Source organism: Cydia amplana, chromosome 5 (genome assembly GCF_948474715.1).
Source record: "Cydia amplana chromosome 5, ilCydAmpl1.1, whole genome shotgun sequence".
Taxonomy (NCBI): domain Eukaryota; kingdom Metazoa; phylum Arthropoda; class Insecta; order Lepidoptera; family Tortricidae; genus Cydia; species Cydia amplana.
The window spans coordinates 19,669,416-19,812,202 of NC_086073.1; the positions used below are offsets into that span (position 1 = coordinate 19,669,416).

The 142,787-nt window shown below is 39.6% G+C and overlaps 8 protein-coding genes across 8 annotated transcripts; 5 read left to right on the forward strand and 3 right to left on the reverse strand.

Moving 5' to 3' along the window:
• Positions 1-1,546: 1,546 nt before the first annotated feature.
• Positions 1,547-8,350, reverse strand: LOC134648286 (sodium/potassium-transporting ATPase subunit beta-2-like). Its single transcript, XM_063502777.1, has 6 exons — positions 8,173-8,350; positions 6,638-6,892; positions 5,663-5,742; positions 4,979-5,194; positions 2,296-2,464; positions 1,547-1,653 (listed from the first exon to the last, which is right to left on the reverse strand). The coding sequence occupies exons 1-6, from the start codon at positions 8,330-8,332 to the stop codon at positions 1,547-1,549; spliced, it is 987 nt and encodes a 328-aa protein (XP_063358847.1). The 5' UTR covers positions 8,333-8,350.
• A 10,308-nt stretch (positions 8,351-18,658) lies between these two features.
• Positions 18,659-20,288, forward strand: LOC134648530 (uncharacterized). The gene is made up of 2 exons (XM_063503052.1): positions 18,659-18,682; positions 19,439-20,288. Exon 2 carries the CDS (start codon positions 19,478-19,480, stop codon positions 20,240-20,242), a length of 765 nt encoding a protein of 254 aa, XP_063359122.1. The 5' UTR covers positions 18,659-18,682; positions 19,439-19,477; the 3' UTR covers positions 20,243-20,288.
• A 1,349-nt stretch (positions 20,289-21,637) lies between these two features.
• On the forward strand, positions 21,638-39,417 carry LOC134648357 (sodium/potassium-transporting ATPase subunit beta-2-like). The gene is made up of 7 exons (XM_063502875.1): positions 21,638-21,814; positions 28,789-28,929; positions 30,641-30,760; positions 30,955-31,148; positions 34,034-34,123; positions 35,823-36,006; positions 39,196-39,417. Exons 1-7 carry the CDS (start codon positions 21,682-21,684, stop codon positions 39,303-39,305), a joined length of 972 nt encoding a protein of 323 aa, XP_063358945.1. The 5' UTR covers positions 21,638-21,681; the 3' UTR covers positions 39,306-39,417.
• A 6,477-nt stretch (positions 39,418-45,894) lies between these two features.
• On the forward strand, positions 45,895-63,152 carry LOC134648287 (sodium/potassium-transporting ATPase subunit beta-2-like). Its single transcript, XM_063502778.1, has 7 exons — positions 45,895-46,122; positions 52,112-52,162; positions 57,717-57,833; positions 58,443-58,624; positions 59,269-59,358; positions 61,037-61,226; positions 63,052-63,152. The coding sequence occupies exons 1-7, from the start codon at positions 46,059-46,061 to the stop codon at positions 63,150-63,152; spliced, it is 795 nt and encodes a 264-aa protein (XP_063358848.1). The 5' UTR covers positions 45,895-46,058.
• Positions 63,153-72,335: 9,183 nt separating this feature from the next.
• On the forward strand, positions 72,336-80,591 carry LOC134648531 (sodium/potassium-transporting ATPase subunit beta-2-like). The gene is made up of 7 exons (XM_063503053.1): positions 72,336-72,422; positions 76,228-76,278; positions 76,946-77,068; positions 78,106-78,287; positions 78,983-79,069; positions 79,936-80,155; positions 80,473-80,591. Exons 1-7 carry the CDS (start codon positions 72,359-72,361, stop codon positions 80,574-80,576), a joined length of 831 nt encoding a protein of 276 aa, XP_063359123.1. The 5' UTR covers positions 72,336-72,358; the 3' UTR covers positions 80,577-80,591.
• A 2,532-nt stretch (positions 80,592-83,123) lies between these two features.
• Positions 83,124-87,373, reverse strand: LOC134648288 (sodium/potassium-transporting ATPase subunit beta-2-like). Its single transcript, XM_063502779.1, has 7 exons — positions 87,282-87,373; positions 86,160-86,213; positions 85,821-85,934; positions 85,002-85,183; positions 84,484-84,570; positions 84,079-84,298; positions 83,124-83,227 (listed from the first exon to the last, which is right to left on the reverse strand). Exons 1-7 carry the CDS (start codon positions 87,343-87,345, stop codon positions 83,124-83,126), a joined length of 825 nt encoding a protein of 274 aa, XP_063358849.1. The 5' UTR covers positions 87,346-87,373.
• Positions 87,374-87,908: 535 nt separating this feature from the next.
• Positions 87,909-114,089, forward strand: LOC134648289 (uncharacterized). Its single transcript, XM_063502780.1, has 9 exons — positions 87,909-88,121; positions 88,870-89,226; positions 106,363-106,587; positions 107,683-107,874; positions 108,014-108,066; positions 108,099-108,258; positions 108,479-108,652; positions 111,496-111,642; positions 113,865-114,089. The coding sequence occupies exons 1-8, from the start codon at positions 88,055-88,057 to the stop codon at positions 111,636-111,638; spliced, it is 1,371 nt and encodes a 456-aa protein (XP_063358850.1). The 5' UTR covers positions 87,909-88,054; the 3' UTR covers positions 111,639-111,642; positions 113,865-114,089.
• A 4,807-nt stretch (positions 114,090-118,896) lies between these two features.
• Positions 118,897-128,644, reverse strand: LOC134648290 (laminin subunit alpha-1-like). The gene is made up of 9 exons (XM_063502781.1): positions 128,550-128,644; positions 127,956-128,088; positions 126,851-127,003; positions 126,121-126,252; positions 123,704-123,844; positions 122,892-123,033; positions 122,364-122,512; positions 121,206-121,428; positions 118,897-119,074 (listed from the first exon to the last, which is right to left on the reverse strand). The coding sequence occupies exons 1-9, from the start codon at positions 128,642-128,644 to the stop codon at positions 118,935-118,937; spliced, it is 1,308 nt and encodes a 435-aa protein (XP_063358851.1). The 3' UTR covers positions 118,897-118,934.
• Between the last annotated feature and the right edge of the window lie 14,143 nt (positions 128,645-142,787).

Sequence of the window (142,787 nt, forward strand, 5' to 3'; positions counted from 1 at the left end):
TCCTACTTCCAAAAATTGCATTTTCATCTAAACCGAATATAATTTCTTAAATGGAAAATATTTTCTTTTAAAGCTATTTAGTATGTTTGATACTGTGAATAAGACCGTTCCACAGAGACAATAATGCTAAATAGCTTTAAAGCATCAAGACAATTTCTGATGGCGTTTCCGATGCTAAAAATAAATGTGTGTTCCATATGTGCCTTGCTTTTATAAAATGGACAAAAAAGGACCCATAGATCCTTTTACGATTTACGATGTGTAGTTTCCAAAGGTGCCAGAGCCTATATTAAGGCTGAATTTAAATTTTGTATCTCATGGCACTTTCTCTATGTCAAGTACTTAAGCATCGAATAACATTGGTGTTTTAGTTGTTGTACTTAATTTGTATAAACTGTGTTTTTATATTCCATATAGGTACTAAAACGACAGATGGATTGGCCAGTTACTACTAAAATTACCTAGCGTTTAGTACAGATTGGTTGGGTAAATAGATGGATTGAATTGAAATGAATGGGTGATTGAATTGAAATGGAAACGATTGAATAGAACTGTCATTTTTGTACCTGGGATTTAAAAACAAGGCTTAAATGTTTCGATGATAACTAGGTTCGTAAAAAAATTAGGTACATATCCTAAAATAAAAATATTGCTTAGGTATACTTATATGCAGGTGCATGATACTCAATATTTTTACAAGATTTTTATCAATTTACAAATATTTTCGGAGATATTTAAACATATTTTCTTGACAGTTTTACAGTAGGTATATACTAAATTACTTTTTTTTAAGGCAGTAGGTACTTTTTACATAACCAGATACAAAATTTTGGGAGAGTATATTTCATAACATAAATTGCAAACGTTTTATATACTTATGCATGGAAGTCACATTGTATTTCTGTTCAATTATATTTTTATTCGTAGGTACACAAAATGTGCCAATCAACTGCTATCTGATAACTCTTCCTAATTCTTCATACTTATAATTATAATATTATAATGTTAATGTAATACTTCCTAAACAATACATATACCTACTTACGATTTGAAATTATATTTTTGACCAAAGGTGTACCTAATATATTATGTTGATGTTGTAAGGATGTTAGATCGTAAAACTTTTGTTAATAAATCTTATATTATATGGTAGAGATGAAAATATAGGAACTATAAAAATTTTCGTTGTATTATCTTTTTCTTACCCCACATGACCTTGTAACAAATAAAATAAAGAAAATCAAACTCGTTAACTAATTTTAATTCAATAAATTAGGTACATCATATACTTTATGACTTTTTTAGTCACGCTCAACATTTGGTTTCAACGGAGAAAATTCTTTTGTTTGAAAGAATTTGTAACGACTAGAAGTTACAGGTAATCACGGTTCATATCCCGGTCGATGTAAGTCTAGTGAAACTAACCGTGAATAATTTAAAACAGTCAGATCATGATCATGTGCCCATGATGCCTTCATGGTGTAACTTGACGTGTTGTTGTTGTTGTTGTTGTTGTTGTAGAAGAGTTATTATTATTATTGTGAAGCTACGACTCGATCATGATCTCGATGTGCACGGAGCCCATGCCCTCGTGCCGGTCGTATTTTATGTTGTGCGCCCACGCACGGCACTCCACGTTGATCAGCGTGCCAGCTGCAACAAATAACAATTTATTTTTCGAAAACCGGGTTTTTTCAAAAATTTCAGAGAAGAGATTCCACCAGCCGGGCTAGCACATGATTGGCGCGACAGTAGGTATTTCACGGCGAGACAAACTACAGTACGTTCCTCTTTTCTTAACAAAGCTAGAAAAAGTCGGGTGGACTATCTCGCCGCGAGATCCTGTCGCGCCAATCATGCGCTAGGCCCATGGGCACCTACAGCGCTTTATGAATGGAATTTATACTTACCGCCACTTGCACCATCCCAGTAATCCAGGGTTAACCGGTTAAACCATTAACCCAGTGTCAAAGTGTGTAATCATGGTAACTCCAGGTTTAACCGGTTAAGTTCGGGTTAGTGGGATGGTGCAAGTGGCCAGACCTCAGGATTAAGGATACTTACTCTTAGGCCTCATGAAATGCACACCAACAAGCGGGCTGAGATAGTATCCATCCTGGTTGGTGTAAAAGTGTAGTATCCTAGGAACCCTCGTTTCGTCAAGTACTTAAAGTACACAAGCCTACGATACTATTATAGTGATGTGCTGACCGAAAGTTTCCAAAATTGGAAACGAAGTCTCATAGTTAAAATTATAATTGCTTGAATTATTTTGGAAAGTAGTAGGGTACTCACTTTTAGGCCTCATGAAATGCACGGCAACCAGCGGGCTGAGATACCCATCTTGGTTGGTGTACGGGAAGTAGTAACCCGGGAACCCTCGTTTGGGCAGGTACTGGATGGGACCGATGTTCTCGCGGTCGGCTGGGTTCTCGCCCTGGCACGATACCCACACCATGTTGAGCTGTGGAACACAGTGAAATGTTTCAGAAATGTAAACTTGGGAAGAGGATGTTGTAGTAATTTTATTATAGAAAATAAGATGCAAAAATACTATTATAATTGAGTTGGGGTCCCATAGTGAAAAAAGTATGCGATTTAACTTTATTCATATTCATATTCATATTTTTATTGATAAAAGTAATTACACGTCAAGATTTGTTACATACAATTGGATTACATTTAACTAAATGTAAATTATATAATCGTTTCAATACAAATGTCAATTTCATTATTACAAATTTAAAATCCAAGTACACAGGTACAATGGAGACATTAGAAAAATGCAATAAATAATAACTTATGATCTATTTACTTATTTACATTGTGTGCGTGGATCGATGACACCTTATCGAAAAATTCGTCGATGGTGTAGCAGGCCATTTCTACTAATATCTTTTTGATTTTATTAGCAAATGTGACGTCACTAGGGGCACATCTGATGTCGGCAGGTAACGAGTTGAATAGTTTTACTCCTAACACACCGACGGATTTCCTAGCTTTAGCGGTAGTATGGGGCGGGACCAAAAGCAGACTTCCCCCGCGCGTGCTTCTGCCTGTCTGCTGCTCACGGGTTTTAAACGAATTGAGATTACTTCTAACATACTTGCACGCTTCTAAAATGTAGACACTTGGTAATGTTAAGATTTTATGTTTAATGAACAAGGCCAGTGCTGAGTGGTCGTAAGGTTTCCCCGCGATTATTCGTATTACCCGCTTTTGTAGCTTGAACACTCGCTCGCTTTGGTATACGAAGTCTTAATTCAAGCATTGCAGTCGACGAGTAGAAAAAAGCACATTATTGTGCCATTCGATTCGACTGCAAACATATTTATATTTTTAGGGTGTAAGTAAATGTTGGAAGTTAAAACTGGGATGTGATCCACTACATTTCATCATCATCTTCCTCGCGTTGTCCCGGCATTTTGCCACGGCTCATGGGAGCCTGGGGTCCGCTTGGCAACTAATCCCAGTAATTGGCGTGGGCACTAGTTTTTACGAAAGCGACTGCCATCTGACCTTCCAACCCAAAGGGTAGACCAGGCCCGTATAGGGATTAGTCCGGTTTCCTCACGATGTTTTCCTTCACAGAAAAGAGACTGGTAAACATCAAATGATATTTCGTACAGTATAAGTTCCGAAAAAATCATAGGTACGAGCCGGGGTTCGAACCCGCGACCTCCGGATTGCAAGTCGCACGCTTTTACCGCTAGGCCACCAGCGCTTTGTGATCCACTAAATGATTTTTTTGAGGTCATAAATGTAGTGATCCACTACATTTATGACCTCAAAAAATCATTTGTGAATGTAATTATATAGCTGTGAGTTGTGACGTACCGTATTCATGGGTCCGTCTTTAAAACGGGGTATTATAAGTACCTACGTAAATGTGCATTTACTCGTAGGTCTGTAATAATAACGCATAAAACATATTTATTATTTAGCTACTATTCTCTTTACATATCAAACTCTATAACCATTTTACTTAATTTGCAGCCAGGGTTGAATACTTCCTTTCGACCTCAAGTGAAGAGCACTGTTGATGTGTCAGCGTTCCCACGTAAATCTTTATGTAATGATTCAAACTCTGTGTTCAAACTTCTACTAAGTTGTAACTGGTTTTAACTGTCATTTTCTGGTTTCATCCGGATTCCGCCAGCAGGTTCATCAGGCTCGTCATCAAATCATCTTTCATGAGAGCGAGCTGCTCTCACATCGATCTCGTGAAAGATGGTTATAACAACGCGTCTGGGCTTCGAATCTTCTCGTCCTTGTTATTTTGCCTCTTCCTCTTGAATTAACCTAATCTATAATTTTCACGGTTTCACTAGACCTATTACCATCTCCAAAAATATTTAGGCTTTATCCAGCAATGTTAATGTTACTTTTTTGTCCAAATAGGCACTAGAATCGTTGGTTAAAATCTGTCGGGTTAAGGATGACTCAAGCTAGACCGGGCCGGGCCCGCGCCGTGGCGTCCGACATGTCATTTTATATAACGGCGGATCGGTGATCACGTGGTGCTTTCCATAGAAAACGAAGCGCCGGGAAGTCCGGCCCGGTCCCGGCCCGGTCTAGCGTGCCATCCCTTACTTGTTCCCACCGTGTATATTGAATATTGGATAGCACTCCGCAATATATATCCGTGAGAAGTATTACAGAAAACTCTTGAGCGACGTCAACAAATCGAAACTAACTATTTCAGCTATCGCATAAATTCGTCGTTGATGAATAGGATTTCATTAATGAAAAACTGCTTGTTCATCCGCGGGCAGCGTTTTGTGGACTTTCGAATTATAGGTAATTCTAACAATTGTTATTATTCTAGAAGTCCCAGATCCACAGATTATGTTTAGCAAACGCCATCATGTTCCTGACATGACTCTGCTGGTCCTTAGTCCTATCTCGGCATCTGCCCAAAGATCTATCTGGTCCGAAGCGAAATTAGTGGCTTCTGAAATAACTTGTCAGTACTTACATTTTGCTTATCAAACGCCGTCATATTCCTGACATGGCTCTTCAGATCCTCGGGCATGTCTTTGGGCAGGTGGTCGGAGCTGTTGTAGTAATGTGGCTTCCAGCCGTAGATCTTGTTCAGCTTGAGGAACACGCAGGGTGTCGACTTGTTGTACGCGAAGCTGTTTGACTCCACGCAGGGGAACCAGGCGGGGGCGTTTATGTCCACGTCGCACACCTGCAAATAAATATCTCCATTTGAGATAAGTATTATTCTTGGACTTTTGCAATTTTGCGGATTTAAAAAAGCTTGTTTCTATACACCGTATACATATCAAAATTAAGACAGCCAAATTTGTCCAACCACAGTTTGGTTTTATTGAAAAATATATACAAAATCATGGTGATTGGGAATTAAAACGGGCAAACTGTTATTTTAGTATTTGGTATACAAAAATACAGCTTAGGGTTCCCTCAATTTACGCCATTTATTGCCTAGCTAGAGTCTGTGCGGAAATAGAAGAGTCGTGGAATGTATGGGGCCCAATCCATTCCACGACTCTTCCTTAGTTTCGAACAGACTCTACTTTGCGGGATTTTGTTCACTCAAAGGGTTGAACTTCAGGTTTTAGTGAGATCAAGTTACTAGAACAGTAGGTAAATTTATAAATAATTTTGGCGTAGGGTGTATTTAATACAAGTTTACCTTTCCTGGTGGAGGTGGTTGTTTGTCGCATGTGTGTGTGTTGCGTCCCGCTCCCACTTTCTTGTTGTCTCGTTTGTAAGCTGAAACACAAGTACATTTACTTCAGTGAATTTAGTCTAATTAAATAGTTATTAGGTACCTGTAATAAGAACGACTACTGAATAACTTTCGTTTCTTAAGTCACTACTCACTACTGTTAAAAGTCAAGAGTTTGAGTCTGAAGGCCAGCCCAGGGTTGGTTGGTGCCGATAATGCTCTTCTCATTCTCTCTCTCTCTCTCTCTGATTGCTAAATGGGCTGGCCCACGCCCAGGAGTTCATCCAGGATGTTTAAAGGGCCCCACTGATGACCAGTCCGCCGGAAGATATCGGCCTGTCAGTTAAACGCAAAAGGTGACAGTTCCGAACAACTGACAGGCCTATATCGTCCGGGGGACTGATCATCAGTGAGCTCATACATTAGCTTTATGTCCAGTTTCTCAAAACTTACATTATGATCAATTGTTGCTGGCTAAAAGCCTGAAGGCTAATTAAAGCCTGTCGCATATGAGGTTTCTTCAATACTGTTGCTCAGAGAAAATCTAGCAAAAATGGTGTACCTACTAACCCTAGTTATTGAGAGAATAAATGTTTAGAGCACTGTTAGAAGCGCTGGTGGCCTAACGGTAAGAGGGTGCGACTTTCAATCCGGAGGTCGCGGGTTCCCCCGCTCTTACCAATGAGTTTTTCGGAACTTATGTACGAAATATCATTTGATATTTACCAGTTGCTTTTCGGTGAAGGAAAACATCGCGAGGAAACCGGACTAATCCCAATAAGGCCTAGTTTCCCCTCTGGGTTGGAAGGTCAGATGGTAGTCGCTTTCGTAAAAACTAGTGCCTACGTCAATGGGATTGCCAAGCGGACACCAGGCTCCCACGAGCCGTTGCAAAAATGCCGGGATAACGCTAGGAAGAAGAGTAATCTTTAAGCTCACCTTCCAAAAACTTCTTCAGCTCTTTGACCCAGAACTGCTGGCTGCCCACATCGTTCCCCTTGTACCAGATGACGCTGCTCGCCACATCCGAGGGTGTGGGCCTGAAGCCCAGCCCAGGGTTGGTGCCGATGATGCTCTTCTCCAGCTGCCACATGGGCTGTTTCGCGTCCAGGAGCTGAAGGAAGGTCCACATGCAGATGGCTACCAGGAGGGCGAGAGCGGCGTAGAAGATGAAGTAGAATAGGGCTATCTTGGCTGTAAAAAGAAAAAGTAAAATGTATTAATTATAACAGTGCCTCTACAAAATTAAATAAATTACCCATATGGTGGAAAGATTCGCTGGCTATGGTTGAGGTCTTGGTGACTCAGTTGGCAGAGCGCTGGAGTATCGATCCTGAGGCCGTGAGTTCAAGTCTCACCCAAGCCAGTAATTTTTCCACTTTGAAATTTATTCTAAGCTTAATAGCATCGTTCGGAGAAGTTTCTGCTTGTTCTGAGTCGGTGACGCTAAGGCTCTCCATAACTATTCAACGCGGGAATTACGCGAACATTATGGGCACTCTTATAGCAGGCTTTGACTTTTTTTAAATGACTACTATTATTTTTTTAAATGCTCGAGGAATTTGGTGTTTTGAAATAAAAATCATAATAATTGTAATTATTTATGTTATTTCTCTTTAAATCCAACTATGAGAAAAAAAAGTGTGCCAAGATTAATAACAGTTTTTTTTTTCACATTGAAAGAGTTGTGAATCTGAGCAGAAATAACAGACATTTAAATTTAAAAGAAGTAGCGTGTACTAAGACTACTTGAAACAAAATGTCCACCATATGAGCATGTATGTCCAAAAAGCAACAATACGTCAAGGAATGAGACGTAACGCTCGTCTGGGCCGGAAGACCTCGTTGGACCAATTGCGCAGCGTCCGGCGCGTGCGCCACTTTACCTCAAGGATTAGGAGATTCTATGATTCCTGAACCTTGTCTTATACGTAGCCTCGATGTCGACTTATAATAAGTTATACTATTAGCATAATTGCCTACAATGTTACGCCATACGCTTAAATAAATTGTCTTATACGATACTAAAAGAACTATTTGATTGCTAATATAAGCTCATATCACTCATGAATATGTTAAATGCTCGGCCGCCGAGTTAAATGTAAGCCCGCTCGGAAGGACATGAGTGCTCTTGAGGAGAGTGCTCGGCGTTCACATTTAAGCTCGCCAGCCCAGACGAACGCTACTTAAGGGCCTTCGACCCTACGCGGAGCTTCGGCCTTCGCATTTAGACACTTGTAATATTTTCTGACGCTCCGGGCCTTCGATCCTAGGCGGAGCTCGGCCTTCTGCCTTCGCATTTAGACGCACTATTTTTCTGATATTTAAGCACCAAGTTCCCGAAGCTCGGTATTCGGCCTCGCGTGTAGGCGTCCGGATGCTTTGGGCCTTCGGTGGTGTGGGCTTAATTTAGCATACATACAACGGGACGGGTGAAATTATATAAAAGCTTGTAAAAATACATGATAACTCACACCAACTGCCCGCAGTCCTGCCGCAGAACTGCCTCGTCTTCGGGTTCCAGATGTACCTCTTGACTTTCTGCCCCGCAGTCAGCGGGGGCTCTTTCGCCTTGTAGTACAAGTTGAACCGCTCCAGGCTGTTCAGGTCTGACGGACGCTTCTTCACCGTCATCTTGGCTTTTGGTCCGTCCTGATGAAGGAGAAAAGAATTATGGCGTTATTCATAAACGGCTGCTAATTTAAGCAGTTGATGATCGTCGTTTGTCCCTATCAGTCGTTATGCCATAGAGAGGGACAAACGACGATCATCAGCTGATTAACTTAGCAGACGTTTATGAATAACGCCGTTAGAGTTCGTTTAAGCTAAGTTGGCACTGGCGTTGAGGGAACAAAGTGTGGCAATGGCACTATAGAAATCATATTCTCATAAAAATTTGTTCAAGTCATCACACTTTGTGACTCATCATCGCATCGTAGCTCTCAAACGGATGGAGCGATTTCGATTCGGTTTTATTACGTGAAAGCGAGTTTTACTTGACTATTTTTATAAATCTATTAGGGTCATTTGCACCATCCCACTAAACTGGGGTTAACCGGTTAAACCTGGAGTTTATATGGTTACCAGTTTGATGCTGGGTTAACGGTTTAACCGGTTAACCCCGGGTTAGTGAGATGGTGCAAGTGGAGTAAGAGCATAGTAGAAACTTTAGGCGCGTAGTCAGCCGTATAGTCTCATTCGCTACTATACTTACTCGGCTAGGTAGGTATTTACTCGTACCCACATCCCACATAGGTCCTTCATAATGTCAACTGGCGACCCGCTCCGGCTTCGCACGGGTTAACAAATTATACATAGGTAAACCTTCCTCTTGAATCACTCTATCTATTAAAAAAAGCGGCCAAGTGCGAGTCGGACTCGCCCACGAAGGGTTCCGTATTTAGGCGATTTATGACGTATTAAAAAAAAACTACTTACTAGATCTCGTTCAAACCAATTTTCGGTGGAAGTTTGCATGGTAATGTACATCATATATTTTTTTTAGTTTTATCATTCTCTTATTTTAGAAGTTACAGGGGGGGGACACACATTTTACCACTTTGGAAGTGTCTCTCGCGCAAACTATTCAGTTTAGAAAAAAATGATATTAGAAACCTCAATATCATTTTTGAAGACCTATCCATAGATATCCCACACGTATGGCTTTGACGAAAAAAATTTTTTGAGTTTCAGTTCGAAGTATGGGGAACCCCAAAAATTTATTGTTTTTTTTCTATTTTTGTGTGAAAATCTTAATGCGGTTCACAGAATACATCTACTTACCAAGTTTCAACAGTATAGTTCTTATAGTTTCGGAGAAAAGTGGCTGTGACATACGGACGGACAGACAGACGGACAGACGGACAGACGGACAGACAGACAGACAGACAGACATGACGAATCTATAAGGGTTCCGTTTTTTTCCATTTGGCTACGGAACCCTAAAAACCGCATCAAAATCCGTTGCGTTCGTTTAAAAGATCTAAGCATACATATGGACATAAGAGAGCGGGAAGCGACTTTGTTATATACTAAGTAATATGTATGTAGTGATTGTATCGCTTGTTGATAGTCGTGATTATTGCTCTGATTGTCTGCACATTTGCAGAATTAATTTAATGTCAAATGGCCTCTATCGCGTCATCAATTGCCAATGTTGCAACCACTGATTTGATAAGGTCAATGTGGCTAATTCCGTCATAGGGACTATTCCGTCCATTAGTGTTTCTCGACCAACGAAAAAATTTGATAAATAAAAACATCGACAAAGCAGCGATTGCTTCTACTAATACTATTACTTATTCTGTGCTTCTAGTTTCAGCAATCAAAAGCAAATGGTTTTTTCCTACGATTGAAAATCAAAGAAATATACCCTCGTGGACGGAATAGTCCCTATGACGGAATTAGCCACATTGACCTTACACTATGTTTATGTTATTTTTAGGAGATAAAAATATGTGTCCGCGGCCGGCAAAAAATCCCACTTGATAAGGACGCCTTGACAGGTTATTCGTATAAAGAGACAAGCAAATCTCGTCCTTATGGTAAGCGACAAAGTGGGACCTTTGACTAGACTTCGACACAAATAGGTATCTGTCACATGATTATGCTACTTTTACTATTATACTACTTCTATCATGGACCTATTAGGTCCATGACTTTTATAATACTATTATAATAACTTTTATAATACTTCGAGTTGTATAGCTACTTGATTATACGACTAGGTACCTATATTGTTTGTTGGTTGTTTTGTGATCGATAATATAAATAGTAACTAAGTATTTATAGTTAACAGCTTGTGTGCAAATAAGTGAATAGAAAATGACTACGCCGTTATACGGATAAAGGTTTTAATCAGGAAATCAGTCTAGAGCCTTTAACTTTCGGCAACATAGACATAGACATAGAAAAACTTTATTTAACATCACATGAATGGTACATTTAAACATACTTACTTAGATCTAATAATGTGTATTTAGTCTAAGCATTTAAACATAAAATCTTAAACACTTAAGAACAAATTAAAATTATGTTTACATATAAACAAAACAACGTGATGTTAAAAAGGGGCTCGACTCAGCATGATGTTGCAGTAAAATTAACTGCAACGCTGGTTTTAACATGGCAAAAATATGGTCACAGTATGACTCAGTCAGCATATAGGCAGTATACCTATTTCCATAAAATTAGGAGTGTAGTGTGTATTTTGTGGACGCTACTTTATATTTGGGAATTTATTAATAAAAAAAAATAGGGGGCACTAGAATGTGAAATAGGTCTAAGTACTAACCTAGTCCTTAGTGTGAGATCCTGCGGGCAGCTGCGGCGCGACTGCGCGCGCGCCGGTGACAGCCCGGGGCAGGATAATAGGACGGGCGATGCTGAACGGAACCAGCGCCAGTGATTTATTTTAAATTGGCTTTTAACTCTGAAATTAGCAGTGACAGAGTACTGCGGTGTCATCATAAACGTCAAACTTCTAAGAAAATATAAGCTCACCTCCAGATTTTGTTACGACATCAGTCGGTGTCGGTGCAGAGTTAGCTTTACGGCTGATCCCACTGTCATCCAGTCAATATCTCATGATATAATCCTAGAGAAATGTATGGAACTCTTCAAGTCATACTTTTTAAAGTATCACGCGCATTTTCGAAAAGCATCATTAAGGTAAGGTAGTACAGCGGCACTAGCTGCTAATAAAGACCATAAGATTGTAGCATTTTAATCTGCTACGTATGTATAGGCTGTTATAGTATTTTAAAACTTAAAGTAACTTATAGGACTGAAGAAAGTTACAAAACGATTACTTTGTTTTACACCCCAGTGTCCAAAAGGAAATGCAGATACAGTGACTGTATTACAGTCAACCAATTTGATTCCTAGCAGTGGGCTATATATACAATAGAACCTTGTCGTTTCAAGACTGCTACTACTACTTACTACTAGATACATGGATATACATCATGCACTCAATAAGCACGGTCGTAGAAGATAAAAAGATAGATTCATTATGAGATTATGACAATGGTTGAATATAACTGATATATCACATGGTTGATATTGTCAATAATTCAAAATTTAGATAGAAACAAATATTCAATCTGTATCCCTATCTTGCATAATGCCATCCGCTGCCCCCTCGCACGGAGTACCTGACCGAGAATCATTCGAATTACTGTTACATAAAACTACCTACCTATAGGCACTCTTGATTTGCAAATAACCTTTAGATACCATATGCTACTAAATATACAGGGACCTATAGGTAACTACATATTTCTATTTTCAATTTCTCTTCATTGTTTCATTCTAAATTTGGTTTGAAAATGTATTAACTAATATAGGTTCTAGATTAATTTTGGTATTTAGCTATTATAGGGAGGAGATTCTTCATTCGTCGCGATCTTTGTATTTTTTTTTGCTTTTTATGTACTTAGGTAGTTATGTTCCCTGATTTTTCGAAGACGGTCGGATCAGTATGGAAAATAATATGTGTAAGGATGTACCGTAAAATGGGGTGAGTAGGCGCAAAACTGACATTCAAACCTCGATAACATTTTTACTCCTCATCTTTCCACCTTATGATGCACGTTTATGTCGACATAATAATATGGCAAAGCAAACACTCACCTGATGTGTTTCTGATGGGGCATTGGGCCTCCTAGAAGCTCGTGGCTCCTAACTGATCTTACTACCACGATCTCCGCTCATTACCTCGTGTACGCGGCACTCCTTTCCCGCCATCTTATTCACAGTACCATCAAGCAAAAGTTAGTCAGAACAAGTGGTGTTACCACATATCAAAATATAGACTGACATTACTAGTTTTGATACATACCGACTTTTATATGGCGAATCGCGCTGTGCGCGACAGCCTGAAGGCATTCTCTACCTATTTTAGTTTTTATCTTATTTTGGGTAGTTCCATTTCATAACTTTGACGATAAAGAGGAAAACCCACCTCACCCCGTAGTGCCTCGTATTTGGGGTGAGAGGGCTTTTCATACAAAGGTGATTTTGGAAGAATGTTGGATCGATTTTTTTTATTATGCGTATTACTATAGCTCCATTTTAAATTGGAATACATTATTTTTGTAGCAGTAGCCTTAAAATCCCTTCTCACCCCCCTCTCAAACCTTCTCTCCCCATTCATAACCCACCTCTCCCCGCGAAACCTACTCACCCCATTTTACGGTAACAAAAATAGTGAAGATCCGTTGAAATTCGGTAGAAAATTTTTACTTCCACTTTTTCCTAATCAAACATAAAATCTATGGGGCAGGTCGTCCAAGTTAGCTAAAGGCTAGGTAATCATTTTATGCGTCAAAAAAACATTACCTCTACTTTTTCCTTTAATAGAAACACGATAACCGAATGTTTTGTTACCGAAATTGTTTTTTGGCAGATTTATAGTGATTTTTTGTTATAAATTACCGATTACAACATAATTAATTAAAGTTAGTGACATTTATAAACTGTTTCGTGAAGTCGTTTTTGTGGTAAAAATTAAGTAAGTAGGTATTATTATACGAGAATAGTTAAGTATTTTTTTATTATAACTTTATAATTTTTTAGTTATTCAGCAATTTGGAACAAATTCTATATACACACAAGGTATAGTGTTCCACACAAAGACGCCACATAATGACGTGACCGTTTGACGGAAATGCTGATTGTGCTACATTTGTACTCGTTTCCTCCCAATCTCCCGTGGAAACTGGATAAATCAAGCACTATTTAGGACACTTCTTATTTTAGGGTTCCGCGCCTTAAATTAACAACAGGATTTTAAATGAGGGTAAATGCGAAAAATTAAAAAAAGACCGGTTTCTTGTTTGTGGAGTTAACTTGCAGCTCACGACGATAAAAATTATTCTTATACTTTGCTGAAATATTTAAAAATCAATGTTGCAAATGTGTTCCATGTATATTGCAATTGCCCATTTTCTATTTATTTAACTAGATCTTATTATTCGCCATTATAATTTCGTTATTCATAGAGTTAAACCACGAGAAGTCTGCAACGATTTTAATAACACACGCAGTGCAAGTGTCATTTATACGTCATCATTTCATAGAAGTTTGATGTTTAATTTAAATAACACTTGCACTGCGTGTGCTATTCTAAACGCGCACAAGCCTCAATAAACTCTAATAGTTTGTCTGAATCTGTCATTTCGACTAATGTATTTGTAAGAAAAGGATAAACATAAACTAATTGAGGCTTGTAATTTTTTATGAACATCTTTAAGCAATAATAAATTCGGTCATCGTAAACCCACAGGTGTGATAATCTGTTAAGAGAGAAATTACCAAAACAACAGTTAATCGTCCCCCCTACATATATCAGCCTTAACAGCCCTACCTACAAACTCAATCAATTATCTACTCTATTCCCACGCATCAGATTCCAAATTTAAACTGCTTTTCGAATGGCTGTTACACTCATTTGTTTTTAGTAGCTGTGGCTGCTAGCTATCACCCTTATTACAAGGCAATAGAGTTTATAAAACCAGACAAGTGCGAGTCGGACTCGCCCTCCGAGGGTTCCGTACAAAAAATTGTTTTTTTTTAAATACCTAATGATTATTTTATATGATTATTTATGACTATTTTTAAGGTACGTACTTGTAGTAGACGATATTAAAAATACGGAACACGGAATGTACCATATAATAAATTGTTATTATGTTGTTATTCCCTTGAGTGTTCCTATCCTATTTCAAATAAGTCTTCACACAAGTCTTCTTTTTTAAATGGAATAGGAATGCAGTACATATGTAGAATACGTTTTTGACTGTTAAAAATTTAGTCTTCATTTTACCCGTGTCTTATATTTACCCCACTTGACCCTATCTTTGACTTATAAGTATGATTTTTTCACAGCTTTAAGGGACTGTAGACCAGGGTATATGGTTTTAATTTCAACACGATTGCTCCACGCGTTATCGAGATAAAGGTTCTTAACAAACAGACGGACGGACGGACGGACGGCCGGGGCCGGGGCCGGGCCGGAGCTTCCGGCGCTTCGTTTTCTATGGAAAGCACCACGTGATCAGCGATCAGCCGTCATAGAAAATGACGTGTCGGCACGGCCCGGTCTAGCGTGAGCGCCGTGAGCTGCGTGATTCGAGTCATCCTTCAGCCTTCCGTTGTTTTCCTTTGTAAGTACGGAACCCTAAAAATGCTTGGAGGTTTAGGGCATCATCCATCAGTGAACAATACGATAAAGGCAGCTCACAGCATCGATTAAAATAAATTCGCGGGTAAACGGATCGCTTCCGAGAAACACTGCGGTTCGATTACCGAGGATGGTGATAGGTTGGTTAAGGGGGCGTTGACACATGTTCAATCCATACAATGTTTTGATACGGATCCCTTTGTATGACATTAATGATTAAAAAAAAATCATAATGTAATGATTGTCAGATTATCATTAGTCATAATTTTGAAACCGTTATATTTTCAGGATTTCGTTAGGTTATTATATGGATAGGTTAGGTTTAAGTTAGGTTTGTTTTATGGCAATCCTTTTTTTTTACGCTGGGGAAATGCGTTTACGCATGCCACCTGGTCCGGGGGAACCAGGGGGGATGACGGACTAACCAGTGGAGGACTACCGTCTAAAACCACCAGCGAGTGCCGACTCCGCTTTAGATGGGGTGCCGCAGGGTCGCTATCAGCATTCGACCACGTGCTGTTTTATGGCAATCCTGAAAAATTACGCGATTCTGAGAAAAAACAAATTATGACTAACGAAAATGCGGACAAACAATACATTATGACTTTAAACTTTATGAGAATCAATAGAGACCCGTTTTGATTATTTGGAGGGTGTTAAAACTTTTTTTGCGTGTCCCTTGCCTTTTGACCAGTTTGGTTCTAGAGAATTACCTAGGAAGAAATTTCTCTTTAGATGCTAAGGTACTTAATTCATGCATTATTAAATGTTTTTTTAGAATGATACTGATGAACCGAATAATGCGGCCGAATATTATGTTATTCATTATTAGGTTTTATTTTAAGCGAATAAATTATTATTTAAATTTAAAGTAATAAAGATTTGATAAGATAAGATAATCATTTATTGCGCAATTATAGGTGTTACAGAAAGGTGGATTACCTACATCATTATCCAGGAACTGTTAATTAAGGAGCTATATTAATCAGGGAAATAAAACCTTAAATCTAAACGTTATTATATTTAAATTCAAAACGTAATGGAATAATTTTACGGTTTAGACTCACTTGTTTTAAGTCACCCGCGCGACATGTTTCGGAAAGCCTAGGTATCTTTTCTCAAGCACTAACAGTGCGAGCAGCGTTCACGACGGCCGTGTATCGCGTACTACCTCGCGTACCTAGGCTCTCCGAAACATGTCGCGCGAGTGACTTAAAACAAGTGAGTCTAAACCGTAAAATTATTCAATGTTAGTATACTTATCTCACAACAGTTTAAATTCAGTTCAAAACGTAATTTTTTGTAAAATACTCAAAGGCCCCTTAACCAAAAATAAACAAAAGTCGGCGCACAATTCGCACGGTGCGTGTGCGCCTTCGATCGTCCGCTGACAGTGCGGGTCAAACCGGAGAAATTCGACTGGGAAACTTTTCGAAATGTTCTTTACGTTTTATATTTTTTATTTTATTGGGTACTAGCGACCCGCCCCGGCTTCGCACGGGTTAACAAATTATACATAAACCTTCCTCTTGAATGACTCTATCTATTAAAAAAAAACGCAATAAAATCCGTAGCGTAGTTTTAAAGATCTAAGCATATGGACACACAGACAGCCGGAAGCGCCTTACTTTACTCTTTGGTGAGAGCGTCGAAAATATAATGAAGTTAATCAAGAATGCTAAATGGTTGTAGGATAGGTGGCGCTATTACTATGTTTGCATTCTGACGACTGTTAAAAATTAGAATGCAAAAAAAACATATTCGCGTTTTTGTTTCGTAGAGAACCCCTTCTTTGTAGGAAGTGTGTTAAAATATCTAAATATCTTCATTACGTTGCTATTATATATATATATATATATATATATATATATAGTATCAGCAATAAAGGCTATATATATATATATATATATATAGCCTTTATTGCTGATACTAAACATAAATACAACAAATTTTACATACTTAAAATCTTATTAACTAGCACATCGGTTTTTCCGGTTTAGTGGTCAGCGTGTCAAGTGACACATAGGCCTCTTCCAGCTTCCTCCATTCTGTTTTGTCCGCTGCTTTCTTGGGCCATTCTACTCCTCCGATTTTTTTAATATCATCTCCCCACCTTTTGAATTGGCCGCCTTTTTTCCTTTTGCCATCCCGTGGGAACCACTCCGTTATAATTTTTATGTTGCTACTATAGCATGATGTGACTGTGATGATGTACTGGTGATGGGTCACCAGCGAACGTTTTATATTCATGAATAATATATTTTTCACCACACCAACTGAAAAGCTCTCTTGATTGTTCAAAAACTGATAGCAAAGTTGCATTTTATTCACATGTGAGGCAAAGTAATCAAATGCAAATTTGGAGTTGTTTTCTTATGCTTGCTGGTAGAATTGACATTTAAATGATAAATATTTAATAACATTCATTTGGATTTGATTTCGTTTGATTTTGTTTATATCTTAAATATTTTCTTTGAGTTGATGTGGTGAAAAATTTTGTGTTTCACTCGGGGGCAAATTTTGTTTAACCCTCGTACTTTGAAACCCTCGCAACGCTCAAGATTCCGTTTTTCGAACCACTCGCGACGCTCGTGGTTCAATTTTGGAATCTTTCGCTTGTTCGGGTATTAATATTAGCACGAGCGGTTAAACAATTGCCCCCTTGTAAAACAAATAACTAAGTATTTATTTCTCTATATATCGCAATAATAATTAAAAATCCATTGGTAATTGAGTTCGAATCGAAGTCGCGATAATCGCGAGTCCGCTAAGCCCTGGGATAGCGGGCCCTGTCAAAGGGCGAGATAACTCGCGGCCCTCCATCACGCGCGCACGCGCATCCCAACTAGGGTTGTCACCTTAAGTAAGAAAATTAAAAAAAAGTTTGAACAGTACGTATACCTATACTTTTATAACTAACACGGGACTTAATCGCGAGAGACTTACGTTTATTTATGGCCTGACGTTTCACGTTTGACGATCCTTAGTTACAAAAGTATGAGTGAGAATCGTGTTAGTTTAAATTACTTTAAATCAATTTAGTACGTACCTAAATGAAAAATATTTCAATTGATTTTTAATGAATGTAATAGGTATAATAGGGTACCTACTTAGACATATGATGTGTGTTGAAATATTTGTATGTTCATCTACAAATTAATTAAACTGTTATCGTCCTCCAGTTAGCAGTCAGGAAAGTAACATAGTATACCTACGGTTAATACATATATCTAGGTACGTCTAACTGCTGTTATTAAAAATCCATTCATCTTAACAAAATGACATGAGACTATCCATAGTCTCATGTAATTGATAGGGATAGTCTCCAGACTATGGTCTAAAAAAAGAATAAGGAGTTGCTTATATTAAATACCATAGCACAATAATTATATTTAAAAGCTAACGCGTTTCGCGTAAACTTGCGTAAATATTTACTTGTAATTTATCGAATCGTTATTGCACTTTATTTTTAAATTTTTAACCTACAAGCAAATTTTGTTTTGAATTTTTTAAGCGTCAATTTCACCAACTGCCAACCCTGAACACCATATTTTTTTGACAGGCGACATGAATGTAATTTCTTGTGACACCCCTGCTCCGGGTCCGATATAAAGTCGAGCTCCGATGCATTTTCGGCAATCGCACTTGAGACTGCAACTGACACAGCCGGTAACTGACATACAACCGCGATTACGACTTGTGGCTGCAGTTGACGCTCCCGGGGACTGACATAAGTACAGTAGCCATCTGAGGACTGACATACAATAGACATGGAGGCGCTAAGGAAGATCTCAGTTCTTGTGAGTGTCTAATTGTATTTTTTTATATTAATTTAGTTGATTGTGGGATGTAGCTCTTTATCCACAATTTTTATCATATTATGATTCTATTTCATCAATAATTCCGTAAATTTTTTGATGCTTAGTATTTTTTGATATTGTAGAGTTTCTAGTTAGGATTTATAGATTTTTTGGTAAGTACTTTCTTAAAATGTGGCGATAAATAACTGTTTAAAAAAACATTTATTTCAGGTCTCAGAAACCCATATTACATTTACAAAATAAAATAAAATAATATAAAACATTGATAAAAAATTAAAAATTAAAATTAAGCAGGTGCATATAGGTACATCTATACCATAAATGTACCTATTCATATAGGTTTGTTCTTTTCATAATTCACATAATATATTTTTACAGTAGTACATATGGCACTTTCCCGACCTAGTGCGGGAAAGAGCACTTTCCGTGCGTATATCGAAAGTTTAAAGGGCCATATTATGTACTGTAAAACGTTGGAACACGTGCGAATAGATAATTTGCAACTCGTGTCGATTTAAAACACTCCCTTCGGTCGTGTATTATTTTATCGACACGTTTCGAATCTCCTCTTTTCCGCACTTGTATCGTAAATAACTAATGTATAATTTTAAATAAAGAAGTAATGAACTGTTGAGTATGAGACCATTAATATGAGAAAGTACAAAATGAAAAATTATATACATCGATACAAACGCATCATTTATAATCATAATAAACTAGGTATTTTATTTTCAGTTAATCCTAGTATCAACACTACACCTCACATCCTCCCACATGATGATGGACCCCAGAACCTCCCTCCATATACCAGAGAAGATCCTCGGCGTGATCGACATTGTCCACAACCACAAGAACAAGCCTGGCCAGCAATACCAACCAGCACAGAACCAGCAATACCAGCCGCAGTACCCACAGTACTACCAGCCAGGGAATTACCAAGGACAAGCCCAGTACCAAGGGCAGTACCAAGGACAAGGGCAGCAAAATCAAGTTCAAGGTCAAAATCAGGGACAATTCTACCCAGGACCTGCCCAAGCAACATATCCTCAGAATAACGCTCCAGTATATCCTCAACCTCAACCTACTTACCCACAATATCCTGTCCAAAACGGACAGATCCAAGCACAAGGCCAGTATCAGTATCAAAATGGGTATCAAGGTCAGAATCAGCAAAATGGACAGTATCAAGGGCAAAATCAGCAAGGACAAAATCAGCAAGGGCAGTATCAAGGGCAAGCGCAAACTGGATTCCAGAATGGAAACCAATATCCTAATCAAGCTGGGCAGTTCCAGGGCCAAACTCAAGGACAAGCTACAGGCCAATATACAGGTCAAGAAGTCAGTACCGGTCAGTTTCAAGCAGTTCAAAGTACAGGCAGTCAGACCAGTGGTTTTCAGGTGACAGGAGGTCACACTGGAACCCAGGGACCCGCGTGCGTGTGCCAGGCTTGGACCAAACCGAATGCGACGAAGGGCGAGGCTGGACCTCTGGAGAAAACTGAGAACCCAGAAGTGAACGAAGTGCCTGCTAGAATGTAATAGCAAAGTTTTGTTACCGCATATTGCTTTTAGTTGAATTGTAGGATTATTTGTGTGCATTTATAATTAAGAAATAAGTTCTGTTAGTCCGTCTCGCTATAATACAGACAATGGTTATATGTAACTCTTGACAATCCAATTATCACAAAATGTATGAGACTGTACTATAGTTGGTCAAACCAATTTGTCAGTAAACATCAGGAACAAAAAAAAACTAAACTCATCCTTTTCTTTTGGGTGTACCTACACTAGTGTAAGACAAAGATAGTATAATTCTCTATATATGTTTGAACTGAGACAGTCCTTTGACACACTATAGCAAGTATAGCATCTATTTCTCATGTCAAAACTGCCGCTATAAATTTGCACTAATTTACTCGTCTCATTTATTAAATTGTCTATGCTTCAGTCAATATTTTTTTTGTTTACAAGATCTCAATCTCAACCTCAGGTGTCTTTATAAAAATACATTTTTTAAGCTTTTGCTCAAACTGTACTTAGTTAAATAAGTTATTTATTCAATTATTTCTAAGTTTTATTTATTTCATTTTCAAATAAAATTAGTTACCGTGATCGAAGAAAAACATTATTTTTGTACCAAATTTTTATTCCGCTCAGAATGAGGAATTCTTCAAAGAGCAAATTTTACGAAAAAAAAATCGAGTTCAAAATAAAAAATCGGCACATATGCCTTTTCCAAATGCGTGGTGGGTACTGAAGAAAGGTCGCAAAAACATCTGAACCCACAATCTAAAGCCTTAACAATAGAGTCCTGTTAAGATATTTCTGAGCATTTTGTTCGCTTAGAAATTTGCTGTTGACTGTAATAGTACATTACGATACAGGAAATGTTTTATTCGCACATGTGTCTATCGTACAACGATTTACAGTCCATATGGCCTTTTAAATTTTCGACACAGTATCATAATGTGCTAATTCTCGCACTAGTGCGGTAAAGTAGCACGATATGTTCTGTAAAATATAGAATTAGCATTAAGCAAAGGAGCAGCGAAAATCTAGTCACAGACATGGCGCGCAATGCCCAAATCAATTCCTCAGACAACAACCTAACCTAATGACCAGACTAAACCTAACCAAGCTATCTATTACAAACGCTAACAAAAACCAACCTTAACTCAATGCGATACGGTCCACAGCGAACGCAATTAATAAAATTGTAGTTTTGCAACCCTACAGGGAAACCAGATTAAGAAGAGCTCTCTTTACACTCACGCTTTGAGAAGGATTGTAGGAAGTAAAGGTCTTAGATACTGGCCGGTTAAAAACTAGGGCTGTACGTGCGCGCGCAGCCCTTGCGTAATCGTTACGTAAGAGGGTTGCAGGGGTATGAGGGGGAGTGCAGGGGTAAGTCTGAGGGGGGGAGTGCTAGGGCGAAGCGCGAATCGATTCTGTACCGCAGTCGGGTTTGGAGCTTGAAGATGGCGGACAAAACTAAGGTTACTGAGCAATATTACGCGCCGCCGCCCGACCTAGGAGGATGGGAGTCTTTCAGGATCTTCCTATGGAACTCGGAGACGGGACAGTTCCTTGGACGCACTGGATCGAGCTGGGGTAAGTTAAATTTAAATTTGGAACGTTGAGCGCGCGTTAATCGGTTTTAAAAATTCAAATTTGGAACGCGCGCTAATAGGATCGGTAATAAGATACGGGAAAACCCGCTAAGACCGCCAAAACTGCGTCTTAACCGTGATAAATGTATGAAAATACCCTTTGTGTTACTGTTTTTTGTCCCAAATAAATTGAAAAACAAAATTATAATAAGTTGCGGGCACCAGTAAAATAGCGTATTACGCGGGAAATCGTATTAAACGTGACCGTATTACGTGGGTTCTACTGAATTTTGTTTTTGGCAGTTTGAGGATGGTGTTATGTAATATGCGCCCATTTTTGCTGGAATTATATTGACCCATTTTTGAGAGTTACTTACATAATTTGTTTTTCTTTTGTGTTATATAATTAACATAAGTGCTAATTAGTTTTTAGTATTCAAAATATTTAACTTTGGCTCTGTAATATTTACAAATGTCATTTTATTTTATGTTAGTCTCAAAGTAAACTTGATAGATTTTTTTATTATAGCTTAATCATAAGATCAATGAACAGAAAAAAACATAATGACCCCTATAACTAAGATTTTATCACTTACTATTAATAAATTATAGTTCGGCAATCAATCGGGTTTTTTCGGTAAACATCGGAGATATTCGGAAATCCGAATCTATATTCGCAAAGATCTAGTCTATAAATTTAAACTGTTATCTGTATCTTAGTCATTAATTGAGACTATTTGAGGCTTGCTTCATTTATTAATTAACAGAAAATTAACCATTTTGGCCAGATCTTATCTCAATTTCTCTTCAAACAAAAATATACTTTATCAATAATCGAATAAGGTTGACTCTTCGCTGAAAATGCACGGTTTATCCACGCTTAAAATATCCTACTCTCTCTAACCTTATCAATCCATTTTAATCGTTTCCCAAATGTTACAAGGTTCATTTTTGAATGTAGCTCTCTCGTTTTACAACGTTTTGGATTTAGGGCGGTTTCCCGAGCTCCGATTGGTCAGCTTCTGGCTGCGCGCGCATCGTCCTTCGCCCCATCGATCCAAGGACGTCTGGATATTTATGGGTGTTAATTACCTTTTTGGCCTAGGGAAGAAAGTAGAAGATTACATCCCAATTTCTTAAGAATACTAAACTCAAGAGAGACTTGTAATAATTTGTAGGTACCTTTCTTCCAAATAGTGGTTGTCTCGTGGTACCTACTTAGTTAGTACATCTATACATATAGTCCTGGATTAAGAAGAAATAACATACGCACCTATTTAAAATGCAGAATAATGAAACTTGGTACAATTGGAAACATAATCTGTTTGGCCCGATGTTTAACTGGCAGATAATGCCTTCTGGCATTAAGTCCGCCTTTTGTACGTTATTTCTGTGCAACAAAGATAAAAAAGAAATTGGTAAAACACTGATTTAAATTTTCATGATTTTTGCACATGCACATGTTACGTATACGAAAACGGGACTTGATATAATTAAATGGAGGTATAGTGCGACATAATATAGTAGAAATTAAATAAAATTGAACTAAAAAAAATCCATACTAAATTGTTGCCATATTGTGTGACAGTTAGGTAGGTACGTAGAAAGTGGCGCCCTCAATAATTTTCTACAATTAATTTCTTGTCAGACTATTAAACAATACACTGGCGAGTTGAACCTCCTTTTTTAAGCCGGCTAAAAAGTGTGTACTGTGTACAGTCGTCAAGAAAAAAATATTGGCTACAATTTACGAAAGTGGTTTTTAACTGCCTTAGGGTGCATAAAATATCGATGTGCAGAAAACATTAGCATTTATATTAAGTATCACTTAACACACTTACACTGATTTTCAGTAAAGCGTCTTTATTATTTAAAGGAAAATTAATAATTTAGTTGTATAAAACCACAAACCACAAAGATTTATTGCTGCTAGTAACTCTTTAATGAATGCCAAAATCGTTGGTGTATAATATAATATAATCATAGTAACTTGACTTTTTAGGTGGTTGAATAGGTACCGAGTGTTCATATTTTATTCACGACAAACGCGAAATGTGACGTAAGATGAACAATATTTTAGTAAATATGTAATTTCAATGTAAGGTCTACAATTTAAGAAAAAATCCATCACCGCCTTGCTGCTAGTAGGTAATTGTTTGTCCTTAAATATTTAATTTTTATATACAAAACTAGCGACCCGCCCCGGCTTCGCACGGGATAACAAATTATTCATAAACCTTTCTCTTGAATCACTCTATCTATTAAAAAGCGGCCAAGTGCGAGTCGGACTCGCCCATGAAGGGTTCCGTATTTAGGCGATTTATGACGTATAAAAAAAAAACTACTTACTAGATCTCGTTCAAACCAATTTTCGGTGGAAGTTTACATGGTAATGTGCATCATATATTTTTTTTAGTTTTATCATTCTGTTATTTTAGAAGTTACGGGGGGGGGGACACACATTTTACCACTTTGGAAGTGTCTCTCGCGCAAACTATTCAGTTTAGAAAAAAATGATATTAGAAACCTCAATATCATTTTTGAAGACCTATCCATAGATACCCCACACGTATGGGTTTGATGAAAAAAAAAAATTTGAGTTTCAGTTCGAAGTATGGGGAACCCCAAAAATTTATTGTTTTTTTTCTATTTTTGTGTGAAAATCTTAATGCGGTTTACAGAATACATCTACTTACCAAATTTCAACAGTATAGTTCTTATAGTTTCGGAGAAAAGTGGCTGTGACATACGGACGGACAGACAGACGGACAGACGGACAGACAGACAGACAGACATGACGAATCTATAAGGGTTCCGTTTTTTGCCATTTGGCTACGGAACCCTAAAAAGCGGCCAAGTGCGAGTCGGACTCGCCCATGAAGGGTTCCGTATTTAGGCGATTTATGACGTATAAAAAAAAACTACTTACTAGATCTCGTTCAAACCAATTTTCGGTGGAAGTTTACATGGTAATGTACATCATATATTTTTTTTAGTTTTATCATTCTCTTATTTTAGAAGTTACAGGGGGGGGGGACACATTTTACCACTTTGGAAGTGTCTCTCGCGCAAACTATTCAGTTTAGAAAAAAATGACATTAGAAACCTCAATATCATTTTTGAAGACCTATCCATAGATATCCCACACGTATGGGTTTGATGAAAAAAAAAAATTTGAGTTTCAGTTCGAAGTATGGGGAACCCCAAAAACTTATTGTTTTTTTTCTATTTTTGTGTGAAAATCTTAATGCGGTTCACAGAATACATCTACTTACCAAGTTTCAACAGTATAGTTCTTATAGTTTCGGAGAAAAGTGGCTGTGACATACGGACGGACAGACAGACGGACAGACAGACAGACAGACAGACATGACGAATCTATAAGGGTTCCGTTTTTTGCCATTTGGCTACGGAACCCTAAAAACCGCATCTAAATCCGTTGCGTAGTTTTAAACATCTAAGCTTACATAGGGACAGATAGACAGCGGGAGCGACTTTGTTTTATACTACGTAGGGAAGTAATGAATAATAAAAATGTGTATGAGAACTAAAATAAGTGGACAATTTATCACTGTTATCAACGTAGTTGTATATTCCGGAAATGAGTCTTAAAATCCCTTTTGATAGCAATTATCAGAAATGCAAAATACAGTTTACAACACATAAAGAACAAAACGTAGGTACATAGGTACATAAATATTCCATTATGTTTGGGAGTAACATTTTTTGGCATAACGAAATAACTTATGAGTACCCGAATGTCCCGAATACAATTATATGGGGTTTTTTTTTTTAAAAAATGTATCATTAACTTTTTTTCGAAAAACCATCAATTTAGGGTTATTTAGAATCAGCATCAAGAGTACTGTTTAATGAGACAAAGTAAAAAAGTGTCCCCAGTTTTTCATTCAATTTTTGGGTGTCAGTTTTGTAACGGTCCATACGCAATCACAAAAAAATCACCCCCGAAAATTTTACTCGATCCCGAAAACAGTTGAAATTACAAAACTAAATTTTCAACAACACATTTTGCAATTAATTTAAAAGTCCTCAAACAAGCAACATAGCGTTCCGCGCATGTCACGGCGCATATGCCGCGACCTACCCCAGCACACGCCCACGGAAAAGCGTAATTATAGTGCATGCAGGTAATGCAGGCCTTTGAGGGAAATTGGGTTTTACGGAGTTATCGATTTATATTAATGCGAGCTATTCGACTCTTTGAACGCGCGGCATAGCGGCAAAACACGATACAAAGCGGAAAATGCTTACTACGCTACAGGGTAGCGGGAAAAATGAGCCGTACAGTATGATAAATGGACGACATTTAGGGGAAATACAGCATTACACAAATGTCATTAATTTCGGACTTTATGGAAATAAAAAGTCATTTAAGTATATGACAGTTTTTGGGAATGGTTCCTTTTTATTAAACATCGTCCACAAAATTTTAAAATCGAGTTAGGGCAACGTCCATTGTAGAATGCTAATTTCGATGAATTCTGTGCCCGTACAAACAGCAACACCCTTAACTTTCCATCGGTGGTGGACCTTATGCCTTTGTAATAAGGTTTACGAATTGTCAGTTAACAGAGTGGGCGATGGGATACTGTACTGTTAGTTGGAAACTAGTAGGTACGAGAGCTAAAGAAGACTAATTTGAGTTCGATTCCCAGTCCCAGGCATAGACCCGCATGCCGAGAACTTACATTAGATTACCTAACCTTTTATCTAACAATGTATTCATTTAATATAGGTTTTCGTTTTAAAGTGTTCAATAACTATCTACTATTAGAAAACATTGCCTTCAAAATTTTTCGGTTCCACGACTCACGTTCTAAACCCACCTCTTCTATTTTCTCCTGTCCTGTGGCAAACAGTATGCTAAAAATTCTTTTGACAGTACATATGGTGCGTGCGTAAAATAGCACTTTTCGTGCGTATGTCGAAACTTTAAAGTGCCATATATATGTACTGTAAAACGTTGTTCGATACACGTACGAATAGGTAATTCGCAACTCGTGTCGATTTAAAACACTCCCTTCGGTCGTGTTTTAATTTATCGCCACTCGTTTCGAATTTCCTCTTTTTCGCACTTGTATCGAAAATCACTATTTTAGGCGCAATGGCACTGTATGTATAATGATATTAATAATATAATGAATCGCTTAATGATACAGATATTTTTGTTTATAGTTTGTCCGTTTTCAAGAAAAATAAAATCGGCAAATTTTATTTTCTAGAAATGAATAGGTTTCTAGTAATAGTTTGCATAATTTTGTTACTTTTTTTTTGCGTGTACTACACAACTAAAACGGGTTATTTATAATAAGTAAACTACAATTCCTTGTAATAGTTTTCTTAGTATGAAACTTTAGGCCTATTTTTAGTTCAGTTTTGTAAGACTCATTTGTAAAAGGCTGTTTGTTTTCTAAATTAATTAAAAAAGAATAATAATTTCCTTAATATTGTCTTCGGTTACCGCGATATTTACTCATGAAATAAAACTATTAGAACGTATTATATCGCGTAGGTATATTTAATTTATACTACATCCCGAGTCCCGACGTTTCGAACCTTTTACAGCGTTCGTATCAATTCAAAATATTCAAATACGCGATATAATCCGTTTTAATAGTTTTATTTCAATAATTTCCTTATAAAATTGGCGTTAATCTTCTTCAAGTCTGTCGATGTAGCAATGTAAAGCAAACTAAAGTATGGTATCCCTAGGAAACGAACAAAAAGCAGCAATGTACATCGAACAACGATAAAATGTAAACAAAACAGTTCCACGGATAAGATATAGGTAAATGACACGCGATTTTCGAATAATTCAAACGTAGTGTGCTAACTCGCGATTTTTCAAATTTGCCGCCTTTTTCTACTAACAAGATTTGCTTGAACAAGTATATAGATTATCGGTCCCAGGGTGTCACTTATCGCCGCGCGGCCCCGTGCCTATTACCGTGTTAATGAGTTCGCAATGTTCGCACCCTTAATTAGTGAACGTCGCGTCAATGTACTAATCACCAAAAATTAAGATGCATTGCGGTATGAAGGATAATAGAGCTTTGGCTGATGATGTTAAAGTGCTTTTTAATACGGAGTCTAATTTGAATCAAGATAGCGATACACCTATCTAAATCAGTCTTGCTGGTAGGAATAAGATTACAATTATTAATACATTACCTATTATTATGGAAGTTTCATACACGAAGCATTTTTTGGAACAACTAACTGAATTATACAAATATTCATATTCAAATCGGCTAAAAACACGGTAATACGAATGTAATTACTTACTTAATTAAAAAGGGCTTCTCGTTTCCGGAAACTTTATAAAAAGGCTGTATTTTAGAAACAACTGTGAGCCTAGCCAAGATGATAATCGTTGATAGTTCAGAAACGCCAAAAGTATGGAAATAGTCACGTGACTTTTCATAGCAGCTGTAATCCCGATAGAGTCTCTTCGGAAAGAGAAGAGTCGTGGAATGTATGGGGCCCAATACATTCCACGACTCTTCTCTTTCCGAACAGACTACATTTTTTGCTTTTTGATTGACATTTGTCGGTGTACAATTTTGTCATCGTGGCTATTTGGCTAAGCTCCCTGGTACAGCCACATTTTTCGCTTGGACGCGGCGCTGCGCTGTCCAAAGCGGGGCAAGATCGATTTCATAAATTGATCTCAAGTGGCGTTATTGGGAGTTTCCTAATGGATCATACTGACCGCATTTCCACTAAACTCTCATTTGCTAAGCTCCGGTAACAGTCTAATTGTAAAGGGGCCCACTGATTACCAGTTACAGTACGGGAATTTGCGAATAGGTATACATAGCCAGGGGTATGAAATTGCTGTAGAATGACTCACTTCGGTTAAGGTTTTCCAAAAATTATTCTTCTATTGTAGTGTCACCATTTACGTGAATGTTTGAGAAAAACATTAATAAATCTCTATTATTTTGTCCCTAGCCAAAATCCTGCTATTCTACTTGATCTTCTACGCGTGCCTGGTGGGCTTCTTCGCCGGGCTTCTAGCCGTCTTCTACCAGACCCTGGACATGAAGGTGCCTAAGTGGCAGCTGGACAGCTCCATCATCGGCAGCAACCCTGGTAAGAACTGCTTAACTTCTAAGTTTGTGTGGCTACTGGCCTTTTGCTGGGTGTCAGACTCTGGACAGCAGTGTCTGGACCAGGGATGTAACGGATGTGGTTTTATCGGAACCGAAAACGGAAACAGATGTTTTCAGTTTAGTTTATCGGAATCGGAAACGGAAGCGGAACCAGAAACGGAACCGAAAACGGAACCGGAACCAGAATCGAACCTGAGTGATAGATAAAGTAGGTGGACGAGATGTTATAGTCCGTGGTGCGACAAAAAAGTGCGATTTACGGGAAATGATGTTGATGGAATTTCCTTTTGCACAGTTACTCCTTTTGACTCACAGATTAATTTAGGAAGGGGAGCCAACCGAATTTCTGATGCAAAATTGACTTAAGGGAAGATGCCCCCCGAAATTTGTAAAAAATAAAGTTTTACTGTAGTATCGATATTTTCGTGTAACTCAAAGATGCAATTAAGAATTCAATTGGCTTCTCTAACCTAAGTCAATCTGTGAGTCAAAAGGAGCAATTCTGCAAAAGAAAATTCCATCATCATCATTTGCCGTATAATTAAGTGAACACCACGGACTATAAGGGTAGGTCTATTAAAAACAAAATTCCAAATCGAACTTTGAAACTGATTTTGATTTTATTGTTCTTTTTTTTAGTCACTAACATTCACCACACACCGTAGCCTGTACTGTCCGTAGGTACACATTAGGCCAAGAACGCACCACGATTTTTGTCGCGCGATTATTTTGTCGCAGAAATGCAACGTATGTGTTTATATGCCAGTGCGCGCACATGCGACAAGAAAATATGTATTACAGCGCGATTTTAAAATCGCGTCGCACGATTTAAAATCGTGGTGCGCACTTGGCCTTACGCAACACAACACATACGAATAGGTAGTTTTAATTTCAATAGGTAACACGAATAATACTAAACAACAAATTAGTGCAGCACGTGGCAAGCGGGGCGATGAGCGAATGACTGGTAGGTATAAACCTGTTTGTTTTTGATGGACGCTGCTCATGTCCCGCTGCCGCGCTAAGCATTGACATCAGATATACTTCCGTTTCAAAAGTAACGGAACCGGAACAGAAACGGATGTGTAATACCAAACGGAAGTTCCGACTTAACGGAAACGAAAACGGAGCTCCGTAACATCCCTGGTCTGGACACCAACTCGACAGGTGGCAGCTAAAGAAGTTTGAGGTTACAGTTAACTATTGAACCTGAAGAACTTTCTTGTAAAACACTATATTTGTATCAAGAATTTACAGTTGGTCTTATTGCCAATACGTCAGGATCTTATGATGGGATCCTGGTGAAAAGGAGGGGTTTGGGTAGGTATTTTTAATGCAATTTTGTTCGGAAAGCTCTTTGATGAAGTGGAACTGCTGAAGAAGACCATAAAGCGACAAACTGTTTAAGGAAATGAATCCTTTTGTTAAAGGTTATTTTACTTATTAGTGATTTTTCCCATTGGTCCCATTGGTCAAACCGGGGATCCGGCAGACCCCGTCGGCGGTGGCGGGATAACTTGTCCAAGACCTTGCTCCTCCTCCTTCCTCCTTTCCAGAGTCCTTTTTGAGAGACTGGCCAGTTGTACCTCAAAACCGCGACGAGTCGAAGAAGAGGGGGGAGGCCTTTGCCCAGCAGTGGGACACAACTCACGCAACAGGCTGGTAATCATAAATTTCCCATTGGTCCCCAGGTCTTGGATTCCGGCCGACGCCCGAGACGTCCAACGTGGAGAGCACCCTGATCTACTACAGAGCCAACGACAAGGGCTCCGTGCTCAAGTGGGCTAAGGTCATCGACGAGTTCTTGTACAGTGAGTACCTTTTTTTTAAAAGAGGGAAAATGCTTTACGCAAACTTGCTGAGCCGAACGGAGCCGAGAACGCCCGAAGGCGGCAGTTTCTCTCCCCTGATACAGGCGTATTTATGAAGAATAATTGAGAGGGTACACATTAAAGTCGTATAAATAAGATAATCTGGTAAACTAATGAAATTTCAAACCTTCCAGCTTACCGCCGCAAGGGCAGCGGCAGCGGCGAGGTGCCCGGCGCGGAGAACCGTGTGTCCTGCGGCTTCAACTCGGGCCCGCTGGGCGAAAAGCAGGTCTGCGACGTGCCCGTCGACGACTTCAAACCCTGCACCCCTGGCAACGAGTACAACTATGCGCAAAGCGCGCCCTGCGTGTTCTTGAAGCTCAATAAGGTAAGGGATGTTTCTTATGGGTGTTCTTTAGGACCTTTAGCTAACATGACTTCATCCGTGTAGAAATCGTAAAAAATCAACCCTATTTTCACTCCCCTAAGGGTATTTTTGAAGTGAAAACTTCTTTAGCGGCGCTGGGCATTTTTTGAGGTGGGGAAAAAATGATAAACTCGAGACAGCATAAGGCGATCACGTGACCGTAAGGAGCGTAAGGCGATCACGTGACCGTAAGCCCCGTAAGATGGCCACTCATAATTTAAATGGCATTTAAATCTATAAAGAAAAACTCAATGATATTTGACATTTATGTTGCGGACTCCTTTTCAAGACTTTACCTATGTTCAAATAATTTGACGTTGTCATGGCAGTATGTAAATAAACATGTCAATGAAAAAGTGTGATCTTATTTGAGAATGATAATAATATATAATAAATAAATAGAATACCTCCGCTAAACGTATGTATCGTGTTACCGGGCGTCGGTAACATAGTGAGGTGAGTTTTCACTTCTATCGGCACTCCTGGAGTGCAACGGTTTTTACTTTTTTTTTTATTTGTAAGTTTATGTATTTGTAATCACTCTAGAAATTAAGGTAATACTTACTTATCACGAGCACTATTATTCTACTGTCTGTCAAAAATTCAATTACGTCATATGAGCCCGATCTCGAGGGGCATAAAATAAAACTAATAACTACCGAAAAGTATAACTATCCATTTTATGACGATGGTCGATGGCACTGAATTTGGCATCCGTATTATGACTAGGTTACGAGTAAGTATGTCTTAAAAAAACAAATTCATTTAAAAATCAAACCCCACTTCCCTTGAAAACCTAAATCTTTTAAAGTTTACAGACTTTTTCCTTGCTTTTCCAGTACCTACCAATCTATCAATCTATATATATATATATATATATATATATATATATATATATATATAATTATAAATGCAAGTGTCCTGACTGACTGACCGACTGACTGACTGACTGACTGATTCATCAACGCAGAGCCGAAACTACAAAAGCTATAAAGTTGAAATTTGCACACTAGGTTGCATTTATAAAGTGTACAAGAGATAAGAAGCGATTTTGAAAAATTCAACCCCTAAGGGGGTTAAAAAGGGGATGAAAGGTTGTATGGGGTACAAGTTTTATTTTAAGCTAGGAATTTGAAACTTTGTAATAATGTATTATATTAAAAAACAAGAAAATTAATTTTAGCGTTTTCGAAAATTCATCCCCCAAGGTGGTGAAAAAGGGGTTGAAAGTTTATATGGAGATCAAAGATTTTTGTGAGTGTGGGACTTGAAACTTTGTATATGGGGATATTATTATAAGACAGGAAAAGTAATTTCAGCGTTTTTGAAAATTCATCCCCTAACAGGGTTAAAAAGGGGTTGAAAGTTTATATCCATTAGAAATGCTTTGAAACTTCTTAGAAAGGCATAATAGCCGATTACAAAAAAATGTAATTGCGATGTTTTAGGAAATTCAACCCCTAAGGGGGTAAAAAAGAGGATGAAACTTTGTCCTGGGGTGCAAATTTTATTTTAAACTAGGACCTTGAAACTTCGTAAAAATGTATTAAATTAAAAAAGAAGAAAACCAGTTTCAGCGTTTTTAAAAATTCATCCCCCGAGGTGGTGAAAAAGGAGTTGAAAGTTTGTACGGAGATCAAATATTTTTGAGAGTACGGGACTTGAATCTTTGTATAAAGCCATATTATTAGAACACAAGAAAAGTTATTTCAGCGTTTTTAAAAATTCATTCCTTAAAAGGGTTAAAAAGGGGTTGTAAGTTTGTATGGAGATCAAACATTTTTTTGAGTGCGGGACTTGAATCTTTGTATAAAGGCATATTATTAAAATACAAGAAAAGTAATTTCAACGTTTTTGAAAAGTCATCTCTCAAGGTGGTGAAAAAGGGGTTGAAACTTTGTATGGAGAACAAACATTTTTGTGAGGGCGGGGCTAGAATCTATGTATAAAAGCATATTATTAGAATACAAGAAAAGTAATTTCAGCCTTATATAAAAATCATCCTATAAAAGAGTTAAAAAGGGGTTGAAAGTTTGTATGGGGTTCCAATTTTATTTTAAGCTAGGAACTTGAAACTTCGTAAAAAGGGTATTTAATTAAAAGAGAAGATAACTATTTCAGCTTTTTTGAAAATACATCTCTCAAGGTGGTGAAAATGGGGTTGAAAGTTTGTATGGAGATCAAACATTTTTGTGAGTGCGGGTCATGAGTCTTTGTACAAAAGCATATTATTAGAATACAAGTAAAGTAATTCCAGCGTTATTAAAAAATCATCCTTTAAAAGGGTTAAAAAGGGGTTAAAAGTTTGTATGGGGTTCAAAAATTTTATTTTGCATCGGGCCCGATTTTTTTAAAATAGTGGACTTGAAAATCTTCTAAGGGAGAGGGATTCTATCGACAACATTTTTTTTTCAGTTAGGGGCTTGAAACTTCATGAGTAGTTTGTGACAGACAAATCTCATGCTTTGTATAATTATTAACAAATTATTAACATTCCCTACTGCTATCGTCTTTAGGTAGTCGCCGATATCTGGTAGGCTTAGGGCATGGCAATTAAAGAAGAAGAAGAAGACTACTATATTTTGCCGCATTAATGCTCTATCTATGCTCATGTAGAATATATTACCACCAACATACAAATCCACGCGGACGAAGTCGCGGGAAACAGCTAGTTGTATAATATAAGTAACAAGTAAAGTGTCATACTAAAGGCTGATTTAGACGGCGCGCGAACTCGAATGCGATTTTAGTTGAATTGCGGACCAATCAAAAACCGCAATGTAATGAAACTCGCATGCGAGTTCTCGCATCGTCTAAATGAGCCCTAAAGGAGTTGTCTCCTGCAGATTTTCAACTGGAAGCCGAACCTGTACAACACCACCGACGACCTGCCCGGCAACATGCCAGAAGACCTTAAGCATCACATCAAATCTAAAGTGAGTAGGCTTCATTAAGATAAGATAAGATAAAGATAAAAGATAGTTTATTCAAGTAAGCATAATTACAATGCGCTTATGAACGTCAAATAAAGCTAGGTAGACCGGTATTACGTTTAATGCAACACATTTAAGCTTGCATGCACAACGCTTCTTGACTAAATGATTTATTCCCGCTACACAAAGGTTGTCTGTAAGAGATCGCTCTTCAGTGATGAGACCGTTGTCTACCTCTAGGTAGTCAGTCTGCCTCTCCTTAATAAGCTGTATCTGGGCTATTTTATTTAAAGTTGTCCCCTACACTTTTTTTTCAATTTGTGAATTTCTATGTTATTTCTACTCAGAATCACGAGCTCTTTCTATCCTAAAAGTGTCCCAAGGTTTTTGTCCCATTACGTTACCATTTTTCATAGACTTTGTATGGCGGTCACGGAATGGAAAGATCGAAAAATGTATGGAAATTTTGGGGCACTTTTTTTCTCCTATTAGGATCATAAGAGCTCATGCATGATTATGAATAGAAATAACATAAAAAATCCCAATTTTGAAAAATAAAAGTGTAGGGGACAACTTTTTTAAATAAAATGGCCCATCTTTTACTGATGTGAGACTATCTATCTAAGGTCACTGCGGGCAAGACCGTCTACAGTCCGTCAACACGTTATAACTTTTGAATTTGAAGGCGTATGCCGCTTTGGAGTCGTCGATTAATCAGTTTTGCGCGTTAGTTCCCTCACTCTAAAACAGATGGCGCTGTGACAACCAATTTCAGAGCAATCCGCCTAAATAAGTCACTTCGTGTTTTGAACTCGAAGTCATAGTTCGACAGCCGTTCGAAAAAAAATTATTAAAAATAGTTTTTGAAAAGATTGTGCATCAGTAAGTACCTACGTAAGTAGCATAAGAACCAGTTATCTTTATTCTGTGTTTAAAATATCAGAAATTGGCTTAGATTTGTAATTATACGTTCCACCATTTATCACATTAAAATTTGACTAAGTTTGAAAGTCCGTCTATTATGTACAAGGCAAGTCCGTCATATGACTTTCGTTAAATCAGAGATTACCAACTGTTTTGCGATTTTAATATTATAACGATTTGATAAGGTATCGACAAATCCTCCTGGCATTGCGCATGATGTTAGTTTCCTAAATTTTCATCTCAGTAAATTAAAAGAAACGAATAAAGTAGGTACATTTTAAAATTTCTATTGGTCTTTTATTTCGGAAATCCAAAAAATTATTACGTGTAATTATTAGCCATAAAAGGTTTACCACCCCATTTTCGTAGTATATTTGCCTTGCCTTTATATTAGAAAAATGGCGTTTATTTCGAATCAGAACCCTATATTAACAAGTTGAAAGTACACTTTTCATTGTCTTGATTCATTCTCTTTAGGAATTCGACTACGAACATATACCCATAGATTGGCTGATATCATTACTAGACGGACTTCCCTTAAACTACAAGGGAAGTCCGTCTACTCGCCGATTTTTTAAAAATACTAATGTTTTTGCTTAATTTATGATTAAAATGATCTGTCACTATGGCTAAGCTATTAATTATTAAATTCTTCATCGTATGCGATTACAAACGGTAACGTAGGTGAATAATTAACGCAACTAGATCACTCTAAAGTAGAAAAAAAAATAAAGTATCCCGGTCTTACCCGCAGTGACCTTATACCTTTTTTCTCCAGGCCGGCCAGAATGAAGCAAACATGGTGTGGGTGTCCTGTGAGGGTGAGAACTCCGCTGACAAGGAGAACATCGGGCCGATCATCTACATCCCGCAGCGCGGGTTCCCTGCCTACTACTACCCCTTCACCAATAAGGATGGCTATCTCAGCCCGCTGGTCGCTGTGCTCTTTGAGAAGCCAAGGAGTAAGTATTCTTGTAATGTCCTAATTCAACTATTCATTATAGGTCAATCAACTATTTCTTGTTGTTATTCTGTCCCATCAGCGAGGAGACAATAGTAGCATATATTGTTAGAAGAACTGCTGTACCATGTTCTACTAACATGCTCAGTAGATGTCCCATTATGGGAAGGTCTTATAACGACCATAAAATGCAAGTTTGGTTCATTTAAACACGAAAAACCTAGAATTTTAAGAGTGATTCAGGAGACCGTAACCATAGCAACGTGTGACAAGAAAAAGTTGATTAACCCTTAATGGGATGAGAACCCCATCGACGTAGAAAACATCGAGCTAACAATACCTCCCCCGGCGTGGCGCGGGCTGCCTGCCTACCACTACCCCTTCACCAATAGGGATGGCTATCTCAGCCCGTTGGTAGTTGTGCTCTTTTAAGCTTATTTAAAAAAAAATATGCCTATATTATTAACTTACATCATTATTTACAGTAACAGAACCACTGCATTTGTCCTTTCGTTTTTTACTGCAAATCCATAAAGATGTTGGAGTATTTCTGTGATCTTTATGTTTATAAAATTGGTATCCGTTGTATAACAAGATAGTTCCTCCTTTTCTTCGTATTATTTTAACGCGTTCCTCATTCATTTTGTAATATTTATGTATTAACTTATTACATAAATCTTTACGAACACACAATAATCAGAAAATCTAGAATAATGACTTTGACATGACATAGGTAGTGACGCAGGGCATAAATCATAAAGTGCTAAGAGATTGTATATCTAATATAACAACAATATATACTGGATCAACCAAATCTTGTCAGTAGTAAAAGGCGGCAAATTTGAAAAATCGCGGGTTAGCAACACTGTGTTCGAATAATTCCAAAATCGCGTGTCATCTGTGTGTTATCTGTGGAATGTGGATCGTGAATGACAGCCATCATCTTATTGTTTACATTCTGAATCGTTTCTATTTCAAGAGAAATTTCTGCTGTCACCATTAAATACCAAGATTATGCATGACCTCAAGCAAAGCTAAGGTGCCTACAATGTACAATCATTCTCGTTGACGGTAAATATTACTAAAATTTGAGGTTATGATAATTCATTCGAACTGACGTATGAAGGGCGGAAAAATAAACACGTTATGGTTCGATGTACATTGCTGCTTTTCTTAGCGCAATTCTGCCTGAATTCTGCTCATTGGGTGTTACATGGTGTTACCCTACTTTAATTTGCAGTACATTGCTACTGACAAGATTTGCTTGACGCACTATATCTTCTAATCTGCAAAATATAACAGCGGTGGTCAACGGGTAAAACACAGTTTTTTTCAATTACCCGTAGTCCCATTTCGGTGCAGTGGGTCTACGGGAAAAAAAAATTACCCGTGGTCCCCCGTGGTACAAAAGCCGTGGTACCACGGTTAAAACCCGTTATTTAACGGGATGAGAACCCCATCGACGTGAAAAACATCGAGCTAATGACCTTCCTAGAAATTAGGCTCTTCTGATGAATACATTTTTGTTTTTCTCTCTCTACATTCATTAAAAGTTACCATTAAAAACATATATGTAGATGGCACTAGTCTCGCTCGCTATATCGTAATTCCGTAAGGAATTCGTATAGGAGGTGCAAGCCCCGCAAGCGCATAATGCTTGCTCTTAGAGTTGGTCAAAGACGCCTAGTCTTAGTAAGATGGCATATACGAGGGTTGTTTGAGAAGTAACTTGGTTTCATATCAAAAAATAATAATATTGCAAATGTATTTATTTTATTTCTCTACGTAATCCCTCCGAAGTTCTACGCACTTGTCCCAACGAGTCTGCAACTTCTCTATGCCTTCACGGAAGTGCGTTTCTTCAAGGGCCTCGAAATACGCATTGACCTCCCATATAACCTCCTCATCGGACTTAAAATTTCGCCCTAAGAGAAATGTTTTCAGTTTCGGGAAGAGGTGATAGTCCGACGAAGCCAAATCTGGTGAATAAGTAGGGTGTGGAAGAAGTTCCAATCGTAACTCCGACAATTTTTGTGCAGCGACACGACTTGAATGCACCGGAGCGTAGTCATGGTGAAAAATCACATTATTTTTTGCCAAACCTGGACGTTTTTCAGCTATTGCCGCCTGTAACTGATCCAAAAGTGATGCGTAGTATGCTCCAGTTATAGTTTTTCCCTTGGCCAGGTAGGCAATTAAAAGTATCCGTTTGCGTCCCAAAACACAGACGCCATCACCTTTCCAGCAGACGGAATGCATATGACTTTCTTTGGAGTTGGCTCACCATGACCAGCCCATTGTTTCGACTGATGTTTCGTCTCCGGGATGTAGTGATGGATCCAGGTTCCATCCATAGTAACAAAACGGCGAATAAAATCTGTTGGATTTTTTTTAAACACCTGCAAATCTTCATCAGATGTTCACATGCGAATACGTATTTGTTCTGGAGTCAGTAATCGCGGCACTTACCTTACACAAAGCTTTTTCTTGTGCAAATCGTCGTGTTAAATAAAATGCACCCGCTCAGAAGAGATGTTTGTGGCTTCAGCTAATTCGCGTATTTTCAATCTTCGGTCGGCTAAAACTAAATCATGGATTTTATCGATGATTTCGGGTAAAAGTGCTGTTTTCGGGACTCCAGGGCGAGGTGCATCTTTAATGCATGTCCTGCCTCGCTTAAACTCATTTACGCAAAGTCAAATCGTTCCCTAGGAAGGACACGAACTACCCAACGTAGGTAAAATCCTTTTATGGATGTGTTTCACAGTTTGGCCTTCCAAAAAAAGAACTGAAAAACTCCACGAATTACAATTTTCTCCATTTTCCCGCGTAACTCAGACCAGTTTTGTTTGAACTACTGTCAAATGTCAAATTCCTGCCAAAAATGACATGACGCCACATATTAAATATGTTTAATTACTAAACTAAATCAATACATACAGAGTTGACGCCAACGCCATCTATACGTAGCCGAAACAAGTTACTTCTCAAATTACCCTCGTAGGTAGTCGAGAAATTGGGACGGACGCGGTCCACCGTGGCGGGGAGGCTAAGGGGTTCAAGGTGTTAGCCCGGATTGCTAAAGACGCCGGTTCGTATCCGGCTTTCACCACGGAGGGCTTCTTCACTTTTTATTTAATATATGACATCTATTTTCAGTTTATCATTAAAAAACCTTTGTAATTTGCAGCGGGCGTCCTGATCAACATCGAGTGCAAGGCGTGGGCCAAGAACATCTTCTACGACCACTACGAGCGGCGCGGCTCAGTCCACTTCGAGCTGATGGTTGACAGCGCTTAAGCAACCAGCGCGGCGCAGGCGGCAACCGCGCAGCCCTGCCACCAAGACTGCTGAATGAGTGTGTGATTGGTGGATTAACCACTCCTTTTCACTGTGGTTCTTAACTGGTCACTTCAAGTGGTCTACGAATTATTATTTACCACCAGGGAGCCTGTGAATGGGTGTGTGAAGTTTTGATTAACCACTCTTTAACTGTGGTATCTAATTGATACTCCCTGGACATCAAGTGGTTCACGAATAATTTACTAAAATAAAATGAGGCTTCAAAATTACCTCCAAAGTCTCGGAACGGCATTCTTTTTGTGGTCTTGAAGACAGAATGCCTAGAGTTGACATTAACATCTAGCGCGGTTTTCTCAAACTTTCTGCATTTGATGTTATTTATCCACTTGAACGTTTTGCTCACTAGTCACATCAGTGTATGTATCAGTGTGATCCACAAATTTATAAACAGAAAACCCTTTGTTGACTTTATTTGAGATCGGTTTTGGTGATCCCTGAGAAAACAAAATCGAGTGTTAATCACTGAAAGGTTAAGAACCACTGTTTTAACCCGTTCACTGCTAAGCTACAATTGTAGCCGATAACATGCGTTTCCCAGCAGCGAAAATGCTTCGTAGAGGCGAAACGATGTGAGCGCTGAATGGGTTAAGTTGTTTTGGGTGAGCTTGCTTAAAACTGCCATAAGTGGTTAGTCTACTTTTAATGTTATTCAATGTATTGATTGTTAAGATAGATTTTAAGCGCACTTTCGTGCTAATGTAATCTTTAAAATGGTGGCAGGATTGTGAATGGGTTGCCAGTGACGTTAGTAGTGTTCGCCATTCAAGCCACTGGTTGCTAGCGGCACCGCGGGTATCAACCAAGTGCGCGGTGCGGTGATTCCAGCAACCAGTTCTAAATAAAGTAAGGCCAACGTAAATAGATAAAGAATGTTAACAAAACTGCTTGTACCCAACGCGTACTAAGTTTCTTCAGCTATCTGAGCAGAACAGGACTAGATAGTCTGGAGAAGCGTAAGCATAGAGATGGACGTATGGATACGCGTTGGGCTGACAGAAGAACGTCAGAGACTAAAGCCATAACCGGCCTCGTAGACAACATGCCAATCGCTAACGCTCCGTAGCGTAGCGAACGAGACGCAACTGTCACTGTCACATTAATATGGAAGAGTGATAGAAAGAAACAAAGCGATTCGATCGCGAAGCGATAGCGATCGTCACCTAGGCTAGGCCACCAGGCTAGCATACACCGAAACCGGACCCAAGACAGACCGGCTTGGAAAGCACTGGTGAAGAGTGATGTACCTATACGTATACAGTCGTCACGTCCCTCAGTCATGAGGATACGACAAACAGGAAAACATTTATAATCATTGCTGGTCAGAATGTTCTTTGTGAAGCGCTGGTGGCCTAGCGGTGAGCGTGCGACTTTCAACCCGGAGGTCGCGGGTTCAAACCCCGGCTCGTACCAATGAGTTTTCGGAACTTATGTTGTACGAAATATTAATGTATTTACCAGTTGCTTTTCGGTGAAGGAAACATCGTGAGGAAACCGGACTAATCCCAATAAGGCCTAGTTTTCCTTCTGGGTTGGAAGTTCAGATGGCAGTTGCTTTCTTAAAAACTAGTGCCAGTTTTTGGGATTAGTTGTCAAGCGGACGCCAGGCTCCCATGAGTCGTGGCAAATGCCGGGGTAACGCGAGGAAGAAGAGAATGTAATTCTGTCTCGACTTGTTGGCTTTACATTAGTTTGGTTGACGCCACAGGGGGTGAAGGTAAGATCCTAGCGCCGCTGCCCGCTATTAGCAATAGCCATAGTTGGCGTTTATTTATATTCGTTTTAGAATAAGCCAGAGGGCGTTTCAGTTTGTTTGTCACGCTTCAAGTAAGATAAAAGTTTTATTGATATTTATTAATATGTAAATTCTGGACGGACAGTCAATAAACACGCAATAGTTGGTTCCAATTTAGGTTTTGTCTTGTTTTATTTCTAAACCTAACCCTTCCTGTACCCGCACCACGAGTCACTGACAGTGTCAACACTAACAGTTTTGAATGATTCACGGTTAGTTTCACTAGACCTATGTATATCGACCGGGATATGAACCGTGTTTACTTTTTGTATTGTTTTCGAGCTCCCGATATCACGATCACGATGTAATCACGGTTCATATCCCGGTCGATATGTCTAGTGTCAACACTGACATATACGCTAACGTCTACGTATCTAATTTACTTTCTATAGTTTCTATACATCTCGCTAACACTATTATGCCAGTACGAGCGAGATGCATAGAAAGTAAGTTCCGTTCACGCTATGGCATAATACTATTACTTATTCTGTGCTATGGCCACAACAGCTTAATGCACTCAAGGCTCCATGGAATCCTTGAGTGACTCGTGCGACAGATTTGTTTTGGTGATAAGCGTAACCAAAGACATGACGGATATAACTCCGTATAACATGAATAAAGTCTAAGGAAAAAGCGTGCCTCCGAAATCAAGAAAAAGTCATTCTCGGATAGATGGCGTCATCACCTTTGGCCTATGCTCGGATAGATGGCGTTGATAACACCGTTTGGTATTTAATTATTTTAACACATCAGTGCGAGCATAGGTCGAAATCATATAAAAATAATAAATGAAAATAAAAAAATCATTTATCTACCTATATATGTGTATACACTTTTTTGATATTTTATACTTACTCATTTTAAGTTTTAATCGTGTGTCGATAGATGGCAGTAAATTTACTGTGACCAAAAAATACTATGGCAGTAACCCTCTATACCTACTGTCTATTCTCTTTGTCGTAACTAAGGGTTAAGTTCTCTAACTACTAGCACTGATAGTACCTACTTCAATTGTCGTGGGTAATTAATGAAGCGCTGAAAGACTATATGACCTTTAAATACCTAGGTACTCGTAGGTAACCAAATCCGAAGTGATAATCACCTAGCTAGGCCTCTGAGATTCCGTCACGCTTAACCTTTTCGACGCCGTGTCAAACACAAAAGCTGTCACGCTGACGCCACGTCACCGAAGTGTCAAAACTGAAATTGAACATTATGCATATGCACGTAGGTCTATGTTGCTTTGTGGTCTGTGACCGATTAATCGCGCGGTCTTTGGTGTTGAACCTACGGTGCGGATATATCGGTCATTGGCGTCCAAAAGGTTAACCAAAGCTTCAGCCACATTTGGAATATAAAGGAAATAACACCTGCAACACCAGAGCCAGGGCGTTGCCGGCATTCAAGATGGGAGTCTGCTCTCTTCTTGAAGGTTTGAAGGTCGTATCGGTCCAGAAATAGCGCGAGCGACAGTTCCCACAGTTAGCTGTGCGAAAATTGGGTCAGTGAGAATATTGAAATTGTAAACGCAAACGCAAAAAACGGCAAAAAAATCACGTTTGTTGTATGGGAGCCCCACTGAAATATTTATTTTATTCCGTTTTTAGTATTTGTTATTATAGCGGCAACAGAAATACATCATTTGTCAAAATTTCAACTGTCTAGCTATCACGGTTCATGAGATACAGCCTGGTGACAGACAATATACAGACGTTTTTACGCTTTGGGTACGGAACCATAATAAAAACGGGACACTGTTACTAAGACTCCGCTGTCCGTCTGTACGTCTGTTCGTCCGTCTGTCTGTCATATCTGTATCTCATGAACCGCGTGACAGCTAGGCAGTTGAAATTTTCACAGATGATGTATTTCTGTTACCGCTATATTACTGAATCGCGATTAGAAAGGGATTGAGATAGCTGTCAATCCATATTGATTTTGACGTAAGTGTATGGAAATCTGTTATTTCTAATCCCTTTCTGATCGCGGCATGATAATAACAACAAATACCTACTAAAAAGTACGGAACCCTCGATGGGCGAGTCCGACTCGCACTTGTTCGGTTTTTTACCTACGGAACCCTAAAACGCCATAAACGCAAACGCCTGTTGAAGAACTACAAAAACTTTCTACAATCAGTATTGTTGTAAGTATATATAATGATTATCCCAGGCGCTTTTGTTTTAGGATTCCGAACATATTCCGAAACCACTTTTTTCACCATGTCAGTCTGTCAGTCCGTCTGTTCGCCAGTCAGTCAAAAAAATATTCAAATTTCTAAAATTTATTCTTAGCACAATCGGATTAGGACAAACGGCGAAATCTCTGGAACAGAAATGGGTACTTATGCATGTTTGGGTTTTTGAACAGCGCGCCAAGCGGGACGTTTTGGATACTCAAAATCCCATACAAAATGACACTTAACGCAAACGCGTACGTCACGTCACGCTATCCTATCGAATGAAATATAGGGTTAGTTGTTGATCAATAAAACACTAAAAGTTTAAGCCTTCCTATCTCTGGTGTTTTTAAAGTTATGAGTGTGATATTTCGTATGAAGATAAACAATTTATTTGGCTATCATATGGCGTTCTTGGTTTCTACTTATTTTTAACAGTTTCTGTATTATAAAGCTTTTTTTTAAAAATGAGTTTTGTTTCATTGTGTACTTGTGCATGTTTTCAATGAAACACTCTAATTTTTACAGTGAAACAGATGTAATATATATAGTCTACCATGAAACATCCTTAATAAACATTGAAACGTTGTAATAAATAAGTTACATTAATACATACATCCTTTCAATCAATTAATGAGAAAGGAAAGGAGAAAATAGTGGTAGGCTGAAATTTGTTATTTAAAAGGTTTCCAAAATATGGAATCGTTATAAGATTGCTGAAATATCTAAAAGCGAAAGTCTTGTTTCATTGTACGCACACCTAAGTTTCATTGTGAATCGAAAATCTGGTCGGCACTTACGGCATGCTGCGAGAAAGGCGCCTTTTATGTCCACGGAGCATGATTGCCAACTAGGTGGACTCGGGAGGGTTTTAAGCATCTCCATGCTTGATATCATACACTTTCTTGCAACATAGTGATTATAAACGACTGTTTCAATGTTAGACATGTGACCTTAACCTTGCCATCAATGAAACATTCAACATAATATAAACTATCCTATCTCAGCCATTTCTAAAGTTAAGTATCTTATATTTTGTCATATGATAGACAAATTATTATCAATTTTCGTGGTATTTTAGTTTCACAAATTTCGCACATAGTCTTTAATTAATTAAAAAAATAATGAGGTTGTTTCATTGTGTACTAATACTGGTGTTCAGTGAACATCATGTTTCATTGTTTACTACATAAATATGTTTCATTGTGAGACTAGGGGGTGTTTTTTGAAACAATTAAAAAAAACTGCACCAAAGAGTGAAAGAAATTTAAAAATATTTAGCTCCAAAGTAACTTTAATACACATAGAACACAACAAAAAATTAAATAACGCCAAACTAGACTCTATATCTTGGTAAAAAATTGCGAAACATAAATGAAAAATATTACTTTTGTCACACGAATTCACAATAACGCTCGTAGCAACGTGCTCCTTCTCCGAGGCGCGCTCGCGTATTGGGGAGGTGCTGGGGGTCCTTGAGCCTGCCCTTGCTTGACAGACGGCACTAGCTGATAACACCTAGTTTCCGAGGTATCGCAAAGTTTCACTGTGTACGATTGTTTCAATGTTCGACAACTGACCCTACACTACTGATTTACTGAACGTGTAGTTATGTGGAGATACTAAATTCTTACGCTCAATTTTAAATAAATACTGACTAACGTATTGTATTGAAATTGTATTGCTATAGAGTATTTGACAAAAAAATTATAATGGTATCAGTCGATCAGGTTTGTTTTGAGGATCAAATGTCTGTATGGGATTGTCTTAAATCTTAAAGCAATACAAAAGTCACAAATGATGGTCAATGTCTGGCACCCGCACTTTACTGACGAAACGCTTCTTACAAAATTGCAATACATCGTGACGTCACCATGTAACGTTAGAAACCGTTTCGATGTATGGAAAACAAGGAAATTGCGATTTTGTCGGTGAAATATTGCTTTTATGTAATATTGTTGCTATACAATATATTTTTAAATAAAATGTAAGGAATCGAATGGTACCATTATTTTTTCCTATTTAGATTTTACATTTTTTTTATTATTTCCAAAAATTTGTATACTTCCAATATATTGTGATAAATTGCTCATTTTCTATATAGTTAAGAAGAAGAAGAAAAACATTTATTCCATAAAGCACACATACACAGGACAATAAGATGAATGAAATAAGATAAAGAGAAAATAATTAAGTAACTAGATTTAGTTATTATAAAATTCTACATATGTCAACAACCCTATTGTATCCAATGTGTTATGTGTACGCGACGCCATCTGACAGTGCACGACCTATACTTAACATTCATACTAGATTGTCATCAGGTGTATTTTTTGCGTGTGCGCATCTAAAATAATCCAGACAGCTCCAATTGCCAGTACGGCCTTGAGTACATCGTAAATAATGAATTATTTATAAGACTTTGTAATGCTTTAGTAAAATGCGTAAAAATCTAACTAGTTAGCATAAACTATTTGAGTGAGACACTCACTGCTATAGTACTTACCTATAGTCATAAAGTAACAGTAAATAATTTTAATATAAACCATTTTATTGCACTATTCTGCGCTAAAATTTTCCCCAAACGATACTTCCTTAATTAGCTCAGCTAGAGCATTAGCGAAATAAAAATGCTGTCATTATTTGGGTTGGCCTCTCCCGGCTTCCACGGTTCCACGCCTCCGACATTCAGTTTGGGTGTGACGTTACAACCGGCGCCATGGCTTTGCAGAAGAGGACTATTAAAATAATAGTTATTACTGTGATTACATTACTTATTATTGGTAAGTATTTTATATTTTTGTTGTTTAAATCGGTTTATTAAAAACTTTAAAAGTCTTTGCAAAATATTTTTGCGTACCATATGGCAGTTTAACAGGTTTAAGACGCAGATGCCCGGTGGGCGCCTTTTTTTAAATATTATGCGTAGTAATATAGTTTTCGATTCTCATTATATACATACAATATGTTTATGATACGAGTAATATCGGATTGTCAAAAAGTTTCGAAATTGTGTAGGTACCTATTTTGTAATTTCAATATTCCTTAATTTCTGGGTCTTAGCCAAGCATATTCAAATAGTGAGAACAAAATCAAATATTTATGTTTTGAAGTAGGTAAGTAGATAGATTAAAGTTAAGAAAGTGTTATATTTTTAATGACTTCAAAATAATTTACTTTTGCTTGTCGTGAATAAGCGTCTGTGTAAATACTTACCAAAAAGTACCTATTCAATTCGTAAAAATAAAGGTCACAGAAATGTTTAGCTTATATTATCTACGCAATAATTAATTTGTGAATTTTAGGTGTTTTCTCTAAAATATATATATATATATGCTTCCGTCTAAGCGTAGTATGAGTCCGTCTAGGCTAACTTTGCACCGATTTGAATAGAACAAAGTGAGACAGTGTCATTACAAAGCCGTTATATTTTCATTGAAATTTGAAATTAATAATGACATGACCACCCTTTGTCATTGCTAATGTCATGCAGAGTTAGCACGGCCCGATTCTATAATAATTACGTATATTTAATTAAAAATGTTGTCTTGTAGTAGGTCGGTAAATACCACAAAACAAGTCATAGGTATTTAGTTCACGTAAAGTGTATATAATTCTATGGAACTTGCTAACTATGTAAACAAAAGTCACTAGTAATTAAATTGACTTTCAGAGACAATTTCAATGTGGCAGTTTGTTTACATATACCTAGGTAAGATAGCAAGTTCCATAGAATGACACTTTAGAGAGAACATTTCGGTTTAATGATAATATAATATTTTCATAATGATGATGAACTTTTACTTAACTATTTATTTATTTATCTCTCATTTCGAATATATTAGAAGGGTTTCCGTTACTTAATTCACTAAATATTTGGATTATAATTTATATTCTATGGGTGAACAACACGCACCACAGTTTTATACTAAAAGGGCTTGTTTGAATAGTCTGTCTATAGAAAAGTACAGTCAGCGATAAAACATTGTAAGAAAATTTGTTTTTTAAGAAATATGAATTTGCTATTTTTTTTAATAAATACTTACCACAATCAATTTTATAATAGGTACCCTTGACAATTATTGTTACACCTCACATCAGTGTACCTTGCTTGAACCTAATAAAGCAAAAATTACTTTAAGAAAAAATACAAAAAAAAAATAGCCACAACCGAATACAGAATCCGCCTTCTGGGTAAAGAAGCCGGTTAAAAAGGGTGTTCATTATAAGTATGTTGCCAAGAGAAAGAAAGGACCTCTTCTTGCATGTAATAAAAAAAAATGTTTAAATTTGAACTTTAACTAGCTCTTAATAGAGTTGAATATAATAGCGCATATAAGGCTTCGTATGCGGTAAAGGGGCCCACTGATTAACAGTCCGCCGGACGGTATCGGCCTGTCAGTTGTTCGGAACTGTCAACTTTTTGTTCTAACTGACAGGCCGATACCGTCCGGCGGACTGTTAATCAGTGGGCCCCTTAACAGGTTTAATGAATAATAATAATGAAGTTTTACTCTGTTTGTGTATCCTAATAATGACAGTTTTATTGCCTAAATTTATCTGACCTAAGATGTCACCTTAGTACTAAACGGGATGACTGGCTTGTAAATTGGGCAATTGGACTGTCATCTGAGTATATCTTGGTATAAAGGCTTAAGAAAAAGCTAACACTGACTTGGTAGGCCACAGAGTGTGGGATTGCCACTATAAACTTCACATTCCTACAAAATTATGATTTAAAATGGCCCTCTACACTTAAATGCAGCGAGTGTGATGGACACCTTTGCGTCGGGGGCAGCCCGGGGCGGATTTTAGTAGGTAGTTATTTTGTACTAATTTTGTTTGTATTTATATGTATTTAAGTTACGACAATTGTAGTATTCATTTGGTATATCGATCGTCCTAGAGTACTTGCGTTTAGTAGCAAATGTATAAATAAATAAACTCATACTAAACACTAATCAATATGTAAGGCAAGTGTACACGCTCGTAGGGGCCTTATAAGACAAAAATAAATCGTTGATTATCTCCGAAATTGAATTAATTAGAATAGGTACCGGTTTCTTTGAGAAAGTTACTTAATTTAACTCAGGAATTCACCTATAAATTAACGGACTTAAAAAAAACACCGTGTATAGGCGCAATTTCACCATATTAAACCATAAACATATAATAAAAAGTAACCTATAATATAAATTAACCTAAAATGAAACCTACACCAACATATAATAAAGTACCTACAAAACTAAAACGAATACCTAAAAATAAATAAAAAATAATATGGGTGACCTAGCCCAACATATATTATATTCAGCTAGATCACCCAGGTCCGATCCCTGTGGAAGAGTTCCCATAAGGCTGGCTGCGTTCCCCCTTTGGATGGCTATGCCGATCTGTTGGGCGAGGAACGAGCCAGCCTTACCCATAGACTAGGAACCCTCTAGACGGAGTTTAGAGCAATTATTTCATGAAACCGATGCTGCCAAAAATACTGGGGTGCGGGGGACGAGCTGAGCGAATCCCGTGCCGTGATTGGTCCATTCAAAGACACGGACCAATCACGGCACGGGATTCTGACACTTGACTCGAAGATGGAGTAAAACTACCGTATATATGTTTTTTTTTTTGAGAGCTGCCGAATTATTTTGTGAGTGCTTGGACACCACGGTCCCAGAGTTCCGATTGAAAATATGTATAACCTTAAAAATCTTCCTCTGAGTTACGGAAACGTATGGTATTTTCGTAACTCAACGGAAAATTATTTTACAGTACATATGGGGCTACTTTTCCGCACTAGTGCGTAAAATAGCACTTTTCATGCGATGTCGAAACTTTAAAGTGCCATATGTACTGTAAAACGTTGTTCGATACACGTGCGAATAGGTAATTCGCAACTCGTGTCGATTTAAAACACTCCCTTCGGTCGTGTTTTAATTTATCGCCACTCGTTTCGAATTTCCTCTTTTTCACACTTGTATCGAAAATAACTATTATTTTTTTAGAGACAAGTTTTGGTTTTGTATTTATTCCGCCCAGAATGAGTTCCTCAATTCAAACCAGCCAAATTTTTGTAATTTTATTAACGACAAATAAAAATCAAACTAAAAATCGGTCCAAATTGCGTTCGTTAAAATCGAGTCCCGAATCGAAAGATGACGACTGGTCTGGCCTAGTGGGTAGTGACCTGCCTATTAAGCCGCGGTCCTGGATTCGAATCCCGGTAAGGGCATTTATTCATTTATTTGTGTGATGGTCACATTGGTCACCCATGGGGATGGGATTCCTGAGTCTTCTATGTATTTATATATTATATATATCGTTGTCCGAGTACCCACAACACAAGCCTTCTTGAGCTTACTGTGGGACTTAGCCAATCTGTGTAAGAATGTCCTATAATATTTATTTATTTATTTAAAATCGAGACTCGAGAGTGAGTTTCTAGTGTCCATAGGAGACCTGTCTAGCAATAGAATGACATAATCAAATTCGCGTGCTCAGACACCAATATAGTCTCAAGGTTGCGCAAAAAATGGGCTTGGCGGAGGAAGAGTTAGGTATAATATATTGCGAATTGGGAACAGGCGGGAGCGGCGTCGCGTGTGAAATGCGAAAACTAAAAAGTTTAAGTTGGAAAAACATGAAATACAGTTTTTGTATCATTGGTAAAAACAGCAGGCAGCAAATTTACACAGCAAACAGCAAATTGACAGGGGAACGGAACCCTAAAAATTTAAAACGTGTTTTGCCATAAACGTAGTTGATTAATTTTTAAACTGAATTTAAACAATTTCAGCACAAGTAAAAAATCAGTATAAGTTAAAAAAAATGCAACTTTTTTAGTGTTTTTTTTTCTAGTAGGTAGTCACACTATATTTGTATTATGAACTAAAATAGATGTCATATATAGCTGGTCAAGCAGATCTTGTCAGTAGAAAAAGGCGGCAAATTTGAAAAATGTGGGCGCGAAGGGATATCGTCCCATAGAAAATATGAATTTCGCGACAAGATTTGCTTGACCATCTATAGGTACTAAAGAAAAAACCCGGACAAGTGCGAGTCAGACTCGCCCACTGAGGGTTCCGTACTTTTTAGTATTTGTTTTTATAGCGGCAACAGAAATTATACATCATCTGTGAAAATTTCAACTGTCTAGCTAGCACGGTTCATGAGATACAGCCTGGTGACAGACAGACGGACAGACAGACAGACAGAAGAGTCTTAGTAATAGGGTCCCGTTTTGACCCTTTGGGTACGGAACCCTAAAAAGTGACAAACCCCAGTGCCCCCATCCGTCCCCATCCTCCGCCGCTAGATATCCAAATAGATACCTAACCTACCACACTAAATTATTAGTCTGTTAGGTTAGGTTATTTTTATTAGTAAACTCCCACCCAATTTTCGAGTCCCGAGACCGAGTTGATCTGTTGATAGAGCATGACGTCACACCGGCCAGACGGCCTTGACTTCACACAATAGAACATATTACGCGAATTAAACTCAGGGTCCGCTGGTAACCTGGTGACTTCGCCAATTTGGCGTCATTTAAAATGCCAGTCAGATGGGAGATTGATGCGATAAAACTTTAGTCTGGCTGGTTGACCAATTTGTTATAACCTCTCACGTCGAGGTCCGAGGAGTGAGACGTGGGGTCTGAATCAGGGATGTTGCGAATATCCGCATCCGCATCCGCAACCGCGGAACTTCCGCATTATTTTCAACATCCGCATCCGCATCCGCATAAAATCGATGCGGATTTAATGCGGATGCGGATGTGGAACAGTTCGGTACAGGAACGTCTTAGCATCGGCGTAAGTGCTACACTGCTAGGTAATTTAGTCATTAGCCAAAAAAACCTATAGAAATTAGCAGTCAAGCGTGAGTGGGACTTAATGTACGGAACCCTTGGAACGCGAGTCCGACTCGCACTTGGCCGGTTTTTTGGAATAAAAATGACTAAAATGTAATATTTGACGTTTTTTATGTACCTATCTTGACATCCGCATCCGCATCCACATCCGCGGATGTGAGCCTTTAAAAATCCGCATCCGCATCCGCATCCGCGGATGTCAAAAAATCGGCATCCGCAACATCCCTGGTCTGAATAATAAATAATAATGTGTATTGTGTATATGATCAGAATCCTGACCGTTTTTAGGGTTCCGTAGCCAAATGGCAAAAAACGGAACCCTTATAGATTCGTCATGTCTGTCTGTCTGTCCGTCCGTATGTCACAGCCACTTTTTTCCGAAACTATAAGACCTATACTGTTGAAACTTGGTAAGTAGATGTATTCTGTGAACCGCATTAAGATTTTCACACAAATATAGAAAAAAAAAATTTTCTTTGGGGGTTCCCCATACTTAGAACTGAAACTCAAAAATTTTTTTTTCATCAAACCCATAAGTGTGGGGTATCGGATAGGTCTTCAAAAATGATATTGAGGTTTCTAATATAATTTTTTTCTAAACTGAATAGTTTGCGCGAGAGACACTTCCAAAGTGGTAAAATGTATGTCCCCCCCCTGTAACTTCTAAAATAAGATAATGATTGAACGAGATATAGTAAGTAGTTTTTTTTTAATACGTCATAAATCCCCTAAATACGGAACCCTTCATGGGCGAGTCCGATTCGCACTTGGCCGCTTTTTTAAAGTCTTTTTAATTTTTTTTCGAGAACGATTCCTTCTGCTCTATCTATACTGAGCACGGCCGAGGTGTGAACCCACGATTTTTGATATCAAACGTTAAATAAATTATTTGTGTTTCATTACAGCAGCTTTCCTGGGGATACTGCTGGGTCTCCTGTTGCGATCTGATAAAGTTGGTGAGTTAACTACATATTACTTATCGACCTAATATATATATATTGATTTTTAAGTTAAGGAACAACATTATTACGGTAGATGTCGCTATGCGCCTCCCTAAGGCATGTAAACAAAAGGAAGTAGGTAATGGAAAAAATCGCACGCTTCTGGTAAGCTTCGGTAGCTCGTTGGTTAAGAGCGGTGTTCCGAACGATATAAACTTCCTTCAATTTAAAAATTTGTAGTAAGGTAAACGTACTGGTGCTCGACGCGGTACCAGTACATGTCATCTAGGGTGTCATCTATTGGGCATTAGCATGTCGAGCACTATACGTTTACCATATCGCTTGCAGATGTAATACTTGATAAAAATATTAGTCTAATATACATAAAAAAATGTGTAATTGTAACCATTTCCTGTTTTCTCGACACTTTTGTAAGTACGCTTGAAATTGACTTTTTGACCTTCAAAGTGAGTACAAGTCCACGCGTACCTAAATATTGTAGGTATATGTATGTAATAGACTCATATAAAATACGCGTAGATACTTTGCGTATTTTAACGACCTTGTAGTCTAGACGGTATTGATCTTGCCTTTATGGGGTTGGCAAATGTCAAAGGTTTGCATAGATGGCGCCATAATAGCTGCATGGCCCCTTTTTCTATAGTCTGTATTTTTAGGTACTTATTTATAGTTTTTCAAAGGACTGTCTCATTTCCAACATAGACAGAGAGAATCACACTATCTTTGTCTTACACTAGTACTAGTACCCAAAAGAAAAGGATCAGCATAGTTTTCCTGGTTCTTACTGACTGACAAATTGGTTTGACCAACTATAAAAGAATGTAAACGAACCACAATTAGGTATTTTACTGGGCAAGAAAGTTCTTCGAGCAAATTAATTTAACTCGATTTGCCAAAACTTACAGAAGTTCAGCCGTATCGTGCTATCTTGTTTATAGCAATATTTCGGCATGATTTGATTAATCAATAGTAATTTAGTTTCGTAATATTTGCTATTACATCGCTCCTAGTAAAATTAAACCTAAAACGAGATCGAATATTAAGCCAATTGAGGGTAGAAAACATTACACGAATAAAATGAAATAGGTTAAAACCAGAACGATGAAGGAACAGACCCAGGCAGATTTCTATTTGGTTGGTTAACTGATAAATGTTTCAAGACTTTCAAGTACTTACCTGAAAATGTAAAAACACATTGTTTACATGTATTTGCCTAAAGATACAGACTATAGTTTTGTTCTATGAGATTTGGCTTAAAGGGCTGGCATCCAGGCCATAAAATTTAAAAAAATATAAGAATTTGACACAACTCTCGGGATTGAAAGGGCAAGCTATGCTGGCGCCATCTGTAATATACTTCGACCGGCTAATATACATAGATATCCCTCGTGAAAAGGGGTACAAGTCACAACTCAGATGAAAAAGGATTTGTAAGTACCCTTTTTCACGGAGCTGCGCGATACTCGTAGGTACCCTTTTCACTAAAGCCGCTGGTCTTGGGTTCAAATCCCGGTAGGTAAGGGTATTTATTTGCGTGCTTATTACAATTACGGAAGTCTCAAATAATCAAAACATAGATTGCACTCCTCAAACGGTAAAACGTTTGTTCATAAACTTTAAAAAAATATAAAGTCTAGATTTTCTCCTTTTCATACAAATTAAATATTATGTTTAATCTACGCAATACATTACGTTTTAAAATAAACTTTAAAATGAAGGTATTAAAAATTAAAACACAAGTTACCTACCCATTTATACTTATTATAAGTCGAACATCAAACATCAACATTTATTCAGCAAATAGGCCACAAGTGCACTTTTACACGTCAACATCGAATTTACATACAGCAAAAAAAAAACACATCAACAATTATAAAATACAACTAAGCCGCAAATATCAAATCAAACGAAACTAAACTAAAATACAAAAGTCGCTGAACAAATGTAGGTCAGTTTGAGGAGTAGATAGGTACCTAGTACCTACAGCCTACAGTTTAATTTATTGCTCCTGTTACAAGCCACACTCGGTATAGTATATGTTTCTGTGTTATGTCTAGTAGGACCAACATATATACACAAGCTATATTGTGTTTACCGAAGCCGAGACAAGGTCGATTTATGTACGATTGTCCTAATAATATTTGAAGGGTACACGGAAAGGACATCTTGTTACTCTGACAACATTTTAAGTTATAGCGGTTTAAAAGGAACGATGTACATAATTAACCATATTAATTTTCGTTGGGTGGTTTTTAAAGTGAGAAAAAAGGAGTTATATTTATGATTACAGAGGCAACAGAAGCTGTAACTAATAGTTCATTGAGAGCTCTACATTTTGAGATTAAAATCTAATTTTTCAAAAAAAATGATTTCGATATAGATACTAAATATAAGATACTTACCATAGAAATAAATTCATTTTTGTACATGAAAAAAAAAAAAGATAAGACATGTTCTTTCCGTATACCGTAAAATGCGGTGAGTAGGCGCAAAACTGAATTCAAACCTCGATAACATTTTATTTTTACATGTGCAAACTGAATGGTGCATATAATAAATGTTCCGGACGTTTGTATTTTAGTTTTTATTTTATTTTGGGTAAGTAGTTCCATTTCATAACTTTGACGATAAACAGGAAATCCCACCTCACCCCGTAGTCTCTCGTATTTGGGGTGAGTTGGGTTTTCATACAAAGGTGATCGATTTTGGTTTTTTTTTATTATGAGTATTACTATAGCTCCATTTTAAATTGGAATAGGTACATTATTTTTGTAGCAGTAGACTTAAAATCCCATCTCACCCCCTTTCATCTCTTCTCTCCCCATTCATACCCCAACTCTCCCCGCGAACCCTACTCACCCCATTTTACGGTACCCTTCATTTAATAAGATATTTATTTTGAGTAGGTAAAAGTGAGAGCGTAAGTTTTGTTTATGATATATTTTACAAAGTTGTTTGTTTGTTACGGAAGAGGAAAAACCAGGTATGTGTTTGTCAGTTTGATTAACTTGAATTATTTGCACGACGTTTGTCAAATACTAATATTAAATGGTTTTTTTAAGGTTTTATTAGTCATTGTAAAAAAAATATGTACCTATAAGGGGCAAAGTTGTTTAACAGCTCGTGCTAATATTGATACCCGAGCAAGCGAAAGATTCCAAAATTGAACCTTGTGGAATGTGGAATCTTGAGCGTTGCGAGGGTTTCAAGGCACGAGGGTTAAACAAATTTTGCCACCGTGCTGTGAAACACAAAAATCTTCACCACACCAACGCAAGGAAAATACTAACTGTAAAACATCAAACAAATCAAATCCAAATGAACGGTATTAAATATTTATCATTCAAAAATCTATTCTACCAACCATCAACCAACATATGGAAACAACTCAAAATTTGCTTCAAATTACTTTGCCACTCTTGTGGATAAAATGCAACTTTCTCATCAGGTTTTGAACAGTCAAGAGAGCCTTTACGAGCTGGTGTGGTGAAAAAGTAATTTTCCTCACTCTCTTTACAGTAACTTAGCTGTTTAACACGCCTAACTTATTGTTTTGACCCAATTTCTTTTAAATAGAATATCGTATTGCGAAATATACAAAACAATAGGTACAATACAATACCATTCCTCTTTATTGCACAACCTCAAAATAAATGTACCTACATGGAAACACAAATAATACATGAAGACAGGGGTAAACAACAGCCGGCCTTATCGCTAAAGAGCAATCTCTTCCAGACAACCTTTAGGTAGTGGAGAAATGAAACTGATATATTTACTTACTAATTAGGAGGTGCAAACTGCAAACAAACAAATAAATAATAAATATATAGAAATATATTTTTGAGGAAAAGAAGTGGTCACGTGACTTATGAATAGTATTAAAACGGACGAATAGTGTAAAAAACTAACTATTTTGGCTCAGTGAGTGATCCAAATATTATCTTGTTCCGAAACGAGAGTGTAAGTTGTAAGTGGGTAAAAATTTGTGTAGGTAGGTACATTTCTTGTAGACATCTTACAATAAATGGATTATAAAGTTTAATTTTCTCACATTCAACATAGTTATTAAAAGCTAATGAAATTAATTATTAAAATTGACCCCAATCATTAACTGGGTGAATTGCCATAAAAATGTTCATGGTTAATAACTGTAATTACTTAATTAGTCTTCCACCTTAACTGGTTCCATCATATTACAATTAATATTTATTAAAGTCACATGCATGGAAGTGCGTTGTCGTAAGATATAAACTTAATTACTTATATTAAAAAATAAAATACATATTTGCGATTCACGAAAGGTGGCACGAATGGAATGAACGAAACGAATTATGTCTGTCATTGTGTGACTGACACATGCATGTATTGGTAGGTATATGTATGTACAGTACACATACATATGGATATATAAATACCTACATTTAATAACATTATAATTTATGCTGTTCTTCAGATTTACTTTTTCACTTTTCATTGATTTTTGGCTACCTTGGATTTGCTGTGACCACTTATTTTGTTCATATGTTTTGTTGGATATTTGAGTTAGATTTAGTTTTAGTTCTAGTTTTAGTTTTTATCAGGCCTCACTGATAATCGGCGTCTCGTTGTGCGTCCTAAGGCTCACTTCGGGACTTAGCTGAGTGAGGACCTTTTAGCGCAATGTTCTGTTCGTCTTAATGAAGATTAGTCATTATATTTTGTTAATTTTTGTGCTAATAAATATTACTTACTTACTTACAGTCAGAGTCACCATTTTATTGGAATGAATAAGTGAACTGAAATATCTGTGTGTAACAGAACACACAGATATTTCCATTCACTCATTCATTCCATTCATGCCAGCTTTTGTGAATCGACCTGGGGGCCGATTTTTGAATTTCGATCGCTCGACTTCGTCACTAGGGAATCGAGTGGTATTGACCACTCGTTTTCAATTCTATTAGTAGAATTTATATGCCTAGTAGTGGAGATATTACTGAACGAAATATACGAAATCGAGCGATCGAAATTCAAAAATCGGCCCCCAGTATGTAATATGAGATTTGTAATTTTGATCCATACTTTTTATATTAAATTATAGCACGTTGTTTCTGAATTATTAACTGAATTATCACGCTATTTATTAACCCTAGATTTCTAGGCTTCATATTACGCTCAGTCATGCTTCAGTTACCTACTTAAATAGTTTCAATAGCTAGAAAACTGAAAATTGGGTTTTTAGAAATCTTTATAAGTTAAAAGTGAAGATTAAGAAGACTAGTCTAGCTTTACTATGAAACGTAAAGTACGCACCTAGGTGTTGTGATAACTGAATCGTATAATGTTCAAACGTCACTTTTGCGTTAGGTCACTTTAAGCGGACGTCACTTTTTTTAGCGTAGGTAGTAAAATTTAACCGCACCTATACCTACCCAAAAACACCTACCAAAACACACACACACTACCTGCACAAAAACAATTAGCTGTGGAACTACATCGATTAATGTAAGAATAAGATCCCTTAATATTATTTATTTTATTTATTACATGTTGTGTAATCTAACAGAGTTGGAGGTATGGCCGCGGGGATCCGACGGTTCCAAGGAGCCAAAGATCTTTTATAAAGTCAGCGACAACAGCACCTATCTGCCGTGGGTACGCCGGATCAATGACACCCTTAGTGGTAAGTACCAAAATGGACGCGCACTGTGCGGACATAAAAAAAAGATTTTTTGTAAAATTATGTAACATTATTTATACTTAGTCACTAGGTATTTTAGCTTCATAATCTGTGTGGCGATTTGCACTTAATAATATATTTAGCCCATTCCGTCTTTATTTTGAAATATGTATTCACTTTATACCGTCAGCAGCAATAGTTGCTAAGCGGGCGAGGTGTTCAAACTAATCATTGTTTTTTGGGTCTACCATCCGCGCAAATATTCAGTGAACTTACTATAACCCCAACTAAGATATACAGTACCTACCCTAGAACCCATTTTACAAAACTAGAAGTTACAATACAAGGACTCTGACCACGATAACTTTTACACAAACTTGGCAGTAAGAATGCATATCCTTTTAAGCTGACGTAGCACTTGGCATTGGCAAGAAAACTTAGGGTGGTGCGACTCTATAATAGACCTGTGTAAAACGTCCCATAATGGGGAGAGGTTTCTGGTTAAAATTACCGCTTAAGACCGTTTTATAAAATGCTGGGGCCCGTCTCTGAAAAGAAAAAGTTACAATAAGCTTTTGAGCAACGTAATTTTATAAAACCTTTATTTTTCAGAATACAATAAGATACGTTCAGAAAGCAATGCCCGCGGTAAACTCGTCAAGTGTAACTACAACGCGGAAGCAAGCAAAGACCAGGTGTGCGACGTAGACTACAACCTGTTCTTCCCCTGCACTGCCGCTAACAAATACAACTACCACACCGGCAAGCCATGTGTGTTCTTGAAACTTAATAAGGTAAGCAAAGAATTTACTCAAGCACCACAAATGCTTATCATTTGCATACATATATACATATAATCACGCCTATTTTCCGGAGGGGTAGGTAGAGACCACGGATTTCCACTTGCTACGATCCTTACATACCTCTTTCGCTTCCGTTACTTTCATAACATTCCTCATACACGCTCGCCGGATGGTCTTGACCTGGCCTTTCTTCAGGACTTCCCCGTTCTGATCGAAGAAAGTCCGCCGAGGTCTGCCCCTTCCAACTCCCTCTTCTACTTCTCCCTTATACACTCTCTTTGTCAGCCTTCTTTCACTCATTCTTTCCACGTGTCCAAACCATCTCAACATACCTTTCTCAATTTTTGTCACTACATCTTCGTTCAGTCCACACTTTTCCCTTATCACACTGTTCTTAATTCTATCTTGTAATCTCAGACCACACACACTTCTCAACGCTCTCATTTCCACTGCATTCATTTGCAAGAATAATAATTTGTAATGGAAATATTCCATCCCCATACAAATATATCACAATTTTGGAAACATCAGTAGTAACGAGTGACACTCGCGCAACAAAGACAAAGGAATCTGAAAGAAATACCAATTGTCTGAGATAATCAGTTGATTAACGTGTATATTTTGTTTAATTTCAGGTCCCAAACTGGAAGCCAAACCCCTACAACAACACGGAGAGCCTGCCCGCGTCCATGCCGTCTGACTTGAAGCAGGCTATCAAACCAAAGGTGGGTTTAATAATAAATAATAATGTTCTACATGACATAAAAGCTCTCCAAGTGGCCTCTACGTGTTGGATCTGTGTCCCCACGCAAGCCTATCAAACAACCGGGATTATAGGCCCGTGAAATCGAAGGAGATACAAATAATAATAAAATAGTTTTTTATTTCCACATGGTAGTTACATTTAAAAATTTAACTTAATCTAATGTGGGTCCCTTTTGGGTAAAAGCCTCCTCACACTTTCTCCATTTTGTATCTATTTTGGGCTGTCTTTAACCAATCTGTGCCTGCTACTGAGATGATGTCTTCCGTCCATTTTCTTGTTGGTGGGTTTCTTACGTCTAAAACATAAGGACAATGTGGACAAAACCGGCTTATACCTAATATCTATTGCCGGGAAGACCGTCATATTTTAACTAAATAATTATTTTTGTGCAAATGGGAGAACCTCAGATGCTCAGAGCATTTTAAGCAGCTTTGATAAGCAGTCTTGAAGATCTAGATAAGTTTGCAACGATTTTGAGAGCACACGCAGTGCAAGTGTTAATTAAAACAAGCAACAACGGTTGCACTCCGGGAGTGCCGATAGAAGTGAAAACTCACCTCACTATGTTACCGACGCCCGGTAACACGATACGTACGTTTAACGTCAAATTATTTGAACATAGGTAAAGAGTCTTGAAAAGGAGTCCGCAACATAAATGTCAAATAACATTGAGTTTTTCTTTATTAATTTAAATGACATTTAAATTATGAGTGGCTACCTTACGGGGCTTATGGTCACGTGATCGCCTTACGCCCTTTACGGTCACGTGATCGCCTTACGCTGCTCGAGTTTATCATTTTTTCCCCACCTCAAAAAGTGCCCAGCGCCGCTAAAGAAGATTTCACTTCAAAAACTTCTATGAGATTATGACGTAGGTATAAGTAACAATTGCACTGCGTGTGCTATCAACATCGTTGCAGACTTATCTTATACAAATACAAAAAGCGGCCAAGTGCGAGTCGGACTCGCCTATGAAGGGTTCTGTATTTAGGCGATTTATGACGTATTAAAAAAAACTACTTACTAGATCTCGTTCAAACCAATTTTCGGTGGAAGTTTACATGGTAATGTACATCATATATTTTTTTTTGTTTTATCATTCTCTTATTTTAGAAGTTACAGGGGGGGGGGGGGGACACACATTTTACCACTTTGGAAGTGTCTCTCGCGCAAACTATTCAGTTTAGAAAAAAATGATATTAGAAACCTCAATATCATTTTTGAAGACCTATCCATAGATACCCCACACGTATGGGTTTGATGAAAAAAAAATTTTTGAGTTTCAGTTCGAAGTATGGGGAACCCCAAAAATTTATTGTTTTTTTTTCTATTTTTGTGTGAAAATCTTAATGCGGTTCACAGAATACATCTACTTACCAAGTTTTAACAGTATAGTTCTTATAGTTTCGGAGAAAAGTGGCTGTGACATACGGACGGACAGACAAACGGACAGACGGACAGACAGACAGACATGACGAATCTATAAGGGTTCCGTTTTTTGCCATTTGGCTACGGAACCCTAAAAATACAAATGCATTTATTTCATTACTTTTTCATTAGGTACTTTCTAATTATTGGTGTACTCTAAGCAGTTTTGAAGATATCAAAGACTTGACATTTTACAATTTATTTTTCAGTCCGGCCAAAACGAGATGAACCAAGTGTGGGTGTCGTGCGAGGGCGTCTCCGATGCTGACAAGAACAGCATAGGGTCCATGCAGTACATCCCGAGCCCTTACCACGGCTTCCCGACCTACTACTTCCCTTACACCAAGCAGGAGCTGTACCTCAGCCCTTTGGTCGTCGTGTTGTTTGAGAACCCTAATTGTAAGTCTACCATCATCTTCCTTGCAGTGCATGTCTACCATCATCTTCCTTGCATTGCATATATGTCTACCATCATCTTCCTCGCATTGCATGTCTACCATCATCTTCCTCGCATTGCATGTCTACCATCATCTTCCTTGCATTGCATATATGTCTACCATCATCTTCCTAGCATTGCATGTCTACCATCATCTTCCTCGCATTGCATGTCTACCATCATCTTCCTCACATTTAGGGATTGCAAATATTCGAAATTTTCAGGTATTCGAATATTCGACTTTTTCTGACGACATATTCGAATATTCGAATAATTATTCGAATATTATAAAAAATAAGAAAAGGAACGAGAAATCGGTTTATTCAAAAGATTTTTTCACATATTGCTAAAACTAATGATATTTTGCAGAAATCCACTTAATTTACTAGATTTTATCATCCTACTATGAGATGCCCACATTTTATAAAAACAAGTAAAACGCCAAAATTAGACGTATTCAATATTTCTAGATAAAACTTTTATTATAAATGCGTCGTTGCGTGAAATAATATAACTTTAACCATCCAAACACCTAGGTGTGTAAGATTTTTTTTTATTAAGTACTTATTTTCCGATTTAAATTAACTTGTAGTCACTCAGAGGCCTGTAAAAAGGCCTTTAATTCCATTGTATTTTGAATATTTATTGACTTTATTTGTTTTGGTAAGTTTTTATTCCTAATGGTCGGCTAATTATATAGTATTGGAATATTTAAGGGAAAAAGTTAGTTGACTACTGGGTGGATTATTCGTCAGTAAAGGTGCATGGTTAGATTACCTAGTTGGGCAGGTTTGGTATGATCAAATTTGAGAATTGCATAAGTGGCAAGGTTTAGACTTTAAAAATTCGCTTAAAGTACGCTTGTACTGAATAAATAGAATGACCCTTTAACTTAAAACTTACGCACCGTAAAAATAACATACTTTTTGATTTCGTTTTCTTTCAAATTGAGTTAGGTTTCACTGTATTCACGAAGTCTATCGAGAGGAATAGTAGAAGTATTTGGGTACCTACCGTTCCTCATTCACTGTATTTACAGTTTCTGTGTGTTTTCCGGGTATTTACCCGGAAAACACACAGAAACTGTAACTACAGCGGATAAAATAGATTTTTATACTAATAAAAATATTCGAATATTCGAAACCTCAGCGGCCGAATATTCGAATATCAAAACAGGTCGAATATTCGACAAATTCGAATATTCGAATATTCGAATTGCAAGCCCTACTCACATTGCATGTCTACCATCATCTTCCTCACATTGCATGTCTACCATCATCTTCCTCGCATTGCATGTCTACCATCATATTTCTCGCATTGCATGTCTACCATCATCTTCCTCACATTGCACGTCTACCATCATCTTTCTAGCATTGCATGTCTACCATCATCTTCCTCGCATTGCATTTTGCCTCGGCTCATGGGAGCCTGGGGTCCGGTTGGCAACCAATCCCAAGAATAGGCGTAGGCACCAGTTTTTACGAAAGCGACTGCCGTCTGATCTTTCAACCCAGAGGGTAAACTAGGCCATGGGACTAGTCCGGTTTCCTCACGATAGTTTTCCTTCGCCGAAAAGCGACTGGTAAATGTCAAATGATGTTTCTACGAAACATCATTTGACATTTACCAGTAATTCATAAGTTCAGAAAAACTCATTGGTACGAGCCGAGGTTAAACCCGCGACCTCCGGATTGAAAGTCGCTCGCTCTTACCGCTAGGCCACCAACGCTGTTTTGTGACGTAAATAAATGTATTCTATTGTATTCTAAGTATAATTGACCATTACAGTGGACACGGCCATCAACGTGGTGTGCAAGGCGTGGGCCAAGAACATTGTAGAGGGCGCTGAGCAGGTCTCGGTCCGCTTCCAGCTGAAGGTGGACAGCTAGACCACACAGCGAAAACTAAAAATGTACGGGTACAGTCGCCATCAGATATATCCGAGCGGCCAAGGTGTTCACAATATCTGAACAAGCACTCTATCACTACTTACTTTACTCTTTGAGCTAGACGCGGAACACCAAAGAAGGGAGTCGCCGTATTTATCTTACGTATTAAGCACGGCCTCGTTTGCAATTCATATGTGGCTTTCTTGGCCACATGGAGCATAACATTGACTTATATCTCAGGACTGGCCTTATGTGCACTAAAAATGGTAATAGTTCAGCGGTGTCACTCACGAATTCGAGCCTATCGTGCAGTCTAACGTAACTAAATAGTTGTGACCAATCGCGTGGCCGCGCGTGTGATGCGAACTCTTCAACCAATCGCGTTGTAGCGGTGTCACACCGCTGTAGTGGCCCCATTCATGCCCCATTCTTATTTCCCGTAAGGCCAGTCCTGAGATATAATATACGTCAATGAAGCAAAACGACCCTTTTCTATCTAATGATAAGCCACACATGTACACGTATGGTAGGTTCAAGGCTCGGTTGTGCTGTTTAGAGCAGAAACAATCGTTGTCTAAAAAAATGCAAAAAGATGCCGTGCCTCGATTTGCTATATAATCACTCCCACCTGTAAAATATACGGTATTTTTATGGCATTCAGACACGACAGAAAGAAGAAACATTCTTTACGATGGGATTTTTGAAGAAATTTTGTAAGTTTAAAATTAACCGAATCTTAATGTTTTGATTGTACATTTATAACTTAGTTTTATGTCTGATTTACGTTAATAATACAAAAACGGATCAGATTTTGGATTTTATTTGTACCTATCGAGAAAATTTTCACCAATCGTTTTTCGACTTCTGACAAAGTACTACTAAACTAATAATAGTAAAAAAAACGTTTGCTCGAAAATATATTTTGAAGCATTTGAAAACGCAATATTTTGCAATGCATCTATTTCCTATTTATATTTATCGTAGACTATGTGTTAATGTTAGTGTGTTAATATTTAGGAAATGTAAACCTGTTTTGGATTGTATAGAAAAACCAGTTAATAACCGGTTATTAACCGAAATTTCATACAAATAAAATCCAGTTTTATAATTGTATGGAAAAACCAGTTATAACCAACCATTAACCGAAATTTCATACAATTAAAAACTGGTTTACATTATTATATGTCATTGTCAACGGCCTCCTAACCTAGTAAGCTACCCATTCAGCAATCCTATAAATCTGGAGGCCCTGGGTTCAAATCCCGGTAAGGGCATTTATTTGTGGATTTATCACGAATATTTGTTCCTGAGTTATGGATGTTTTCTATGTATTTAAGTATTTGTATCTGTCTACAGTATTTGTAAATCTAGCAGCCACAGTACATATCTTATTGTGGGACTAGGTTTATGTGTGTCAAAATGCTCCATAGTAAGTATTTATTTATTAACACACACAGTAACCATAATTGACGGACCGGTTAACGTAACTCAACGTAGTAGTACGATTTATCGACCACATACACGCGCTAATAGAATTTCAACTTTAGCATTCCGTTTTTAAAGGTTCAAATTAGATTGCACTTTCGGGATCAGAGCTGGATTAATTGAAATATATTTGGATTCTTTGGGAAAACTTCGTAGATTAGTGATTATTGCGACCTGGAAAAGGGTTAACGATCTTACGATTTAGTTCGAACACTCTTAATTACTGGAATATTAGTATTAGCATATTTTAAGATATTTATGGTTATTGAATGTTTGCGTTCCCGAGTGTGGTGACTCCCTTAAATAACCACCTTAAAATGCGTCGTGTTTTTAATATTATTAAAAAATAATCTAATTGTTGTCTTAGCTTTATATGTCCGAATCTCTGTTCTCAATCGTTGACTGATAAAGAAAGTCATAGCATTAAGCCCGCATTTTGTACTGTGTTTTATGCATTTCTTTGTTTTGTTTAATAAAGTTTAAATAATTATAGTATTAGTTTGTATTATTGAACCCAAATATCGAACACAAAAACTAACGATAAGATCAAACGAACTTTACCTAAAGTGAAGTCAAACAATACTTACCTTACCCTTACTTATTTACTTACTCTTTGAGTCAAACTGAATTGTCTAACGTCAAATATTGTTGAGATTTCCTTATATTAATATAGTTCGTCAAAAGCAGGTCAAAAGACTGTCTCATTTCAAACATAGACAGAGACAGAGAGAATCATATAAGTACTATCTTTGTCTTACACCAGCACCCAAAAGAAAAGGATGAGTACGAGTACCTCTATAGTTTTTGAAGTGAAAACTTCTTTAGCGGCGCTGTGCACTTTTTGTGTCGGGGAAATAATGTTAAACTCGCGAGAGCGTAAGACGTAAGACGCTTCGTAACACGGACACGTGACCTGATCGAAAAACTGTTACAATGTCATTGAGTTTTCACTTCTGCCGGCACTCCCGGAGTGCAACCCGTTGTTTTTTTTTGTTCTTTTTTACTGACTAAATTGGTTTGACCAAGTATAGTTAATTTACGCTAAACACAAGAGGTCAAATCTGTTGCTCTTAAGGTCCTCTATGCCTTCCGTTTTCCTTTAGAAGAGGCCTTCGTCCGAATGGATACCCCGTAGGTATACCTATTTTTAAGCGGTTATGAACACATCAGCTGCCTAATTAAAATATTGGTCCATACCTACATTAAATTTAACGAGGTGAAAGATGCGCCTATTTCTGGCTTGTTGAGAATTTAATAATTGACTTAGATAAAAGTTGTAAGATTTAATAACTGGAAGAGATACAGCGGAGGGGAAATAGGACAGTACTTAACTATAGCAAACTAAGTAGAGCGGTATGGTTGATCTTATTCTGTAAAATAAGTTTTTGGCAACAAAATCATTTCCACAGGCAACTAATACTCATCAAGACAATTCTAAAAACCTCAAACACATTTAGGTTGCGTTGTTTTATCACTGAGTTCTATTGGCCACCTCCTGTCTTACATATGTAGGTAGGTACGCAAAAATATCAGCTTCATTGGAAGTCGGGAAGTGGGTCAAACTTGCAAGATTTGACCCGTACAAACATACATAGGTAAATTGCAAGTTAAATAAAAGCTTGTTTAAAATGTGTTCTTTTTCTACTAGTAAAATTATTTAACAATAATCAAGTATATGTTATACAATTTCCATTCTGATAGGTACTTAGGTAACTCCCAATTCCATAAATAACGATACTTTTGCCTAAATTGTTAGGCAAGATTTACTTTTACTATACATATAGTCATGTTTAAAAAAAACACATGTATTTTAATCGAATTTAAACTGTTGTGAGACATGCTAACATTGAATCATTTTTCGGTTTAGACTCACTTGTTTTAAGTCACTCGCGCGACATGTTTCGGAGAGCCTAGGTATCCTTTCTCAAGCACTAACAGTGCGAGCAGCGTTCACGACGGCCGTGTATCGCGTACTGCGGCACGCCGCGTCGCACGCTGCGCGCGCGCCGAGAAAACCGGTTGGGGGAGGTCTTCCGCTGTCATTGTAGGCGGGCATAGTGGTGTCTTTGGGCTTTGGTCACCTAACACTTGTAGCGATACACAGCACGAACTCACTATGTCCACTACACTGTCACAACACTCACTGGTATTCTGCTGAGGAATCACAGGCTTCCATGCTGGCGGCACAGCCCAGCCGCTATCCCGATTGAAATTACCACTATGCCCGCCTACAATGACAGCGGAAGACCTCCCCCAACCGGTTTTCTCGGCGCGCGCGCAGCGTGCGACGCGGCGTGCCGCAGTACGCGATACACGGCCGTCGTGAACGCTGCTCGCACTGTTAGTGCTTGAGAAAGGAGACCTAGGCTCTCCGAAACATGTCGCGCGAGTGACTTAAAACAAGTGAGTCTAAACCGTAAAATTATTCACATGTATTTTACTTTCCTCGTATTCGAAATGAAAAGTAGAGTGTTTAACTCGGGCGAAAGGCATCATTTCAGCCTCGGACTATTGGCGCTCTCACTGCGTTCGGACACCAAACTACCTCGGACGGCAGAAATGAGTGCCTTTCATCCTTTGGTTAACAATCTACTATATAGTTACAGATAGTTCGTTTCTCTTCTACACGACAGTATGGTGGCGTTAGTGTCCTTTCTCAAAACAGTGTTGACATACTTTAGGCTTGCGAAAATATTGGCAAACGGGTGATTCTACGAATACAATAGAAAAGATTTAAAAGATTTTCTGCACAACTATAAGGAACAAATAATAAATTATTGTATACCACTGGTAGACTTTTTTTTCTTTAGTGTATGATATCTATTTCAGTTTTAAATAGTTTTTCTGCAGTTATGGAATGAAATATGTATACTTACTTACCTATGACGAATTAATGGGGAACTAACGCTAAATTATGGTTATTATACTGAATTTATACACGTTATTAGCAAAGACAGTACCTACTTTAAGTGCCATGAATTCACATGGTAACTAGACTATATTTGCAAGAGGAAACTCCAACCAAAACCTTAAAAGATTAAAGTTCGCTCGATAAAAAAATACGAATACATGTCAAATTTTCATTTATTTTCAGCTGTATAGCGTTACCTTGCATAGGATAACAGTATGATTTTAGTATAAAATAGCAATTGATATAGCCGAGGGATCCGACAAACCATGACAAACAAAATTTTAAATAGGATTATATTTTTGAAGTATTTGAGATAAACTGTAAAAACCCGCACGGTGGCCAAATCTTTCGTCGCAAGTTCGACGCGGCATAGCTTTAAATTCCCGGCCTTATACACTATTTTAAATTAAGAACGTGCCCGTAAAGGCTTACATTTACGTCTTCTACATTATAAACTCCGGAACGTTATTATATTATAATTACTTACAACACAACATTATAGTTCGCAGAATCACCCCCTCCCATTAGATGTCGCGTCGCCCCTCGGCGCCATACTGTCGGGGGCTGCGACCCCACGCTGCCCTAGTTGCCGCCCTATCCAGCGGGGCGTCTGGCTCTGATTGCGTCTTTCGAATTTTTTTACTATCCCGGTGCCCTAGAGAAATACTGTTTTTACGGTGATCAATGTGAATAAATATGCCATTTACGAATATTGTACAGTCGCCAGATAAATCAGAGCGGCCAAGGTGTTCACAATATCTGCAGAACACGCACTCTAACGCCTTGACAATAGAGGCGGGTTCAGATATTTGTGAGCACCTTGGCCGCTCCGATATATCTGATGGCGACTGTACAGGGTCCGTCTAGGCATAACTTTGGACTTTGGATAAAGTGAAGATTTGTTAAACGTCATATTTTCAGAGTTTTACATGAATGATGACATTGCTATTGTAATGATCAGATCAGCTCCAATTAGCATATTATATCGGAATTAAACAAGAAATAAATATCATAGGGATATTCTCACACAAATAAGCAAGGATGATAACATAATATTATTTAATACCTTAAAAGTCAACCTTAAAACCTAAAGGGACTAAAACTAAAATACAACTACATACTACACACAAACTGACTAAGTCCGAAGATAAGCTCAAGGCGGCTTGTGTTGTGGGTACTCACTGTACTCAGACAACGATATATAATATAATACATAGAAAACATCCATGACTCTGGAACAAATATCTGTGCTCATCACACAAATAAATGCCCTTACCGGGATTCGAACCCAGGTCGGCTTCATCTAAGGCAGGGTCACTAATACCCACACTAGGCCAGACCGGTCGAAGTACTTCCAACTGAATAAACCACCGGGAAGGGGTTCAAATTTAAGTTACAGGATTTGAAACACACATAATAATAGCTAAGCAAATAAAATAAATACTTATATATTGTCATGAGTGCCATGCAGTAAACCTTCAACTAGCAGTAATGTCATGATCTCATTATTTCATTAACAAACAAAGCACTTCATGTAGATATAGGTACTTACATATATTTTATATAGGTACAGTCAGCAGCAGAAGTTGCTAAGCGGGCGAGGTGTTCAAAATGATCTCGACTCGACTTTATTGTTAAGGGACTAAGAGCGCGCCAAGGTAATTTTGAACACCTCGCCCGCTTAGCAACTTGTGCTGCTGACTGTATTACTTACAATAAACCCCCTACAGACATCCAATCCGCTTTGCAACCTACAACACATTATATATCTTCATATATCACCGCCAACTTATGTTTGCAGTTGTAAAAACTAGAACCAACCCTTGTTTCATACAATTTTCTTTGTCATCTATGGATGGTAGCGCGCGGCAAACGTAGGTTTGTCAACTAACGCCATAATGTCATCAACCCCTATTTGCATAGTGCTGTCTTTGTCTTATTTATGAGTTCTGTTAGACGTTCGACGAGACAAAGTATTTGTGTTGGATTTTGGCGGCAATAATTGCACTCGGTACCTAAAGCTAGAAATCTTGGGTCCTAATTCACCATTAATTTATTAATTAATTTGGGGGATTAGAAGTTAGGGTTCTAACTTCTAATCCCAGTAAGGGCATTTATTTGTGTGCTAATCGTATCATAAATACCTATTTTATCCTTAAGTTATGGATGTTTTTTTATATATTTTAGTATACATATTTACATGTATACTAAAATATATAATATATGTATACTAATATAGGTACATATCGTCATCTACATAGTACCCGCAACAAAAGCCTTAATGAGCTTATCGTAATTAATTTATGTGAGATTGTCCCATAATATTTATTAAATTATTTTAATATTTAATTTTAATTTACCTGTTTTACTTATAAAAATTAAAAAGAAATTAGTAAATTTACTATTCCTGTTAAGGACTTACGAGTTACTTAGTATAATTTAATTGGTTGCATGATTCGTTATATGATTTGACAGCTGATGTAGATGGCGCTGTACGGGTTCATATTTATGGTAAGTCTGGCAAAAATTGACAGAAAACTCTAAGATAAAATCGTGCTTCGAATGGGTAAATAAAACGTCTATAAACATAATAATATGACGCTTATAATAACACTTAGCTTAGACATCGGTAACTAGGTACTCTACATGCCTACATTCATGGAGCTTTTATACCTATGAGCTCCATGAATGTAGGTAACATCGTAACCCCATTTTACACCCCTAAGGTAGAGCACTATAATAAAACGATGACATCACCATGGCGTAACGGACTAATGGCTGTTTTATATAGGGTAAGTACTAAGTAGTCTAACTGGGTTAGTACGAACTAGAATAACTATAGAAAAATTACCCTAGGGGAATAATTGTACCGCGACCGACTGAGCTAGTCAGCTAGCAAGTAGGTATAGGTACTTAACTAGCGACCCGCCCCGGCTTCGCACGCTTCGGTTACACAAAACCTTAACAAATTATATACACCTAAACCTTCCTCAAGAATCACTCTATTGATAGGTGAAAACCGCATGAAAATACGTTCAATAGTTTTCAAGTTTATCGCGAACATACATACACACAAACAGACGGATGCGGTGGGGGACATTGTTTTTCTTTGTAAGGTGTAGTGATAGTTATAAATGTAGATCATTATTTTCTTGATTTATTTTCCATCATAGGGTAGGTAATTTATAAAATGAATATAAAAGTAAAATATAAAAACACTTACAAAACAATCAAAATACACAAATACACATAACCTAACCTAGGGTGCCGCTAGCAGCGGGGCAGGGCCTAAGCTGCCCCGGGTCAGGGCCGCAGACGCAGAGTGAGGAACCGACGTACCTACTATACGCGCCGTCCAGAATTACCGCCTTCTGCATCTGACCCTTGATCCAACCACCCAGAGAGAATATCATTTATCTTTAAGCGTGTTTATTTTGCGTGAAAAACCGAGGTACTACTATCCTAACCATCCCAGCTCCTCCATGAAGTCCAGAAATGCTTTAAGATTGAGATCTTTTTAAAGGGTATTCTGAAACCGAAGGTGCTCCGTTCGTCCTCTACACTTTTATCTGTTTACAGTTTCCGCTATATAAAAACAAGGTTTAGACAAAGAGCTAAAAGGTCATCGACACAGTTTCGGAGATTTGCCAAAGTTAAGCGGGTCATAACAATATTACAAAGTAATAAATCCTTTATTCACTTGACGCTTACGGCGCAAACGGGTTAATTTATATTAAAACATCGTTAATAATGACGTAAGTGCACGCTGTCCTAAGGTCCCATTTTCCATGGTACAGTCGACGTCAAAGATATGTTTACATTTTCCGTCTTATTACAAAGAGGTAAGGTGCAAAAGTAAGTACATCATATCGTGGACTGTACTATCAGTAGGTAACACTTAACTGAACATAGGCGGGCTTTATGTACTCGCAATAAGGTTCAAGAAGAATCAGTTAAGAGTGGGGATGGTATTACGTACATTCAGTATTTTCAGTAGGTATAGGTTTTGGCGCCAACGCGGCGCGGGTGACGCGCAGCGTCATTGGACCGGGGGAGTCTGATGTACAGCATACATTGCTCCTTTGAAATACCTAGTTACATATTTGTTTTACAAGGCAACCAAGGCACTAGGGCTAAACAAACTTTGCTACCAAGTGAAACCCATTTTTTAAGCACACTAACGCCAGGAAAATACTAGGTAACTGTAAAATGACACTTTTAGTGCAACGTGCAACAGGCGGCCCTGATGCAGCTTTTCCGCCAAATATGTACTAGACATTTATATAAATTAGGGTCGGTTGCATCAAATTGTTTGTCTTCCTTAAAAAGTTCGCTAAATTTTATGGGGAGTTTCAATGTAAGCCGTCGGCTGACGTTGATCAGTCTGTCAAGTACGGATGGCACTTAAACTTGACTGAAACATTTATACATATCATTACACTGTCTCTGTAAATTCATTCAGTCAGATCAGAGCTAGGTTGGTCTGCCTTAAATGCGACAGCAAAACACGCCACACCATTTGCTCCATAGTTTCCCGTAGGTACATCCCGCCAGTGTCCCGCCGTCCGCGTCACGCGCGCCTTCCGCCATGGGGCTCGAGAAAAGGACCATCAAGATAATTGTCATTGTTGTGGTCACCATCGTCATTCTTGGTAAGTTTCATACATACATAGACTGAGTAAACACATTGCACTTCGCGTCGCGCTGTCTGGTGAAAAGCGGCAATGTACGCCACACACCATTGCCGCCCTGGCCCGTACATCCCGTCAGTGTCTCGCCGCCGTCGCCCGCGTCACGCGCGCCATCCGCCATGGGGCTCGAGAAAAGGACCATCAAGATAATTGTCATTGTTGTGGTCACCATCGTCATTCTCGGTAAGTTTATTAATTTAAAACTGAACGCTAGTGCTGAGTGTTTTTTTTGCCTGGAAAACAGTTTATCAAATATATTCTTATATATATCCTATAAATTCCTGAACTATTAATAATATTTTTTTAATTTTTAACATGCAGAAACGTCTGCGAACGATGGTATTAAGCTTGTAATATGGGTACACCTACAAATAAAATAATGTACCTGCGAGAGTATTTGTATAGAATAGAATAGAATAGAATATATTTATTTGCTTGAATACGTAACAATCAGATCTTATACTAAAATAGTTAGACACAGTATTCAGTCGACACTACATCAACATGCAAAATATTTACAAAATTGTACATTAAGGTACTAAATCACTAATTTATGACATGCAATCATTAAAACAAAATAATAATAAAACAATGTCATTGAAAATAAAATTAAAGTATAAAAGTATTATGGTAGAATTAGTCAAAAGTAAAAGTTAATTACATATATCAAATATAAATCGGCAATTGTCATTTTAAACATTATAATTTAAAATTTAAATAATCCTTAACACTATAAAAACAATGTTCATGTAGCCATTCAGTAAATTTTACTTTAAATACCGTCCCATTTAACTTTCTGAGCTCTTTAGGGAGGTTGTTGAATATTACAACACACATATCCCAGGTAGCATTTATACGTCATTATGACGTCCGTTTACGGTACTGCTCGACGTAAGAGACGTCATTTCTTGACGTCGGGGGGTCCCAGCAGATGACGTCAATTTGTCACAGCCTCAAGACGTCAGTTTACAGACGTAATACTGACGTCATATACTGACTTCATAGGGACGTTACTGGGCCGTACATATTAGGGCAGCCACTGACGTTGGAGTGACGTCATATACTGAATTCATAGGGACGTTACTGGGCCGTACGTATTAGGGCAGCCAAGAAATTGGAGTAACGCGCTCTGCTGTCGAATCCTAGGACCGAATAGCCAACTATCCGGTTCGAAGGACCATGTACGAGGTTCAAAAATAACACTGTATAAAACTACCACTTCATTTACTATTTACACTACTGTACACTGTACAACACTCACTAATGCTTTTGAATTGACGACCTATTGTTCCTCGAACCTTATATATAAGCCCGGAAAAATCTTAACACCGCGTTGTAGAACAGACGCGTTGGGAACAAAGCGCCATCTCTTGACTTATTTGGTAATACATTTTCTATAACAACAAAATTTTACATTTGCTAAACTGTGAATTTTAATGCAAAATATTACAAACATGTTATTCCAAATAATTTTACAAATATTTTAGAGTTAATTGCCAACAAAAATAACCATAATCTATAAATGAATTATGTGAAAGGTACGTCCTGATAGTGACTCCAAATAGACGTCACTGAAACGTCATGTTTGTGACCAAAAATGTACATCCTGACAGTGACCCCAAATAGACGTCAGTGAAACGTCAACTTTAGACTAAAATGGTACGTCCTGATAGTGACCCCAAATAGACGTCAGTGAAACGTCGTATTTGTGACCAAAAAGGTACGTCCTGATAGTGACTCCAAATACACGTAAGTGAAACGTCAACTTTGTGACTAAAATAGTACGTCCTGATAGTGACCCCAAATAGACGTCAGTGATACGTCGTATTTGTGAACAAAAAGGTACGTCCTGATAGTGACCCCAAATAGACGTCACTGAAACGTCTTGTTTGTGACCAAAAAGGTACGTCCTGATAGTGACCCCTAATAGACGTCAGTGAAACGTCAACTTTGTGACTAAAATAGTACGTCCTGATAGTGACCCTAAATAGACGTCATTAAAACGTCAATTTTGTGACAAAAAGGTACGTCCTGATAGTGACCCCAAATGGACGTCAGTAAAACGTCTATTCTCGACGAATAAATGACCGACCTTATTATGACCTATAAATGACGTCGCCTGTGCGTCGCTGACGTCAATTTGCTACCTGGGATTAAATGCATTTCTCCTACAAATATCAGACGTACAGGCTGGCTGGTATAGTAGATGTTGGTACTGAGCCCGGAGTTCTCTTGCGAACATTTCCTCGCGCTTTATAAAGTACTCCGGGTGCTTTATTGTGAAAAGACATACTTTCAAAATATACATACAGGCTAGGGGGAGAATATGAAACTTTTGGAAAAGAGGTCTGCACGTATCATCAAATTTAACGCCACCCAATGCTCGTATACAATATTTCTGGATCACAAATGCCCTCTGGACGTCAACAGAATTACCCCACAGTAGCAGGCCGTAATTAAGGGTAGATGATACATATCCGTGGTAAGCTGCTAACGCGGCCTGAGTGGAAATCGAATTTTTAAGATTTCTTAGAGCAAAAACAAATCGTGCTAGTTTAGAACATACTGCGTCGATATGATATTTCCAGTTTAAGTTTTCATCAATAATCAAACCTAAGAATTTGGCACTATGGGATTCTACAATTGGAGTATTATTAATATTAATAGTAAGATTCGCAGTTAAATTTGAATTGTGATGATGAAATTGTGTAAACAAAGTTTTATTAACATTAATATTAAGGTCATTACATTCTGTCCATGTATTAACATCTGCCAATGCTTTATTTATGTCCGATTCATAAGTACTCACGTCAGTTCCCTTTACTATTAAGGTAGTATCATCTGCAAAAATTATACACCTTTGCGATGTTGATTGTGGAAGGTCATTTATATATAATAAGAACAACAAAGGGTCCAAATTACTCCCTTGTGGCACCCCTGTCCCATTGATACGGCACTGAGATCTAAACTTTCTCTTTAAAAGATTGTTCCCTTCTGTGACCATTCTCGCAATTTCCGTGCACTGTGTTCGGTTACTCAGGTAACTTTCATCCATTCTAGAACATTACCTCTGATACCAAGGCATTCAAGCTTGGAAAGGAGTTTTGAATGATTTACACAGTCAAAAGCTTTGCTCATGTCAAGATATATTACATGTCACCGGTAATTTGTCATTAGTAGCCTCTGAAATTTCCTTGATAAATTCGAAGCAAGCCAGTTCAGTTGACCGCTCTTTACGAAAGCCAAATTGGTCTGGTGATAAAATGTTATACATAGTTAAGTAATCAGTTAGTCTCACAAACATAGCCTTCTCTATAACTTTTGAAATAACGGGGACCAAGGTAATAGGCCTATAATTATTTGGGTCCTTCCCACAATATTGTATTTACAATTTTGTATTGTACCTATGTAGCTAGTGCATAATGTTTTTTTTTACCAGACCTACCTACTCTAAAAGGCTATCCTTATTCTTTGAAACCACTGGTAAAATTAGTATTTTGTTTTCTAGGGTACAAAATAATTCTACGCCAGTTATGGAATCTTTTTTCACGTTAGCTGGTCTGGTATTACCCCAATGCAAAAAAGATGTTATATCTAAGCTTATCCTTGGCGCCCTACCTAAATAGTAGAAGGATAAACCTTAGGCGCAATTTCCTCGTACGTACTATAAATATTCCTCTCTAATTGACATACATTTTTTTGTCCTAAAAATAGAAATTTCGTGTTTATTTTGCTCAGAATGAGTAGCTTATCAAACTTTTAACTTTTATCAAATCTATATAATGATCTAATCTACAGAAAAAAAACCACTTCTAGATTAAAATTGCTCTCAAATGTTTACCTTACTACGACTCTAAAGTCCATTTTTTTATTCGGTAGACTAAACTGACAGTTCATAGTATGAACATAAAATGTCATTTCATACTATGAAAGTCATTTTAGTCTACCGAATTAAAAAATAGACTTTAAGAAGTTGAAATCTTTTCAGGTGGCTTATTGGGACTCCTACTTGGTCTCTTGCTGTACCCGTATTATGTAGGTAAGTCCAGAATTTTTATAAACTAGCGACCCGCCCCGGCTTCGCACGGGTTACATAAAACCGTAACAAATTATACACTTAAACCTTTCCCAATAATCACTCTATTGATAGGTGAAAACCGCATGAAAATCCGTTCAGTAGTTTTTGAGTTTATCGCGATACGATAACGCTTATTTTTTCTATCTACTATTATTTTTAATAAAACCTGAAATTGTAGCCTATTTCGAAAAAGTATAGATATACTTAATTAATAAAGGCCTCGGCTCCGAACTTAAAGTGGTATCCAGACGGGACTGATCAAATCAGTCGATTTGATCAGGAAAATAATTGGTCAATTTGCATTCCATAGATAATTACTATGAAAATTGGCATTTATGTGTCCGCACCTGCTGATTCGATCGCAGAATTTCATCAGATTGGCGAAAAATTATCTCGTCTGGATACCACTTAAGACTCGGAAGTTTTTTTAGCGCGGTCTCGTAAAAACGAGTTGATTTCTTCTGGGCTTAAATAGTCGAAATGTACCCTTGAGTATAGTATACTCACGGACTTTTGGGTTCACTTTTCATTGGACATTTTATACCGTTAGTATTGAAAACCAAATTAGCTTGAACCCTGGATCAACAATTAAAATTTGTGACCGTAGTAATTAGTAACATGTTTCCAGTGTTGGAGGTGTGGCCGCGTTCGCTGGACGACTACAGATGGGATCAGCCCCTCATCGAGTTCAGACCTGCGGATTCAGGCTCCTTCCATCCGTGGATCCAACGTACCAATGACTTCCTCAGAGGTACGTGTACATAGCACTCTATCTTTTTCCTATCTGTCGGAGAGAGATATATTTAAAAAAGAAAGAGATCAGGTCATCCAGTTCAGGCCTGAGGATACAGGCTTCCTCAGAGGTAAGTGTCAACATCAAAGGACAATCAAGCTTATTAGCTATCATATTTAAGATGCTATTACTGCTCCCACGACACGTACCCTGCTTAAAGGCGAGATATATAATACACCTATATATAAGCTCGATACTTGACGTACCACAAGGCATGAAAACTTAGACTGGTCTGACTCTGGAGATTCCCTATAAGTTACAACTATTTTTCTTACCCCACCTTACCTTAATTCTAACTTCTATTGTTTCTTATGTGTTGCCATATCTTGTAATATAATTTACAAGTATTTAATATATAAAATTAATCTTACAAAATTTTATGGTTAAAAACCTTAGAGCATTGACATATATCTCAGGATGGGCCTTACGGCCACTAAAAATGGTACTAGTTCAGCGGTGTCACTCACGAATTGGAGCCAATCGTGCAGTGCAGTCTAATGAAACTCGTTAACCAATCGCGTTGTAGCGGTATCACACCGCTGTACTGGCCCCATTCATGCCTCATTTTTATTGCCCGTAAGGCCAATCCTGAGATATAATTCTTTGGAATTCACTCCCTCTAAATATTAGACAAGCTACTAGTACGTTTTCTTTCAAGCGGATGTTACGTAAGCATTTGCTAAAGCAAGAGTTCGAATAATATCCATCATTATTATATTTATAGTATGTATTTTATAAATATGTGGTAGTTTATATATATTTTATTTATTTATGTAATTTATAAGTATAGTTTGCTTTTTTAACTCACTCAATATATTTTCTCTCTCTGCACCAATTGAAGGTATCTCTGTTTGGCCCTATGGTTGACTGGTAGAGAATGCCATTTGGCATTAAGTCCGCCATTTGTACATTGTTGTATATATTTTGTGCAATAAAGTTTAAATAAATAAATAAATAATAATGCCTTTGAGCTTAAAATTGAATATTTTCCTCAGTGTACGAAACCATGGTCCCCGAGAGTCCGCCACGCGCGCCTTGCACCACTCGCGAGCGCATGCATACAATGCCTCGCCACCCGGACTGCGACCAAGCCATGAGGCTATGGGACCCGTGTACCATTGACATGGTATACGGGTACCCTATGGGTACCCCATGTGTGTTCCTTCGACTGTCTCACGTAAGTCTAAAGCTAGTAACAGACTATCGGACCGGACCGCGACCTTGGAGCGTCGCACCCATAAGTGAGAGCGAGAAACATATATCTCTTTCTCGCTCTCGCTTATGGGTGCGACGCTCAAGGTCGCGGTCCAGTCCGATAGTCTGTTACCACTATAATACATGCATACAATGCCTTGTCCCCCGGACTGCGTTCAAGCCATGAGAAGATGGGACCCGTGTGCCATTGGCACCCACTAACCCGGGGTCAACCGGTTAAACCGTTAACCCAGTGTCAAATTGTACTGGTAACCATGGTAACTCCAGGTTTAACCGGTTATCTTCGGGTTAATGAATGGTGCAAATTGCCCTAACAATTAAATTATGTATTTTAGTTCTTCCTGCATGGTAATGTACCTACCTAATTTGTAAATTGTGTATGTTTACAGCAACGAAATAAACGTTATCTTATACCTTTAAACGAGCAATTCTTGTATATTTATACATATATTTCGGGAATCTCGAAAACGACTCTAACGATTTCGATGAAATTTGCTATATCGGGGTTTTCGGGGGCGAAAAATCGATCTTATCTCTGGGAAAACGCTCATATTTTAATTCTTATATGTTTTCCGAGCAAAGGTCGGTTACCCAGATATGATCTATCTATATCTATCCATGCCTGTACACCTACTTATGATTATATTGACTTCGCAGGTGAACTACTGGACACCTCATCCTTACAACTATTCAATGAACCTGCACATTCCTCCTGAGATGCCTAAGCACATAAGAGATGGAATGGTAAGAATTATTGTTGTAACTAAGTAAGTATCTTCTCCTCATCAGCCCATAAGTAAGTAGTATAAGACTAATTTAAATTTTAACGATGCTATTAAGCTTAATAAATTTAAAAGTGGAAGTAGGTATACGACTGGCAATCAAGGTTCCGGCGGTTCAAGGTACAGTGTACCAATGGTCGAAAAGCGCGTTTCCAACCGTGTAGTAGGGACTTTAGCATATACCCGGTTGCGTTGTCAGTTAAATTGCTGCGGAGCGAGCGGATTTTTTTCTCCCCCGCTTCGCCCGATCTTCAGCAAAGTAGTAAAATGTTTGGCATATTTAAAAAGATATCTACGTAGGCTAGTTTTCAAACTTTTATTTAACTGGCAATGATCGCATATAAGTGTCTACATAAACTTGGTCAACCGGGTCAACCAGATCTTGACAGTAGAAAAAGCCGGCAAATTTGAAAAATGTAGGCGCGAAGGGATATCGTCCCATAGAAGATTTGAATTTCGCGCCTTTTTTACTGACAAGATTTGATTGACCAGCTTTAAAATAATAAATAAATTCATTTATTTAAGGACCATCAGGGATCATTTTTTTTTTTGTTAGTACTTACGACTATGCCTTATAAAATATTGTTAGTATTATGCTCTATAAACTATACAATGTCATTTTGTAGCAAAATATAAATAAATTAATTGAAATTAAAAAGAAATGAAATTAAATCAAAATATAATAGATAATAACGGCTTGAAGCTTTAAGTACCTACCTGCTGCCTACCTGTGGTTTGAAACGGCCCTAATATCAAGGCTAGATACACTTATCCGTATTTACCTTACTTCAGATGTCTATGAGCGATAGCGTGATCTGTGATTGCCAGGCTGCAGCTAACGGCATGGACTTTATCTGGGTATCCTGTCAAGGAGAATTTGGCGCAGACAAGGAAAACATCGGTCCAATTCAGTACATCACCGGGGGCCTGCCTCCAGGGTTCCCTCTGAGCCGTCTCCACACAGCTGACAGGATCCCGTACGCCAGCAGACACCTGCCAGAGAAGGATCCTGGACCGCTGGTCGGCGTGTTCTTTAAAGAGCCTAGACGTATGTATTATTACCTGTGCAGTCTTTAAGTTGCACTTCTAATCACAACTTATATGAACAAATTATATGGAAAAAGTACTTAACTTTTGTCAGTAGCTATACTAGCTATACTTCCCTCTTAAAAGGCTAAACTTTCCTAAATTTATTTACGAATACTTGAACTTTTTGAAGAAAATTAGGTATGTAAGTAGTGTAAGTACCTGCCTACTTTGGCATCGTACACCTGACTGAGACTTCAACGTAAGTTTTATTTCAATGCCGAAAAGGTACCTACCAAAGAATATAAGTACCTACTCTAACTGCGTCATCTATTCCAGGGGGGGTGGTGATCAACGTAGAATGCCGCATCTGGGCGAGGGACATCTACTACGACGGGACTGGACGCACTGGACGAGCTCGCTTCGAGATCTTCGTCGAGTAAATGTCTGAATATGCCTTTTTAATACCGGCCAAATACTCGACGAGTGGCATGGGAAGTAGTGACAGTGGGGAGACACTCCTGACTTCGGGCAAACTCGGCTCCGTTCGGCTCAGCGTTGCTCCGAGCAATTATTAGGGTTGACACAACTTGACGTCCCTTTGCGTGCACGACCACAGATAAGATAATGACTTGAATTTTGACAACCCAAAATAGCCGAAAGGGCCATAAGTTAGAAAGGGATATCATGATTCGACCCTGAATCGCTGTCAAACTTCCGTTTTATAGGAGTCCTGTACGGTAGTTTACTTATTCTGTGGTAGGCTCGTCAAAGGGGCTACCGTGAAAACCGAAATTCGCAAATTGCAGGGATCTTTCTCTTTTACTCCAATGTAGGCGTAATTAGAGTGACAGAGAAAAACTCGGTATGCTCCTCGTCATGCCCACCCACTTCGGTCACACCGTAAGTAGATCTTCGTGGGGATCCGCTGTGTGAGCAAGACAGCGCTATAAACATTATTAGAGCCGTAACACATTACCGCACCGTTCAAGGTCACGGTGCGCCGCACTTATATGTGAGAGAGTGAAAAAGATATATATCTTTCTCGCTCTCATGGGTGCGACGCACCAAGGTCTCGGTGCGGTGCGATAGTGTGTTACGACTTTTACCTACTATTATTAGCCATGTTCCACTTGGTGTTTTTTTAATAATAATTTTATACGACATGTTGTAATAAATTTACCTACTTATAATTACCTCCATAAATTCGACGTCATAGTTCAGGCATAAATCATGACTGACCGGAGGGGCACGGTAGTGAAGGTCAAGTCGCTAAATGTCAACTTACATAGTAGCCGGTAGGGATACATTCTTAATGTCACTTACATTTTGTGATTAATACTAGACTTATATCGACCGGGATATGAACCATGCGGGATGCATGTAACTGCGTCGAAATATCGGTAGCTCGAAAACGATACAAAAGGTAATCACGGTTCATATCCCGGTCGATATAAATCTAGTGAAACTAACCGTGAATCATTCAAAACTGGTTTGTCATTAATGTTTAATAAACTGTATAAGTCACTTAAATATAATTTGATTTCAATTATCAAGCTTAAAGAGTTGTTTTTGTTCAATAAATAAGATGAAATAATATAATACAACTATTTAACAGAACGTTAACGTTGACCTTATACATGGGATTATAAATTCTAATAAATATATATGTAATAATTTAATAAACTTGTAACCGTAGACATGAGCCATTTACAGAAAGATGCCAAAGTAGTAAATGTGTTTATTTATTATTTACAAACATAAAAATATAAAAACAGAAATAATACCTACTAAATTAAATTAACTTAAAAACCCTAAAAACAGTAAATAAAGGTCATTTGTTAAGTTTGTCAAACTTATAAGACCTTTAATATAAACAATTACAAAGACGCCTATATCTTGACTTCTTACTGTTTTTAAAATAATTTACCTATAAGTACTAAATGTGTGAGAGAATTATTATGATTGTACCTTAATACAAAAATGATTATGTTTAGGTTTAAGTTACCTAAGAACTGAAATTATTATTTAAAAAAGTAGCACTAAGTCATAATGTTAATTAATATTACCTAAGGGCTTGGTTAGAAATTAGGTACTGGATGTATTTTCTAAAAAACCTCAAGCATTTGTGATAGAGAGCTTTTTCAATAAGTACCTAAGTGCGTTGGGGTAAGATCGAAAGGCTTATTCATAAGGGGCAAGACGAAAAGTCGCCCGCCATGCTTAATACGGACGATTTTTCGTCTTGACCCTCATAGAAAAACCCTTCAATCTTACCCCAACCCACTTCCCTTGTTAATTATAAAAAATGCAGCTTGACAATTTTTTTAAATGTATGATGCAGTAACTATGCATTTTTTTAAATAAACAGATCTTATTAAATACAAGTTCATGTTGTAATTGTCAATTTAAATGTTGTTTGAATGTAAGCGAGGTGATGTTGCTTGAATTTCTGTACATCTTGATAAATTGTGCAATAAAGTTAATTATAAATAAATAAATAGGTTTTTAATTTGCTAAAAATAGCTATACTGACCTCACAGACTCGGTAGAGCTAGACCAAGTCAATTTTCACTCATTTTTTGTGTACCTAAGTATTTATAAATTTTATAAATTTTAATTCGTATATACTGTGCAGCAAAAACAAGGTCTTAACTTGATTAAAACATTGGCTTCACTCTGTATATAATACCTATACTATACCAAAGACTATACTGACCTATAGCTCACTAGCATATACACCACGGATTTTTGGGTGCGGGAATGTTTTACACTACCTAAAAAATAGGTAAAAACTATCAAAACAGAAACTAAGTCAATTTCTAAGCCCGTTTTGAGCTTACTAAAAAAAATGTTCACCAGGCAATAGAAAATCTGTTTGTACTTGAAAATTGGAATGATTTTTGAATTTAAGTTGCGGTTGTTATGCGTGGTGGGGCTTGGTGGTGGGGTTACTTCAGGGGGTTCAATCAAGGGGTTAGTTATTAAAACTAGTCTACAAGTAATTCAAAGGTGGTGCGGCCGATGTTGCTAATACCATCGTAGGTGATGTCCCGAGTCCAGATCCGACATTCCACATTGATGATCACTCCACCTGCCGAATAATTTTAGACATAGTCAAAATTCAAGTCTTTTCTAAATTCACTGGCAAGTTAAACAAAGAGGTCAAAGGGGAATAAAAATATTTTAAGTATAAATTTGTCAACTTTAATAGGTTTCTCGTCATATGTAATTACTAACGACCCGCCCTGGCTTCGCACGGGTTAACAAATTATAAACAAACTTTCCTCTTGAATCACTCTATCTATTAAAAAAACGCATCAAAATCCGTTGCGTAGTTTTAAAGATCTAAGTATACATAGGGACAGACAGCGGGAAGCGACTTTGTCCGAACTGAACCGATGGATTGAATTCGGAAAACCTTTGAATAGGACCAGCGCATACTAGAGGAGACCAGCGGCCCGTTTATCAAAAGCTTGTAGCTTGTAATACAAGTGGAAGTCCCTTTCTAACAAAAGCTGTCAAAAAGTGACATCCGCTTGTAGGTATCACAAGTTACAAGCTTTTGAGAAACGGGCCCCAGAACCCATAATATAAATTTCATTCGATAGCGTGACGAACGTTCGCGTTTGCGTTATGGCTATTTTTGTATGCGATTTTAAACAGCGCGCTAAGCGGGACGTTTTGGATACTCAAAATCCCATACAAAATTAACGCTAACGCGTGCGTCACGTCACGCTATCGAATGAAATTTACACTAGGGGTATTGAACTCATCAGTGACCAATTGGCGGCTTAGCATCACTTGCACCCACCAACTCGGGGTTAACCGGTTAAACCGTTAACCCAGAGTCAAATTGTACTGGTAACCATGGTAGCTCCAGGTTTAATCTGTTAACCCCGGGTTAGCGAATGGTGCAAGTGACTCTTAGTAACACAAACTTACGTGTCAAATTCTGAAACAGCACAGCAACCAGCGGCCCTCCATCGATAGCAGTCAAGCTACTAGCCTCAGTTTTGTCAGCAGAATGCAACCGTCTGATTGGAAACCCCGGAGGCAAGTATTCGGGTATATACCGAATATAACGAACGTTTTCCTCATCAACTGGGGACATTCCTTTGCAAGACACCCAGACGTAATCTTCGAGTTTTGCCGATGGATGATTCTGCAAGGAAAACTATTTTACGGTTTTTATCTGATTTAATAAACCATGTTGAACTATAAAAGGCCAGTATGAAGGTTTAGAAACTCAAAGCGTTTCCTAAATTTAACGCAATGGCGATGAGATTGTAGGTATAAGCAAATAAGCAATTATTGATATGTTATTATGTATATGCACATTGGTATTACCAAGCCTTTCTTCAAGTGATCCGGCATTTCATTTGGGATAGGCAAGTCCACCGAAGTATTGTACGGTTGAGGGGTCCATTGATCAATCTGTGGATGGAAAGTTGGAAACAAGATGAGTCAAGTAATTACTTAACTAAAGAAACTTTTTTGAAATCAGATATCAAAAGTCGGCCACGGCCGATTCGTTGGCTTTTTGTTTTACGAACTTGGCTGACACACCGCCATGTTTAAAGAACTGACGTAGAAGGACACAAGGCAGTGTGTTCGGCCAAGTTCGAAGAATATACTGTGCGACACTACACTATTTACATATAAACTCCTTCGAGTCTCCCAATGACCCACGTATTTTCCACTGAAGCGCTTCACTCTCACACACCTTTACTTATTTAATTTAGAGACTGATGAGAAACGCAGCAATACATAGAAGAGAGATCGTATAAAACTGCGTCCATGTGGTCAGTTACTGAATTAAGTAAGGTGTGTTAAACGTTTTAGACTCAATTTATAACTTAACTTACATGAGCTAGCCTCAGGAACACACAAGGTGTGCCCCTGACGTACTCATACAGGGTGTCGATGGTGCAAGGATGCCAGTACCGCATAGCGTGGGCACAGGGCTCCGAGCGTCCCGACTGCTCATGGTAAGGATGAGTGGAGCACGGTGCGTGGGGTGGGTCCTCGGGCGTTGCGGTTTCGTATTCTGGAGATTAATACGTATTATTTCTCACTTGATGGTCTTATCGGATGATCAGCGCTGGAATTCGCCAGCAACATGCTGAGATGGGGCCATTTCGTGACACTTTATTTTCACTAAGTACCTAGGTATGTTCTTTTTGTGTAATTACGAATAAAAAACTATTCTATTCTGTTCTATTCTATTACGACACGCTGTAGGCCATATCTTTGAATATTTGTAGAATTAGACTAAGATAAGACTATTTTGATTTGACACACGCAGTGCAAGTGTTATTTATACTACATAATTTCATAGAATTTTGACGTTTAAAATAACACTTCCACTGTTGTGCTATAAAAATCGTTGCAAACTTTTCTTAGTCTAACTATAAGGTCTGTCCATCAGATTAGTCCGGCAGATGAGTCTGGCGGACAAATCAATGTATGGCATAAACCTACGGTAGGAATTAGGCATGGATGTGTTTGCAAGCAGATTTAGCAGATCTCTGGCAGGTACATTGACATATTTGCCAGACATATAGTTTATGCCTGACAAATCTAATGGACACTAATTATAGGTAAGGTAAGTAGGTAAAATACATAGTTAAGAAGAGGCTGTACATAATTACGTCACTTATAACACTAATAATAAAATCTCTCACCATTCAGAAGGTCATTAATACGATGGACCCAAGGGTGCCAGGTGCCTGGCTCGGAGGTTTTAAAGTGGATGAGTCGCTGGTCATCATCAGCTAAACGTGGCCATGCTTCCAGCTCTGCGAAACGAAAGATTTCTAAGAGCAGTGAGAACAAGTGCCCCATGAAGCAAATGCGCCCCTACTCTAGAATCAAATCCATACTATGACAGGAGGTTAGAACACTTTCAATTAAGGACTAAAAAATTCAAATAGTTCCGTTCGTATTAATCCGTTTTAATAGTTTTATTTCATGACTAACTATCGCGGTAACCGAAGACAATATTAATAAAACATATCGCTTACCTATGTACGGTGCCTGATATAACAGAAAAGCAAATAGTAGTCCGAGTGAGCATCCTGAAAAAGATAATCAACAGGTATTATTTTTAAATAAAATTTGTGAATTTGTAAGTAGGTACCTAAACTACCTAAGCTTAGCGTTCAGAAGCCACAGTAAATAAATATCATATGAAATATTAAGACAAAAACAAAGCGTTTATTGCAAACACATTTTCTAGAATTACATAACGTGGACTCTTTGCAAGGGCGCAGGCAAAAATATAAATAAAATGATCTAGTGAGTTGAACCTAGGTATATAAAAACATCGTAGGTATCTAGGTATATTGTATGACAAATCCCTTACTGAAAACCAAACTTAAATGAGTTTATGACCTACGTTGCGACATACAGACACATGTTAAACTAGTAATACCCGTTTTTGCCCCCGAGACTAACCGGGACAATAACATAGTAACATAGTGTCAATAAAATGTGAATGAAATAGAGACATAATAATGTCTGTAACGAGGTCATGTGTACAATTTTTTTATTGTCACGGTTTATAATTGACGAAATTACGACTATGAGGTCATGGCGTCCGCCGGCAACCTTTGAGCAAAACTCCAAATTTTGTATCTAAATATAATGTGTTTATACGAAGAAATTAGGTAAATTAAAAGAAATCAAATATAATATCGGTACACGGTGGGAAGAAGTTGATAACTCGAGATATTTTATTGAAGAAATTTGAACTTAAAAATAAATTACATAAGGTTCAAATTTCTTCCATTTTTTCCCGCGAGTTATCAACTTCTTCCCGCCGTGTACGGATATGTTTCTAAAATGTATTGACTTTGCCGGTGCACTACCGTGCACTATATAAAAAGTTGATACGTCTGTAGTTTAATTAATCCATAAAACTCTTTTTAAATTGTGATACTTAACTTGAAAGCATTTTAAGTTTAAACATAACACTTTATTTATTATTTATAGTCCAATCAAAGGAGCCACCGACGTCCGACTGAATACCTACCTACATAATAATCTTCCCGCCTTCTAACAATACTCTCTAGTTACCTACTTAAGTGATGCTTCACTTTACTTAAAAACTGATAAATTCCGGTTGAGTGTCAAAGAAAACTTACCGATTATAACTGAAATAACTAAAACACTGACAATAATTTTTATTGTTTTCTTTTCAAGTCCCATTGTAATTTGTAACACACACGCACAGTTACCTTATTATAGCGAATGGTGAATGGCGGGCTGACCCTGTTTTCCCTAGTTGTTCTAATTAAAAGGCATTTCAACTTTTAGGAGATGATGGATGATGATTGTTACGTCAGTAAACATTGATCAAATAGGTTTTTATGTCCACTTTAAATGTAATTTAGTAGTTGTTAAACTATGATAAGCTTATGCTCTATAATATAGGATCGTTTGCGTTTGTTGTTGGTTTTGTTCTGTCCTTTATTGTAAGTACCTAGGTAAGGTAATTAATTCGCAAATTCCAAACATACATTATGTTATTATTCATAATTTTAACGTGATATATTTTTAAGTTCATGTTGTGATTTTTATTTTTAATTTAATGGCAAAGATTGTTATGTTCCTTGAAAAATAATTTTAATTAAAAACTAAATAAGAATGTTGTGGCACGATGTAATCAAGACTGACACATGCCGCATGCTAAAGTAACTTGTCGTTTATTACCGGTTAATACATCACTATTTTTTTAGCTGGTCAACTCATACCAGTCATAAGTACGCTGGCAACATCGCTCAGCTGTCCAGCGAGCGCAGAGTGACTGACGTCAATTTCACTACCCGATTATCACGATTCCTTTTAACTCGCAGTTCCTATTATTGCTTGTTAAACGCAATTTCAATCCGTAGTTGTCGCGGCGCAGTTCGTAAATATGCCATCGTTTAAATTTTACTTTTTGTCGGTTTTGATTTGTGGCGCTCTGGTTCTTGGTAAGTACCGTTTCTATGAGGATTCATTTCGCAATGTACCTAGATTAAGTGTCTTTGTTGCTTTTTATCGCAAGAATCCGAGGGGCGTTGGGTTTTTTAGCTCATTGCACTCCATGACGGTATTGTTCTGGTGTCATTTGCGCAATAAAACGCTATGAATCTGAGAGTACCTTCATCTTACTTTTATGATTTCCAGAAAATGTTTCTCTAGTAATTAGATCGCAGGTCTAAAATCCGATGTCGTATCAAAGCTTTTGTTACTAGCAATGAAAAGATAAGCAAACATATGTGGAACCTATTTATGTATTTTCCTAAGCAGTTTCAATAATATCCTACCTTCAAATTGAGTATAGAACTCGACGTTAATTTTGTACATAATTAGACGGCCGCATTGTTTTAACACTAACCTTGATCGTCATAAACTTGGTAATTTTTAACAAATTAAAATCTTAATTTAATGACATTGTTAATTATTATTACTTTATTACATAAATTAGCAGACCTTTAAGGTGACCTTGTTTTGTTATACATTTTCCTGTTATTTTTTATTTTGTTTTTTAATTGCGACATGCAGTCAAGTCTAAACCATTTTTAACAACCAACCAGGTACAACAACGGAATTTTTAGGTCCTGTCTTGGTGTAATATGAATAATTATTCTTTGTTAAAGCGCCTACCAGTTATAACATCCATTACCTATCAGTTATTCACTGCAAGCAATCTTACTTATCATTTTAACCCCACAGGCCACGCTGCAGAGGTACCAAAACCACCACCAACAGAAGTCATTGAGCTCACTTCAACCACCGAAGCACCAACAACAGCACCAGACACAACCCCCGATACAACAACATCAACCACAACAACTACAACTCCATCAATAACAACAACTCCTTCAACAACAACATCCACAGCTCCTGACACTACAACAAGCACAACATCTACGACCACTACGCCAGCCCCACCGAAGCCAACGCCTACACCGGCCCCAGTGCCGCCCAAACCCATCGGACCTCCGGACCAGGGGCTGTGGCCGTACTTTGACAGCAAGAATGTGACGTGTGTCATTGTGCAGTTTGCTGCGCAGCTGAATGTCACCTACGGCAAGCCTAACTGTAAGTACTTTTAATTTTTAAAACTTCCAAAACAACAGTGTGTGCAGAATTTGTCATTCAGTCATTTGCAGTTTTCTTTTAAAATCAAATGAATCAAAACAAATTAAACTCTGCTCCAATTTATAAAAAATTGTAATGTGTCGAAGCGCTGGTGGCCTAGCGGTAAGAGTGTGCGACTTGCAATCCGGAGGTCGCGGGTTCGAACTCCGGCTCGTACCAGTAAGTTTTTCGGAACTTATGTATGAAATATCATTTGATATTTACCAGTCGCTTTTCAGTGAAGGAAAACATCGTGAGGAAACCGGACTAATCCCAATACAGGCCTAGTTTACCCTCTGGGTTGTAGGTCAAATGGCAGTCGCTTTCGTAAAAACTAGTGCCCACGCCAATTACTGGGATTAGTTGCCAAGCGGACCCCAGGCTCCCATGAGCCGCGGCAAAATGCCGGGACAACGCGAGGAAGATGATGATGATGTAATGTGATTAGTAACTTTGTGTTTATTTAACCCGTGGAGCGCCCTAGCAAGACACGTGTGATGCTTACTCAATTTGGGTCGTAGCGACTCAGTATCAGACGTGTGTTACTACAAATCAATATGGGTCAAATTGCTTTGCATCAATTTGATGTATGGTTAAATATTAGGACCATGGGATGCTAGATTTACACGCATATTAAGTTATATCCCAAAACCAAAAAAAGGATATGGACGTTTTGTTGTTATCAAGCAGTAGGTAGTGTAGGTAGTTTATTACAAGTTTTATGATAATTCATTCTGTTATAATGACATTAATTAGTGCCTAAACCACGAATGATTTTAATTTATAATAAGTACATATATCAAAACAACATGGTTGATTTGGTGTACAATTTATTTTTATAATTTTGATGTGGGTATCACAACATTTATTAGCCTATAAATCTAACATCAAAAATTAGTTCGATACACGTTTTATCATAGAGATTCAATTTTGCCTATGTTGAAATTTTAACACATTCATTGCCACCCAGCCAAACAAGACATCCGCGCTAGGCCACAAAAATTTCGTCATATAAAGCTGTAGTACCACGATCCCGACAATCGGGTCGTCCGGCCTGGGAACGAAATCATAAAATACCCTATAGTCGGGTTTTCGGCACTGAAAGTGACCCTTTAAAATCATCTATATTAAAACGCAATGTAACACTCTGCCCAGAATTTTCTAGCGGTCGTAGTTTAGGTACCGGCAATTAATCTTTTGACCTTTCATTAGCAATTTCATAGCCTTATTGTGGCTGTCAATCATTAGTCTTTCTTGTTGCTATTTCATATTGGAATTGTGTTTTAAAGCTATTGACAAATTGTTAAAAACACATGCCTTTTATATCGAATTTTATTTTTAGTGTTCCGTACCCAAAGGGTAATAAAACGGGACCCTATTACTAAGACTCCGCTGTCCGTCCGTCTGTCTGTCTGTCACCAGGCTGTATCTCATGAACCATGATAGAACCGTGATTGACATTTTCACAGATCATGTATTTCTGTTGCCGCTACAACAAAAATACTAAAAAGTACGGAACCCTCGGTGGGCGAGTCCGACTCGCACTTGTCCGGCTTTTATATTAATGATACATCCTCTATCGGCAATCGGTGAGAGAGAACTGAACCCTAATTCGAACGAGACCTGTGACATCACTAACTTAACGCATTGCCAACCAAACTGCACCCCTAGCACATTTTTGATTTGATATGACGCTATTTGCTACACTATCGCATTGGGCAACTGTCAATTGTCATGATAGCTGTACTGTTATTATAAATAAAATAAAAATGAGTGGCGCGACAGTATCTCGCGGCGAGATACCCGACCGTACGGACCGATACGGACTACCCGTTTTCTAACTGTGTTAATAAAAGAGGGAAAATGGGATTACTCGCCTCGCGGCACCAGATTGACCGAAAATTGCCCAAATCTCAGCCTAGACCCGGCTGAGATTTGGGCAATTTTCGGTCAATCTGGTGCCGCGAGGCGAGTAATCCCATTCAGGGTGGGGTGGAGTGTAGCCATGCATTCTGTATGAAATACTATTACAAATGACTGTGATATTTGAACGAGGCCTGTGACGTCACTACACGCGAGGCCTGCCCATGACCGCTATCAACTCTTATCTGTCCAATAGAGGGGCGGTTCGTGATATTGTGTTGCATATGATTGCAAATTGGTTGTTTTTATGACCGGATAGCTACCAAGCTTACTAACAATCACTCTTTGACCATTGGTGTACCTTATGACGTTGGAATAAGGTTCAAGAAAAGTCAATTGTGTGGACGATGGTACCAATTGAGTAGTTGGGGTTATTCCAATCTTTTAGTTTACAATTGATCAATGTTATTGTCGGGTAACGCACCCTAAGGATGTTTATGGGCTAATCAAGTTTTTCTTTTCACACGTTGCTATGGTTACGGTCTCCTGGGTCACTCTTAAAATTCTAGGTTTTTCGTATTTAAATGAACCAAACTTGCATTTTATGGTAGTTATAAGACCTTTCCATAATGGGACATCTACTGAGCATGTTAGTACAACTTGGTACAGCAGTTCTTCTATCAATCAATGCTACTATTGTCTCCTCGCTGATGGGACAGAATAACAACAAGAAATAGTTGATTGACCCTTATTAATATTAGAAAAGGTGTAGTCTAATGGCGTTATTCATAAACGTGAGTCAACTAACAAGCCGTTTATACGTGATAATCGTTTGTCCCTATCCGTCATTTTGACGTTTCTGTTTGTTAGAAAGGGACACAATTTAACAGAAGTTTGTAAGGGGTTGCTAAGTTTTATAAATACCCCCTTATTTATAAAACTTAGCAACCCCTTACAAACTTCTGTTAAATTGTGTCCCTTTCTAACAAACAGAAACGTCAAAATCGTTAGAAAAAATCGTTTAATTTGACAGCTAAAGTAGATGACTAGATGTCGCTGGAACAAATTGGTGTGGTAACCTTCGTTTAAAATGTTTAAACTAATGACACAATGTACCTACAGTCAGCAGCAATAGTTGCTAAGCGGGCGAGGTGTTCAAAATGATCTTGACGTGACTTTATTGTTAAGAGAATAAGAGCGTGTCAAGGTAATCTTGAACATCTCGCCCGCTTAGCAACTTCTGCTGCTGACTGTAACAGAATTATTAGTTCGACACCGGTGACATGCCAGTTGCGTCATTTTTGCAGTAAATTATTGTTAGAATCAATTAATCACTCGTCATCCACCTTTGAGTTATAATTGTGTCCAATTGGCTAAATTTGACTCGCAACATAACAACTTGTATCTTCTTGGAATCTGTATTACATCTGACTTGAATCTCAGATTGCGATCGATTAAAATCTGATCTCCGTATCACACCCACGTACTCTGGTTCGCTATCTACGCAAAGTATACGCCTACTTAGTGCTTACTTAGTTTACTTACTGAGTGGGATCGCATCCCTTTGTTTGACATAATTATTGAAAGTCATAATGTAATGATTGTCAGATTATCATTAGTCATAATTCTGAAACCGTTGACTTTTCAGGATTTTCGTATGGTTATCATGTAGATAGGTTAGGTTGGGTTAGGTTTGTTTTATGGCAATTCTGAAATGTTACGCGTTTCTGAGAAAAACCAAATTATGACTAACGGAAATGCGGACAAACAATACTTTATGATTTCAAACTTTATGGGAAACAATAGAGACCCAAGTGGGATTGCTGTAGGGCCACAGATTATATTTTTATTTAGTCCCTAAGATCTATAATGAGTTACCGTCGGATTTAAAGACCACAAGGATGACAAAACAAACATTTAAAAAGAAACTAAGCAATTTTTTATTAAACAAAATACAAAGTCAATAATACGTTACATTTTAATTTTATTTTGATTTTCTTTTACTGTATGCTAAGAATATAGAGTTAACCCCTTACTTCATGTCATAAATAAAAAGTATTTGTTTAAAAATGAACTTTAATAGTTGCTATATAGGGCTGCGCATGAGGTAAAGGGTTAAGTAGATACCTAAGTTTAAGTTACCTATCAACTACCTAGCTTGCAAATACATAAAGGAGCCTCGTCTGCCAACAAACCACTCTGTGGTTTGGCAGAAGAATATATGTAATTAGTTATAAGAAAGATCTCTGAATAAACGTTTTATTTATTTATTATTTATTATTTATATAATATAGTTTTCATACGGGACATACGGCGTTTGAAAGTAGAGCGGTGCATCATAGTTGATATATATACGTCTAGCGTATGCTTGCATGTGTGCGTGGCTGCGCCCACCACGATACCTATGCGTCAATAAACCAGTGCATAACTAGCTACCGGTTGTTTCACTTGTGTCCATATTCCATATTTACGTATCTAACAGTGGCGACGAATACCCACATTTAAGCAAAAAGTAACATGTCGACTGGATTATTTGGTATTTTGACCAGTTTTGACCACAATGGACAGGAGTGGAAGACATACAAAAGCCGCCTGACACAGTGGTTTGTGGCAAACGACATCACCGATGCCACAGACGCGACTGGATCTAAGCGGAGAGCTATATTGCTAAGTGCACTCACGGAGGGTACGTACAGACTCGCTGCAGATTTGGTTTTGCCAAAGGAAGTACAAACGGTGCCCTACGATGATATCATAAAGAGTTTGGATTCCCATTTCAACCCTAAACGAGTTGGATTCAGCGAGAGGCATAAGTTCTACGCAGCGGTACAACGAGAAGGCGAATCTCACTCACAGTGGGCCGCGAGACTTCGTGGTCTGACGTCGCTTTGTGCCTTCAATAATGTGGAAGAAACGCTACTCGATCGCTTTATTATGGGAATGAGGGCTTGTTATGAAAAAGAAAAGCTTTACGCGCAAGAATTGTCTGGCCTTACGCTTGGCAAAGCTGTGGAATATGCCGAGAATGTTAGCACCGCGCGCGCAGCTGCCGCCGCCAGCGCGAGCGGAGCGGGCGCGTCTGCCGCGGCCGCCGCGGCGCTGGACCCGCTATTAAAGGTTTCACGCAGTGCTAGTGCCAAGGGACCGGCCGCTACAAAAAATAGCCGTATAGGGAAGCCTAAGTGTACCATATGCGGGTATACCAACCACAAAACCGCGGAGTGTCAGTATAGTGATTATGTGTGTAAGAAGTGTAACGTTAAAGGCCATCTACGTAGGGTGTGTCCATCAAAAGTGAATTACGTAGACAATGGAGCCGGAGACGAGGACTTCGGAGACGATGGTGAGGTATTTACTATACGTTCGTTACGGGGAGAGCCAATGGTAGGCACTGTAACTGTTCGCGGATCAAAATTAAATTTTGAGATAGATACCGGTGCTGCCGTAACTGTTATTTCAAATGATATTTATAAATTACACTTTAAAGATGTGCCATTGGGTCCGTTGCGAAGAAGGCTGGTTACTTATAATGGCGATAATATCGCATGTGTAGGCGTTGTGCGGCTGCCTGTGTGCTACGACGACTACACACATTCGTTAGACATACATGTCGTACGAGACGGCGGAGTGTCTCTTCTAGGTAGGGACTTTATATCAGCCTTTCAATTGGAACTTGTACGAGTTAATCACTGTCACCAATTGTCTTCAGTTGAACAGCTACATAAAAAATTTCCTAGATTGTTTTCAAATTCATTAGGCTGTTTTAATAAACACAAAGTCAGACTGAGGCTCAAAGATAACGCGAAACCAGTTTTTATTAAAGCGCGGCCGATCGCATTTGCTCTGCGCGATAAGGTAAACAAAGAAATCGACCGGCTAGTACAATTAGGTATTTTAAAACCTGTAGACCATGCCGAGTATGCTTCGCCAATAGTCCCAGTGTTAAAACGGAATGGCAGTGTCCGACTGTGTGCAGATTATTCTGTTAGTTTAAATAAGCAATTGATAATCGACCAGTATCCCTTGCCAACAGCAAAAGAATTATTTGCAAAATTGTATGGTGGCATTAAATTCACTAAACTCGACTTATCAATGGCTTACAACCAATTTGTTTTAGATGATGAGTCACAGCCGTACACTTGCATAAATACATCTCGGGGACTGTATATGTATACTCGTTTGGTGTTCGGTCTCGCCAGCGCGCCGGCCGTGTTTCAGCGCGCCATGGAGGGCGTGCTGGCCGGCATGGAGGGCGTGCTGTGCCTGCTCGATGACGTGCTCGTCACGGGCCGTGACGACGCGGAGCACGCGCGCAGGTTAAACGCCGTGCTCGAAAGGTTACAAGACGCAGGATTGACGTTGCAACAGGAAAAGTGTGATTTTTATAAAAATGAAGTTAGTTATTTGGGCTATGTTATAGACAAAAACGGCTTACATAAGTCACCCGATAAGGTCGAGGCAATAGTAAAGGCTCCCGTTCCGAATAATGTTAGCGAGCTCCAATCATTTTTGGGGTTAGTAAATTATTACAGGAACTTTGTACCAAATGCGTCGTCAATCTTGTGTCCTCTATATGACCTTTTAAAAAAGGGGTCTAAATGGCAATGGAAGGATGCACACCATACCGCTTACATGCAGATAAAAAAATGTATAGCATCAGATCAGGTTTTGGCTCACTTCAATCCAGGGGCTAAGCTATTTTTGACAGTCGATGCTGGGCCCCGAGGCCTTGGTGCGATTTTATCGCAACTGGACCCCGGAGGCCTAGAGAGGCCGATTTCGTTTGCCTCGAGGACATTGTCGGTAGCCGAAACGCGATACTCTCAGCTTCAAAAGGAAGCTACCGCTATTATTTTTGGTGTGCGTCGCTTCCACCAATATTTGTATGGAAGATCAGAGCCGTTCGTCCTTCGCACAGACCACAAACCCCTTGTATCGATTTTTGGTCCATATAAGGGTATCCCAGAAGTGACAGCCAATCGCCTCCAGAGATACGCAATATTTTTAAGCGCGTATAATTATTGCATTGAGTATGTGCGAAGTGCTGACAACAGCGCTGATTTTTTGTCGCGCGCTAGTCTCCCGGCGCCGGCACCTGCACCTGCACCGACAGACGAGCGCGCGGCCTGCGCGGGCGCGCGGGGCGCGGCGCAGGAATGTGCTGACTGCGCGGAACCGTGCGATCGCGCTGCATACGTACATTTCGTTCTAAGTGGAAGTCTGCCTGTCACTTTCTCGGACGTATGCAAAGAAACCCGTAATGACGTTATTTTAGTTAAAGTACGTAAACATATAATGGAGGGATGGAACGGTACAAAAGCGAATAGGAAAAGTTATGTATTTAATTAAAGACTGGGATTCTCAAATAAGTTATCGTAAACATATAAACCAATTAGCATTGTATAAAGGTCACCTGGGAGATGCTAATGTATGGGACTATGACGATCACGATATACTTACGCATTCATCGCCTACGCCGACTTCTACGTCGTCGTCGCCGCCAACGCCGCCGCCGCCGCCGCCGCCGCCGCCGCCGCCGCCGCCGCCGCCACCGACACCGCCACCGCCGCCGCCGCCGCCGCCGCCGCCGCCGCCGCCACCGTCGCCGCCGCCGCCGCCACCACCGTCGGCGCCAGCGCCGCCGCCGCCTCAACCGATAATGTTGCCATCGCCTCACCAGAATGCGTCAGGCCATCTTACTCACCCCGTGGAGGAGGAAGAGATGAACGAGGATGATGAGGAGTTTCATGAGGCAGAATCCGACAATAGGCCGCCTCCAGGCGAGACACGGAGAGTGATGCGTCCCCGTCCCAAAATAGATTTTAAGAAATACTACTAATGTCGAATTTGAAAATTAGGTTATAGGATTAATAGTTTAATAGGTGGAGGGATGATATATATACGTCTAGCGTATGCTTGCATGTGTGCGTGGCTGCGCCCACCACGATACCTATGCGTCAATAAACCAGTGCATAACTAGCTACCGGTTGTTTCACTTGTGTCCATATTCCATATTTACGTATCTAACAATAGTGGTGTATTGTTTACGTATAGTCAGTCACTATTATGCGCCTTCTGTTATGCCTTGAGTCATTCATCATTGGTATTACGGTTATAGTTGTCTTTGTGGAAATTGAAATAAGTAGTTATTATACCTAATACAATTCATGCAAGGGTCAAACTTTGTTAGACGGCACTCTTTTTTCCCGAAAGTATTACGTAGTTCGTAACTATCAAATCAACAGGCAAATCAGAACCTAAATATAAAAATACTTTTAACCGCACATGCAGCCTGATGATGTAATATTCAACTCTATTGACAGCTATTTAAGTACAAATTTAAACAAATATTTTTTTAGTGCATGACGTAAGAGGTTAATTTAATAATGGATACATAAATGTTTATATACCTTATACGGCTTATTTATTTTAATGTAAATGGTATTTTATTCTGAAATTATTTAAATTATGTCATCTGAGACGACAGCGTTTAAAGTAAATAATCATTTCAAAACTAAATGACACTGTTTCACGTCAAAGGCGTACTTGCGAAACCTAAAACTTAGCCAACATTCAACTGTGAAGTAAATCACAATGCCCTGAAAGAGTAGGTATTTAGTAAAAACTGAACAAAGCCTTAGAACTGGGGCATCACGTTTCTCTAGTCTCGTTAGTCATTCTGTTATTATCGAGTAGCGTTTACTTTTCCATTGACCGTTTTTCATGTTCATGACACCAGGATGTTTTCGAGAGCTGATTTTGATTTTTACTGTTATTACGAACTTTTTGGCCATGCAATTTTGCGGCTGGGTGTGTCTACCTACCTACCTATATTAAGAATAAGAATCTTTTATTTGCGATAAACATTACCAGGTACAGTGGTGTTGCGTCGTGATGCGATAGGTGGATAGGTTTTATAGGAAATAAAAATAAGTTGACCGGGATATGAAAGTGATTACCTTTTGTATTGTCTTCGAGCTCTCGGTATTTCGCCGAAAATAATATTTAATAACGTTTCATATCCCGGTCGATATAAGTCTAATAAAATTGTGAAAATAACCGTGAATCATTAAAAACCGTTATATCTACTTAAGTTGTCTTCAGATAAGATAAGATATTAAGATACATTTAAGTATTGATAAAATTGTACAAATTTTACAAAATTTTAATCGATTCAAAATTTGCAAATCGTAGGTATTACAACCTTTTGTTGGTTTTGATCAAATCATTTTAAGCAATTGAATAATCTTACGCACTACAGAAACAGTAACATGGTTTTGGGTACTTTTAAAGAACTTGGTTTTCAGTTATCTTTCTTTTATCAGATACACGTATGCTGACATTTTGTCAGCAAAATTGGCACCCTTTAACGTTTCTTTGCCATGTTTTTGGTAGGTATTTCATAATTTGCATCATATGATACTGTTTAGGTGCATCCGATATGTATTGATTGTTTGCACGATGTCAAGGTCGTTTCACAGACGGCAGGTCGCGCCAACACTTACTTGAGACGAGGAAACCAGATTACTTGGCTGCTGTTTTATATAAGTTGTTTACTTTTTCCTGTTTATTTTTTGAAAGAGTTTTGTACCTAGATTGAGTGGAGTCTAAAATCAGTCTTCGAAACCTAAGTACTCGTAGGTACCGTAAAAGTATAAAACTTTGCCCACCGCGTCACAGTTCAGTAAAAGCGAAACAACTTATAAGTATGTAGTTACAGATATACTTTCTGAAGAAAGTGCAGATAGGTACACTTTCTGAGGAAAGTGAAGAAAGTGTATCTGTAACTATACTTTTAAGTTATTTCGCTTTTACTGAACTGTGACGCGATGGGCAAAGTTATGTTAAAGGGCAAATTTTTATACTTTTACGATAGGTAGGTAAGATTTTTCCTTCAAACTGAGAAACCTTGATTACTTGAACATTCGGATGTTTTTATAGGTTGTTTGCTTTTCCTGCTAATTTTTCAAAGAAATTTGCATCTAAAATTAGCTAAGTAATCGAGTCGAAAGTTCGAAACCTAAGTAGGTAGTTTTGTCGCATTTCTGACGTTTCTTTTCCTTGTAGCAATGAAACCAGATTCCTGGCGCGTTGTTGTGGCTGAGTTTTATATGAGTCGTTGAATTTATCCTGTTATTCTTTACTGAAGTTAACATAATGAACCTACAGTCAGAACATAATGAACCTACCTGGCCATCCACCGTCTCAAAAATCAGGCTTCGAAACTATCCTGTAGGGCTAAGATGGCCGGCTTTTTATCATTTGTCACCATGGCTGTCACGTTCTAACAAATATGTAAGTGCGAAAGTGACGCATGGCATGACAGGTGATAAAAATGCGACCAGCTGGTCTGAACGGATATGATGTGTTGCACTTTTATTTTCCTCTTTCGACGGGCGGAGTCGGCGCGCATTTTACATTTGTACGGCCGCAAGCCGGTCGGCTCCTCGCGGACGCGGACGGCTTCGGTCGAATTCCATCGCTTCTGCTATACATAATGTATAGGCACATTGAAAATGAGCGACAAACCAGATTTAGGTATATAAAAAAAAAAATAAAAAAAATAAAATAAAACGTTTATTCAGAGATCTTTCTTATAACTAATTACATATATTCTTCTGCCAAACCACAGAGTGGTTTGTTGGCAGACGAGGCTCCTTTATGTATTTGCAAGCTAGGTAGTTGATAGGTAACTTAAACTTAGGTATCTACTTAACCCTTTACCTCATGCGCAGCCCTATATAGCAACTATTAAAGTTCATTTTTAAACAAATACTTTTTATTTATGACATGAAGTAAGGGGTTAACTCTATATTCTTAGCATACAGTAAAAGAAAATCAAAATAAAATTAAAATGTAACGTATTATTGACTTTGTATTTTGTTTAATAAAAAATTGCTTAGTTTCTTTTTAAATGTTTGTTTTGTCATCCTTGTGGTCTTTAAATCCGACGGTAACTCATTATAGATCTTAGGGACTAAATATTTTCTACTTCTCTGGCCATAATAATTCGTAAAACTAGGTACCAGCAATTTATTACTATCTCTGTTTCTTATTAACCTTTGATTGACAATAGGTATTTTAAACTCATCATTACACATTTGTTCTAGAGCTAATACTAACTTGACTTTTTCATGGACTGTTAAAATATTACATTCTAGGAAGAGCTTTTCATAGGTAGTACTTTTACATTTTATTTTAGTTTTCTTGTCAACCATTAATTTCATGAATCTAATCTGCAGTGCCTTTATCTTATCTAGATACGTTTTAAATGTACGACCGTAACTTGACAGCCCATACGACAACAGCGAATCCACTAGAGCATAGTACACTGCATACATAGTAGCCCTATTTAACACGAACTTCAGGTGGTGGAATTTTGCAAGTACTGCTCTTAATTTATTGCATAAGCCATTTACATGTGGCTGCCATGAGAACTTATAATCTATAAGCAAGCCCAAGTACTTGTATTGTTCCACCACCTGGAGCTCGACACAGCCGCACACGCTCCCGGCCGGCCGCGCACTGTGGAGGAAGTCGAAACTGTGCCCCACAATGCACGGCGTCCTGTAACTATCTTTAGAGTAAGGAGACCGTATGCACATACATTTAGTTTTTGCGATGTTAATAATAATGCCATTATCATGTGACCATTTAATAATGTTAGTTAGATCCTCCTGTACTCTGTTTTCTATTAGGCCTAGGTCTTTATCCGCGTATATTAGGCAGGTGTCATCTGCATACATGTAGACACTACAGTTTTTGACAACATTACACATACTGTTAACATGAACTATGTACCCAACGGGCCCGGTTACCGAGCCGGTCGGCACGCCGCAGGAGACGAGCGCGGGCGCGCCGCACTCGCCTCCCACGGCCGTGCGCAAGGTTCGACCCTCGAGGTATGCGCGGAGCCACCCGTGGAGTGGACCCGCGATTCCACATTCTTCCATTGCCTGAAGCAGCTGGTTGTGGCCCAAAGTATCAAAAGCTTTTTTGAAATCAATAAAGACCACAACCACCTGCTTCCGCTGATCCAGAGCCTCGTTGACCTCGTCAGTGAACCGAGCCAGCGCGGTCGCCGTGCTGCGCCCTCGGCGGAACCCATGTTGCGACTGAGTGATGATATTATTATTTTCTAAAAAACTACTAATTTGTGCCGTCACGTATTTTTCTACTATTTTATTAATGACTGATAAAATTGCAATAGGGCGATAATTTGAGTAATCAGCATATGATCCTTGCTTAAATATAGGTCTTATTATTGCTGTTTTTAATAGTTCTGGGTACATAGTTTTTGTTACACACAAATTAATAAATTTTGCCAACACCGGACTAATTTTTTCACTTAAATATTTTACATCTCGAGCCCTGATCTGATCTATTCCAGGCGACTTTTTTTCACTTAGGTTATTGATAATTTTCTGTATATCGTTAGGTTGCGCCTTGACAAACCTTAGAGACACTTCACTATTGTTTATGTAATTTGACCTCTCTAAGAACTTGACCTTACAGTTATGCCTTATGTCTAATATTTCCTTAGTGAAAGTTTCTGAGAATTTATTACATATATTCAAGATGCTATCATGTTTAGCTAAATATTTTTGTATTATTCTATCTACGCTTAATTTTTCCGTCCCTGTCCACAAATTAATTTTTTCCCATATTTTCCTCGGATTGTTATTACAGTGTTTTAATTCCTCCTGCCTAAATTTATTTTTAGCTTTATTAATACATTTGTTGACCCTATTTCTATATCTAGTATACAGCAATCTTAAATTCATATCGTTAGGACTACTTTTCCACCTTTTAAATAACTTATCTCTTATTGTTAACATTTTTTTAATACTTTTATTAATCCACGTTTTATCTTTGCGTCTACCAGGCGGCGTTTTTTGTACTTTAGAGTCAATGTAAACACGAGAAAAAACTGAGCATAACTTATCATACAGTTGTAATGGACACTCGCAGCAAGTCAGTTCTTTCCAATTAACACTGTCTAGTTGCTTTTTAATTGTTTTTTCACATAAAATAGTCACAGGTGCTCGCTTACCAGTCTGTGCGGGGTCAACAGCCTCGATGCGCACTCCGATGGGATAATGGTCCGATACCTTGGTGGAGAGGACGTACGCGGACACCGGCCGCCCTCGCCGGGTGCGCACCCACGCATGGTCGATGCAGGTGCGCGTAACGTGGCCACCGTACACCTCCTCGCGGGTCACGTCGCTGATGGCGCATTCTAATCCTAACTCACACATATTGTCCCTGTACTGGTTAACGACGTTGCCTGAGCTAACTTCGTTCATGAGATCTATATTTGTATCGCCGATCATTATTAACTCCTGTCCAGTAGGTATTTTCGAGAGCACTTGATGTATATCTGTCACAAATCCTTGTTTGTTCGTTTTCGGCGGTCTATATACGACAAATAAGTGAGTCAGCTGTTTTCTATCCCGGGAAAGTTCTCCGTATATTATCTCACTGTAGTTAGATTTAATTATGGATGCCGTGAAGCTTATACTTTTCCTCACATATACTAGTATTCCTCCTCCTCTGGATGTTTCTCTTGTCGTTATATATGTATCATAGTCCTTCAGTTTATACATGGGCAATTCTTGTTCTTTTATATTAATCTCTGTAAGGGCAATAACATCTATTTTCTCCATACACCCGCTTAATAATAATTGTAGCTCGTTAAAGTTTTTCCTTAATGACCTTATATTGATGTGAATAATATGTAAACTTAGTTTATACAGTTTTATTTCATTGTTCCATACTTCTAAGTTCTCGTACTTTTTGTAACTTATGTTAGACGTAATATGTGTAGATTCGTCGTTGAATTTGAATGCTAGATAACATCTTATTTAACATAGTGTTACGATTTAAAGGAGCCGATAGACATATATGTATAAGTACGTCACTTCTCATCATTTAATAACGCATCTATGTCGTTTAGGGAACGGACCACTCTTATCTTCGCGTCAGCTGGGTCATCTTTCCTTATCAGTACCTTGCCTTCCTTCACCCATACGTACTTATAAGTAGGTTTTAATTCATTCTTTGCCGTCCACAATAAGTTACAATATAGGGCTAAGCTGTGTTATATCTAATTGACAGTGAGATTAGCCAATTTAATACAATCATTTTAAGTAGTTTTAGTATCAACTTTGTACTAAAATAATACAGATCGGTTAGCCAAATTGGCGCAATTCCAACTGTATTTTTAGGGTTCCGTACCTCAAAAGGAAAAAACGGAACCCTATAGCAGTGGTTCCTAACCTTTTCAGTCCGATCACCCCTATGACTAATTAGGGAACCTGATTTTACCCCTCCTCCCAATGGTAATAAAAAAGAAAACGTGTACGTTTGTTGTATTGTTAAATTAGGTTAGCTTATTACCCCCGTAAAATACCAGTTTTACCCCCATGGGGGTAATTACCCCCAGGTTAGGAACCACTGCCTTATAGGAATCACTCGTGCGTCTGTCTGTCCGACAACCGCCCCCCCCCCCTTTATCTCCGAAACTACTGGGTCTAGTATCTTTGGCAAGCTTGAAAATCTCAGGAATTTCCGATTTCGGTCCATTCCCAGACATTATTACGCAGTCACGATTAATTTTTCTGCAACTAGAACGTATTTTTCCAGACGAATGGGCTGATGTGCACTGAAGAATTGTTGACGTATGACAATAACCTATATATATGCTCGTATACAGGACACACCGGACACTCCCGACATTCACGTTGCAAGGCAAATAGCCGCAAGGCAAACAGTTTTCACGGGCGATCTTTTGTCCGCGCACAAATGCGCCGGCGCATAAGAATGACTCACTGTTACGTGACTTGGAGGCGACCTGAACATTCTTAGATATTTGGTGCATTTTTAATAACTCGTCGGTAGAACTAACATATACGGCTCGCTTTACGGTAAGCGGTTAACGTAGCCTATCAATCAGAGAATGCCGAAATTTAAAAACTTATGGGTACTTTTTAGAACCCCATAAATACTCAATACAACTTTGTTACTCGTAAGTTAGTGGCTAGATACTTTTGGACACCTCGCACGCTTAGCCACTTCTGCTATTACAGAGTTGATTAGAACAAAAATTCAGAATTAAGTATTTTTTAAGCAAATAAATAACCTACCGGAAATTTGAAGCACATTAGTAGCTGTACCACGAATTGACATTTGACTTGCGTTAGAGACTGCATGAACTTGATCGCATTCACTCTAACGCACTAATTCATCAGTGCGAGCGAAAGGGACTGCGATCGAGTGTACGCAGTCGCTAACGTAAAAGTCAAGTCATGGTACGAGTATATAAGAATGATGGAATGACTCACACAACACACTGACCCGGATGAATTTCGGGTAGGTATCGTAACACTAGAACTTCCGTCCCAAATTGAATCGGAGCTGGGGAAAAACCCAGACAAAACACGGTGCTTTTTGTTGCATTGATAAATCACAATTCAATTCAAACAAACATCAAACATCAACATTTATTCAGCAAATAGGCCACAAGGGCAGTTTTACACGTCTACATGGAATTTGCATACAAGCAACAAAAAAAAAAACCATAAAAAATTATGAAATACAATATACATGTAAGTGCAAACATCAATTAATGTCAATTAATGAATCGAATCAATCATGGCTTACATTTTACATGAAAACAATGCAATTTGTTTTTTTTTTGTAGAAAAATAAAAGTATTCGGAAATGGACTCGATTCTCTATAAAGACTCGTGTATTTTTTATCAAGTTGAAAATAACTCTAGGTTCAATCTAATTATAAGAGTCAGAAACACTAAGTCGAATCTTAAAGTGGAATACTCGAAAGGACACGAGATAAGACTCGACTAATCAACCAGCACGCTTAAGTGGCCGTCAAAAAGATCAACAAAAAGTGTTCCATAAAACACTTTCCCACCATAGTGAATATAGTGATACCCTTCGTCTTTGTACAAATATTGGCTTTCATTTAAATTTGTATTGTGACGTAAATTCAATATCTGTCCTAGGGATATGATATGATGGTCGCACTTGTGTACTTGACAGCCTGATATGGCAGTGTCTGTCCCTTTCAATCGCGCGGTGTTATATGGTGGCATTTATTTTATCATGTGGATAACGCCACCCATCATAGGCCTGTTGAATACGGTTTCATTGTTTGTTCTGTATTTAGCGTAGATAGAGATCTTGTGGTTTGGATGATAAACTGAAAAACATGATAGAATCATAGAGAAATATAGTAAGACAAGAGTGATCACTCCATACATCAGTTCAGACTATTAATTTCAGTGTCTACATCTAGCATCGAGTAGCGGAACTATCAGTGCTGCTACTTGACAATAGATGTAGCACCGACCGGAAAGTCTTATCTCAACAGCATAAGACTTTCCGGTCGGTGCTATTTCTATTGTCAAGTAGCAGTACTGATAGTTCCGCTACTCGATGCTAGATGCTAATAGTCTTTTTGGAACTAAAACTGATGTATGGAGTGAGCACTCTATGTATTTTTTTCTCTATGATAGAATATAAAATTAGTACTCCAACTACTCTTGAGAATCCATCCAGATTAGTATTTACGACCCATTTATGCACCCAAATTTATGCACCCATTTGGGTGCAAAAACGTTTTGTGCTCCTGGTTGCCATGGCTAGGTACATCAATATGGCTAATATGGGTACGCCTTGTGGGTCACACTTTAATACAGAGATTATATAAGCTTTAATTGCGTCAATCAGGCATGTTTGTGGTAATTTTTCGAAGATTTTGTATAAACTCTATTAATCATGTGTTATTGTTATTCTCTGGCTCATTGGGCTGAACAAAAGGAAAAAAACGTAGGACTCTATGTAATATAAACGCATATTGTCCATGGAATTTAGAGTTTTGAAGTTCGAGATGTCAATTAAATTTTTAGATGTGGTGCGGCACAGTCAGCATAAATAGTAGTAGCTGAAACAGCGCGCCAAAAGTATCTGCCACCACTTTTCCAAATATAAATAAATCTCTACTTATAGTCTAACTGTGTCTACATACATAAACACCCTTTTTGTTGAGCTAACAGAGAATGGCAGACACTTTTGACGCGTAGTTTGATCCGCTACTTTTGAAGCCGACTGTATCACTTAAAGCAACGTTGGTTGCCACACAGAGGCTCGCCCAATCACTAATTTAGTTTCTCAACTAAAATCAATCCAATCTAATCTAATCATTCTTTACAGCGTCCTCCTCCGAGCTGATCCACGTGATCCTTAACGTGCCCGCTAACGCGTCGGTCATCTCCGGCAACTGCGACGGCCTTGAACAGTGGCTCACCATTGGCTGGCCGGCAACCAATGAGACCAACCACACGTTGACAGTCTTGTTCGCTAAGAATGACACTACGAAGTCTTATGAGATGAAGAGCTTGAATGCTTCGCTTGTGGCGTCCATCTTCCCTAACATCAGTAAGTATTGTATTGTAGATAAGGCACGGAACAGTGGCTCACCATTGACAGAGCAACCAATGAGACCAACCACACGTTGACAGTCTTGTTCAAGAATGACACTACAAAGTGTTATGAGATGACTTGTGGCATCTATCTTCACTAACATTAGTAAGTATTTATTGTTTTTAACCCTTTGACCGCCAAAGACGTCAACTCACGCGCGCGATTACAGCCCAATATCAACCTTCGTGCATTCCGACAAGTATCACGATTACGCCCCGCACACGATAGGCCTGGCGCTCAAACTTTTAAAGAAAAAAACGTATGTCTTGTTAATTCTGAAAAAAACTAACATGTCAAATGATATTGCTCCCAAACAAAGGAATCCGATACCCTTGGATTATCGAAAGTATGATAATTATTGAGATGTGTATACGGTGGAAATATGTACAATATTTGTTTGTATGAGTTCGTAGTAATCTTATCGTATAACGTCAAACGGACAGACGCTGCTCTATTGGTTTGCGATAAACTATGTTTGCTACGTAATATTATATATGAGAGATTAAGTATAAACATAGTTAGGTAAGTACGTAAAGTGTCATTCTATGGAACTTGCTATGTAAACAAACCGCCATATTAAAATTGCCTCTGAATGTCAATTTACTAGTGACTTTTGTTTACATAGTTTGCAAGTTCCATAGAATGACACTTTAGTAATAAATATCCCGTAAACATTTTCTGTATTACATAAACTTCATAGCTCTCTAATAAAGTCTATTTTTTCCTCAGCCAAATTAGACACATGTTCTACTAGAACAGCCCTAAAAGGATTTTTGTTAGATATTTTTCATTTAAACTAGTAAACAAAATTGTAAACGCAACTTTTTTTAATGATATATGAAGGAAACGAGCAGACCGTTCACCTGATGGACAAGAGCGGTTGCAAGTGCGTTGCCGGCCTTTAAGATGGATCGCTCCCTAATAAAACATTCATGTAGACCATACATATGCCAACATACATATACCAAGCAACAGTGCCAATAAGTGCAAAAATTCTAGTCATAGTAAATTAAACCTTACCACTCACTAACAAAGCTTTCTTCTCCCCAGCAAACGTGGATACCATAAATCTATCCCACCAGACACCGGAATGGAAGACGCCCCTCGCCGCGTCCTACCGCTGCACGCCGCCCACGGAACTCAAGATGAACGCGGACAACAACAACATTGCAGCCACTTTAACACTTAGCCGATTGCAAGAGGAGGCTTTCAGGAACGCTTCTGGCAATGGATTCAGTGCTGGTAAGATAAGATAAGAAGTACTATCCCATCAGAAACCGGAATGGCAGACGCCCCTCGCCGCGTCCTACCGCTGCACGCCGCCCACGGAACTCAAGATGAACGCGGACAACAACAACATTGCTGCCACTTTAACACTTAGCCGATTGCAAGAGGAGGCTTTCAGGAACGCTTCTGGCAATGGATTCAGTGCTGGTAAGATAAGATAAGAAGTACTATCCCACCAGATACCGGAATGGCAGACGCCCCTCGCCGCGTCCTACCGCTGCACGCCGCCCACGGAACTCAAGATGAACGCGGACAACAACAACATTGCAGCCACTTTAACACTTAGCCGATTGCAAGAGGAGGCTTTCAGGACCACTTCTGGCAATGGATTTAGTGCTGGTAAGATAATATAAGATAAGAAGTACTATCCCTCCAGACACCGGAATGGCAGACGCCCCTCGCCGCGTCCTACCGCTTCACGCCGCCCACGGAACTCAAGATGAACGCGGACAACAACAACATTGCGTCCACTTTAACACTTAACCGATTGCAAGAGGAGGCTTTCAGGACCGCTTCTGGCAATGGATTCAGTGCTGGTAAGATAATATAAGATAAGAAGTACTATCGCACCAGACACCGGAATGGCAGACGCCCCTCGCCGCGTCCTACCGCTGCACGCCGCCCACGGAACTCAAGATGAACGCGGACAACAACAACATTGCTGCCACTTTAACACTTAGCCGATTGCAAGAGGAGGCTTTCAGGAACGCTTCTGGCAATGGATTCAGTGCTGGTAAGATAAGATAAGAAGTACTATCCCATCAGAAACCGGAATGGCAGACGCCCCTCGCCGCGTCCTACCGCTGCACGCCACGGAACTCAAGATGAACGCAGACAACAACAACATTGCTGCCACTTTAACACTTAGCCGATTGCAAGAGGAGGCTTTCAGGACCGCTTCTGGCAATGGATTCAGTGCTGGTAAGAGTATAAGATAAGATAAGAAAGTATATTTTACGAAGTAAATGCGCAACAATTTTTATTATATACCAATTCTGAAATAGCCAAAAAAATTGGCTGTCCCATACATCTGCTTGGCCAAAATTTATGAAACCGTCCAATAATACAGTGTGCACAGAGGCAAGGAATCCTCATGGCAATTGACAGAATTTTAACCCCTTTCTGCAAAAAACTTAGCAAAACTCTGTTATCTAAAAATACGAATAATAAAACAAACTGATACAGAAGATTATCATCGCCTATCGCCTTGTTAGATTTGCCGTTTATAAATAACGCCAGCATAATGTAAGCAAAAACTGTTTGGAACCAGTTCAAAACCCTGTTTTGTCGTTTGACGATAACAGCTAAGTAGGTACGTGATTTTTGTGCTAATCGACACATTTATCATATGGCTACAATTAATTTGTACGCGCTGTATCGGTATCGACTGGAGCGGTCAGTGATAACGTGATAACAGAAACACGTTCGGGTCACGCACTCCGCTATCAAACTTGGTATGAGCTGTCGCAAACTGCATGTGACTCGATTTCTATATGCAGTCTGCGCTCTTTTCTAAATGTCATCCCTGGTCATGAAAACCCTTTCAAAATTGCCCTTTTCGGTGACGCTTAATCCTTGCTTCAAGTTTACAAAAAGCTATCTAAGCGAATTCGCTCTATACTAAAATTGGTGAAGTCATCAGTATGGACGATGGTACTGTAGAAAATTCCAGTTTTTCATGTAAAAAAATGTTCCTAAAATAATTTCAGTCCGTTTCTATGTAGGTAATAATACAAAATTGAGACGCATTTCAGCGTCAACAGTCGCCATTTTGAATATTTTTACAGTTCGACACATATCATTCGAAGCGAAGGTCAATCAACTTTTGTTGTTATTATTCTGCTCCGTGACCAAAGGGAATATATAATAAAATAATACTAGCTGGAAATTTTATTTTTCAATGTAGATACAGTCGCCATCAGATATAACGGAGCGGCCATGGTGCTCACAAATATCTGAACACGCCTGTATTGTCAAGGCGTTAGAGTGCGTGTTCAGACATTTGTGAGCACCTTGGCCGCTCCGATATATCTGATGGTGACTGTACCTGATTGTAAACAGACTTCCTTTGGATATTTCGGTAGTTATAATAGTTACCATAGTAGTTAAATATATGAGTATTAATAGTTTTCATGTCTAACTATATCGTATTAGTTATCATGTCGGAGTTACGCGTTATCGAGGCAAACATGCATACACGGGTGTCTGTTGGAATGTTGTGCAATTGGATTGTATGTCCGTGCGTCATTTGTTTGCGGTCACATATGTAGTGTACAGTCGCGATCAGATATATCGGAGCGGCCAAGGCGTTCACAATATCTGAACAAGCACTCTAACGCCTTGACAATAGAGGAGTGCTCATCAGATATTTGTGAGCACCTTGGACGCTCCGATATATCTGATGGCAACTGTACCTACCTAGATTGTTTCACAAAATAGATAAAAATAGTAAAATTTAATATGTACAAGCTTTCAGGTCAGGTTTCACACCTGATAATCGTTTGTTCCTCTACTATTTCGACAGTTTTTGTTAGAAAGTTAGAGTTGGACCAAGAAAAGTCTGCAGAGAATGACAGCACACGCAGTGCAGGTGTTAATTTCAAACGTGAAACTTGAAATTATGACGTATAAATGACATTGTCATAATCTCTGCAGGTTTTTCTTGGTCTAACAATTGACGTTTGATAAATCGGATAACTATATAGTTGGTCAAACCAAATGTGTCAGTAAATAAGAACAAAAAAACTATACTCGTCCTTTTTCTTTTGTGTGCTAGTACTAGTGTAAGACAAAAATAATATGATTCTCTCCGTCTATGTTTGAAATGAGACAGTCCTTTGACAAACTATATGTTACAACAGCCATACTCAAAGTGTGTTCCGCGGAACCCTAGGGTTCCGCGACACCCCTGCAGGGGTTCCGCAAGAATTTAGAATTATGCTTATTTAATAAAAAAATACACTTCTAAAAACTATTATTTTATTGTAGGGTTCCATCAAGTATTTCGCTTTCCAAAAGGGTTCCGTCAAAAAAAAGATTGAGAACCGCTGTGTTACAAAATTCATGAACCTACACTCAACAGTTTAAGCCGTGCATTGCTTTGTCAGTATCCGTATATACATACTCGTATTTCGTTATTTTTTCGACTGTTTTTAGGGTTCCGTACCCAAAGGGTAAAAACGGGACCCTATTACTAAGACTCCGCTGTCCGTCCGTCCGTCCGTCCGTCCGTCCGTCCGTCCGTCCGTCCGTCCGTCCGTCTGTCACCAGGCTGTATCTCACGAACCGTGATAGCTAGACAGTTGAAATTTTCACAGATGATGTATTTCTGTTGCCGCTATAACAACAAATACTAAAAACAGAATAAAATAAAGATTTAAGTGGGGCTCCCATACAACAAACGTGATTTTTGACCGAAGTTAAGCAACGTCGGGCGGGGTCAGTATTTGGATGGGTGACCGTTTTTTTGCTTGTTTTGCTCTATTTTTTGTTGATGGTGCGGAACCCTCCGTGCGCGAGTCCGACTCGCACTTGGCCGGTTTTTTGCCTTATTAACATTGTTCTATACTTTTTCAGCTCGCGACTGCTCCAGTGGCGACATCCCCGACGCGGTCCCCATCGCGGTAGGCTGCGCTCTCGGCGGTATGGTGGTCGTGGTGCTGATCGCCTACCTCGCGGCCCGTCACCGCTCCGCCAACCGCGGATACCTGTCCATGTGAACAGGTCGGTACTAGTGCTAATGTTAGATCACTCCCGTCGCGGTGGGCTGCGCTCTCGGCGGTATGGTGGTCGTGCTGATCGCCTACCTCGCGGCCCGTCACCGCTCCGCCAACCGCGGATACCTGTCCATGTGAACAGGTCGGTACTAGTGCTAATGTTAGATCACTCCCCGTCGCGGTGGGCTGCGCTCTCGGCGGTATGGTGGTCGTGCTGATCGCCTACCTCGCGGCCCGTCACCGCTCCGCCAACCGCGGATACCTGTCCATGTGAACAGGTCGGTACTAGTGCTAATGTTAGATCACTCCCGTCGCGGTGGGCTGCGCTCTCGGCGGTATGGTGGTCGTGCTGATCGCCTACCTCGCGGCCCGTCACCGCTCCGCCAACCGCGGATACCTGTCCATGTGAACAGGTCGGTACTAGTGCTAATGTTAGATCACTCCCGTCGCGGTGGGCTGCGCTCTCGGCGGTATGGTGGTCGTGCTGATCGCCTACCTCGCGGCCCGTCACCGCTCCGCCAACCGCGGATACCTGTCCATGTGAACAGGTCGGTACTAGTGCTAATGTTAGATCACTCCCGTCGCGGTGGGCTGCGCTCTCGGCGGTATGGTGGTCGTGCTGATCGCCTACCTCGCGGCCCGTCACCGCTCCGCCAACCGCGGATACCTGTCCATGTGAACAGGTCGGTACTAGTGCTAATGTTAGATCACTCCCGTCGCGGTGGGCTGCGCTCTCGGCGGTATGGTGGTCGTGCTGATCGCCTACCTCGCGGCCCGTCACCGCTCCGCCAACCGCGGATACCTGTCCATGTGAACAGGTCGGTACTAGTGCTAATGTTAGATCACTCCCCGTCGCGGTGGGCTGCGCTCTCGGCGGTATGGTGGTCGTGCTGATCGCCTACCTCGCGGCCCGTCACCGCTCCGCCAACCGCGGATACCTGTCCATGTGAACAGGTCGGTACTAGTGCTAATGTTAGATCACTCCCCGTCGCGGTGGGCTGCGCTCTCGGCGGTATGGTGGTCGTGCTGATCGCCTACCTCGCGGCCCGTCACCGCTCCGCCAACCGCGGATACCTGTCCATGTGAACAGGTCGGTACTAGTGCTAATGTTAGATCACTCCCCGTCGCGGTGGGCTGCGCTCTCGGCGGTATGGTGGTCGTGCTGATCGCCTACCTCGCGGCCCGTCACCGCTCCGCCAACCGCGGATACCTGTCCATGTGAACAGGTCGGTACTAGTGCTAATGTTAGATCACTCCCCGTCGCGGTGGGCTGCGCTCTCGGCGGTATGGTGGTCGTGCTGATCGCCTACCTCGCGGCCCGTCACCGCTCCGCCAACCGCGGATACCTGTCCATGTGAACAGGTCGGTACTAGTGCTAATGTTAGATCACTTCCCGTCGCGTCGGGATTCTGATCGCTTACCGAATCAGGCGCGGCCTAGCCAAGGTTGTCACCTTCGCCATCGCTTGCGCTTCGCCATCGAATCGCTTTGTGTCTCTCTATCACTCTTCCATATTAGTGTAACAGTGACAGTTGCGTTTCGTTCTCTACGGAGCGTTAGCGATTGGCTTGTCTACGGGGCCAGTACTAGTCGGTACTAGTGCTTATCGCCACTCGTTGTGAATTTCCTATTTTTTGCACTTGTGTCGTAATGTACTAATTTTACCCGGCTACGGTAAAGCTAAAAGTAAGATAATTTTAGCAGTTAATGTGTGTTTGTGTCCCATAATAACATCTAAACTACTGAGCCTCTTATATTGAATGTGATGTCAATGTCGTTCGGTAGACTTCCGAAAAGGTTATACAGGGTGTTTCCTGTAACAGGAGCAATAAATTAAACTGTAGGCTGTACTCCTCAAACTGACCAACATTTGTTCAGCTACTTTTGAAAATGTCTCATGTTTTGATTTTTATTACACTTTAAAGTTTATTCTAAGACGCAATGTATTGCAAATTTTGTTATGTTTAAAGCGTGACAAGCAACGTCAAACACACTGATGTCAGCGTACATTGAAGGCAATATTTATTTTGTATGAAAAAGAGGAAGTCTAAAGGATTCATAATTTTTGAAAGTTGCTGAACAAATGGTTTGAGGAGTACAGCCTTCAGTTTAATTTATTGCTCCTATTACAGGAAGCATCCTGTATAAAAATCCGTAATCGAAATAAATTTTAAATATTTTAATTGTTTATTATCTGTCGTAATGGGTTACATTATTTTTCTTTTTCAGATGACGTATCGGAGTAAATAGAAAATAGTCAATATATAAATAGTTACAGGTAAATAATCACCGCATTTACCTACCCCTAAAGACATTTCGTGGTTAAATCTCATAAAATATATAATATACCCATTGTCATCATTAATATAGGGAAAATAATTCAATGTGATTTGCTCAACGTTTTTTTTTTATGCTGGCAACATACGGTAATGATTTTTTAAATTGTATTTTTTTTTAATTTTCGTCAACTCGCTTGTCAGGTACCTATAAGCTTGAGTTAATAGTATTCTCTCAATATCTGTCTCTTTCGCACTAATACGTGTTGAAAAGGTGGGGTAAGAAAAATATGGATTACTGTTTTTCAATTTAAATTGAAATATGATATGTAAAAATATTTGATTGTATTTGTTTTGTGGGTGTCTTTTTGTTTTCGTAGTCTTGGCCATAATAATAGAGTTATAGTAATTTTATATTAAATCTTTTAATTTCTATATCTTAGAAATGCTAATTGAATTTTAATTTCGGATTGGACTTTGAACAATTAAAAGAGGTAGAAATATTACATATATGTATACATTATGTGATGTTATTTAGTAATAGCGGAAAGTAGTTTTTTTTAACGATAGTAATTGATTTTTTAAGATATTAGTGTGCACTGACATTTTATCCAAAGATCCAATAATTTCCATACAGTTATACCGCTGTATAGCTAGATGTCAATCTGTCCGTCTGTCCAAAGTGACTATAGTTGGAATTAACAGTGTCTTTTAGATTTAAACCTAGTATTCTAGATCTATTCATTAAGTAAAATGTGCTGGATAATCTAAAACTCTTGACTCTAAAAAAAGTAAAATCCCACTTCTGATATTTTGTAAACTTTATTTCAAACCTTATGTAGAAGAAATAAAGTTGAATTTTGAACTAGCTTGTGAACATTATCCAGTAACAGACTTAACTGATCTACTTTAAAGACACTTAAAGGAGGGTGCAATTTAGAAAGAGAGGGTCCGATGTAATGAGGGTGATGGAAGAACTTTTTAGCTACTAACATGAGTAACTTGCCAAACTGAAACTAAAAACAGAATTTAGTTATTTTAGGATCGCAGAAGTAATCTTATAGGTTTTAAATTAGGCACTTTGTAATGTACTAGACATTATTTCATTATGTTTACTTCTGAGTTCTATCTATTATTATGTAAAGATATGATATATTATCTGTGACATATTGATCTTGCAGAAAGATTCCTTCAATATACTACGTAACACAACACACAAGTTAGTAGCTAAAAGTAATTGTTTTTTGATGGGCCAAGCAAAACAATAAAAACAAAAACATTAATCTGTGTGTTTCAATCCCGTTTCTGTTTTGTCATTTTGCTTTTAAACGTTTTGCTTGGCCAATATGGAAAGCAGAGGATGTAACACTGAAAAAAATAAATGTTTTTTATTGCCACAATCGACTTTTATTCTCCATATAAAGCAGTTACAATAAATATGCATATGTACAGTTATGGTTATATTTACAATTAATACTACTGAACACGTAATAACTGTATAAGAAACAAGAGTTATTGATCGCAGAAGATCTGTAAAAACAAATCGCGTTTAGTTTGACAGGTAATTAATTAGGTGTCAAACGTCAAATTTTGACAACCAGAGCAAAGAGAATAGAGTGTATAAGAGAGTTATTGTCAGAGTAAATTTTGTAGTCAGTACATTTACTGCCATCTTTAGACAGATGATTTAAACTTTTAGAATGCCATTTGATTTTGATCTTTATTCTACTGATATGTGTTAAATATCAAAAAATGCCGCCATCTACTCGAGAATAGGCCAAATGTATGGCACCATACCTTTTTACGTTTCACGATATGCCTAGGAAGCAATGCAACAGAATAAATGCTACTTTATTTGACGACCGATAGGCTTCTAATTATTATTGCAACGGAGCGTAGAGTCACGTCTAAAAATATAGATACGAAAAAAGTGACAAAACTATGTATACAAGACCTTATTGCCCATGTATTAAGAGTATACACATTTTTGGCACTTTGTCCGTATCGATATTTTCAGATGTGACCGTACATTGGAACTTACGAGGTTCTAAGTGACTCTTCTACAAAAAATAACTCTTAGTATGACTATTATAATTATAATATAAGGCTGTTAACTATTAAAGCTGACCCCTAATTTATTATTTACAATTTTACAATAGTCTTTCTATTTTGAACCATAAAATAAGACCTAAATTTACTTTATTGTAACAATTTCGAAAGTTGATTCAAAATAAATGAGACAAGACTATCGTATAATAATAATAGTACATTATAATTATTTGATTTAATAGTGACTAACACAATAAATGCAACAGTTACCTATTATGCAAACTATTCTCAAAAAACTTCGTAAAAATCACATGTATATTTTTTTTAGGTAATTTGTATGAACTGTCGAAGAAATATTACCAATGCATTTTACTGTGGATCATCTCAGGAATCCAATCCAAACAAACTTTATTTTATGTCAATATTTGTGACACTTAAAAAAAAAGGGTTCTAAACTGTTGGTTGTCAATAAGGGCGATTTCTACTGGCATCCTCATAACAATACTCCCTTGTCAATCTGGAATAAATTACCATTTACTTGAAAATGACACATTTTTGTAACTTAATAAAAATAAATATCCTAATGGCGCCAGTCACATACAATAATATCAAACTTACTACTTAAACTTATTCCAGGACTAATAATTACCTAAATGCAAAACCTAATCGACTATTTACAATACACAAATAGTACAAATACTGAACGGAACTTACAAGTTCTTAACATTATGTACGTATGTACATAATAATTATTATACGGTTGTTTAATTATTAATACAATTAATTATTCGCTCCAAATAATAAATTCAAGAGGTTTCGGTATTTAAGATTCAGTTTTAACATGAAGAGAGAAACGACTTATCTGTTATACTTAACTCAGACGATTGGTAAGAAGTTATCATGGTTGACTATGATTCAGAAGCGTAAGAATGCTTATATACTAAAAGGAAATTAAGTTATGAAATCCAACGCTAACACTACCTTACCAATCATCTGAGTTAAGCGTTACAGTTTTCAAAAATCAATCATTTCGTACTTCGTAAGTACTAGGTTGTCTTTTAAGTACCACGGTCCTATATTGCTATAGTAAGTACCTACTAAGTACTAGTTATCGCTATATACACTAGCCTCTAATGTGGGTTCCCTTTGTTTCCCATAAAGTTTTAAGTCATAATGTATTGTTTGTCATATTATCATTAGTCATAAAACTGATAACTTCAAACTTTTTGGGAAACAAAAACCCCTTTTTGGGAGACCCCTCTAATGTCTATATTATTTAAATAGCCTCATTGTCACGTCAGATGAGAACTCAACGCAGAGATTATGCCAGTTTCAATGTTGTGTTGTAAAAAAAAAACATTTGTGGCTTTCCATACAGAAGGGTCCTTATGCTTCAAGTGCAATAAGGTCGTTTCCATCTGAAATTCCAACAGAAATTCTGATAAAAACGTCCTTATTGTGCATAGAGCATAGGACCATTCTTTGTGGAAAGTTTCATTTATTGTTTATGGATGTAGACAGATAGGTAAGGGCCACTTGCACCCCTCACTAACCCGGGGTTAACCGGTTAAACCTGGTGTTACCATGGTTACCAGTACAATTTGACACTGGGTTAACGGGTTAACCCGGGTTAGTGGGATTGTGCAAGTGGCGTTAAGTAGTTTAAATAAGTAAACGAAATGTCATCTTTTGGACCCTATTTAACAATGGTCCAGTGAAAAAGGGTACCTACAATGGTTAAGTTTCATACAATTTAGGTACATATCTATATATATAAACGTGAAAGACCTGACTGACTGACTTAAATCAACGCACAGCCCAAACCGCTGGGAGTAGAAAATCCAAATTTGGCAAGTAGGTTCCTTATAATGTCTAGGGGTCCACTAAGAAAGGATTTTTCAAAATTCATCCCCTATAGTTTGTATGGGGAAAATATACTAATCCACGGGTACGAAGTCGCGGGCAACAGCTAGTAATATATGGAACTTGTATCCATACCCTTTTTCACTAGAGCCACAGATTTTTATGTTATGATTTAATTATAGGTAAGGCTAGTTCTTCTTATTCTTATTCCTATAGCTTTTCAACACTAATTTAATCATTTGTAAACGTACTGTAACGTATGGCACATTTGGTAGTATGTATATTATAGTAAGGCACATTTCTTCAGTATTATACCCCAAAAAAAAATTGCAATGGACAAAAATTGGCCCACTTTAACTTTAGTATAACCTGACGCGAGAAAATGCGACGGCATATTTTCATGGAATTTTGACGTTTATGGTGACACTTTGTCATTGCAAGTGTTGCATTGCCTTTGTTAGTTTGGTTCGATTCTAGCGGAAAATTATGAAGAGAAATGTCAAAACCACAAATTTAAGGCAAAAATCAGCCTTATGTGCAAGCGTCTATTTTTCGACAGTACTTGTTCGAACGAATTCTAATCCTTCACATCACATTAACATAATATGTTGTCTCCACTTTTAAATCACATCAACCTTATCAGCAAACATATAGGCTGTTTTTACATGTATCTAATATGACATACAATTTTGGTTGAAGGAATCCGAACCTTATTATCTTCCTGATAAGGTTCATCACTGTGTACTGCTTCTGGGCGTTTTTTTTTAAGTTGTCCCCTACACTTTTTTTTTCAAATTTGGGATTTTTCTGAAGTGTCCTAAGGGTTTTATTTCCATTCCGTCACCGTTTTTCATAGACTTTGTATGGCGGTCGCGGAATGGAAAGACCGAAAAATGTATGGAAATTTTGGGACACTTTTTTTCTCCTATTAGGGATAGAAAGAGCTCGTGATTCTGAGTAGAAATAACATAAAAAATCCCAAATTGGAAAAAAAGTGTAGGGGACAACTTAAAAAAAAACGCCCTTCTATGCCTAAAAAGAGGTATAATTCAATGCTATCTGCAAATTTTTTCGTCGAACGAATCCGAACCTTACGCCCCCGCATTAAGGTTCACTGCGTAACAGGGCAGGAGTCTAGCAGCACATTGTGTAACGCCTCCATGTCTTTCCACTTGCGCTTCTGTCCGCCGATACTGACGTCGTCTATGCAGCCCTTAAAGTTTTGAGCATCCACGCCGTCTGTGGAGCCTTCTGCAATAAAAAAAAAATGGAAGTGGTTTTAAGGGGTTTACATCTATTCTTTCGTCGGGCACATTCTGTGAGGTACTTTGCTGCTAAGTGCTAAGAGGACTCGCGGATGCGTTGACAGGTGATCGATCTTTTAATTATTTTTCTACTCCAGCACTTAAATGTGTCAATTAAATGACTGACAGTGATATCTAAAGCAATGTCATTTGAATGATTTGTCTATAGGCTCATAAGATGACTGCTAGCAGTCATCTTATGAGTATAATACAACTGCTTTATTTTTTTTAAAGATACAAGTTCCGATCATCTTGATTGAAAGAGGTATGTTTTCATTTACAATAATAAATCTTTTTTTTTTTTAAATAATAACTCAATTTTTTTTAAATAATAACTCTTTTTTTTTAATAATAACTCTTTTTTTTTAATAATAACTCTTTTTTTTTTTTTGCTGCAGCTGTCATAGAAAAAGTAATGTATGCAACAGCTCATAATTGGTTCTTAAAATTCTCGGGTCTTTTTTTACAAAACTCGACTACGTCTCGTTTTGTAACTTCGACCCTTGAATTTTAAGAACCCTTATTATATCACTGTTGCATAAACTACTATTTGTTGTTCGTGGCGATATTGTTAAACTGATTTGTGTGGAATTATTTCATACTTCCAGCCTGGGGCACTGGAGGCCTTGGTCACTTTTTCTTAGTATATGACATTTATTTAAAGTTTATAATTGATATAGTAGTGTGTCTACTTGAAATAAAAACAAATTAAAATATTTTCTGAAAAATAATTTAATTTGTTCTAATATATTTCATACTTGTACCGATACATTTATTTTCACCACACCAGCCGGTACCCTAATAGCATTTTCTTGTAGGGATTTGGTTGGGCCTTTGTTTACGTATAGTTGGGCAACCGTTATATTTGGCCGTACGATTTGTTGGAGGCCCCTCGACAAAGGCCCTCCCGAAGATTCCCAACAGAGGGCCATAAGAGTAATTTTTTCGTTGGGCCTATTTAAATAAATCATACAATTATTCAACGGTGGTGGTTTTGGTTGGGCCGTGGTTGGGCCTATACACATGGTTGGTTAATTGTTAGATTCGGTCGTATGGCTTGCTGTATGGCCGACTGAAATAAAAAATAAAAAAGGGCAATTTTTTCGTTGTGCTTCTGTTTGCAAATTCAACAATTACCCAACGGCAAGTCTGAGCCTGAGGTCGGTAGGTAGTCGTGCACCAGTTTGAAGGCCCAACACAGCTTGTCCCACAAACTTTATAAAGGCTCTCATGATTGTTCAAAAACGGATCAGAAAATTGCACTTTGTCCACATGTGAAGCAAAGTAATCGAATGCAAATGTAGTTTATAGTTTGTAGCTTTCTAATAGACCCCGAAGGCTAATCCTATTGTCTATTGTTCAGTAAAACCGCACGTGCTACTTACCTGCAAAAAAGGGTCCTAATTATTCTATTTGGCACCTGAGCGCGGGCTAGTCCAACGCTCAAAAAACCAGTGTAGGTGCGCTCTCCGATAACGCGCCTCTGTTACGCATCTCGATGACACATTTTAGACTGGTTCTGTAGCGTTCGACTCGCCGGCACTCAGTAACCGAAGTACCGATTTTTTATGCAGGCGGTTGTGGCACGTGGCACGAGCGGTTTTTCTTAACAATAAAACAATAGGATTAGCCTTCAGGGTCTATTAGAAAGCTACAAACCAGGGATGTTGCGAATATCCGCATCCGCATCCGCAACTGCGGAACTTCCGCATTATTTTCAACATCCGCATCCGCATAAAATCGATGCGGATTTAATGCGGATGCGGATGTGGAACAGGTCGGTACAGGAACATCTTAGCATCGGCGTAAGTGCTAGACTGCTAGGTAATTTAGTCATTAGCCAAAAAACCTATTAGAAATTAGCAGTCAAGCGTGAGTGGGACTTAATGTACGGAACCCTTGGTACGCGAGTCCGACTCGCACTTGGCCGGTTTTTTGAAATAAAAATTACTAAAATGTAATATTTGACGTTTTTTATGTACCTATCTTGACATCCGCATCCGCGGATGTGAGTCTTTAAAAATCCTTTAAATATGTCAAAAAATCTGCATCCGCAACATCCCTGCTACAAACTGTACCTGGCAACCCCCCCACGTAGAGCGGCGCGGCCGGCGCGGTGTCCTCGTCGAGCAGCGTGGCGTCGCCGGCGCGCAGCTCGGGCGCGGCGTCGAGCGCCAGCGCCACGTGCGCGCGCGCCACGCGCAGCTGCACGCCGTGCCACGCGCCGTCGCACAGCGCGCGCCCGCCCGGCCCGAGCGCCGACGCCAGCGCGGGTGTGGCGCCCAAGCGGGTTACCACTACCTGTTGAGGACAGCGATTAACAATAAACATAGCGATAAACATATACTTGGTCAACCAGATCTTGTCAGTAGAAAAAGGCGGCAAATTTGAAAAATGTAGGCGCGAAGGGATATCGTCCTATAGAAAATTTGAATTTCGCGCCTTTTTTTACTGACAAGATTTGATTGACCGTCTATAGACGTGTGGGGTCATTTTGCAGAGCTAGTTCGTCATCTATAGATGACGAACTAGCTCTGCAAAATGACCCCACACATTATGCCACGGTGGGTGTGGCGTAAATATTATGGCACAGAGCTATTTAATGCGCAAATGGCGACACATTGTCACAGTCGTTGTAAGAAGTATTTAGATTATTTCTTTTTTCGTTCGCCGGTTGAAGAGAATATAGTTGTGAAAACTATTGTTTCCCAAAAAGTCATGATGTTTGTTCGCATTTTCGTTAGTTCCGCATAATTTGTTTGGTTTAGAAACGCGTAAATTTTTAGGATTGCCATAAAACAAACCTAACCCTAACCTAACCTAATAGGGTAACCTTACAAAAATCCTGAAAAGTTAACGGTTTCAGTTTTAGGACTAATGATAATATGACAAACAATACAATAATTAATTAAAACTTTATGTGAAACAAAAGGGGCCCCGTGAAAACGTTTTACCCTTGTAAGTCCCCGCTTAATTGTACAAGTAAAACAAACATACTTATTAAATTTATTAAAATGTATGTGAGCCTTAGTGCAAGCTGCTGCTCTAATCCCTTGGACGTTTGACGCCACACCGCACGCACGCCCCGCGTCGACGCCTCGTTGGAGCGAGACACAGTGATCGGACCTTTCGTTCCCACCTATGGTTGTCACTACCGCCATAGCCAGTCGTGTAATGTCGTGGCCGAGCCGTAATGCGCTGCTGGACTTCGCGCCTGAGATTGTAAACTAACTTACAGCGCCATCTTTTAGCTCAAGCACAAGGTTAGTAGCGGCGAGTAGTAGCCCGGACGGTTCAGCGGTACGGAATCGTAACCGCATCTCAGCCGCCTCCGCGCCGCTCTCGCCCGGCCGCCACGCGCTTGACCATAGTGCGTATGCGTCACCTGAAATGTCAAAATAGGTTTTTAAATTGTCTGTACAAAGTAAGCCCGGGAATTCATTACGAGGTAGATTTTTTATCTTAAAATGCTACCTAACTGGCCAAGGGACTTAATAATCGGGACATTTCAATGGCTAAAATGGTTACAGTAGAAATATGTTCTTTGGTGGTTTGGTAAATATAGTTGGTCAACCAAATCTTGTCAGTAAAAAAAGGCGCGATATTCAAATTTTCTATGGGACGATATCCCTTCGCGCCTACATTTTTCAAATTTGCCGCCTTTTTCTACTGTCCGGTATCTGGTTGACCAAGTATATGTAAATTTGACAGGATCTGGTTTTTAACAACAGCCCGAACATAATAGTGGCAGATGGTCGATTTACCTCCGAAGTAAGCGCCTCGTTCGACGTTGGGAAAGCACTGCCCTACTCTGTGGTGAGCGGCAGCGTTTCTCACTAGGTCCTCAGCCCGATCGTTGACTACCACACGACGGATGCAGCCCAGGAATCCGCCTACTCGGAGAATCTGTGCAGAATTTATAGTTGTAAGTAAAAACACCGGCCAAGTGCGAGTCGAACTCGCGCAAGAAGGGTTCCGTAGCATTACGAAAAAAAAAAACATTGAAGTAGCAAAAATGCAAAAAACCCCGTGTGTCGTATGGTAGCCCCACTTAGATATTTGTTTTATTCTGTTTTTAGTACAGTCAGCTGCAGAGAAATGGTACCAGCACTGCATACAGACTTGTATGCAGGGGTATGTACCTTTTATCTGCAGCTGACTGTACATGTTGTTATAGCGGCAACATAAATACCTACATCATCTGTGAAAATTTCAATCACGGTTCATGAGATACAGCCTGGTGACCTTGGAGGATATAATCAAACGGAGACGCCATGTCTGTAATTTTCTGTACAAAACAGTCTGCCGATTTTTGCGGGGGAGGGGAACGTCAAATGTATGCGTAACGTAAAAATAGCCATGTCAGATAAACGTCAGTCCATACATTGTGTATGACCGTTGGCCGCCTATTTTCGACAGAGGGGAAAGCCTGTTAATGGCTACTCCGTTTAGTTGTATCCTCCAAGCTGGTGACAGAGACGGACAGTAGAGTCTTAGTAATAGGGCACTTTGGTTACAAAACCCTAAAAAGCACATTAAATTGAACTGTTTCTCATCACATTATTTGGTATCTTACCGAGTTGGGTATGTTGTTGAGCGGTTGCGGTACACCGCCCACGTAAAGCCGCGGCGCGCGGGCGGCGGGCGGCGCGTGCGCAGCGCTCGCCGCGCCACCACTCGACAGGACCAGGCGGTTGCGGGAGATGCGGACTGTCACCTGCCAATGGAAAAAAATAAAATAATGGGCAAGAAATAATCATCATCTTCCTCGCGTTATCCCGGCATATTGCCGCGGCTCATGAGAGCCTGGGGTCCGCTTGACAACTAATCCCAAGAATTGACGTAGGCACTAATTTTTACGAAAGCGACTGCCATCTGACCTTCCAACCCAGAGGGGAAACTAGGCCTTATTAGGGATTAGTCCGGTTTCCTCACGATGTTTTCCTTCACCGAAAAGCGACTGGTAAATATCAAGTGATATTTCGTACGTAAGTTCCGAAAAACTCATTGGTACGAGCCGGGGTTTGAACCCGCGACCTCCGGATTGAAAGTCGCACGCTCTTACCGCTAGCTAATGGGCAAGAAATAATAAAAAAATAAATTACTTAATAATTTAATATTTTGTTACTTCTCAATCTCATACATTTTAATAATAACAAATTCTTTGTAATTTTATAGTCATAATTAATTTTAGATTTTATATTTAGTTTTAATCGTATAGTTTTTAGGTTAAGTATCTCACTGCGATGCGATAATTAGTCAATGTTAGGTTCCCTTATAATAATTGTCATACATATCAGTATTTATTACCTTTAAAATGTGTTTAGCTAAAGTTATAATATGTATGATGTGGATGTACTTTAATAAATAAATAATAATAATGGAAAATTATAATACGTTTAGGAACCACGTGCGTTGAAGGTCCGTTCGGTAGCCTTAATCGGAAATGAAAAGCACATTTGAAACATGATTGCAACCTGAAAAAACGCTAGGGTAAGGACATTAATGTACAATCGGGAACATTCCCCGTGAACCACCTTAAGGGCAAAAATCGTTTTTAAACGTCTTGCAGATGGTCAGGCGATACCTATCATAAAAGCGATGACCAATGGCATGGCACTTAAAAATTAGAGTGTTGAAAAAGAAAAATGTTAGCTCAGGTAAAGTTTATTGGCGTCCATTGTCTTTGTGACGGTCGAAATTTGCAGGACAAAAGTGCGCAAAACGTAAAAAACGTTCAAGCTGATAAACAAGACCAAGTGCACTAGTTCGAAAAACTCGCGTGGTTAGAAGATGCTGATGTCAACTTAAGCCAGTCTTCTCCGAGACCACGGGGACAACGCCGTCCTCGAAACGTCGGAGGTAAATCTTAAAACTTAGATACCTACGCGATTAGGTCCCGTTGTACAATTTAATAATGTGTAAAAATCGTGAAAGTTTAAATCAGTGTTAAGATAAGGAATCCAAAATGCATCCTAATTGGTTATCTTTATGGGGAGGCGAAGCTTAGCCTAAACAACAACTAATAAAATGTTTTTACCCTTTTCATTATTAAGATAAATAATCCTAAATGTATCGTAATTGGTTATCTCTATGGGGGGCGGAGTTTAGCTCAATCTTAAGGATCGAGGTCAAATTTTTCTGTAGTGGTTCACCAGGAATGTCCCCGATTGTACTATGCAAATAGACGTGGAAATATACTATGAAATGGGGCATCTCTCATTCGCCATGAAATTAAAACCATTTTATTTATTCATCAAAAATTGGTCAATTTTGAAAAATGTAGGCGCGAAGGGATATCGTCCCATAGAAAATTTGTAATTTCGCGCCTTTTTTTACTATTTGCTTGTCCATCTACATATCTATATGTCGGCGGCCGATCGTAAGATCAGGCAGATCGTAATGTTCCTGTGTAATGTTTTGACGATAGTGACATTAAACCAATATACCTATAGGTAGGATAGGTTCGTTAGGTTGCTTTAGATGCCCGAAGGGCAAACTGCCCAGAAATAGGAGCCCCGCGTAGCGGAGCTCCGTCGACTCAGGGAACGGGTCAAAGATTTCACGTTTCACGATATGCCTAGGAATTTCACGATATGCCTGATCTTACAATCGGCCGCCGAGATATACAATGTTTATAGTTTGTAGCTTTCTAGTAGACCCCGAAGGCTTATCCTATTGTCTATTGTTCAGTAAAACCGCACGTGCTACTTACCTGCAAAAAAGGGTCCTAATTATTCTATTTGGCACCTGAGCGCGGGCTAGTCCAACGCTCAAAAAACCAGTGTAGGTGCGCTCTCCGATAACGCGCCTTTGTTACGCATCTCGATGACACATTTTAGACTGGTTCTGTAGCGTTCGACTCGCCGGCACTCAGGAACCGAAGTACCGATTTTTTATGCAGGTGGTTGTGGCACGTGGCACGAGTGGTTTTTCTTAACAATAGACAATAGGATTAGCCTTCGGGGTCTATTAGAAAGCTACAAACTATACCTCACGCCATTCTCCGTCCGACACCGAGGCAGCGAGAGAGAGCTCCTTCCGTCTGCGCCCGCGCACGTACAGTCGCAGCTTGCCTTCGCGCACCAGTAGCGCCATGTAGTGCTTAGGTTTCGTTTTCGTACCCTGGAGAAAGACTTTATTTTTGAAATTTGTGGCTTTTTATTAGAATTGTAATATATAATACTCGCGACTACTTCCTCTTGAATCACTCTATTAAAAAAAAAAACAAATCCGTTGCGTATTTTTTTTAATCTAAGCATACATAGGGACAGACAGACAGCGGGAAGCGACTTTGTTTTATACTATGTAGTGAAGTTATTGGAAAAAAAAATAATTTTTGGTACAAGCTTTTATCGCTGACTGTACTTTTCTTTACACAGGCAACTAATACTCATCGAGGAAATTCTAAAAACCCCAAACACAATTAGGTTGCCTTGTTTTGTCACAAAGTTCCTATGGCCACCTCCTGTCTGTATCATCAGATATGTATGTACCATGTACCTAATTTGCATCAGACATACATATGGAATATTTCTGGAATAAATTTATTTCATTCATTCATTCATTCATTCATATGTATGCAAGTTTTCAGCTTCATTGGAAGTCGGGAAGTGGGTCAAATTTAACTTGCAAGATTTGACCCGTAGAAACATAACTACATAAGGTACATTGCAATAAAAGCCTGTAATTGTAATAAAAATAAATTGAAAATGTTACTTACCGGAGCTAACAGTAAAAGGCCGTCAGGAGCGAATGTTCGGAAACTTAATGACAGTGACAGTTCTTTCACTCGAGGCGGGAGCCGCAGTGTCGCGTGGCTGCCGGGCGAGTCGCCAAACTTCACCGCCCCGGCTTCTACCGTGTAGGATGCCGTCTGTAACAAGTAGGGAATATTACGCGAAACGCCGCGTAGGGGGCGCCACTACCGCAAGTACTCACAATTTGAGGGTGTACCGTAAGGGAGTCGAAATCTAACCTCTGTATCACTCTTTCGAGCTATAGAGGCAGATAGCTGAGTTTCGATTTTCGCGCTTCCCGGGAGGGCCTTTGTAAACAAACCGCTTTGATGTATCAATGTCATATTTTATTGTCTGTGTAAATTTGTCAAAAAACGGTTTAAGGCACAGTATGAATAAGTTACTCTTTGCCATAGAGTCTATCTATGGTTTACGGTGGGTGTTAGTCATGAATCTAGTATAACTGGATCGGGCATGAGGGGTGGGGGGAAATGACCGAACGGGATAGTCTTATGTATCTTTCAGTAGGAGTAGCAGCGAAAGTGCTATTACTGTTTGTTCTTGTCGTAGAGTCACATTTTTTTTATTTCCCACCGTAAATTTAGTACCTATGGATTATGGCAACAAATAAATTCGACCAATCATAGTGTCGCATTGCGTATGTTTTGTTCCTCACGGACACACGCGTGTAGCCCATCTATAGGATCCTACCATCTATGGTGCTAGTGCTAGATCGAAAGGCGCTATTATCGGGAAAAAATAAAAAAAATTCGGGATTTTGAGACTTAAGTCGGGAAAAAAAAACAAACAAATAAAAGTAGTTGTATCAAAAACAACGATATTTTACATTATCGGTACTACGTCAGCTGCTCTGCCCATAGACGTTTTTATACGACGTTAATACGCGAACTGAACGCTCGACGACAGTTCGGAACTTGAAATTATTGTTTTATAACGTGAAGCTGTTTTTCGGGATAATTTTCACTTTGTCGGGAATCGGGAACACATACTAAAAATCGGGAGAATCCCGCCAAATCCCGACCATCTGGCAACCCTACTAGTGCTGCACTTTATTATTAAGATTGTTACCTTGGTGCACTCCTTGGTCTTGGCGGGCGGCGCGGGCGGGGCGCGCGGCGCGGCGCGGCGCCCGGCGCGCGCAGGGTCGCGCCGCCCGAGCGTCGCCTCGCTCCAATTCACTGCTGTTTCGAACCCGATTACACTGGAAACGGGTCAAAATTTAGTCAGCTAATGCTTTTTCCTCTCAGACTATTTTGCTGAAACAACCCAGATGTTTACACAGACGTGGTCATACAGGGTGCTTCCTGTAACAGGAGCAATAAATTAAACTGTAGGCTGTACTCCTCAAACTGACCAACATTTGTTTAGCAACTTTAAAAAATTATGAATCCTTTAGACTTCTTCTTTTTCATACAAAATAAATATTGCCTTCAATGTACGCTGACATCAGTGTGTTTGACGTTGCTTGTCACGCTTTAAACATAACAAAATTTGCAATACATTACGTCTTAGAATAAACTTTAAAGTGTAATAAAAATCAAAACCTGAGTTATTTTCAAAAGTTGCTGAACAAATGTTGGTCAGTTTGAGGAGTACAGCCTACAGTTTAATTTATTGCTCCTGTTACAGGAAGCACCCTGTATAGAGCATTGGCTAATTCACTTTTCATGTTTTCCATTCTTTCGCTCGAAATTCACAATCAGATCGGCAACTTCACCACTGAGGCCCACATAGACCGGCCCGTCTTGTGACTGCATGCCTCCGATGGCCAAGCATTCTACAGTCTCATTATAGGTAGTAGAGGCTGTGCGGAAAGAGAAGGGTCGTGGAATGTATTGGGCCCCATACATTCCACGACTTTTCTCTTTCCGCATAGACTCTAAAGTCAAAGCCGCGTACTCTAACTTACTTGGAATCCACGATCAGATCAGCAACAGTCCCACTAAAGCCTTTATACATTGGGCCATCTCGCGTCGCTGGCATGCCTCCGATGAATAGACCTTTATTGCGAGCTGGCAACGCGTTGCCAGCTAGTGTTCCAGTTGCCAGGAGGTCTTCGTCTACCCATAACTCCAGCTGAAATAATTACATAATTAGATACAACATTTATATATAGGTATATTTGATTTGACTGTTCAAATCATTGAGGTATATAACAAGAGACGACATCTCGAACAAAATGTTTCCGCACCTCAGAGAAGTGTATGCACTTCTTTGCTTTTAGTACGTCACCGACCACTGACAGGATGCCACACATGTATGTACAGAAAATTAAAAAAATATATATTAAAAAATGCCTTCGTGCGTGTTAAAAAGTTGCAACAATAGCACAAGAAAATATAATAAAAGGGATGGAATAACATTTCACCGGTAAGCAATGGAATAACTGTTGATTTACTATTATTTAGTTTTCAAAATTCAAAGTAAATGTTTGGTCGTAGAAAAAGTATTGTATGCAACGTTTAACTGAGTCAAAAAATACTCGTGGCGTCTTTATTAACAATTTTCGGCTTCGCATGCATGCATGCACTTCTCTGAGGTGTGGAAACATTTTGTTCGAGATGTCGTCTCTTGTTATATACCTCAATGGTTCAAATGTATAAAGTCTCACGATGTTTCAAGGGGCGCATTTTATACTCGTATAGCTTTAGGATACATATAGTTTGTCAAAGGACTGTCTGATTTCAAACATAGACAGATAAAATCATACTATCTTTGTCTTACACTAGAACTAGCACCCAAAAGAAAAGGATGAGTATAGTTGTCCTGGTCCTTACTGACTGACAAATTGGTTTGACCAACTATATTTTAAAAGTCTTAAAAAGTAGCAACATTTGGCCAATACCGATAGGTCCTCTCCATTAATCAAGCACGTGTCAACGTAGGTTTATCAAATGAGGTCCAGATCTGCTGGCGAATGCCGTAAAATATGTTTATAAATATGTGATATTTCTGTATAATATATAAAATGGGACGTTTTTGTTCTTTGCTCTTGTTGTATAATTTACTACTGTTTAGGTACCTGTTTATGAGCCCTCACGATTCTGACGGAGTGTCTGTTATCGTCATCAAACCGTGTGCCGTTCGTGCGCAGTTGCAGCTCCGCTTTCCCTGCCGCTGCAGTCAGCTCCAACTCACCTGAAGCCAAGGGCCAAATACTTAATAATAACAAACCAATAGTAAAAGTAAATAGAAGCGCACTAAAATGGTTCTTAGAGGCAGTGACGTAATAAATACATACGAGCATTCTAGCACTTTCAACTCTCGCGTTTTGTACACAAACGGGTCTACCGCGATATAGTTTCATTGTTTTTAAATTCAACAATTTAACTATACCGCGGTAGACCCGTTTCTGTAAATACATACGAGTATTCTATTTAGTTCGTTGGTTGGAGGGATTTTATTCCACGAATGTTGATTTTTCGAATAAAGCTCATCTTATCTTATCTTATCTTACCCTCAACCAGCACGAGCCTGAGGTAGTGTTTGTCGTCGCCATCTTCGTCATCGACTTCGTTCTCGCTGAGCGTGGACGGAGCCCTGTACAGCAGCAGGCCGTCGCCTCGGGCGCGGAACGTGAGCCCTAGGGCTGCTTTGCGGCGGAGTATGGGGGACGGGACCTCTACATAACCGGTGCCTTCTAGCGTCGCTGTTCGTAGAGTCTGAAAAAATAAATCAGAAGTCGTCAGGTTGAGTTCTGTCTTGGGAAAAAAGCCGTCAGGAAATTTTTCAGGGGGCGCGCCCCCCAGCCAAAGGACTTTGTATACAGGTCAGAGAGTATAACATTTAAAACTTTCGCGTTTTTAACACATACGTATTAAATCAAATTCACAATCGGGTATACCGGTATAGGTATCGCGAATTTATTTTGTTAACTTTATTTACCGACGTTTCGACACAGGTCTCACTGGTCATGGTCGCGGCTAACTGCCGTCCCAGCAAAATGTCAAAACAGAGATTTGTATGACTACACGACGAAAAGTAGGTACGAAAAAGTTTGGGGTAGACGTCACATTTTAAACCACCCACTATACGTCGTGGTCGTTGTCGTCACTACGCAGACTTTTTCGGCCAATATTTCTAAAACACAACTCAACCCTTCGTAGGTACTTACTCTATCCATGCATCTGGCTTCCACGCCGTTCCTGGTCGGCGTGTCCAGCACATCGTATCCTTCCCTATCCACGGATAATGCCCCTAGGCACCCGAGCAGCGGTGGAGCCGGAGCCTCCTTGCCGGGCGGCGCGCCGCCGAGCCAGTAAAACACAACCCAACTCTTCGCACTTACTCTATCCATGCATCTGGCTATTCTGGCTTCCACGCCGTTCCTGGTCGGCGTGTCCAGCACATCGTATCCTTCCCTATCCATGGATAATGCCCCTAGGCACCCGAGCAGCGGTGGAGCCGGAGCCTCCTTGCCGGGCGGCGCGCCGCCGAGCCAGTAAAACACAACCCAACTCTTTGCACTTACTCTATCCATGCATCTGGCTTCCACGCCGTTCCTGGTCGGCGTGTCCAGCACATCGTATCCTTCCCTATCCACGGACAGCGCCCTTAAGCACCCGAGCAGCGGTGGAGCCGGAGCCTCCTTGCCGGGCGGCGCGCCGCCGAGCCAGTAAAACACAACCCAACTCTTCGCACTTACTCTATCCATGCATCTGGCTTCCACTCCGTTCCTGGTCGGCGTGTCCAGCACATTGTATCCTTCCCTATCCACGGACAGCGCCCTTAAGCACCCGAGCAGCGGTGGAGCCGGAGCCTCCTTGCCGGGCGGCGCGCCGCCGAGCCAGTAAAACACAACCCAACTCTTCGCACTTACTCTATCCATGCATCTGGCTTCCACGCCGTTTCTGGTCGGCGTGTCCAGCACATCGTATCCTTCCCTATCCACGGATAATGCCCCTAGGCACCCGAGCAGCGGTGGAGCCGGAGCCTCCTTGCCGGGCGGCGCGCCGCCGAGCCAGTAAAACACAACCCAACTCTTTGCACTTACTCTATCCATGCATCTGGCTTCCACGCCGTTCCTGGTCGGCGTGTCCAGCACATCGTATCCTTCCCTATCCACGGACAGCGCCCTTAAGCACCCGAGCAGCGGTGGAGCCGGAGCCTCCTTGCCGGGCGGCGCGCCGCCGAGCCAGTAAAACACAACCCAACTCTTCGCACTTACTCTATCCATGCATCTGGCTTCCACTCCGTTCCTGGTCGGCGTGTCCAGCACATTGTATCCTTCCCTATCCACGGACAGCGCCCTTAAGCACCCGAGCAGCGGTGGAGCCGGAGCCTCCTTGCCGGGCGGCGCGCCGCCGAGCCAGTAAAACACAACCCAACTCTTCGCACTTACTCTATCCATGCATCTGGCTTCCACGCCGTTTCTGGTCGGCGTGTCCAGCACATCGTATCCTTCCCTATCCACGGATAATGCCCCTAGGCACCCGAGCAGCGGTGGAGCCGGAGCCTCCTTGCCGGGCGGCGCACCGCCTAGCCAGTAGGCCGCGGCCGACACGTCAGGCAGCGCGGCGGCGGCCTGCACCGGCGGCGACGGCGACCCCAGCGTCTCCTCGCCGTTCACACGCAGGCTGCCTGGGGACAACGAGGACTCAGCTTACAAGGTTCAAGCTAAACGGAATCACAATTCAGATAAAAATAAAACTAGTGGCTCTGTGAGCTGTAGACCTCGCGAGCATAGCTTATTGGGACCGTGCACGATGACAGCGCCACACAGCGGTTTGATCAATCAACAATACAAATATTTTAATTTATTTAAAAAAATACGAAGTTTAAGTGAAAAAAAAAATACAAAAAGTTATGTCTTACTGGGGATCGAACCCAGACTTTCTGTGTGCAAACAAAAAAAGCGATTGTTTACAAAATGCGCCATGATAGTTCTTAGCTAAGTTGACGAAATTCGGCTACTCATTCTCGAGTATAAACTAAATATCTAAATACCGCCTAAACCAGCGATACAATTTTTCTGCATTTTTTGCCATTTACTATGTAAATATGTCTCAAAAAGAAAATACTCTTATGATATCGATAAGACTATTTGTTTAAGCGCGAGGTATCACAACTCCTCCATTTTTGAAAATTTCCAAAAACGGGATCGACAAAAAAAAATTATTTACTCATAGAATCTGGTCACAAAATTTCACATGAATCGGTTGAGAATTGTGAACTGTAGAGGAGAACATCCGGACATACAAAAGCAAAATGCCCGAGTCAAAACGTAGACCTACGCTACGCTTCGGTCAATAAGTCTTATTGAAATTACGTGGCGCTGATAAAGATCGTGGATAATTCTAGGTATGACGAAACTTATTAAGTACGAAGGGTAAAATGTATCTAAGTAAAAAAGATTCGGACATATTGACCTCCTCTTATTTGATAATCGGTTACAAAACAGCCCATATAGCATGTCATATCCCATATCATAATCATAACAGCTTCTTTCTACATTTATATTCTTCTTCCTATAGTTCTGTCTGACCTTAAGCATCAATGTTAGGTAAGTTCTAGGTGTCGTATCTTAATTTAAACACCAATAATTAATTAATAGGGTTTATTTATTAATAAGACACAATATTCTAATTGTACACGGACGCCCTCATTGGCATAGACAAAACCCATGGAGAGCGTAAACATAAGGGGGTGTACATACACCACACTAGGTAAGACGAGCGACACAGTACCTTTCTCCAGCTTGTTGCTAGCGAACACCCTCGCAGCTTGTACATGAACGGCCCGGCCGTGAAAATGGCGGCCGCGTGCTGCTATCTCGAGCCGAGCGTTCGAGTACTGTACCGTGAAGACGACGCGACAGGATGACATGCGGGCGGAGATGGAAAGGTTCTATAAGAACGAGCGACACAGTACCTTTCTCCAGCTTGTTGCTAGCGAACACCCTCGCAGCTTGTACATGAACGGCCCGGCCGTGGCAGTGGCGACCTCGCGCCGCTATCTCGAGCCGAGCGTCCGAGTATTGTACCGTGAACACGACGCGGCAGGACGACATGCGGACGGAGATGGAAAGGTTCTATAAGAACGAGCGACACAGTACCTTTCTCCAGCTTGTTGCTAGCGAACACCCTCGCAGCTTGTACATGAACGGCCCGGCCGTGACAGTGGCGACCTCGCGCCGCTATCTCGAGCCGAGCGTCCGAGTATTGTACCGTGAACACGACGCGGCAGGACGACATGCGGACGGAGATGGAAAGGTTCTATAAGAACGAGCGACACAGTACCTTTCTCCAGCTTGTTGCTAGCGAACACCCTCGCAGCTTGTACATGGACGGCCCGGCCGTGACAGTGGCGACCTCGCGCCGCTATCTCGAGCCGAGCGTCCGAGTACTGTACCGTGAACACGACGCGACAGGATGACATGCGGGCGGAGATGGAAAGGTTCTATAAGAACGAGCGACACAGTACCTTTCTCCAGCTTGTTGCTAGCGAACACCCTCGCAGCTTGTACATGAACGGCCCGGCCGTGACAGTGGCGACCTCGCGCCGCTATCTCGAGCCGAGCGTCCGAGTATTGCACCGTGAACACGACGCGGCAGGACGACATGCGGACGGAGATGGAAAGGTTCTATAAGAACGAGCGACACAGTACCTTTCTCCAGCTTGTTGCTAGCGAACACCCTCGCAGCTTGTACATGAACGGCCCGGCCGTGACAGTGGCGACCTCGCGCCGCTATCTCGAGCCGAGCGTCCGAGTATTGCACCGTGAACACGACGCGGCAGGACGACATGCGGACGGAGATGGAAAGGTTCTATAAGAACGAGCGACACAGTACCTTTCGCCAGCTTGTTGCTAGCGAACACCCTCGCAGCTTGTACATGAACGGCCCGGCCGTGGCAGTGGCGACCTCGCGCCGCTATCTCGAGCCGAGCGTCCGAGTACTGTACCGTGAACACGACGCGACAGGATGACATGCGGACGGAGATGGAAAGGTTCTATAAGAACGAGCGACACAGTACCTTTCGCCAGCTTGTTGCTAGCGAACACCCTCGCAGCTTGTACATGAACGGCCCGGCCGTGGCAGTGGCGACCTCGCGCCGCTATCTCGAGCCGAGCGTCCGAGTACTGTACCGTGAACACGACGCGACAGGACGACATGCGGACGGAGATGGAAAGGTTCTATAAGAACGAGCGACACAGTACCTTTCTCCAGCTTGTTGCTAGCGAACACCCTCGCAGCTTGTACATGAACGGCCCGGCCGTGACAGTGGCGACCTCGCGCCGCTATCTCGAGCCGAGCGTCCGAGTATTGCACCGTGAACACGACGCGGCAGGACGACATGCGGACGGAGATGGAAAGGTTCTATAAGAACGAGCGACACAGTACCTTTCTCCAGCTTGTTGCTAGCGAACACCCTCGCAGCTTGTACATGAACGGCCCGGCCGTGACAGTGGCGACCTCGCGCCGCTATCTCGAGCCGAGCGTCCGAGTACTGCACCGTGAACACGACGCGGCAGGATGACATGCGGACGGAGATCGAGCGGTTCTGTAAAAATTCAATAATTTTGAGGAATGACGTTGTGTTTTGTTTGTTTTGTAAAAAGATGCGCAGAGATCTTGATGATCAAGGTATTCTTTCTAGTTTAAATTTAGTTTTTTTGCACCTCCTAATCATATCATTTTTCATTTCTCCACTACCTAAAGGTTGTCTGAAAGAGATCGCTCTTTAGCAATAAGACCGCCTGTTGTTTACCTCTGTCTTCATGTCTTATTTGTGTTTCCATGTACATTTACTTTGAGGTTGTGCAATAAAGAGGATTTGTATTGTGTTGTATTGTATCAACTAACTACCTCCGAATTTTCGAAGACGGCTGAACTAATTAGGTTTTTTTTCCAAAGTGTACCTACTCTGTGAAGTGTCATGTGTCATGATCTGATGTTAAGATCATGGGGAAATTAATAACACATTTTGCTTCCGCGTTCTCACGGTGAAGGCAACGCTAAAGCAGCGCTCTGATAAAAACCGGAATATTTGAGGTCAAAGCAATCTTCGTTAAAACTTATAATAGTTACATAACATATATTTCTCTGTCAGTATATACTTACATTAGCGACGTCGACCGCCATAAAAAGCAAAGCATCTTGATCCCTCGTCCTCACGGTAAACGCCACGCTGAAGTACCGTCGGTCAGAAGGTCTAAAGCCAGACCGTTTGAGTTCGGCGTAACCCTCGCCGTTGAACCACGCAAGGGAGGGCTCGCCGCCGCGGGCTGGGTTATACCATCTGGAAGGATAATACGTTATTTCGACTTCGACAGTATGGCGATTGAATACAATTTTGGAAACAATTAACCTTTTAACCGCCATAGAATACGTCATCGAGCGTGCTCGTGTCGCCGAAGTCGAAGTCGTGTACGAAGTTACACGAAGTTTTGTCTTATTTATCAGACGGCGGCGAAATGAGCCCGATTTTGTATGTCTTATATATCAGTCTACGGCGGTTAAAAGGTTAAAGGATGTGAGGAATCCAGAGAAGCAAAATCCAGATAGAGTAATCTCTCCAAGCTGGTGTTGTGCCTGAGGATCGAAGCCCACAATGAGAGTTGGTAAGAAGTTGTATTCATAGTAACTGACATCCGGAACTTCGTAAGCGCGATAATAGGTAATGCTAACGCCACCTGTTTCAATCTTGCGGTACAACGTTTCCAATGACAGAGGAAATGCTACCGAAGTTTCTATTTTAGAAACGGGAAATTGCAATCCACCTAAAAAACGAGAGAAGTTTTTGTCCTACTCCTCGTTCAACCATTACTGACAATGTTTTTTTGGATAACTGGACTTTAGTAATCAGTATATACTGGAGGACGTAGCGTGGTCTCAATAAGAACAAACTAACAGTTTTGAATGATTCACGGCTAGTTTCATTAGACTTATATCGGTGGTAACGTTGAAAGCGAACGGAGCCGACGCGCACGAATGAGGGTAGACCGAGCGCGGTCCACACAACTTTGACACCAACCGCTATTTTCAGTTACCCGTGAACAAGATGCATGTAACTGCGTCGAAATATCGGGAGCTCGAAAACAATACAAAAGGTAAACACGGTTCGTATCCCGGTCGATATAAGTCTAGTACAAACTAGGTAACCTGTTTTGTAGATGAGAATAAATTACCTTTGCGTGCACCCCGTGCACTGTGCCTCCTTGGGCTGTTCCACGAAGTTCCACAGCCCCACCCGCCTCTCGTCGCAGTACAGTGCGTGCACGCAGCCCGGCAGCCCCCCGCCCCCGCCCCCGCCCAGCCAGAGGCGGGTGGCGTGGAGGGAGACTGACGCACCGAGGGTGCTGTTGGAGACGGTGGTCGAAGGTTTGCCGGCACGCTCGACTGTTAGGCGGACGGTGTTCCATACCCTGGAAAAACAAACATGATATTTTACTTGCATTGTATGTACATGTACCTAACTATAGCTGGTCAACCAAATCTTGTCAGTAAAAAAACGCGCGAAATTCAAATTTTCTATGGGGCGATATCCCTTCGCGCCTACATTTTTCAAATTTGCCGCCTTTGTCTACTGTCAAGATCTGGTTGACCAAGTATATGTATGTATGTTTGTACGGGTCATATAGCAAGTTAAATTTGACCCACTTCCCGCGGTTTCCGATGAAGCTGAAAATTTGCACACGAGTGTAAGTCGGGTGACAATGCAATATTATGATACCATGGAACTGATCTGATGTTGGAGACAGTTGGTCACATAGATCTCTGTGATAAAACAACGCAACCGAATTGTATTTGGGGTTTTTAGAATTGTCTCGATGAGTATTAGTTGTCTGTGGAAAGAGAACTGTCAGCGATAAAAACTAGCACCAAAAATGAATTTTTGCCAAAAACTTATATTATTTGACAAGGGAAGGGTTTTAAAACGATAATATGGGACATGACCAACTTTCTACAGGATCAACAACCAAATCATGAAAGTTCAGATACTTCAGATCCAGCAAAAAGTTAGCTCACCTCTCAATATCCACCGTGTAAGTGTTATGGTCAGCATCGTCGTGTATATGCTCTAAGACCTCCGGATGTGTGACCATGCCTGCTCCATCGCCCAGGTCCCAGGTGAGCTGGAATCTCTGCTGGTGCACTGACAGCTTCATGTAGCTTGGGGTCTCCTGGAACAGTGGCAAGTTTTTTAATTATGTTACGTTGATTATGTAAGTACTTATAACAGAGACTCGCGCCTGCAGTCAAACTGTGCAAACAGTTTTGCAAGATACTGTATTAGATTGTAAGTTTATTTCATGTAATAATAATGACAAATAAAAATAAAAAAATGTAAAGGAAACATTCGGATTGCGACGTAGATATAACCGGTCAAACAAGTTTGTCAGTAGCAAAAGACGCGAATTTTTAAATTTTCTATGTGACGATTACTCTTCGCGCCTACATTTATTAATCTCTCGTTTTTTTCTACTAACAGAAATTACTTGACAGCTATACTTGGTCAACCAGATCTTGACAGTAGAAAAAGGCGGCGAATTTGAAAAATGTAGGCGCGAAGGGATATCGTCCCATAGAAAATTTGAATTTCGCGCCTTTTTTTACTGACAAGATTTGGTTGACCAGCTATATAACTATGAAGTATACAAGCTTTAGATACACCTGGTGAGGGTTTCCTTCGGAACACTCACATTTGGAGAAAACCAACCCTTTACCGCATACGAAGCCATATATGGCGGATATGATATTATATCTATTGACAGCTATTAAAGTTCAAATTTCAACAAATATTTTTTATTACATGCAGTAAGGGTAAAAGTTAAGTCCTGATGATTCATACCTTGCTCTCATCTGTCATATGTAGTAGCGGCCCATCACGTACTGTTCCGTCGAAAGAGACGGCTATAGACGCGCGTGAGACGGCAGGAGAAGTCGCTGGCGCGGTGAAGGCGCGCGAGCAACTCTGTGACGTCACTGTTTCGTACCTTGCTTTCATCCGTCATCTGTAGTAGCGGCCCATCACGTACGGCTCCGTCGAAAGAGACGGCTATAGACGCGCGTGAGACGGCAGGACATATCGCCGGCGCGGTGTAGGTGCGCGAGCAACTCTGTGACGTCATTGATTCATACCTTGTTCTCGTCTGTCATCTGTAGTAGCGGCCCATCACGTACTGCTCCGTCGAAAGAGACGGCTATAGACGCGCGTGAGACGGCAGGAGATATCGCCGGCGCGGTGTAGGCGCGCGAGCAACTCTGTGACGTCACTGTTTCGTACCTTGCTTTCATCTGTCATCTGTAGTAGCGGCCCATCACGTACGGCTTCGTCGAAAGAGACAGCTATAGATGCGCGTGAGACGGCAGGACATATCGCCGGCGCGGTGAAGGCGTGCGAGCAACTCTGTGACGTCATTGATTCATACCTTGTTCTCATCCGTCATCTGTAGTAGCGGCCCATCACGTACTGCTCCATCGAAAGAGACAGCTATAGACGCGCGTGAGACGGCAGGAGATATCGCCGGCGCGGTGTAGGCGCGCGAGCAACTCTGTGACGTCATTGATTCATACCTTGTTCTCATCCGTCATCTGTAGTAGCGGCCCATCACGTACTGCTCCATCGAAAGAGACAGCTATAGACGCGCGTGAGACGGCAGGAGATATCGCCGGCGCGGTGAAGGCGTGCGAGCAACTCTGTGACGTCATTGATTCATACCTTGTTCTCATCCGTCATCTGTAGTAGCGGCCCATCACGTACTGCTCCATCGAAAGAGACGGCTATAGACGCGCGTGAGACGGCAAGAGATATCGCCGGCGCGGTGAAGGCGTGCGAGCAACTCTGTGACGTCATTGATTCATACCTTGTTCTCATCCGTCATCTGTAGTAGCGGCCCATCACGTACTGCTCCGTCGAAAGAGACAGCTATAGACGCGCGTGAGACGGCAAGAGATATCGCCGGCGCGGTGAAGGCGTGCGAGCAACTCTGTGACGTCATTGATTCATACCTTGTTCTCATCCGTCATCTGTAGTAGCGGCCCATCACGTACTGCTCCATCGAAAGAGACAGCTATAGACGCGCGTGAGACGGCAAGAGATATCGCCGGCGCGGTGAAGGCGTGCGAGCAACTCTGTGACGTCATTGATTCATACCTTGTTCTCATCCGTCATCTGTAGTAGCGGCCCATCACGTACTGCTCCATCGAAAGAGACAGCTATAGACGCGCGTGAGACGGCAGGAGATATCGCCGGCGCGGTGAAGGCGTGCGAGCAACTCTGTGACGTCATTGATTCATACCTTGTTCTCATCCGTCATCTGTAGTAGCGGCCCATCACGTACTGCTCCATCGAAAGAGACAGCTATAGACGCGCGTGAGACGGCAAGAGATATCGCCGGCGCGGTGAAGGCGTGCGAGCAACTCTGAGACGTCATTGATTCATACCTTGTTCTCATCCGTCATCTGTAGTAGCGGCCCATCACGTACTGCTCCATCGAAAGAGACAGCTATAGACGCGCGTGAGACGGCAAGAGATATCGCCGGCGCGGTGAAGGCGTGCGAGCAACTCTGAGACGTCATTGATTCATACCTTGTTCTCATCCGTCATCTGTAGTAGCGGCCCATCACGTACTGCTCCATCGAAAGAGACAGCTATAGACGCGCGTGAGACGGCAAGAGATATCGCCGGCGCGGTGAAGGCGTGCGAGCAACTCTGAGACGTCATTGATTCATACCTTGTTCTCATCCGTCATCTGTAGTAGCGGCCCATCACGTACTGCTCCATCGAAAGAGACAGCTATAGACGCGCGTGAGACGGCAAGAGATATCGCCGGCGCGGTGAAGGCGTGCGAGCAACTCTGAGACGTCATTGATTCATACCTTGTTCTCATCCGTCATCTGTAGTAGCGGCCCATCACGTACTGCTCCATCGAAAGAGACAGCTATAGACGCGCGTGAGACGGCAAGAGATATCGCCGGCGCGGTGAAGGCGTGCGAGCAACTCTGAGACGTCATTGATTCATACCTTGTTCTCATCCGTCATCTGTAGTAGCGGCCCATCACGTACTGCTCCATCGAAAGAGACAGCTATAGACGCGCGTGAGACGGCAAGAGATATCGCCGGCGCGGTGAAGGCGTGCGAGCAACTCTGAGACGTCATTGATTCATACCTTGTTCTCATCCGTCATCTGTAGTAGCGGCCCATCACGTACTGCTCCATCGAAAGAGACAGCTATAGACGCGCGTGAGACGGCAAGAGATATCGCCGGCGCGGTGAAGGCGTGCGAGCAACTCTGAGACGTCATTGATTCATACCTTGTTCTCATCCGTCATCTGTAGTAGCGGCCCATCACGTACTGCTCCGTCGAAAGAGACGGCTATAGACGCGCGTGAGACGGCAGGAGATATCGCCGGCGCGGTGAAGGCGCGCGAGCAGCCAATGCCGCCGGGGAGGGACGTCACTGATACTGTGATCTAGAATAAGAATAATATACAGGGTGCTTCCTGTAACAGGAGCAATAAATTAAACTGTAAGCTGTACTCCTCAAACTGACCAACATTTGTTCAGCAACTTTTGAAAATAACTCATGTTTTGATTTTTATTATACGTTAAAGTTTATTCTAAGACGCAATGTATTGCACATTTTGTTATGTTTAAAGCGTGACAAGCAACGTCAAATACACTGATGTCAGCGTACATTGAAGGCAATATTTATTTTGTATGAAAAAGAGGAAGTATAAAGGATTCGTAATTTTTAAAAGTTGCTGAACAAATGTTGGCCAGTTTGAGGAGTACAGCGTTTAGTTTAATTTATTGCTCCTGTTACAGGAAGCACCCTGAATATTTAAAAGAAAAAACCTTAACAATTAATAATGTCCTGTGGCCCCACACTAGGCTATGCCTGTCACGTGGAAGCCGGATTCGTAAGCTCTAAAAAGACTCGTCAAGATAGTTTACCTTTTTTCTAAAGAAACGAACTATAGGACAAGTGGCGTACCTACTCGAAAGGCCTATGAAATGAAATGAAATGAATGAAATGAAATGAAATGAATGAAATGAAATGAAATGAAAAATATTTATTTCGAGCAACTATGGACTCATACAGGACTATGCTTAGCACCGGGCGATAAAAGGCAGAAAAAATGCCTCACCGAGTCCGCAGCATGCTTGGCTCTAGCTATCTTGTCTTGTAGCTCTTGCAGTCGAGGCCTAACGAGGCCGGCGGCTCTCTCGTGCTCTTTCGCTCGCGCCGCCGCGGCTGCTGCCAGCGCTTCTGCTGCCTCGCTCCCGCGGAGCATGTTTCCGCGAATCTGGGATACTGGAGGATGTACAAGTTAGATTATTAATCCTATTCCATAGCAATTGCCTCAATTGATATAGTGGATTGAAACTACAGAGAAGGCAATTCATTATCAAATAAAACGAGACAAGCGGACAATGTAGATATCTAATTTTATAAGGCTCCGTGGCGAGCACCTAGCGGTGCCACAGAATAAATAATAGTAATAGGTACAGAAGACTCACTCTCTAACAAAACGCGTCTGTTACGACCAGCACAGATATGGCCGCTAGGTGGAGACAGCGCCACGCGCGGTTTATGGCTTTCCCCAAAATTGGTGGACAAACGGATGTACCTTTAGCTTTATGTAGCTTTAGCTTTAGCCTCCGGACCCTAACCAATGAACCATACTTTAAAATACCTAATAGCACCAATGAATATGGGAAAAGGCTCTGGTCAATATACCTACCTAATATCCTGAACAGCTTACCCAAACAAGTAGTAGAAACTTTAGAAAAATATCCTGATAAAGCAAAGAGTACACTTAAGAAAGCACTGATTAACATGAATTAATGTAAGCTATAACTAGTATTAACATGTAAGCACTAACTGTAACAAAACAATATAAGTTCACATATAAGGCTAAGCTTAGTTTAAATAATCTCCAAATATAGAGA

Bases quoted from the DNA above. Each gene is read 5' to 3' on its own strand.
- LOC134648286 (XM_063502777.1), bottom strand. From the start codon at position 8,332: ATGACGGTGAAGAAGCGTCCGTCAGACCTGAACAGCCTGGAGCGGTTC. The intron at 6,893-8,172 runs GTGAGTTATCAT...TTCTTTTTACAG, and splicing joins CAGGACTGCGGGCAGTTGGT to CCAAGATAGCCCTATTCTAC. The intron at 5,743-6,637 runs GTGAGCTTAAAG...CTTGTGTTTCAG, and splicing joins GCTGAAGAAGTTTTTGGAAG to CTTACAAACGAGACAACAAG.
- LOC134648530 (XM_063503052.1), top strand. From the start codon at position 19,478: ATGATGATGGACCCCAGAACCTCCCTCCATATACCAGAGAAGATCCTC.
- LOC134648357 (XM_063502875.1), top strand. From the start codon at position 21,682: ATGGCGGACAAAACTAAGGTTACTGAGCAATATTACGCGCCGCCGCCC. The intron at 31,149-34,033 runs GTAAGGGATGTT...TGTCTCCTGCAG, and splicing joins TGTTCTTGAAGCTCAATAAG to ATTTTCAACTGGAAGCCGAA. The intron at 36,007-39,195 runs GTAAGTATTCTT...TGTAATTTGCAG, and splicing joins GCTCTTTGAGAAGCCAAGGA to CGGGCGTCCTGATCAACATC.
- LOC134648287 (XM_063502778.1), top strand. From the start codon at position 46,059: ATGGCTTTGCAGAAGAGGACTATTAAAATAATAGTTATTACTGTGATT. The intron at 52,163-57,716 runs GTGAGTTAACTA...GTAATCTAACAG, and splicing joins GTTGCGATCTGATAAAGTTG to AGTTGGAGGTATGGCCGCGG. The intron at 59,359-61,036 runs GTGGGTTTAATA...TTTATTTTTCAG, and splicing joins AGCAGGCTATCAAACCAAAG to TCCGGCCAAAACGAGATGAA.
- LOC134648531 (XM_063503053.1), top strand. From the start codon at position 72,359: ATGGGGCTCGAGAAAAGGACCATCAAGATAATTGTCATTGTTGTGGTC. The intron at 76,279-76,945 runs GTAAGTCCAGAA...ACATGTTTCCAG, and splicing joins GCTGTACCCGTATTATGTAG to TGTTGGAGGTGTGGCCGCGT. The intron at 80,156-80,472 runs GTATGTATTATT...CATCTATTCCAG, and splicing joins GTTCTTTAAAGAGCCTAGAC to GGGGGGTGGTGATCAACGTA.
- LOC134648288 (XM_063502779.1), bottom strand. From the start codon at position 87,345: ATGGGACTTGAAAAGAAAACAATAAAAATTATTGTCAGTGTTTTAGTT. The intron at 85,184-85,820 runs GTGAGAGATTTT...ATTAATCTCCAG, and splicing joins TATTAATGACCTTCTGAATG to AATACGAAACCGCAACGCCC. The intron at 84,299-84,483 runs GTAATACCAATG...TTTTCCTTGCAG, and splicing joins ATCACTTGAAGAAAGGCTTG to AATCATCCATCGGCAAAACT.
- LOC134648289 (XM_063502780.1), top strand. From the start codon at position 88,055: ATGCCATCGTTTAAATTTTACTTTTTGTCGGTTTTGATTTGTGGCGCT. The intron at 106,588-107,682 runs GTAAGTATTGTA...TCTTCTCCCCAG, and splicing joins GTCCATCTTCCCTAACATCA to CAAACGTGGATACCATAAAT. The intron at 108,653-111,495 runs GTAAGATAAGAT...ATACTTTTTCAG, and splicing joins TGGCAATGGATTCAGTGCTG to CTCGCGACTGCTCCAGTGGC.
- LOC134648290 (XM_063502781.1), bottom strand. From the start codon at position 128,644: ATGCAGTCACAAGACGGGCCGGTCTATGTGGGCCTCAGTGGTGAAGTT. The intron at 126,253-126,850 runs GTAAGTAACATT...GTCTTTCTCCAG, and splicing joins GCCTTTTACTGTTAGCTCCG to GGTACGAAAACGAAACCTAA. The intron at 123,845-126,120 runs GTATAGTTTGTA...TTCCATTGGCAG, and splicing joins CGGACGGAGAATGGCGTGAG to GTGACAGTCCGCATCTCCCG.